At 43.0% G+C, this 129399-nt stretch overlaps 1 protein-coding gene and 1 pseudogene across 3 annotated transcripts; one reads left to right on the forward strand and one right to left on the reverse strand.

Moving 5' to 3' along the window:
- The first annotated feature begins 31123 nt into the window (after window positions 1-31123).
- Window positions 31124-31551, forward strand: LOC142836797 (protein transport protein Sec61 subunit gamma pseudogene; annotated as a pseudogene).
- Window positions 31552-45570: 14019 nt separating this feature from the next.
- On the reverse strand, window positions 45571-104516 carry Ap1s3 (adaptor related protein complex 1 subunit sigma 3). 3 transcript variants are annotated; one of them, XR_012908180.1, is made up of 6 exons: window positions 104380-104516; window positions 62666-62844; window positions 61289-61397; window positions 52440-52577; window positions 51164-51358; window positions 45571-47469 (listed from the first exon to the last, which is right to left on the reverse strand). XR_012908180.1 is itself a non-coding variant. In XM_075951725.1 (5 exons), exons 1-5 carry the CDS (start codon window positions 104380-104382, stop codon window positions 47434-47436), a joined length of 465 nt encoding a protein of 154 aa, XP_075807840.1. In that variant the 5' UTR covers window positions 104383-104516; the 3' UTR covers window positions 45571-47433. The 3 variants fall into 3 exon arrangements, 2 of the variants coding, with proteins under 2 accessions (XP_075807840.1, XP_075807839.1); XM_075951725.1 differs by lacking the exon at window positions 51164-51358; XM_075951724.1 differs by lacking the exons at window positions 45571-47469; window positions 51164-51358 and adding an exon at window positions 50008-50133.
- Window positions 104517-129399: the final 24883 nt, after the last annotated feature.

Here is a 129399-nt window from a genome sequence, read left to right on the forward strand (position 1 = left end):
AGGCTGCTGACTCCTCCATCCTAAGAGTTTCATTGAACTGGTTGTGGAAGAGGTCCATGTGCAAGCATTGCTTTGATGTTCCGAAGGTTTCTAACAGTCCAGCTGGTTTGAGAGCCACTGAGCCAATTTTCAACTTTCTCAAAACCATTTTCTGAAAGTGTATTCCACAAATCTTCTGAATCAGAACTACCAGAGGGGATTCCTCAAAAGACAGGCCTCCAGTTCTATCCCCAAACAAGTCAGACTATGAACTTGAGAACCTTCTAAAACAATAGCTTGCAGATTTATTTTTCTGGGTATTGCTTGTTATCATTCAAGATCGAGGCCCGTGGAGCGTCAATGAGCCATTGCATGCTCCTGCAGCTGCTCTCTCATCCACCAGCTCCTTTCTTCTTTCCTGCCGTCTGCTCTGCTGAGGAAAAAAATCTCCATACACTGTGGTAATTTCTTTCAGTTAATGATGGCAGTCTAACATAATCTGACCAGTAATTCACAAGAGGCCGACTTAAAGCAGAACTGCAAGGCCTTAGCTTCTTTGTAGAAAGGACTTCCAGAGTCCCTTGCCCCTACTTTTAAAGCCTTCTCTTTTCCTGCTTTGAAATCCTGTATGCTGCCATCTTGTGGCCATGAGGAGCAAGCATGATAGCAAAGGCCAACTCACCAGAGCTGATGTGGAGCGACGGAAAGGGCCCAGATCTCTGACGTCATTAAGAAACTCACAGAGACTTTTAGGATTCCCAACTGACAACATGTCTCGCCTCCCTGCACCCATTCCTCAGAGGAACTACAGCTCAGAGTTAACACATCAACACTCATTCTCAGCTTCTATCTGGAATCTTTGATTCTGCTTCCTCCACTCCTAGGTCATCCTAAACATCCTAAAATGAAAAACCTCACCAGGTCATCCCGACACGCTACCAGGTCCTTTCCACTCCACAGTGCTCTGACTTTTCTCCTGAGAACATGCACCCTCTCTGTCTTCTCCAAGACAGGGAGAGAAGCAGGGAACAAGGAATGGGGAAACCATGAGCCCCTTCAAATTACTCAAGCCGTCACACAAGGAAACCCAATAACTAAAACTATAGCCCTGAACATTCTAGAAAAGACAGAAAGAGGAGTCATGGAGCTCATTCTGCACACATTTCCACAGCGCTGGGGGTCCATTCTTAACCCAGCCTGCCCTTCTGAGTAGCCCTGGAGCTTATGCCATACCCTGCTCCAGAAACACAAATTTAACAGACCTGGACAGGGCTCAAATGCATGTTTAAAAGCTTTAGAGATGTTTGGTGAGCATCCATAGTTCATAACCCTAGGTCAGAAAAAAATTAGAAATAATGCTCAATAATTCAGTCAAGCAATGGCTAAGTCACTCCCCAGCCCTCTCTTCAGTGAGTTTTAATTTTTCCTAATTAATTTTAAGAGAATTTGCAACTAAACAAAAAAGTGTGAGTCTTCCTAGGATATTCCTACTTAACATAAGTGGTTTCTAACTAACGCCAGTGCTTCCTTAGCATAAGGCAGGAGCGACCTCATGGTCCCATGTTTCTGTGTGGAGTCACACTATTTTATAGACATGTGGCTTTTGGCTGCAGATTGAATTTCTACAGAGAGCAAACAGTTCCTAAAGAAGTGGAAATACATTAGGCACATTCCAACACTCCCTGAACGATGGGACAAGTGAAGACGCTGCTGTTCTGCAGACTCCTGAGTCTGCCATTGACTCAGCTTTTCTTCGTAACCTTGAGTTCCCTTCAGAAGGAGAGGAATAAAATTCTCAGTTCCTTTCTTATTCTGGAACTTTATTGTAAGCTAAACTCCACTGCCCTTTGGGACTAGTCTTAGACCATGAGTGCAAGCTGAAATTATTGGAGAATAGCAACATGAGGTGGTAGCGTTGTATCAAATGGAAAGGATGTGTTTGCTCAAAGTCTCAGAGGACTCGGTTAATTTTTATTATAAATTCACAGACCTAACATTTTGCCACTGTCTGTCTGAGGCACATCACGCATGGCGTGATAATAACAGTTTCCAACATTTTCTTTCCTGGGGTTCCAGACACTACCATCAGGGTAGTCGTCATCTGTCATAATTCTGCGTTAGCACTTTAAGATCCTGGGTACTTATTAGAATGTAACATGTTCCAAAGAATATTACTAAATTAAAAGTATAATCCCTGAAGCCGAAAGATGCTCACGCATTCTAGTTCTTGGCTCATGCATTTAACTAAAATGGTTTGCCATAGAAACTGATCTTCCATTGACCGAGCCAATCCAAATAAGATTAGGGTCTTGTAATTACCAAGAGAAGGCACAATTGATTGCATTGATGCTGTTCTGTGAGCCCTTTTCATTTATTTCTTGTGAATCATATTAACTAGAGCGAGATCTCACACCCTCTTTTTCGTTAAGGACCAGGTAACGCATCTAACTTTCATTTATGTCTCAGTCTGAAGAACCCTGTGATCTGGCCTCTGGGATTTAGGAAAAAAAAAACTAGATTCTCATCAGTATTAGGATGACTGAGGAGAAGCAGAAAGATTGTTCTGAGTCATCATAAGGGGGGAAAACCACTCATTTTACAAAGGCAAAGACATAGTCACAGCAAGATGCAGGACTTCTTTGCCAAGGTCATAACACAGCATACACCTGGACCAGCAGACCTTCTCTTTGATGGAGAATCTTCTGGGTGCAATTCTGAGAGAGAGGAAACATACCTTTTCACTGCCCTCACTATGTCCCCGGTGTCTGATGCTGGCGTTTGATGACCTTCTGTACCCACATCATCATCATTTAAGGCACAGTTAAATAAGTTTCTGCAGAGCAATCCTTGGGCCAGGATTGGGGTGGGATAGAGATCCATTTCCTGTGTTGGTAGGCTATAAATGTCTTCTTTGCTTCGTAGTCTTATCTCCCCCCCCCCAGCATGTTCTCAGCATGGTCTTTCTATTGACACGTCACTGTATATTAAAATTGTGTCCAAAAGCAGCTATGTTAGCAGAATATGCTCAAGGCCAAGTATGTAAATCATCCTCCCCTGCTATACTTCCGAGTCTAAGATTTTCAGTGCTCACTAAACAAAGTCATCAGTTCTCTGCAGGAGAAGCTACGGGAGATTACCTTCAAACTGATTTTGTGTTGACTCTTGGGACAAGCCAAGATGGATAGTGTCTTGAACCTAAGTAAGGCTCTGTCTTTTCTCTGGGATTACTTCTTAAAATCACGATTCATTCTAGCGAAGGGAAGTACACTGTTCATTGCAAACAAGTGCAGTCGCTATTAGAGAATATATCCCAGCTTAGAGCTGGGTTCTTTCTTCTTTTTTAAATATATCTGTTGGCTCTCAACTGTGCATGTATATAGGACAACTTCAGATACCTTTTGTTATTGGTCTCCACTTCAGTTTTTGAGCTACACTTGGTTTTTTATCTTATATTTGGGCTACACTGGCTGGCCACCGAGCAACCAGGATCTGCCTGTCTCTGTACATCCTTTCCACCGTCACCAAGCTGCCACCAGAGGAGTGACAAGTGCGTTTGCCTCACCAGCCTTCACATAGGTGCTAAGGATCTGAACTTGAATCCTCAAGCTCACCTGCAGGTTTTACTCAGTGAGTCTTCTCCCCAGCCCCGAGAGCTGGCTTCTTTTAAGGTCCCCAGTTGTATAAAATTCTTTCCTAGTTTTTATTGTTCCCTGACCTTTCAACCCAATTTCCTCTAAGGTTTTTTTCTCAAATAGAGGAAGTTGGGTTGAGACGGGATAATAAAGTTTGCCCATACGTACAAGATAATGCCTTTTATACATTCTGATTACAAAAGCGAGTCCAAGTCGTCTCCTCCTGAGATATCTGCTCTTTGTTTGCAGTTCGGCTGCCATGTTCCCTGAGGAATCTATCAGCCTACCTCAGCAACTAATCCAGCTGACAGAAGGATATCAGGATGTGAGAACAAAGGAAAGCAACGCTGAAATTGCAAACTGAATCTCAGAAGTGGGTGAGGTAACAGGCAGGTAGCTCACAGAAAGGGAGCATTGAACGGAAGGAGAAAGCTGACTCAGTTTTAGCAGCTCCCACATAGAGGGTCTTCCAATTGGTTCCAAGAAACAAAGTTCATTTGCGTCATCCTGGAGACAGGAAGACAGTGAAGGACGTGCTTGGGAGAATGGAGAAGAGGCTGGAGCCCTGTGAATGGTATTCAGGGGCCTCTCACAATGCTGCCCATAAAAGGCAGCACATATCCGAGAGACAATAGTAGCCATTACTAGCTATCGCCTACTGCCTTACAAAAGAACTCAGGGCAGTTGGAGTTTATCTTAAGAGCTCTTCTTGCGCAGATCCACATGAACAAAGAACCATGAGTCAGGAGCCGAAGGAAATGAGTCAGAGGATGATGTGCTCGGCTGTTTGAGCTTTGGCATCGCATCCAGGCAACCTGACTTATAGTTTGTCTGAAACCGAGAAGCAAAGTTATCTTCCGGCATGAAATACATGTCTGAATCCCATGGCTTCCTATCGAATCTTACAGTGAAGGTTTTCACTTTCAAAAGTCCAAATGGCCTTCTGGCTTTTTCTGATAAACATCTGTATTAAGCATGGTGCCTACTAAAATTATAGAGAACACCTAAACCAAAAGAGATGATTTATGTTTTCTCTCTAAGGGGCATATAAATCAATACATGTTTAAAGAAGCTGAATTAACAATTTGAAGGCAGTAGTAACAGTAACTATGCAACAGGTAACACCATAAAATGTGCCACCTCAGGGTCTAGAAAACGCTTACAAATTTTAGTCAATAAAATATCAGATTGTCATTGAGAGGGAAGACAGCCTTCATTTCTCTGCATTCGGTTCATCCAAACACTGTGGTGATGAATGAACATCTCTTTTAAGGCAAAGGGAGACCTTTGTCCCGGTTTATTTTCTGCTTCTAAAGAAGAACAGGAAACCTAAGATGAGGCAACTTATAAAAGGAGTATTTTTCTTACAGTGTTAGCACCTGGGAAGACCAAGACTGAGGGGTCGCATGGGGCACACAACTTCTTGTTGGTAGGTATCCTCGGCATGGTCTCCAAAGAGAGAGTAGACCGTCGGCGTTAAGTAAGGTGGACACATGTGAAGGACAGAGCCAAACTCCACCTTATCGCAGAGCCACTCTTGACATGATGTAGTAACTTCCCTGTCCATTAATCAATGAATGGATAAGCCCACTCATCAAGGTTCTATCCTTGTGACCTTTGGATAAGTCACAGTGAGATTTTAGTTTCAACAGGAGTTCCGATGGGGACATTCATACCATATCAGCCACGGAGACAATTCGGAAACTCTCTTGTGTTCCTATCAAACTTACTATCTCCTTTATCATTTTGTCTTTCATGGCCCCTTTCATGTCTCCATGACAACCAAGTAAAGGAAGCACGGCAAATGTCTGAGTCCTCATTGTATCCTTTTCAAATTAGACCTAGTGGCAGATGCCTGAAGCTCCAGTTCTTGGGAGGAGAGCAGGGGGCTCTCGAGTTTGAGGCTGAGTTAATCTCAAGCCTACCTACATAGATAGATCCCATCACACACACACACACACACACACACATGTTTAATTAGTTAGTTGACAATAAAACTCATCATTATCAAGCTACTCTTATTAGCTGCTCCAATAGTCTCAGAAAACAGGCTTAGCTGTCTCTGTTGTTTCTTGTTTCCATGGAAACTTATTGGAATCTCTCTCTTGTTCTTCTCAGTTTAACTTCATTTACCTTCCACATTTGTCCAGCTGAATGCATGAAACGGCAGCTGCACTGCCCAACTGTGAGTGGTACCTGAAGCCAACAACAAAAAGTCAAGCTGATAAGAAAGTGCCAGAGGATCGATCACATGTGATTTAATTTGCCAAATCATGTGTCGGGGTCCTCCAGAACAGAGTACAACCGGCATCCCTGAGGAAATACACAGTTTCATGATGAGGAAGGAAACCCCGGAAATAACCCAGTAACTAAAACCTTCTTCAACAGCTATACCTTAAAGCTTTTATTTGTGCCAACCACTGTTCTAAACACTTTGTACTATAGACTGACTCATTTGGACTTCATTGAACGTACACGAGGAAGGTATTGTTGTCTCTATATTAGGGAGAATGACATGAAAACGTGAGTGACAGGAGACTGTCAATGTCACACAGGTCAGTAGTGAGGTTGCAGGCATAGACTCTAACTCAGAGTCTGCGTTGAACAGTGTGCCACGGTGCCCTGCTTAGATTACAAGGGACACTTAGTGATGAGGGGTGTTTCCCGAAACAGGGCCAGCAAACCTGACAGGTAAAAACACCACATTTCTCTTCCGTGTCTGTAGTCTGCAGTTACTTTAGGTGTTGGTCGTAATTTGAAAGGAACAAGAGACACTTAAACCTGAACCAGAAGAAGTGGATGCCTCGATTGTAGAGCAGATGAATCAACAGCCATAGCGATATTACTGAGCCACCCGGGCAACATTAGATAGAGAAATTGGAAAAATTCTGGGCAGCAGGAATCAAAGAGATGGATCTGCCTGACAGAAGCTAACACGTGCTGTACTGGGATTCCTTCTCTGGATTGCTATAGCAACTGTTATCTGCACCAGATGACTTAGCAATTGGTATAACGTGTCTCCGTTTGTTCAAAATATTGCCTTTCCTCATCCTTATGAGATAGTAAGTCATCTAATATTTGCATTTGCATATGTTTTCTTAGGTATGGGTTATTGTATTCAATCGATAGTTAATAATCAAACAGAGTTTAATGCATTTGTTGTTTGTGATTTGGGTTATTCATAATGTTTTTTATTATGTAACACATAGTATCATAAAAACAAGATGTATTCATGATAGAAACTGATATCGCTAATCTTACTCTTTGGTTTATATACACTGTTTTCTTCCTGCCTTTCAAAACTCCTTGAAGAATGCCCTGGTGTATGAGTGGTATAATAATAATAAGTATATAAAACAAGAATCCAGCCTGAAGCACTCACTGTATAGAAGCTACAGCTGAATTAATGATTGCTACTTTTATTTTCTGCATTTATAAGCACATACGTATTTCTAGAGGTGAAATCACTTCTTATGAGTATGTGTGTTTTAAATTTTACCAGAAACTGCCAAATTCCCTTAAAGGAAAAAAAAATCCATAGTGTTTATTCTCCTTCACCATAAAAGGTATGCTCTTCCCTATATACAAGTGCTTGTTTTTGTTTGACTTCTTGAAACCAGGTCGGTTCTAATTTGCTTTTTCTGCTGCTGTGATGAAAAATCACTGTAGTCAAAAGCAGCTGGGGTGGGGGGAGGGAGAAAAAAATAATGCTAGCTTTAGAGCTGTGGGACCGTATCAAAAGGTTTATTTATTAAGTTCTTATTGGTGCTCCATCATGAGAAAAGAGAAGGTAAAAGTATGAAGTAGAATAAATAGCGGCTTAAATGTGTCTGACTGTGGTAGTTGAAATAACTAGAGCCATTGGCATTGCAGACAGTCCTTTGGACACCAAGGCTAAAGGCGACATCTTAAAAACAAAAAGACTGCCTGGCTGTGGTGGCCCTCGCCTTTAATCCCAGCACTTGGGAGGCAGAGACAGGAAGATCTCTGAATCCAAGGCCAACCTGGTCTACTGAGTGAGTTGCAGGACAGTCAGGGCTACACAGAGAAACCCTGTCTCAAAAGACAACACAGTAACACAAAACAGGGCCACAAATGTGTTGCAAAAAGGCGCCAGATCAAATGAGTTCTCACTAGCAGCAGTGGGGGCGAGCCACGCCTGCTTTCTGTTTTGTTGCTGCCTTTTACACTGAAGTTATCCTCGTCAGCAACTGCATCTCTGCCCCTACCAGCAGCGGTTAGGCAGCAAGAGTCACAGCCTGAGGAACGCTCTGCTCCCTCAGGCGCTGTCTCTTTCAAAGCTACAAAAGAATTGCATCTAAATCTCTATCCCTCCAAAGAACTCGAGATTCAAACCCTGAGGTAGAATTCTGCTCCCTAAAGAGGCTGAGTAGCTAGCAGCTCACCTAGTTCATCTTCTCCCAAGTCTCCTTGCTCCCCTGAAGAACCCTTTCCTCCACCTGGCTCCTCCCAGCTTCCGGTCAGGTAGTTGCTGACTCAGCCGCCTCCGTACTGCTGAAGAATTTTATTTAATCACACAGATCTCTGCATCATTAAACAAATGTTCCAGAGCATAAACATAAGTAACACACCTTAGAATAATATTCTACAACAGGTGAGAGAATACACGTTCCAAGCAATAAATTAATGATTTTATGTCAGTACAAAAATATTTAACTCTCCAAAAAATATGCTTCAAAAGTCAATAAAGAGGTTGTCAGATGGAACTGAGTGATTCCCTAACCTGCAGATTCACCTTGAGAGAGAAGGAAAACGAGATGAAATGGAAACACAAAGATCTGGGAAACAATACTGAACATCCGAAGAAGTAAACCCACCTAAGAGTATAAAAACATTTTTCTTCATTTTTAGGAGTACACATTGAGAGACCCCAGCTTAGCTGCTGTAACGCCATTTTGCAAGGCTTTGACAAAAACAAATATAAGTGCAGGGTGAGATCCAACGGACCAATGGGATCCCTATAACCATGCATCTGCTTTTGTATGCCTGCTTCTGCCACCCTTTTTCCTATAAAAAGACCTTCACCCAGTCTGCAGACATGCAAGTCCTCCGAATAGACTTTGCCGCCCACAGGTACCTGTGTACACCCAATAAAGAAACCTCTTGCTGTTTGCAGCCAGTGGTCTCGGACTGTTCTTTGGGTTCAGGGGTCTCCTCCTGAGGGAAGGTCCTCTCTGAGGGTCTTTCAACATGACTAGTTAAGGCTTCAAATTGACATTGGTAGTGGAAAAGATTTTTTTTTCACCCAAATGTGATGAGGATTCAATCTTTAGCAGACATAATTTTTCACCTGTCCAGAAACTGACAGTTGCATTATAAATATTTTTATTATTTTCTGAAGTGAAATGTACATTTTCTACCAGTGCTTACTTTTCATTCACTCTCTTTTGATTTTTTTTTCTTCCCCAGACCTGGAAAAAAATGTATCTGGAGTTGATAATAGAAGTACCCTGCACGCAGCATTTTATTTAGAATTTTATTTATTTATTTATTATGATTTTTTGAATAGGGTTTCTCTGGTTGTCCTAGAACTCCCTCTGTAGACAAGGCTGGCCTCAGAGTCAGAGATCCACCTGCCTCTGTCTCCCTAGAGCTTGGATTAAGGGTGTGCGCCACCACAGCCTGGCCCCACAAAGCTCTTTCAGAAGGAACATTTTAATTCCTAATCAATGAACTGATAAGCAAGGAGTCTAGTACTAAATTATCGGAGATCCTAAATTCTAAAAACTGTAGCTTTGTTAACTTTGCAGTGGTTAAGGTAAAAAGCAATTCAACACATCTTCAGACCAGGGTCAAATTCTTAGAGGAAACCCCCCCACAAACAATATTGATTCCAAAATTATAACATAAATATCCTCTAAACAAAAAAGCATCTCTGTGTGGTTATTTGGGGAGCAACTGGCAGGAAAGAGCTGATGGGAGGTCTAGACAGAAAAGTCCACCTATAATAGCTAATATTGAATGTTTAAATTGCTTCACCTAGTGCTTACCTATGTAGTAGATGCTTTTGAGAAGGTTGTGTCCCCAACTCAAGTAGCACATGAGTATAAAAAGATGAAGAGTAGGTGCTAGCAAGATGGCTCAGAGGATAAGAGCACTGACTGCTCTTCCAGAGGTCCTGAGTTCAATTCCAGGCAACCACATGGTAGCTCATAACCATCTGTAATGAGATCTGGTGCCCTCTTCTGGCCCACAGGGATACATGCAGGCAGAATATTGTATATATAATAAATAAATAAATCTTTAAAAAAAAAAAGAATGAAGAGTCAATCAATGGTAGTTGCCTGTCTCAATCTGAAGTTGTATCTTTACTGATTTAAGTGTGGTCCATCTACTGCCTTCTACTGACACCTTTAGGTGTTTGGTGACATCAACACACATTTCCTCCAGAGCATGAGTCACCAACGCAAAGTTATTGTTCTTAAGCCCAAATAAAACAGAAAGTGAAGGTGGAAAGGGGAAAATCATGGGGCACAAGGCTGCATCCACAACAGGAAGCTGTAACTTTGACCTTTTAACTTAACCTTCTTCAACTCTGCTAAGTCCCAGGGAAGCCTACATCTCCTAAACCAAAATGTACTTTTAGTACATATTGTAAGTGGGTCCCCGAGTCAGATCTATCTATCTATCTATCTATCTATCTATCTATCTATCTATCTATCTATCTATCTATCATCTCAGGAACCAGCACCCTTGAGAGCTACATCTCAGCCAAAACTACTGCTGCCTGAGCCACACTTCTGCATGAAATTGGCAGGATTCAAGTTTCTGCCTGTCAGAATCCAGGCTGGCTGGCAAAGGTGCCACTGTTCCTTTTAAACTTAAATGTGTTAGCCAAATTAATTCCATTAAACTCTGCGACCTCCACTGCAGAAAGTTCATTAAAGAAGGATATTATGTGATTGTCGCTCTTACTCCACCACTGAAATCTTCTTAAGCAAACAGAAATTTTTAAATGTCATGGAGTATTAAAGGTGAGGATAAGATTTTGTTCCTTTTTTAAAAGCTGCAATTGCTGGGGTTTCAACCCAAGCCTCACTCATATGCTAGGATGCGCCCTTCCAATGTGCTAGAGCGCCATCTTGACAACCATGCTCTACCTTGAAGATGACCCTGTCCAGTCAGGCATAACAGAAAGAGAAAACCCATCAAGATAGGTATGTTGTCTTTAGTGGAAAAATAAAATAGATATCATTTGGTTTTTGAAATAAAGTCTTAAAAAACTCAATATATCCTGACTTTTTTTCCCCCTTAGTCTTTTAAAAGCAAAACTCTATACAATCTAATCCAATGCTTCTAAAGGTAGCTTGAATCATTTGGGGTCAGTATTTTACTCCCTACAAACCACGGTGCTTCTGTTCATGCCTCCTGATTGCTGGATTATAGGTATGTATCACTGTGCCCTAAAGAGACTATGTGGCATCTAATATACAAAATTCCCATGTTACTTCAAGTGTCTCCTCTGGCCAGACAAATCGTTTCTTCGTCATAAAATTGAGTTTCCCCTTTAGTTTCTTTCTAAACTCTGAAGCAGTCTTGAAACTGCTGTGTGCACAGGTTTCCCTCAACTTTATTTAGACTTAATTGTCTCCATGCAGACTTCTCTTCTATATGCTCAGCTTTAGGGGAACGTTGAACAGAGTAATGGTTCTACTTCCAGTTTTAGACTTCCAACCTCAGTTAATGATTAGGAAAATAATATTAAAAAAAACCCATGTATTAGTTACCGTCCCCATTACCGTGACCAAACACCAGTAGGAAACAACTTAATGAAAAATGGTTTATTTTACAAAAGCTCAAGGTTTAGGGGTACAAAACATTATTGCAACCTGAGTGTAAGGCAGATGGTCATTTGGTATCCATAATCCATAAGCAAAGAGAGATGAACGTTGGTACTCTACTGTTTTTTTGTTTTGTTTTGTCTTTTTTCTTTTCAGTCTAAGACTCCAATCCATGAAGTGGTACTAATCACACTCAGGATGTGTCTTCCAAACTTACTTAAACCTCTCTGGAAACACCACCCAAGATGGGCTCAGGGGTGTGTCTCCTAGGTGACTCTCAATGCCATGAAGATGGCAAGCAAAATTGACCATCACGTTCAGCATGAGAGTCATTGGTTCAATTACTAACAATAGCGGTATCTAAAATATTGAGTGTACTTACTAAGCAGGGCACAACTTACTAAAAGGATTATCTCATTTTATCATGACAGGTGAGTTTTATCAGGAGAATGGGAGCATTAAAATCTCCATTTTACAGAGGAGTAAAGAAAAGTTAGGGGGGCTGGAGTGCTCAGCAGTTAAGAGCACTGTTCTTCCAAAGGTCTTGAGTTCAATTCCCAGCAACCACTTGGTGCCTCACAACCATCTGTAATGAGATCTGGCCAGTTGTCCTCATCAACTTAGACCATGAAATCCAATATAGACAAGTTCAACAGAAGCGCCATATACGGGCTGCCTATGCATGCTTCAGCATTGCTAGGACATAAATTTCACTTTTTAAAAAGAAAAATAAAAGGTAGAGTTATGTAGTTTACTCACAGAAAAACCATTAGAAATATTAATACCAGTATGGAATCTCAGAATATCTCCCATGAGAGTGCCCTTTCTTACTACAATGTCATTCTGCCTAGAAGCTTGTGATACAGTAGCAATTGCACTGGAAAATTATTATGACAGGATGTATGGCAAAGATGTGACCAGATTTCATTCTGAAAGACTAAAGAAAGAAGGACGTATGGTGGCTGAAGAAAATTTCATGAATGAGCTGCCCTCAAGCTGAGTTCTAGGTAAAATACAGGAATTAGACAATACAGCAGAAGGGTTCTCCTGTCCATGCATGGAGACATCGGAAAGAGCAGTGATATAAAAGAAGGGAGTACATTTAACAGGGAGAGCAGTAGAAGCACAGAGACAGTAAGTGACTTTCCCAACAAAAAGATGCTAGTAAACCCTGAAGACAATATTTGAGCCCGGCCTGTCTGACATGTCTGTGATCTCAGCTGTCACCCAATTAGACCTTAGATCAAATATGTGTGTAGGTTTAGATAAAATCCCAACTAGAGTTCATCATATGACTCGTGATATATATCATTTTTAAAAGCTTCAATTTGTTAAACTAAAAGACAATTCTTAACAGAAACAAGTTTTGTGAATGTGACAATACATGGTCCATAAACGTCAAAAAATTAATAGTGAATAATGAATAGTGAATAATAGTAGTTAACATGACTCAAACAGGAGCTAAATATTCAGCTAGGACTTTTTGACAGCCTCCCAACCGACATCCATTTCTTTAGTTGACAGCTACCTGGGAACACATTTATGCTTACCATTTATTTTCACAGGACTGAAGTAGTTGCCTAAGCAACACAGTAGAGCTGGCCCTGAGGTCATGAAGGCAGGAGAACTGGTCCCGCCCTCGCTGCCTTGCAAAGGGAAAACTACCAAGATTATGCAGAAGAGTTCCCCCTGGTGGTGAGGACAAGTTAAAGCTGGCAGGTTGACCAATGGAGCAGAACCAGGCTTCTATGTGGGCCCACACCAACATCCATCCCATCTGTCATCTGCTGGAGCATGTGAAGGGACCGGTCCTACAGACCCAAAGCTGCAAAATCTCCACACACAGGGTAACAATAGGATAACCAAGAGGGGTTCCAGTGAGGGCCCAGCATCAATAGTGCATAGAAACCAGAGGCTTCAAACCAGACCACTGACTCTCTGCAGTGAACACTTGCTAGTAAAGATGTATGGATAAAAGCGTTTACTATGTGACTCACTATCTCACACTACAGTTTCCAAGACTAGATCTCCCCCCCCCCCCTTATTTTTCTTTTCTTTTTTTCTCTTAATTTTTTTTTCTGGTGGGGGTTGCTGCAAGGGCAGACGGAGTATATGGGAAATGAATGGGATTGAGATGCATGACACGAAAAACTCAAAGAATATATAAAAAGAAAGTTTAAAAGAAGGAAAGAATAAGAAAAAAGATAAATGCCCAAGCATAAAAGTTAAACAATGAAAATAAAATAAACTGAAATACCATAGAAGAAGAGATACAGCAAATATAAAAGCAGAAGTTTATCAGGGAGACAGTAAAAGAATTTCGATCTAAGCACTGAGACAAGATGTTGGACTTTATCAAGGAGCAACATAATAAAAAAAAAACACTGGCTAATTTAATCAGTGGGGGAAAGCAGAGAAAACAAATATAAAGATTAATAACTGAGGAACAATCCTTAAAACATATGATTTTTTTTAAATGAGACTACCTTGTAGACCTCTTCACAAAAACATTCTAAAAACCGAATAGAACTTGGACATTTTTCTAAGGAAACTTTTAGCAAAGTTAACCAAAGTAGATTCATAACAGATATGAATTGCTGTTGAATGAGTCAAGTTCCTGAATTGCTGTGTGAATTTACATTTAAATTAAATAAAAAGAATGACAAAGAGAACTTATAAGGGGAAAAAGATGGCTAGGTGATTAGATTCCTCTCCTATTTGGAATGTCCTCATTTTTTGTTCACTTTTATTATTATTATTCTCTTCCACTTTGCTTCTGTCATATAAGTCATATTTCCTAGGTTGAACACTGATTCAGAAGAGATATTTTTTATGCAAAATTTTCTTTGATGCTCTAATTCATATTGAGACCTTCTAATAACTTCATCAATAATGTAATTTCAGTTTAGGACTCTGACATCTAATGCCAATATACCTAACATACCTTTCACATTCCCTTGTGCAAACAAAACATATCCCTGCTTTAATATTAATTTGTCAAAAGCAAGGGAAAGGTCCTCAAATTCCAGACAAGAGACTTGGCATTACATTATGTCGGAAATAGCTTTCTCCACAAGCAGGCTTGACAAATATCTTGTGATTTGTCTTAGATTTCAAACCTGTCATGGTTTCTTTTGTGAACTTTCATAGCTCCTGTCTCAAGCTCCGACCTCTCCCCTTGGAAGCATTCCTGCTTTTCAGAAGCCTCCATTTCAGTGGGTAAAACGATATCTTCTCTTGGTCATCTTTCTCCTTTGTCATCTCTAAAGATTTTATCATCTGAGTGGGATTATTTTCTCTCTGAATTGCATCAGGCTCCCAGCTAGTTTCCTAATAAACCCTGGTTGGGGGTGGGAGGAAGTGGCCAGAAATAATCAAGAGTTGTCAACCATGAGCGTGGTTCATGCTGTGGTGGAGTTATGTTAACTTTTATGAAAATGAGAAGGTGCTGAATGAGCAGCCCATCAAGTGATCATAAAAACACTTCTTCTCAGTGTTCTCTTTTCTTTGAATTTCCATGGTTTGAATTTTTGTGTTGTTGAGCCAAATTCTTAAGATATAATGTCAATTACTCTGGCTTTTTTTTTTTCATTTGTAGGGTTGATGGTGTAGGCAGAAATTCTTTGAACTGTAATTTCAATTATTCTCATGAAGCCATGGGAATACATCTGCTCAGCTGCAAAAAATAAAAGGTCATTTCCCCCTAGATATTCTTAATATGTTAAAAAATTTAAAAGTATCTTGGTTTTACTTAAACTTAACAATTTCCTACAGTTTAAACTTTAATTTCTCTTCGATTTAAATATAACTTTAAAAAAAAATCTGGCTCTAATTCAGTACAGGCCACCCTAGGACTCACTCTGTAGCCCAGGCTGATCTCAAATTCACAACAGTCCTGATTCAGCCTCTCAAGACCTAGGACTTTCAGTACACCTGGCCATGCCTGACTTGACTTCTCTTTTCATTTAGAGCTGAAGAAAAATTTTGTCTAGCACCATTACTTCAAGTTAATTTTAGGTGGGAAGGAAGTAAAAGCAGGACAAACTTTTAATTCAAATCAAATTCTCCTGTGTTTTCCACTTCTGGAAGAGAGCCGAAGTTGGGATTAATCATTTTGTTCTGTTGATGGGCGGACATCTACTTCATCGGGTGTTTCTTACTGCCTGCCCAACGGGGAGCCTGTCTGAAGGTCTCTCACCCTACGACAGTAAAAAAATACAAGGTAAAGCCTGATTCCACCAAATTTACCATCTGACTGGGAAAGCAGATTCAGAAAAGAATCACATAATGCTAAGTCATGATACATCAAGGGAACACCAGGAAGATGATGTGTTCTAGAGACGAGAACATCTGAAACATTCTGTAGAGTCGCACGAGGCGCCTCCAAGGGAATGAATCGCATTTGCATGCAGAGCTGAGGACCTATGGGTACCCAGAAGGCAAATGAGTAAAAGACAAAAGACATTCCTTTAACTCCTGACCTTGTCAAGCAGCTCCGTGGTGCAAGGAAGCCTGGTGTAAGGAGTGTTTCTTGATACAACTTGCCATGAAACCTATCAACAATTTTGATTTAAAAAAAATAGGAAATGAGCCTGGGTATATACACAAAATAAATACAAGATAAACTCTGGCTTCTATTGTTATTACTTTCCATTCCAGATTCTCTATCTCTCTCCACAGCTGCGCCTCTTCCCTGCCAACTTCCAAAGACGGGACCCCTGCTGCATCAGCCCCCAGGCAAGAGGCCCTTCCCAGGCACATTCCAAAACCTCTTCGAAAACAGCAGAAGCAATCTTTAAATAAATGCAACCCATGCATGAGTTTGCAGCACCTTTAGCAGTCACTGCTGTTAACAGCGTGACGGCCAGTCCTGCTTTCTGAGGACAGTCTTTGTGCTGGGGATGCCCCATGAAAGTGATCTTTTCACGGCCACTTCACGAGCTAGGAGAGAACAGAGAGATTGAGAAAATTCCCCAGGGTCACATACCTAGAAAGTCCCAATGTTGAGCTTTGAATTAAGGCTCTGCCTTCATGATAAGTACTCCTTTTGAGACAGACAAAGCCCTTGCTGACACAGAACTTTCTTAGAACAAGACAGGGAGATGATAGAAAAGTAATAAACAAGAAAATGAGGAATCTGGTTATTTCAGCAAGCCACTAGTTCTACAAAGGAATTAAATAGTGGTATGATACATAAGGATGGGAGAGAGGAGAAGGATTGTCCTTTACAGAAAGTATCCAGAAAGGGCTTCCCAAGGGAGAGACCTTAGAGATGACGTCCAAAGATGGAAAAAAAGACAGGTAGTGTAAAGGATTAATTAAAAATGCTGCAGGATCCCCGATGGCTGCAGCGGCAGAAACACTGCAGGTCCGCCAAGCCGTGGCAGCAGGCCATGTGGCGGCAGGCAGCGGGTCCCGAGAGCAGGCAGTTCTAAGCAGGGAGTGGCTCAGTTCCCCGAGTGGCCGCATCAGGCCACCAGGAGAGAAAGACTGATGGGCACACCATGAGACCACACTGCAGGTCTCTGAAGGTGGCTTTTCCCGGACAGGTAGACAGGCAGCGGGCAAGAGAAGAGCGAGACAGAAGCTCCCTCTCTAAGAGGGAGGTGGAAAGGGAAGGGACTCAGGTTGCAAGCAGGAAAGATCTGCCTGCCTCAGCAGATGGGGGAGGAAGTGGGCGTGGCTTGTCTCTTAAAGAGACTGAACAGATCATTACAGGCCTGGGGTTATGCTCCCAACTTAACAACAGGGACCCCCAAAAGACCACCATAGAGATCAAATCCCAAATGTAAAAGCAAAGAGCCTTTATTTAAGTGGAGCTTGGACTCTCTCTTGAGGGCAGAGAGTGACCAGCCCAGTCAGGGTAGGGATTTTGTCATAGTAGAGGTTGGGGTGAGGATATTTCCAAGGTTCAAGACCCTGATTGACTGACATTTGTCTAGGGGTAACTTGGCAAAAGGGGAATAGGTGAGTCCTGGGCTCAAGGACACCTGTTGATCTTGTCTAATCTTATCTAATGATTGGAATGCCAGGTATTTCTCCTTAGAGGCTGGCCCTTCCTGGGTGGTGTCAGCTCGTGGCTTTTTCTGGAACCCAGTGCTGCCTGCCAGTAAACCAAGAAGCTTAGGCCTACTTCTTAGCTGGTCTCCAGCCAAGCCTGCCATGGCAGCTGTGCATCTGGGCCCCATATGTATGGCCAGGCTGCCCTGGGTCCCACCTTTACCTGGATTCGTGTTTGGAAACATACATCGTTGGAACTAGACGTGATAGAAGCAAGTCAGGTCCATGAGAAACAGCCATGATTTTTAGCAGGGTGTTTGTGGTGGGCCTAGAGAAGGGAACAGATCCAGAATTTAAAACTGAAAGACCTGGATAAATCTAGCAGGAAGAGAAGAGCCAAAAATCAAGGATTAGCCAGTTCCAAGACTCTGTTTCAGGAACTAGCTGAAGATAAAGTTAGATTGTAATCTTGAGAATAATCATGAAAAACAGGGAGTTACCCCCTTGTGATTATCACTGGTATTTTCGGAATTTTCCAATGATGCCCTCCCTACCCCCTTTGGATTACTGGGTTGTTGTTTCTTCCCTTAAATACCCCCTCTCCCAGCTACTCGGGGTCAAACTCCTCCCCTGCATGGGTTATGAGCTTCGGCCCCAGTGCTCTGGCTCCTGTCCTGTCAATAAACCTCAAAACCTCGTGTGATTGCAACAAGGACAGTCTCTCGTGAGTTACTGGAGGGGTCATGTTATCCCGAGACGTGAGTGAGAGTCTCCCTACACGGTGGGGGGGGGGGGTCTTTCAAAACTTCCTAATGAATTTGAGAGAACAAGACCAGAGAAATGCAGAATTAATCCTAGACTTTTGGGATTGTGTAGCTGCAAGCGGTGGCTCCTCCTAAAAGAGGAACTAGTTTTGACTTTTTAAATTTTGTTTTGTTTTAGTTTTTTTTATTTCCAGGGATGATTATGAGGTTTGGTTTGAATATATTAGGCCATCAAGTAAAGACATAAAGCACAAAACTCGTCTATGTAAGGTTGTGCCGAGGGCTAGAGATAATAAATGTAAGAGTTATCTCATGTACATGAGATGTGAAACCTGCAAGACAGAGGGAGGAGAGATGAAGGACTGGGCCAGGCTACAGTGGTTAATAAACTGCCCATGAAGGGATGGAGCTCGGAGTCCCAAAGTCAGTTTCTTTATCCCTGCATAAAGAAAACAGCTTCTGCTGAAGGATCTAAGTCTAATTAGTACTCCTTCTTTCTCTTCACTGTGCTTGCTCCCCTCTGTGGATGACAGGTAGAAAGATATTTTTATTCTTTTTTCCTAACAAGTTCTCAGCAGAGATTGACGGACTTGATGACATCTTCCCGAAGGAGCAAGGGGAATAATTCTTAGATTATAGTTCAACTTTCCTCCCATGGCCTGAGTCCCTGCAGATAAAGGTCCCTATTTATTTCCTTTCAGAATGTTCTTGATGGTGGGACCCTGAAACGTGACGAACCTCTCTATGTAAATCAGATCAATCTGAGGTGACATTCCACGGCAGCACGGAGGAGTAAACGGGCACAAAGCCGTCTCTACCAGCCACATAATCATTTTGGAAAATTCAGTTTCAGCACTGAGATTTACAAAGGCCCAGCAGATCCTCCTGCCATCCAAGTCATAAGTGTTTACCGGGTGCCCTTAGGGTGCCTAATACTGGATGAATGAGGCTGCTTTTGTGAGCAACTCAGCCGGTCCTCAGCCATGAAAACAGAAATTTAATCACCTGCTCATCCAAGCATTTCCCTTCTGCTTCGGCAATATGCTTTTTTTGTGTGTGAATGACTAACAAACCGCTACAAAGAGCCTGCAAGTCCAGCCTGGAGGTGCGGGGAGGAGAGATGATTCATCCCTCTGACGTCAAAGCCTCCTTCCTTTCCGAGGAGGAGGAGGAGAGGGGTAATGGCCTGGCAGAATGACCCAAATGCCCTCCTGAGAGCTGTGTGGGTCAGAACTGCTTCCTCCTCTCCAGCCTGGCAAAGACCATTACAATTCAAAGTTTCAGCTGTGAAATGTCGATTTCACTGTGGAGTTAACTGGAAAACTAGAAGCAGAAAAGTCTTTCTTCCTGTCAAGCAATACATTGTGTCTTTGTTAGGAAGTTCTTCCCCTGGAAAACGTTGAGGGCTTTCCGTTCCTTTCATGGAATGTCTCACATTATTTTTTGACTTAAAGTCTCTCCGAGCTGCTGTAGCATATGGATCATACACTAGGTAGGCTTATTAAGGCTTGCTTGTATCCAGCAGTTCTGAGGCTGAGAAGAATCCAGCATCAAAGGGTCAGTGAATGCCCTCTTTGGGTGGCAAACCGCTCTCTCTTCCCACGTGAGAGAGAGCGAGCAGCAATCAATCGTTCTAGCCTCTTAACTTTTTTCTTATTTTATCATATTTATTTGTTTCTTTGTTATTTAATTTTGAAGGAGTCCTAGGCATCCGAGGCTAGGCTCAAACTCTTTATACAGTAGAGGATGACCTTAAATTCTTGATCCCATTCTCTCCTTCCCCCAAGTGCTGGGATTACAGCACAGGCCACCACACCTGGCCTCTTTTTGTTTTTCTTGTGAAGACATTGAAGACATTCCATTGAAGCAAAGCACAGAACCTACCTGATGCAACCATCCCTTGAGTGCTCCTCTCCAAATATTCACATACCAGGGGCAGGGTTTCAACACACACATTTGGGACACATTCATTCCATGCCGCAGTCATGACTGAAGGCTTCATGACCTAAAGGCCTCAGGAAGACTGGGAAAGTCCAGGCAGGGGAGCTGACTTGACTCGTCACATCTGAGGACCTTGAAGACCCAGGAGGCTTTGGTTAAGAGGATCAGAACACTGGCCTTCATTGAGAGTCTACCACTTTGACACTGCAGGGGAACTGACCTCCAGATGGAATTTTCCATCCCAAAAGTTTCCCTCACTATAAAAGCCCCAGCCTTGCTGCACCATGAGTCCAGTCTTTACTCTCCCTGGGAGACTGGTACCCTTTACTGATTAAAGGCAATCTGCTTCTGGGGAGGCTGGCTTAATCTTTCATTTATTGCCACATCACCTCTATCAATCCCGGGCTAACAATGCCCATTCTCATCTCTATTTCATTCCAGGATTTATTTATTTATTATTTTTTTATTGATTTTTAATGAGCTTTACATTTTTCTCTGCTCCCCTCCCTGCCTTTCCCTTCCCCTTGAACCCTATCCCATGGTCCCCATGCTCCCAGTTTGCTCCGGAGATCTTTTTCTACTTTCTACTTCCCATGTAGATTAGATCTATGTAAGTCTCTCTTAGTGTCCTCATTGCTGTCTAAATTCTCTGGGATTGTGGTTTGTAGGCTGGTTTTATTTGCTTTATATTTTAAAAACACTTATGAGTGAGTACATGTGATAATTGTCTTTCTCTGTCTGGGTTACCTCACACAAAACAATGTTTTCTAGCTCCATCCATTTTCCTACAAAATTCAAGATGTCATTATTTTTTTCTGCTGTGTAGTACTCCATTGTGTAAATGTACCACGTTTTCTTATCCATTCTTTGGTTGGGGGACATTTAGGTTGTGTTCAGGTTCTGGCTGTAACAAACACAGCTGCTATAAACATAGCTGAGCACATGTCCTTGTGGAACAATTGAGCATCCTTTGGGTATATACCCCAAAGTGGTTACTGGACCTTGAGGAAGGTTGCTTCCTAATTTTCTGAGAAATCGCCACACTGACATCTAAAGGGGCTGTACCATCTTGCATTCACACCAGCAATACAGGAATGTTCCCTTTACACCATAACCCCTACAGCATAAGTTGTCATCAGTTTTTTTGATCTTGGCCATTCTTACAGGTGTAAGATGGAATCTCAGAGTTGTTTTGATTTGCATTTCTCTGATGACTAAGAATGTTGAACATTTCCTTAAGTGTTTCAGCCATTTTAGATTCCTTTGTTGAGAGTTCTCTGTTTAGGTCTGTACTCCATTTTTTTTACTGGATTATTTGTTCTTTTGGTAACCAATTTCTTGAGTTCTTTGTATATTTTGGGGATCAGACCTCTGTCTGATATGGGGTTAGTGAAGATCTTTTTCCATTCTGTAAGCTGCCATTTTGTCTTGTTGACCATGTTCTTTGCTTTACATAAGCTTTTCAGTTTCAGGAGGTCCCATTTATTGTTTCTCTCAGTGTCTGTGCTGCTGGAACTATATTTAGGAAGTGGTCTTCTGTGCCAATGTGTTCAAGTGTATTTCCCACTTTCTCTTCTATAAGGTTCAGTGTGGCTGGCTTTACGTTGAGGTCTTTGGTCCATTGGGACTTGAGTTTTGTGCATGGTGATAGATATGGGTCTATTTTCATTCTTCCACATATTGATATCCAGTTATGCCAGCACCATTTGTTAAATATGCTTTCTTTTTTTCAATTTGATATTTTTTGCTTCTTTGTCAAAAATCAGGTGTTCAAAGGTGTGTGGATTAATATCCGGGTATTTGATTTAATACCATTGGTCTGTTCTTATACCAATATCTGGCTGTTTTCAGTACTGTAGCTCTGTAGTAGAGTTTGAAGTCAGGAATTGTGATGCCTCCAGAAGTTTTTTTTATTTTATAGGATTGTTTTGGCTATCCTGGGTTTTTTGCTTTTCTATATGAAATTGAGTACCCTTCTCTTGAGGTCTATGAAGAAATTTGCTGGGATTTTGGTGGCCATTACATTGAATCTGTAGATTGCTTTTGGTAAGATTGCCATTTTTACTATGTTAATTCTGCCTACCTAAGAGCATGGGCGATCTTTCCAGTTTCTGGTGTCTTCTTCAATTTCTTTCTTCAAAGATTTAAAATTCTTGTCATACGAGTCTTCCACTTGTTTGGTTACAGTTACTCCAAGATATTTTATGCTATTTGTTGCTATTGTGAAGGGTGTTGCTTCTCTGATTTCTTTCCCAGCCCTTTTACCATCTGTGTACAGGAGGGCTACTGATTTGTTTTGAGTTAATCTTGTATCTTGCTACATTACTGAAAGTGTTTATGAGTTGTAGGAGTTCCTTGGTAGAATTTTTGGGATCACTTATGTAAACTATCATATCACCAGTAAACAGTGAGAGTTTGAGTTCTTCTTTTCTTATTTGTATCCCCTTGGTCTCCTTTTGATGTCTTATTGCTCTAGCTAAGACTTCAAGAACTATATTGAATAGATATGGAGAGAGTGGACAACCTTGTCTTGTTCCTGATTTCAGTGGAATCGATGGGAGTTTCTCCCCATTTAGTTTGATGTTTGCTGTTGAGTTGCTGTACATTGCCTTTATTATGTTTAGGTATGTTCCTTGTATCCCTGCTCTTTTCAAGACCTTTATCATGAAGGGATGTTGTATTTTGTCAAATGCTTTTTCAGCATCTAATGAGATGATCATGTGGTTTTTATTTTTCAGCTTGTTTATATGGTGGATTACGTTGACAGATTTTCGTATGTTGAACCATCCCTGCATCTCTGGGATGAAGCTGACTTGATCATGGTGGATAATGGTTCTGATTTGTTCTTGGATTCGATTTGCCAGAATTTTATTTAGTATTTTTGCATCAATGTTCATGAGTGAGATTGGTTTGTAATTCTCTTTCTTAGTAATTTCTTTCTGTGGTTTGTGTATCAGGGTAACTGTAACCTCATAAAAAGAGTTTGGCAATATTCCTTCTGTTTCTATTATATGGAAGAATTTGAGGAACATTGGTATTATTTCTTCTTTGAACTTCTTGTAGAATTCTGAGCTGAAACCATCAGGTCCTGGGCTTTTTTGGTTGGGAGACTTATGTTGACTGTTTCTATTTCTTCAGCAGTTATAGGTCTGTTTAATTAGCTTATCTAGTCTTGACTTAATTTTGGTAAGTGATATTTATCCAACAAGTTGTCTGTTTCCTTTAAGTTTTCCAATTTTGTGGAATACAGGTTTTCAAAATATGGCCTAATGATTCTCTGTATTTCCTCCTTGTCTGTTGTTATGTCCCCCTTTTCATTTCTGATTTTGTTAATTTGGATATTTTCTCTCTGCTTTTTTGTGAGTTTGGATAAAGGTTTGTCTATTTTGTTGATTTTCTTGAAGAACCAACTTTTTGTCTTTTTGATTCTTTGTATTGTTTTCTTGTTTCTATTTTGATTTCAGCTCTCAATTTGATTATTTCCTGATGTCCCAGGCTCTTGCTTCCTTTTGTTCTGAAGATTTCAAATGTTCTGTTAATTCACTAGTGTGGGATTTTTCCAGCTTCTTTATGTAGACTTTTAGTGCTATGAACTTTCCTCTGAACACTGCTTTCATTGTGCCACATAAATTTGGGTATGTTGTGTGGTCATTTTCATTAAATTTTAGGAAGTCTTTAATTTCTCCCTTTATTTCTTCCTTGACCCATTGATGATTCAGGTGAGCACTCTTTAATTTCTATGTGTTTGTGGGTTTTCTGGAATTAGTATTGCTGTTGACTTCTAGTTTTAAACTATGATGATCTGATAATGTATATTGGGTTATTCGATTTTTTTTTTGTATTTGTAGAGGTTTGTTTTGTTACCGAGGATGTGGTCAATTTTTAAGAAGGCTTCATGAGGTGCTGAGAAGAAGATAGACTCTTTTCTGTTTGGATGAAACAGAATATTCAATAGATGTCTGTTAAGTCCATTTGAGTCATAACATCTGTTAGTTCCCTTATTTCTCTCTTTCTTTTGTCTGACTGACCTGTCTATTGGTGAGAGGGGAGTGTTGAAGTCTCCCACTATTAGTGTGTGGGGTTTAATGTATGATTTAAGCTTTAGAAGTGTTTCTTTTACATATGTGGATGCCCTTGTATTTGGGGCATAGATGTTCGGTATTGAGATTTCCTCTTGATGGATTTTTCCTGTGACTAATATTAAATGACCTTTGTCTCTTTTGACTGATTTTAGCTTGAACTATTTTGTTAGATATTATGATAGCTACACCCACTTGTTTCTTAGGTCTATTTGATTGGAATATTTTTTCCCAGCCCTTTACTCTGAGACGATATCCGTCTTTGAGGTTGAGAGGTGTTTCTTGTATGTAGAAGAAGAATGGATTCTGTTTTTGTATCCAATCTTCTAGGTGCTAGTGAATCCTAAGCTCAGATGGTTGTTCCTCTTGGTACAGTCAGCACTATAGTTCTAGTTATACAATTGGTTACTCCATGTTTCTGGAGATAGCACAGTCCTCCTGGGCTTTGCTCTGCTCCCTTGGAGTTTGCTGTCTCAGGCCTATTTTGGCCTAGGTTACTGGCTCTGACCTGTCTCTGTAAATCCTGGTCTGGATCTCCTTCTGCAGAGGTCCCTGTCTTGGAGTTGTTCCTGTAAAGGTCTCTGGCTCTGGTCTACTATCTCGGAGTTCCCAGGCTCAGGTGCACCCAGAACTGCAGAGTACCTGGCTCAGGCTCACTCCCTTTGAAGTCCCAGACTCATGTCTCTTTCTTTCTTTCTTTCTTTCTTTCTTTCTTTCTTTCTTTCTTTCTTTCTTTCTTTCTTTCCTTCCTTCCTTCCTTCCTTCCTTCCTCCCTTCCTTCCCTCCTTCCTTCTTTTTTCTTTCTCTGTAACTTTGGAGCCTGTCCTGGCACTAGCTCTGTAAACCAAGCTGGCCTTTGATGTGGGAGTGTTATATATCAATCTGTTGATTTCATTGGTTAAGCAATAAAGAAACTGCTTAGCCCTGATAGGTTAAAACATAGGTGGGAGGAGTAAACAGAACAGAATGCTGGGAGGAAGAGGAAGTGAGCTCAGAGACACTATGCTCCCCTCTCCCGGGCAGACGCACACAATTCAGCTCTGACCCAGGATGGATGTAGGCTAGAATCTTCCTGGTAAGCGCACCTTGGGGTGCTACACACATGATTGGAAATGGGCTAGTCCAGGTGTGAGAGTTAGCCGAGAAGAGGCTAGATATAATGGGCCAAGCAGTGTTTAAAAGAATACAATTTGTGTGTTGTTATTTCGGGGCATAAGCTAGCCAGGTGGCCGGGGTGCTGGGGACGCAGCCCCGCCGCTCCTATTACAACAGGCCTTGAACTCACAGAGATCTGCCTGCCTCTGCCTCCTGAGGGCTGGGATGAAAGGCGTGCACCACCACTGCCTGACTCATTCCAGATCAAGTCATGCATAGGGCCTGTCCAGTGTTTACTTTGATATTATCATACAGAGACTCAGATGTTCTAAAGTAGTTCAGGAACATCTGACAATACTCTGACCGTCCCATGTAAACAGTCAAATAAATTTTTCCCTGGAATGGTTTGTGCTAAAACATACCCCCCCCCCGGTATTTGCCCCATCTGTGTGATACCTTTGCTTAACTACTTAAGCCATATGATCAATCCTATTCTATATTCTGTTCTTTGCAAGGAGACTAGATGGCTGATAAGTAGATCAAAGTTATCACTAATAGATCAACTTCTTGGTCCTCCTTTGAAATCTCTGTTCAAGTTGTAAATCTAGCCTTTCCAGTACCCGACAATCACTGCTTAACTCTTTATTGCCTATGAATATTTATCACTCCTTTCTTCTCTTTCCCATATATAAATATATTCTGATATATTTATATATAATTAATATATATAAATAAATATATATAGATGTAGATATATGTTGAGAGCGATAAACTTTTTCAGTCTTTAATCTGTTGCTTTTCTTCTTTTACTCTGAAGTAAAGATAGACAGACAGATAGATAGATAGATAGATAGATAGATAGATAGATAGATAGATAGATGATAGATAGATAAATGATAGATAGGTGATAGATGATACAGATAAAACATTCAATGGCAACTGTTCTGAACTGATCTAGTTTCACATAAAATGTCTTCCACAGGTTCATTGTTTAAAGTTTGGTCCCCAGTTTCTAGAAACTTCAGGAGATAATGCCTAGCTAGAAGAAGGTGGTCACTGGGGAGTATGAATCCTTGAAAGCATATCTTATTTTCCCTATACTGGCTTCCTGGTTGCCACAGGTTGATTAGTTTTCTCCTCCATGTGTTATACCCTAAATTAACCTGTAAGCCCTACCTGTCCTAGTACCAGGTGACTTCCTGGGATGCTAGGAGTTGTAGTTCTTGGAAAATAACAACAAAGCCTCATGCGAAAACACAGTGACTATAAAGGTTTGTTTTTAAATAGTTCTACAGAATTTGTCTCTGAGCCACTCAACTTCAAGTTCAGGGAGGGGTCTTGACCAAACTCCATCTTGGTCAGTGTTTAGTATGTTAATAAAGCTTGCTTCAAATTTGGCTCAAAATGGCAGAACTGGTTTTTCTCTGGAGACTCTCAGGATTAGCACATGCCTACTCACATCCTCTTCTACATCAGCATAACCAGAAACAAGGGAGTCAGGTGACCATGCACTGAAACTGTGAGTCAAATAAAACTTTCCTCTTTGAAACTGTTGTCAGGTATTTTGTGACAAAAATGCAAAGCCTTGACTAGCGCAACTACTTGTAATTTGCTTTGTGCCTCTTGAGAGAAATATGCTTGATTGACCCCTTTACTCTTTTGCTTTACCTTACACAAAAGCTCATCGTGATGCCCTGCCCTGTGGGTTTATTCCTAAGTGTCTTGGCATGGCTGGGCTTCCGTTACAGTCATTCTAGAACTGCAGGTGTGTCTCAGTTTATGATGGGTTTATATCCCAGTAAACCTATCATGGTTGTGGAGATCATGAGATGAACATGTATTAATATTGAGATGAACATGTATTAATATGTCTAACAGATGTACTTGTTAGGGTGCTGATTGCTGGCTCTCTTGATCACATTGCTGGGAGCTGTGGCCCCTGCTCAACATCAGAACATAGTCGCCAGGGCCATGTGCTGCTAACCTAGGAGAAGAGACCCTTTTGAAAATGTGGCATCTACTCAATGGATCCTGCTTTGGAACAAGTTAAAAAACACACACAAGGCCGGGCGATGGTGGCACACGCCTTTAATCTCCGGAGGCAGAGGCAGGCGGATCTCTGGGAGTTCGAGACCAGCCTGGTCTACAGAGCTAGTTCCAGGATAGGCTCCACAGCCACAGAGAAACCCTGTCTCGGAACACACACACACACACACACACACACACACACACACACACAAATCGAATCATCACGCATCAAGAATTGTGTCTCCTAATTGTGTAAATTTCATGGATCATTTCAGATACTGAGATGGGTTAAGATAAGCTGCTTATATCTTTCAGATGCTCTTAGCATATCTACATTAGGCCTCATTAGGCCTGCTTAGTTTGATATTAGTCCTGACCCAAATTAGACCTCAAAGCATCATTACAAGTGCACAGACCTGATTGCCAACAGGAAACAGCCCAGTTCTCCTAGTTAGGATGAGAAGAGGGCCTGACCTATGAAATATCACACCAGCTAAGGGCACTTCTAACATGTAAGTCTTCTAAGGAGAACAAATAAGAATGCAGGGGGGGGGTGGGGGAGAGGTACCCAACAAATACTGAGTGAGAGTAAGGCAGATATGTGGGTGGGCTTTAGAAAGGAGAAATAAATCCTTTCTTTCCTAGAGTGATAAAACTCTGAATACAGGAATTAGAATTGCAGTTCCTTAGAAAGTGCCTGGGACCACTATGATAAATTCCTTTTTCTTTTTTGGGGTGTGTGGGGGGGCTGTATAAATTTATATCTTCTCAATTCCTTGTCTTCATCTTATAGTCTTAAGGGACATTCCTTGGTGTCTTTACCTGTTTGTTTATTTGTCTTTTTTTTTCTTTTCCCTCTTATAGAGACTGCCTGGTTCATCTTGGAGAAGATTTTTCTTTATCTACCTGATAGTTCTCCCTCCAAATCTTTTAACTATTCAGTTTGGAATATCTCTATTCTGATTGTGCATTTAAAAAAAAAAAAAAAGAGGCAGGTCAGGTCTGGTGGTGAAGACCCGTAATCTTATGTGTTCAGAAGACAGAGGCAGGAAGACTGGGGGGGGGGGGGATCTTGAGCTAAGGAGTTCAAGGCCAACATGAGCAACTAAGTAAGACTCGTTCAAAATGAAAACTAAACAGGAGTCAGGGCTACTGCTCAATCGTAGAGAACTTCTTACCAACAGCAGTGGAGGGGCAGTTTCTGAAGTTTACACTAGACAAACTCAAACTCCTGGCATCTACTGGACTAAAAAGCAAGAGAAAAATCATAAACAATTATTCCAGATCAGGAATAGCTGGCAGTTCATGGTTATTGTGACAAAGAATTATGATTTGGGTGTAGAGAGTCCCTAAATGAAGACAGATTAAGTGTTGGGGAGAAATTTTAATTTTTATTGCCTACACTTCAATATGCAATGGTGGCTGTGAACTCAATTACAAGGAAACTGAGCTACAAAGGGTTAAAAAACTTGAGTGCTGCCACAATGTAACCCTATTCTAAAGAGACTCATGTCGTCCCTTTGGCCATTGGAGCAATGGGCCCCCAAGTAATTGGGATTTCCCTAGAAATCTCAAGGTGGGGGAAACAAAAGATTGAAACCTGGGGTAGCCAGAGGAAGACCTTAAAGAGATTTCCCTCCATTCGAACAATTCATCGGACCTCTGCAGAAGACTCTAGAGCTGAGGCAATGGGTCAGCAATGGGCAGGGCCACACCTTGAGCAGGACTCTCTTCTATTTACACCTGCACTTCATGTCCAGACCCCAAAGATGAACTTGGAGCATTACTTGAATTCCTTTTCTCTCTTCCCAATGTGGCCACATTGAGTAAATCTCCTTTTTACTCTTGTCTCCTGTGGACAGGGAATGAGTTAGCACGTCAAGGGTCTCCTGGGGCTCCACCCTGACGTGACCCTAACAGCTCTGGTAGTAGTTTTTCTCTGACCCCGACAGATCCAGTAATAAGCACTTGAGAGCAGAATGAGGTTTAAACTAATTCTGCCAGGCTGAAAAGCCGCCTGGCATCTTCCAGTGTATGTTTGACTCCGAGTATCATGACCTCTCAACTCCAGCAATCAGCAACTACGTTTCTACTAAGCCTACTGCTTGTATTTACTTCCCTATCCCATCCCTAAAATACATCAAGTCAAATGCATTTCTCATGGCAGTGTAAATTCACTAATGTCCCTCTGGCCCGGAATGAACCTTCATTTGCCAGGCCCTCCATCTGTTCAGCATCCTTACCTGCGGTTGGGGTTGGGTTTTCTCTCATTCTCCTCTTTTTGAGGCCTATCAACTCTCTTCCAAGGCTTGAATTGCCTCAGAGGCCCAGGCCAGCATCTAGAAGACCACTGTTCTGCATCCCAGAGCCCAACAATTGCAGCCTCCTTTCTTTCTTCTTGAGGAGTGATTTGGTTCCTACAGTTCCCGCCACTGTGACACACCTATATTGCCCCCTAGCTTTTCTTAGTCCCCCATCCTTTTAACTATCCTTTCTGTTAAAGTCCATCTGCCCATGACAGGATTTTGGCTGGCATAGCAGCTGAAATCAGGAGTTGGAATTCTCTTAGCCTCCAGCCCCCACGCAGCTTTGTTATTGAAGGCATCAGAAGTATTTGCCACTTCCTGCTCATCCAGGTTCACCCAGCACAACATCATCAAAGCTGAGGGCTCACGTGCTATTCTTCGGAATGACAGCATACTCAAGAGCTCTGCCACTACCTTGTGTCAGAAAGTAGGAGAATTGACGCAGCCCTGAGCCCACACCTTGAAGGTATGCTCTTGGGCCCGTCAGGTAATGAGCAAACTGCCTGTGGACATGCTTGTCAATCAGAAGAGAGACACCTGCATTTGGGAGGCCGGCTACTTCATGCTAAATGCTGAGAACTGCAAGTTTGCCTCAGTAAAGATAGCCCATCCAATTAGACACGAATGAGGAAGTCTCCATCTGATTCCTCTTCTGGGAGTCCACAAGCAGTCCCAAACATGAATTTCTACCTCTCTACAGGGCAAACAGGCAAGATAAATGTGGATAGAGAATTTCACCATGATCCAAATCTTCTAAGCATCTGAGGTGCTTTGGGGAAGAAGAAAGAACGTAAAAGACTCATCTGCGTGGCTCTGTGGTATGTTAGCAGAAACCTCATCATTGTCAATATTCTTTTCTAGAATTGGCCTAGAGACAGTATTAAAATTATAATTCAAATTTTATTATAGTGGAATTGATGGAATAATTGAAAGATCTTTCTTTTTCCTTTTTTTTTCAATTTCTAACTCTATCCAATAAACTTTTGCTTGCTTTGCAATTTGAACCAAATCCTTTTATACAGAACTCTTTCCTACTTGATAGTTACTCAATAATTCTTTCTTAGGTATTTCCCAAAGCCAACCCCAAGTGACCTACTGGTGATTCTACTGAGGCCAGTATGGGCTTATCCCTTTCTAATCACATGCTCTGAACCCGCTGAATCAGTTTCTTCAAATATAAAACTAAATAAGCAATGTTACTGTGGAAATTAAATGCATTTGAGATACAACGCAGGCTGGAAAGATGGCTCAGTGGTAAGAGCACTTGCTACTCTTTCAGAGGAGTTCAGTTCCTAGCACCCACACCAGGCAATGCACCCTTTCCTGTAACTCCAGCTCCAGCAGATCCAATGTCTTCTTCTGTTGCCTAGGATACCAACACACAGGGGCCATATACTCCTACATACACATAAATAAATATAAAACTGAGTATTTTTAAAGAGATAGAAATCAGCTATGACAGAGGCCAGCGCATAAAAAGAATTCAATGGTTTTCCTAAGCTACGTGTCTTTGCCTCCTCAAGCCGCCGTCCGGCAATCAGTCATGGATCAGGTGATGCAGTTTGTTGAGCCAAGTTGGCAGTTCGTAAAGGACTCTCAATTCGGCTGGTTAAAAGATGCACCAAACCCGACAGAAAAGAATTCCAGAAGATTGCCATGGCCACAGCCATAGGATTTGCTATCATGGGATTCATTGGCTTTTTTGTGAAACTGATCCATATTCCTATTAATAACATTATTGTGGGTGGCTGAATGCTTTCTCTTCGCGGGAACTAGGAGCAAATGAAGGTGTGAGAAGCTTATGAAGTAAAAAGTTGCCTGTATACTTTGTGTTTTCCTTTCCTTTTTCCCTCCCCAAGAGGTTTTGTATTTCTAAACTAAAATAATTTCAAAATAAACATTTTTCCCATGAGAAAAAAAAAGAATTCAATATATAGTGGCCAGAGTGATAATAACTTACCGGCAAAACAGCCTCCACTAGCAGCCGTTGAGTGGGAAGTGGGCCAGACACTGTACTGAGCATGTCAGTAGATTACAGCCCCTCCTCTCGCGAGGCAGATGCTACTAACGGGAGTGAGGCTCTACTTACAACTCCTTTACACGCTTTTCCCAGCCGTGCACCAGGAGAACGGCAAGTGTGGACAGCTGTGAGCTCATCATTAGTCACTCATCCCTGCAGTGATTTCAGACCTTCTTACCCAGACGACAACAGCACAGACTGCGTCTTCACACCACGATCCCCATGTCTTCCTGAAACTGGTCAAAGCTTTAGACCCCTTATGGGCACCCTAATATCGTTTTTAAAATTTTTTTAATTTTTTTTCCCATTGGAACAGGAACTGACTTCCGGTTTGACCCAAAACCCTCCCATGTGATCAAATTACGGTCCTGATGCTCTTACCTTCCCTCACCGGGGTTTCAGTCTCCAGCTTATAAAAACAGTAGAAAGAGAACGGAAGGAGGAAAAAAGTGCAACTAAACTTCCCTCAGAACATGCTCTGCAACAGAAGCTGCAGGTAGAGGTCCTTTGCGACTTTAAAGGAAGGTGATTTTGTTGTTGTTGTTGTTGTTGTTGTTGTTGTTGTTAATTTTTTAGTTTATTTATGTTTTTGTTTTGTTTTCGAGACAGGGTTTCTCTGTAGCTTCGGAGCCTGTCCTAGAACTAGCTCTTGCAGACCAGGCTGGCCTGGAACTCTCGGCAATCTGCCTGCCTTTGCCTCCCGAGTGCTGGGATTAAAGGCGTGCACCACCACTGCCCCGCATGTTTTTTGTTTTTTCGAGACAGGGTTTCTCTGTAGCTTTGGTTCCTGTCCTGGAACTAGCTCTTGTAGTTGTAGAAGGCTGGCCTCAAACTCACAGAGATCCACCTGCCTCTGCCTCCCAAGTTAAAGGCGTGCACTACCACTGCCCAGCAAAAAAGATGTTTTTAATAAAACAATCCTTGCCTCTGTTCTTCTGGCTACAATTAGATCCAAGAAGCCAATATAATCAGGATGGGCTGAAACGATAGCTTGATAGAAAGAATGAGATAAACTTCTGGTCTTGGCTCCTATAAAATTGCCCGAAGCTCTTGACACTATATTTAGCTCATTGAATTCAAGTTCACACCATAAATATAGCAACGGTGAGGAGCTAGATATACTCTGTGAGCAGGCTGCTAAGGCATACAGTCACACATCAACGTCAGCCACGGGCATACAGTCACACATCAACGTCAGCCACGCTCACTTCTCCGTGTCATTCCCTCTCAGGGACAATTTTAAATCCTTTATGAACAGTTAGCTACTAAATGTAAGCATTTTAATTTTCATAAAAGATACCCTGTATAAACAAGGCAAACGGGCATAAATGCCTCTTAGTCTCCACTTGGGGATTTTTGTGTGTTTCCATCATTAGTAGTAGCAAAAGTCATTCATTCCAGAATGGACCAGCTCTCCTGAATATATACTCATACCTTCAGAAAACGTCTAGTCACATAAAGTAACATCTGTACCCATCTGTGGGGATAAAATAGAAAGCCCCTGACTTCAAGGAATATCTAGTCTAGGAGGAAAACTGCATGAGCCTAGTGAACCCTGAGCTATGGGCAGCAGAACACTCTGACTGTCTAGCCACTGGGTGATCAAAGTGTCCTGGTGACACGGATGGAGACAAGAGATTTAGCATTAGCCCTCTAGTCATCAAATCCTCTCTAAGGACCAACACACACGCAAGAAAGAAGCCAGTAAAGAAGAGGGAGCACACAGCCAGTGGTGAAATGCAGACAGCACAAGCAAGTTTGATCTTGGCTCAAGAAAATCTCGGAACCGTGGGATTATGGCTCTGCAGTCCTCTCTATTCCCATGTATTCTTTCTGGCCTGTGGAAAGGGCCTAGCCAGGAAAGCAAGGCCTGACTAGAGTAGAGATGCTCGCCTGGATTTGCCAGATAAGAAACAAGCTGATTTGCATGACGACAGGGGAACCCCATCTGGGGTAGCAGCAGGAAGAGGCCCTTGCAGAAGGGAAGGTCCATCCAAGCAGAAATGCTCACCAGGGGCTCTTCAAGGACTCCGAGGGTGGAAGGTGTGCTCCTTAGGATTGCACAGCCTTAGTGCAAGTGCCTGGAAGCTCGGTCCTAACATACTTGCCCATCTCAGCTCCCGGTCCCCAGAGCAGCCCTGCACTGGACTGTGCTCTGCCACTCTGAAGTTCCTGAATGTCAGAGCAGTGTTCTCATGTCCTCCTCCTCCTCCTCCTCCTCCTCCTCCTCCTCCTCCTCCTCCTCCTCCTCCTCCTCCTTCTCCTCCTCCTCCTTCTCCTCCTCCTTCTCCTCCTCCTCCTCCTCCTTCTCCTCCTCCTTCTCCTCCTTCTCCTCCTCCTCGTTCTCCTCCTCCTACTCTCCTCCTCCTCCTCCTCCTCTTCCTCCTCCTCCTCCTCCTCCTCGTCCTCCTTCTCCTCCTCCTCCTCCTCCTCGTCCTCCTCCTCCTCATGTCTCAACTTCCAACCTAAGTACATTCTTGGCTAGACTAGGACTGCGCACACGTCCATTTTCACAACCACTGTGAGCCAAGAATTCAGCCTCTTACTTAGCTGTTTCTTTGGCACAGCTCCCCGGCACATTTGTCATCAACCTACTCGCCACTCTCCTGGACCATTTACTTCCCTGTCACATGGATCTTGTCAATGTGCCAACTCAATCTCAATCGCTTGAGGGCCAACACATGAGTTTATGAGTTTGGCTGACATTTGCTGGGCACTTTCTAATTGCCAGGCATGAACCAAGCTCTTCCAAGAGTTTCTTATTTCAATTATGTCAAAAATATAGAAGAAAGGAGGTGTATTTCCCAGTTTTATTAATTAAAAAAATAATTGAGAAATTGGCAAAACCCAAAGTCCTATGGAAAATTCAGTCAAAGCCAGAGACCACATTGTGGGTTTCCTTATGGCAATGAGAAACCAAATTCTAACACTAAACTGAGAATGAGGTTGGACATACCCATTGTACAACTTTGTAATTTTCTACCTAACATTTTCTATCTAATCATAACATCACTCACTGGTTTTGTTGTTGTTTGGTTTTGTGTGTGTTTCTTTAAAATAAAGACATGGTGTGCTGGAGAGATAGCTGAGTGAGTAAAGTACTTGCTTTGCAAGCATGAAGACCCGGGCGGGTTCAGTCCCCTAAGCCCATGTAATGATGCCAAATATGAAGGTATAGCATTATAATCTGAACCCAGGGGAACTGGAAACAGAGGATCCAGGGTTCACTGGCCAGCCTGCCTATTGGTGACAGTGTATCTAAGGATGACACTCAAGCTTGTCCTCTAGCCTCCATGTGCACACATGCATGTGCACATGCTTATATACATACCCATGCATGTAAGTTAAGACATTTGGTTATTGCATGATCTTACTTAAAGCCATTTTAATTAAAGCAGTCTGCAGTCTATGCTTATTTTTCTAAACTCGGTGTACAGATAAAGGGGGTAACTTGAAGAAAAATACTTTCTGGAGGGTTTTCATGCTTGTCCTTTCTGTATAAGGAAAGAATTTTAAAAAAACTGTAGGTAGATGAAAATCAAGCCAGCATAGTAAGTATTAGTTGGGAACAACTATGGATTTACTCATTTATTCAGATATGGATTAAGAAATCAGCCTCGCCGGGTGGTGGTGGCACATGCCTTTAATCCCAGCACTCAGTAGGCAGAGGCTGGTGGATCTCTGTCAGTTAGAGGCCAGCCTGGTCTACAACGTGAGTTCCAGGACAGCCAGGGCTGTTACACAGAGAAACCCTGTCTTGTAAAACCAAGAAAAAAGAAAAACAAATGGGCCTCTACAGGATGCCAGCCTGTGTGAGCTGTGGATACAGAAAGACCAGTCCTTCCTTTCTGAGACTGTTTGCTGTACAGGACAGCATATAATGTATCCACTAGCCACTTACAGTCTGTGTGGAGAGAAAAAAAAGAAAAGGAAAGTTGAGGAGAATAAGGATGGAAGGACAGGGAGAGCCTCCTGAGGGCCAGATGTTCCTGAGACGTGACCTGGGTGTTAAAGGTGCAGGGTCTCTCCTCCAAACCAAATGTGGAAGCAGAGAGGGATGCATATATATGTGCGGATGTCGTCAAATGAAAGCTTGATCTGCCAACAAATCAATGGGGCAAATTTGGACAGTGTGAGTGTCACAAGGAAAATGAGACAGGGCCCTGAACAAGAGAGTAACCATGGGAAAATAGCAGGCTGTTTCACTTCAGCAATCAAGCAAGAGCTCTGAGTGGAGATGACAGATAAAGAAGTTTAATATTTAACCAAGCAAAAATGCATAAGCAACCAAGCGCATCCCGCATGTGTTGGGGGTGGATAAACAAACCACAATGACGCTGGAGACATCACAAAAAGGCAGGCCTCCACACCAAGAATTGTAGGAATTATCTTCTTTTTTTTTTGTTTGTTTGTTTGGTTTTTTCAAGACAGGGTTTCTCTGTGGTTTTGGAGCCTGTCCTGGAACTAGATCTGTAGACCAGGCTGGTCTCGAACTCACAGAGATCCGCCTGCCTCTTCCTCTGCCTCCGCCTCCCGAGTGCTGGGATTAAAGGCGTGTGCCACCATCGCCGGCTTGTAGGAATTATCTTAAAAGACACAGATAGCCACTGCTGAGTTCAGAGGCACAGAGGGGATGGATGTGACTTCTATCTTAGCTATCTTCCCTCCTGGGGGAATTATTGGGTTTAGAGATTCTTCTCAGATTCTTCTTCATTTGATAGACTTACGAAAGGCAATGAGCCAACAATGTGAACTGAATCTGGCGCCTATCAACAAACTGTAATGCATATCTGATTTCATTCCTGGCCAATATTCTGAAACCAAACCAAATTAAAAAATAGTAATCACCAAGTGGTATGCAGTACCAGTATGCAGGGAAAATGACTCACAAAACATAGCTTCACAAAGACCTACGAATCAAGTATGGGGTAAGAACCAACCCTACCCATACCACGTTATGCAGAATGTGGTAGTAAGAAACTTGTAGGTCAAGAAACAGAAATTCTTCCTCAGAGAGGAGAAATGGGTGCCCTAGAACGGACCTCCAAGTGGACTGTGGGCTGGCACCTCCCTGTTATGTCTCTGTAGAGCACAGGCCTCAGGAGTGCCAGGCTCTTTCGCATAAAGGTCATCTGGTTCCAGGCAAAACATCATTATGTTTTATAACATAAGGTTTAACAGACAAAAGCGGAACCCTAACTAGAAATTCTGTACCATGTGTTTCAAAAAGTTAAAGGATTTAGAAAACTTTCACCATAGAGAATTGTAGATGGTTTAGGATATAAGTGTAGTTAGCCTGATTTAAACAACACACAAGATAAAGCTTTCAAACATGTGACACATGGCAAATATGTACAATGTCTATGCTTTTTAGTATCAGTTTGAATTAATGAGTCAGTGAATTAGCAAAGTGAGTAGTTCCACATCAGACATTTAGAGTCTGAATGCACCTGTGAATCTGGGTGAGATACAGGTTGAGAACATAGGGCTTCACCACCATCTTCACTGGGCATCACCTTATTGATGGAGAAATAGCCTCTTGAACATCACACAGTCAGTTGTCTATCCTAGGTATTTAACTCACTCTCAGTTTTTAAATGATTATCAATGCCCTAGAAAGCTCACTCTATAGCATAATGTCATGAGTATCTTTCACTTTTGAGACTTTTCCTTCTTAGGTATAATCATGAGTCAGAAGATATACTGTGCCAGGAGCCAGAAAGTAGGAATTTCCTCCTTCTCCTCCTCCTCCTCCTCCTCTATCTCCTCCTCTTCTTCCTCCTCTTATTTCTCTTCCTCCTCCTCTATCTCCTCCTTTATCTCCTCCTCCTCTACTTTTGCACCTCATTCTTCTCCTTCCTCTTGAGTACCCTTACTTGTAAAGTAGCCATAAAAAAGACTCCACAGGTTGGATTTGGCCCTTGGACCGCAGTTTGAGGACCTGAGGTAGAGTCTCAGCATTTATGAGCCAGCATGTATGATCTTTTTCACACACACCAACATACTCTTCTTCAGCAATATGTTTATCTGTCATCTTATAATGACTATTATTTTTTAATCTATTTATTTATTATGCATACAATAATCTGTCTGTGTGTGTATGTCTGCAGGCCAGAAGAGGGCACCAGACCTCATTACAGATGGTTGTGAGCCACCATGTGGTTGCCGGGAATTGAACTCAGGACCTTTGGAAGAGCAGGCAATGCTCTTAACCACTGAGCCATCTCTCCAGCCCATGACTATTATTTTTAGTTTTGTTTTAAGTCATTTTAATTTTCTTAATGACAAATATACATTCACATATATATATGCACAATTGTCAATCAGGTATATTAACATATACCTGTGTGCAAATCTACTTCCATTAAAAACATGGAGATAATTGGGGGGAAAAGCCCTAAATTATACTAACTCAAATGTTGACTGATAGTCTTTACCCAAGTCATGTTGATTCTGACTCCACATAATCCTGACAAAGTGTGAAACAATTGCATTCCACCTTCAGAGCATCTTCCTAGACTCCCCTCACCCCCAATCCTTCCCTAGTTATTTGTATCCACGTACAATGTTACCAAACAACAGTGTCTGAATGGTGTTGGGTGTAAGAGTGCCCGTGGCAACCTTTAGTCTCAGGCATTCACTAAGGGAACTCTGAAGACACTGAAACTGTGGACGCACTAGCTAAACAATGGCAATAAAAGAATGGACCTCTGAATCAGTAAAGAGAAAGAGTACAGACAGCAAAGTCCTAGGGACACCAAATCCAAGGTTCTCAACATCAGCTGTCAACAGCATCCTATGAGGGTGACTTTAATACAGCAGTGATGATACCAATCCTAATTTTTGACTCTAAAGTTTTATTTTGCTGCATTTCCATCAACAAAAGAAGATGATGAAATGGCGGATCAAATGAACAGGGAATTTTTACATTTGCCAATATGAAACTTGATCTCTTTGCTACTTTCAATATTTCCTCGATGGCTCAACTGCTATAAATTTGAAAAGGGGGAAAGGGGAAAAAAAGACAGTATTTTTCCTGCCCTTCGTAAGCAATGGTTTAGCTCCATCTAGTGCAACTGGCCATCAATCATTTCCATGGCAACTGCCACTCCTAGCTACACTCAAGCTTCCTTAAAGGAATCTTCCTTTCATTTACAAATGTGCTTCTCCAGGCTCCATTTTCACTTGCATTTGTACAGCTCCTGCAGGGGACAAGAGAATGTCAACGGATTTGTGTAGCGGAAGGCAAAAGGAAGATTGATGAGGAAGAGAATCAGCACACCACCACTTTCTAACTCCATAAATCAGAAAAAAAATCATACAAAGGTGTGGGTTGAGGGGGCTCGTTTTAAAAATGCTATCCTTACAACAGCTGTACTAAACTCATTATCTATGGGAAGAGCTAAACACAAAATTGCTCTGCTTGGGTAGACACAAACTGGGTATTTTTTTAAGAGTCTGTTCTTTCACATATAATCAGAAGCCACCGGGGTCTCATCCATCTTGAGAACAAAAGGTGACGACGGATTTGCCACCAGGATGAATGAACGGCTTTGCATAAACAGAACTGAATTAAAGCTGACCTGAAAATATGGTCGCCTAGGGTCTAGTATCAACGCACTTGTTTCTTTCACAAAATATAAATAAACAAACAAAAATAATAAAAAAATTCTTAAGGTATCACTATTGCATTCAGTTTTAGTTTTGATCCCTGCATCATGGGGCAAGTAACACTTGACTTGACTTTCACTCTGTCCTTACTGACACTCCCTGTGCCAGGGCCTGATAGGGAAGGTAGGGTCCTTATGCTATCAGCAAAAGAGAAAAAAAAAAATCTTGGCCAATAAGAGTCAAAACGAATCTCTTGAAGCTTTGGGATCCTACCGTGTTTTGGAAACGTAATTATGTCTCAAGGCAAGAGACAACAGAAAGCCTTTTGATCAAGAGTGAACAATTCCGATCATCTGCTGTGAGAACGAAGACACTGCTTTGATACTTTCGTGAGCCTGTCGTGCTTCTTTTAAAGGTATTCAAGCCTGGGAGTGATAACAGAAGCTTACTGGACACTTATAGACCATTGATCAGAAATAACTCTGTCTCTCTCTCCATTTCTTATCCCTCTCTTTTACACACACACACACTCCAAACCATCTTGATCATTGTAAATATTTTTTATGAGATCAGTTTATAAGATATATATTTAAGTATATAAGATGTATATTTAGGTATCTGCCAAAAGATATTGAAGGAGACATGTCGTTGAAAGGGCTTTTAGAGAGAAAGAATGGATCAAGAAAATTTATGACATCAGTGGCATTTAAGTGATATATTTAACAATATGGATATAAAATGGCTGGCGAGATGGCTCAGGGTAGAAGGGTGCTTGCTACTAAACCCGACGACCTAAACTTGATCCCCGGAATGCAAATGGTGGAAGGAGAGAACCAACTCCCATAAGCTGTCCTCTGATCTCCACGCATGTGCCATGGCATACACAAGAGGAGACACACAGTTAATAAATAAAGAATAAACATTTTTTCTTAAAGAATCTAGGGTTAGAAGATGGACCAAGTAAAAGGAATAAATTGAACAATCAAAAGCCAAGAAAAATGGGATACACTCACCCGGCAGAAGAGAGCAGGATTTGTAACTTGTATTAGGACAGAACGTGGAGGCCCTCAGAAGGCAGAGGAGAAGACTTCACTAGCAATCTCTGAGGGATCGAGCAAGTCGAGTCTAAAGCTAGGCCAGCATGCAAACTCAAGTGGACAGGTACAGTGCTGAGAACGTAGGAAATAGCAGTGTTGGCTCCCAGGCTCCAGATTCTGAAATCCCAATACTGCCAGTGCTTACAATTTTCCAAAAATTAAACAATTACACCTAATTATATCAAATTTTTAGGTGAAATTACATGCTTTGCATAATGAGAAGCAAAATTGCCTGCAGGCTCAGAGTGTCTGTGGGACTCAAATATTTATCTCCATAAAAACATCTGTGGTGTACAAACGGCATCATAACCGTGTTTTTGTTAATACAGCTGATGCATATATCTCAGTACCTGACTTAGCTTCTTCTGCATTGCTGTTGCCAAAATCCCTGACAGGAACAACTTGACACAGGAAAGAATTTGGCTCATGGTTTCAGTCCATCATGGCAGGGAAAGACTGGCAGAGTTTGTAAGGACCCGCTGTAGCTGGGCATGTTGTATAAGAGCCTCAGAACCATGACCCACTAAGCAGAGAGAACAGAACCGAACTTAAGACTGGGCTATAAACTTTGAAGGCCAACCCTTAGGTTCCTCCAGCTAGGACCTGCCTCCTCAAGAATCCACAGTATCCCAAACAGCGCCACCAGCTGGGTGTTTAAAACATAAGCCCGGGAGGGGCACGATATTCCAGCCAACACAGTAGCTTCTTTCTGCAATCACGAGATAAGCAGCCGTGTGGGTTCACTACCAAGGGTCTTATGGTTTGTCTATGCCCTAAGAACACACTTGACGTCCTAGTCTTGATGATTCTGTTGGTAACAGCTCAGCATGGGTCATGCATTGTTTAGGGCAGACTCGTGTGACAATAAACAGCTGGAGTTCACTGGCTTCAGACACTAGAAGTTCCCTTCTGTGGCTAGCGACTGGTCAGTTGGTTGGCTTTTCTAACATGTTTTAAACTCTCGGCAAGGCTCTGCTTTCTCTGAATCATGGGTTCTTTGCCGTCAGCTGTAACAGTGAAGACGGAGAATGAATGACCACATAGCAGTCCCGTGACTCAGAACATCACTTTGACCCACATTCCATTGGTCATTACTACGCCCATGAAAAACCTGACTTGCAAAAGAGATTGGGAAATTAATTCCCACAGCACACCCAAGGGCACCAGGAAGTGATCTCATAAATGAACATGCAGTTTTTTTTCCTTCGCTTCCCAAGCCATGTTGTTTGCATCCTACCCTGGCTCCTCAGCTGGGAATCAAATGTGAAGCTTTCGTTCGTGCTTAGCTATAAACAAGGTTAAATGGATGCCTTCGCTAAGTGGCCGAAGTGGCCATTGGACGCTACCTTTTCAAACCGTTATCCAGGGCCAGGAAGACATGTTTCCTTCTCAAGACCGTGAGAAGTTCCACCTGCGAAACTCCCAAACACAAACTTGGCAGTTCACTTCTCGTCCGTATTTCAGGAGCAGCCTTTTCTCTGCTCCTGCAACAGTGTCCGTCATTCAGAGAGCACTCAGTATACTTGACTCTCATCAGTTGAAAGAATGAAAATCATGCCCTAAAAGTCCTTAGCTTATACCACACACCAGGAAAACAGGCTCATCAAATACCTTCCTATGGTAAAGCCTTTGATCTAAAGGAAAGTTAATTAAACAAATGATTAGCACCGTGACCCCATCAAAGTCTGAACATTGGTGTTCTCATTTTCTTTCCTCTCTGGTTCACCTCAGTCATCCCGTCATCTTCCCATAATCCACCTCTTCGTGAGTCCTGTCAATGACACTCAGGACTAGCATCAAGGTCCCCAAGCTCTCCTGTAAAGCTCTAGCTAAACACAAATAGGATTCACAATTCCACTAATCACGCACCCTGACCTATGTGCTAAGGCTTACTGCTTTGCTTTCAGAGACTGGTTTCTGAGAACCATAATAGAAATAAAAATTCAGGCCCAAATTCCCTATTGCAGTTCACAAAAAGTAAAATTAAATTTAATGGTATTTGAATGGCGTCCTCAGAAAAATTCTTAACTTCAGTATGTATATATTCTTGCTCATAATGTTTTAAGTGCAGACAACAGGAATAGTGTGTCTTTGTCTGGTTTCTATTGCTGTAATAAAACAGCATCAAAAGCCACTTAGGAACAGCATAGTGTCTGTGCGGAAGCTCAAGGCAGGGACTTAGAAGCAAGAACTGAAGCAGAGATCATGGAACAAGACTGCTTACTGACTTTCCTTCATGGCTTGCTCAACCCACTTTCTCACACCACCACCAACCACCTGCCCAGGAGTGGCAAGGCCCCCGGGGGGTGGTACTTTTTTCCATCAATTAACAATCAAGAAAATGAGCTCACAGACTTCACCCACAGACAATCTGACAGAGGCATTTTCTCAGCTGAGGTTTCTCTTCCCAGATAATTCTAGCCTGTGTCTAGCTGAGAAAAAGCCAAGCAGGACCCAGAGTGAGAAGGCTAGAATAGAAGAGTCTCTCAGGAAGCATCTCCTGAAATCACCAACTCACCTGATTTTCTACTTTATTATTTACTGTGTTTAGGTTTGCTGGATGTGTAAAAGATTTACATTTTCTTCAAATTAAGCTTCTATAATTTTAGCAAATTTTCAATTAACAATCTAAAATTGTTTTCTTTGTTGACATTATTATTACATGGGATTGTTGCTCCAAGTAGAATGTACAACTGATTCTAGCAACTTTTCTCATTAACTTACTGTGGTTTATTTATTTCCCCATCATTTTACTCTTAGCCTTTAATCGTACAATGACTCAAAAACTGACTAGACAAAATGTCATTGAGCATTTTTTTCCTCAAAACGCTCAACTTCTAAATAATGGAAAATGTAATTTCATTAAGTCAATTCATTATAAAAGATAAATTCTCCAAAAATGTATTTAATCCTGCATAATTAAAACTAATATATATATAGTTTAAGAGCTTTATGGAATTTCATTTTATTTAACCAAAATTTAACATTTCAAGCATTCAAATTTAAACTGTATTAATTGAAAATTTATCACACTCTCACTTCTCAGTTTATTTGATTCCATTTTAATGAATGCAAATGATCTAACTATTGCTTTATTTTTTTTCTTTTTAAATAATTTCTTATTTGAGAATTACATACAGTATATTTATTATATTCTTCTCCTTGCCCCCGTGCCTCCCAGATCTTCCTCCTCTCTACCCACCCAACTTCATGTTCTTTCTTTCAAAGGGGGAGGGGAAGAAAAAGAAAGACTCCACTAAAAACCATGGAGTCTGATTCGTGCTGGCCATGAGGCCTGTGCTGGACTGCGGTGGAAGTACCCAATGTCACTCCACTGAAGAAAATGATGGCGACATGAATGTATCTCAAATTAATTGACTTTTCTTAGTCAAGAGAGAGATGCTCTCAAAAGAAACGTTAAAACACACTAGAAAGCAAAAACAATAAATGAGCGCCTAGAACTGAAGCCACGAGGAGAGAGGTGCACATGCTAGGGACCGATGGGCCACATCCAAGAGGACCCTAAGATTCAGTAAATATGTGAATTCATTTGTGGAGAACTTTCTAACGTCTGTCTGGAGGCTTGAATTACATACCAAAACATACATCAAAATGTGAATCTAAGGCAGGTGTGGTGTTGTATGCCGAAACCTCAGCAGCTGGGTGGCAGGGGCAGGAGGGTCACCAGCTAGAGGCCAGCTTCGGCCACACAGTGAGGTCCGGTGACGGGGAAAACATGACAGTGAGTGTGCTGGCTAGTTTTTTGTCACCTTGACACAATCTTGAGTCGCCTATATTTGAGGGACCCTCAGGTGAGAAATTGCCACCGTCGGATTGGCCTGTGTACAAATCTGTGTGGCATTTTCTTGAGCCATAATTAATGTGGGAGGGCCACTGAGGGTGGCACTCTCTTGGGCGGGTGATTCTAGGTGATATAGGCAAGCAAGATGGGCAAGCAGCAATCCTGTGGGGTCTGCTTCAGTTCCTGCCGTGATTTCCCTTCATGATGGTCTATAAACCATAAGCTGAAATAAACCCTGTCTTCACCAAGGCGCTTTTGGTCATGGTATTTTATCGCAGCAATAGAAAGCCAGCGAAGACAGAGAGGGAGAAGAAAGGGAGGGAAACCGGGGAGGAAGTAGAGGGAAGAAGGCATTAATTCAGGGAAAGAGAGAGAGGGAGGGAAGGAGGAAAAGGTGTGAGGAAGGAGAGAAGAGTGGGGAGAGAAGAGGGGATAAGGGATGGGGGGAGGAGAAAAGTGACTTTAATAAAGTCCTAGATGTTATTAGATGCTTCTGGTTTTACCTGTGACAAAGCAGATTACTGCTGTCTAGTATCAAGGCACATTGTCCATGGGTAGTTTTATTAAGTGTTTGTAACAAATCAAAAAAGGGATGAAACGAAGAAATGGCCTCCCATTTACCATAGTTGGAAATTGTCATTGGTTGGCTTTGCATATTCCAGAACATCTGAATGTATTGTACCAAAAACTGCAGGGGCCATATGAAAAACTACACTAACACTTATCAATGTGTTTACTGATGAAACCTCTGAGAAGTCAATCGATGTCCACGCAATCCATCAATGATATTTTATAGTCTGATAATACACATCTTGGAAGAATTATTGGGATTCGAAGAACAGTGTATTTGATGAAAGCCTTACCATTATTTTAAGAGATTCAGGATGAGAAAATTCGCTTATTTTATCGCAAAAAAGCCTTGACATATGTTAATGAAAGTTATGAAAGATTGATTGCTTCTTGGCTGCCAGTAAAGAAATCCTGTTGTCACACTAAAGAATTGCTGGAAGAACAGAATGGGGGAAGAAATGAGTATGCTCCCAGGAGCCTCCACCTTGTGAGGTTCTCATTACTAAACAGCAAGAAATTATTTTCTTTTTTCCCTTTTTAGTTGTTTTTGTGTGTATGTGTGCAGGGGGAGGGTTGTTTTGTTTTTTGAGACAGGGTTTCTCTGTGTAGCCCTGGCTGTTCTGAAACTCGCTGTATAGACCAGGCTGGCCTTGAACTCAGAGATCTACCTGCCTCTGCCTCCCGAGTGCTGGGATTAAAGGCGCGCACCACCACTGCACCACTTAGCAAGAGATTCTAAAGGGATTTTACCAGAAACTAAAATTAGAATGATAAGAACTAAAAGATTAGTTAACACACACACACATATATATATTACATGTATAGTCATGAAATCATACTCAAGTTCATTATCAACATCTTTTAACATTTTATTTGAAAGTTTTATACAAATTCAGTATTATTTTTCTTTTCACTTGGTACTTTTCTTAGACTTTTGTAATAATAAAGAAAATATGCATAATGATTTTCACTAAAGTTCATGTAAGCCATTCCTCAAATCTTTTGAATTTGCCCCAGTATGTCATATAAATATAATCACTTTCTATGTGTACATCGACAGGAATAATCCTTGTACAAGTTGGACAGTGTCAAAAGTGTTTCTGTCCAGAATATAAGCAGTACATTTTATGATACCTTCATTCAAAAACACTGAGAAGGAACCAGAAAACCTCTGAAATTACAGAAAGTTCAGTTTTACAAAATGTTTGACAAAGATTCTTAACCATTTTTTTAAGTTAGTGCACAAACCTGAAGTCTGTCTAAACAAAGTTGTTCAAAAGGGACAAACATCAACCGGCCACCATAGTCATATTATTAATCTGAAGCTATGTCAGCTATTAAAAGTCCATTTATTACCTCATATGCAAACTGAATTATTGCCTTTATATAAATGGTTATATTGAGGAATGGGTCCGTTTGACTGTTCTTCCATTCTGGTTTTGCCATCATGCCTTAAATATGACTGATGAGATGAACCAAAGGCAACAAACCGTCATGTTCCCTTTCGAGATCTCCCACAGAACCCAAACTCAAGCTCACTATTGTCTTAGGAAAATCGTAAGCGTCCTAAGCACTCTGATATGGATGATATCAGACCTTGACACTCACAATGAAAATACATACCCGAAACTCCAGACACGGGAGCCGAGAACAAATGCCACACAGCAACTCCCTACTTCATGTCTGAGCACACTCAGTACCTGACTATGCAGAACGTTTGTTTTGGAAGCATGAAGGTGACATGGTCACAATAATAGTGGTCAGCAGAAAATATTTTCCTGGGGAAGAGGAGAGGAAAAAGGAATAGAGTCCCCTCCCATAAAGGACACAATGAAAATACATGCCCTAAGGAAACCTAATGCATTCAGCTTACATTAAAATTATTTGAAGAAGCCTCTCGATGACAAGGATTAAATGGAACATGAGATGTAAAATAGTAGTGGAGATTACAATTATTGATCTAGCTATTCCTTTGTTAGTACTTTGGTAATAATAGGAGATGCTGTAATATTTTATCTCCAGATCTCCTGAAACCATAATAAATAGGTAGCTTGTAGAAAACATAACCTTATTGAAATGTCCCTTATATTCAATTGAAAGTAAAGTTTTAAAAAAAATCTCAATCTAGCACCTTCTAAAACATCAAAATCATTTATAAAGTTCTATCCCAAATTCTGAAGAAAATAACTTGAATTCAAAACATTAAAGTCATATAAATTGTCTCTGACCTGAAATTATAGTAGTATTGAACATTTAAAAATGTCTGTATCATATATGAAATCTGAACTAGTAACATAAATTTGAATTCATGTACCTTTTAAAAACATTTAGGAAAGGCATTTGTTATATAAAATATACTTTACATTCAGAATTGTGAGTTATCACAAAGTAGTTGTCAGTCTACAGGTAGACCTATCAAATGGCAACAAAAATTATCATATTGCAACTAATATTTGAAATTACGTTAAAAAAATGCCACAAACATGGCAAACAACTATTCAATCTGCACAATTACTTGAAACAACTAGAACCACAACGAGTACTGATACACAGACACGTAGCAACTATAAATACATTATGCTAACAACAATCCCTTTAAGTTACTTTTGGCATGGAGCCAGAAGTTGTGTGGAGACCGGATGCAAAGAGTCGCTCATGGGTTGATTCCCAACACGAAGCACTCAGAATCTTCAAGTAGATGGCACCGTTAAAACGTGGGCTTGTTCATGTATTCTTCCATTGTCTGAAAGAGAACAGTGACTTAGAGCCATTGTCCCTTTAAACCGTATGCATTAACAGACTATGATTTGTTTTTCATTCTGTTGGTTTTTTTTTCTTTTACGATGTTGAAAAAATTCAAAAGCGCATATAGACATAACTCTTTGCATTCTACTTTAAGTGGCTACAAGTTTGAATATCATTTATCTACCATGGACACATGACTGTACATACATCACTTTCAACTGAGAAAAGGGTAAGCTTGATCAGGAAGTGGATGTTTGGGAAGAGAGATGCTGGAACAACGACGGAGACACCGCTGTTCATTTAAAGCTCCTGTCTAAATGGCCGTGAGGACCACACGTGGGCACATGTGTTTGAGAAACCCCAAGTACATGTAACACGTGCATTGTTTTCTATGCTGTTGCAGAACCTCTTCTTTATACCTACAGCCCAGTCAGAAGGGATAAGTATCCTATGGCTGGGAAAGCTTTCCACCATGCCTTTGGAAGAGCACTTCTCCAAAATATCCAGATCCTCTTTTAGTTATCAAGTTTGCTGCTAAGCCCCAAAGTTTTACTTTCCTGTCTTCATCTTTTCTTTTAAGTGTTTGATAAGACAGGTAGAATTCCACACTGGTATTGCAAACTCCCTCCTACTGAACAGATACACATTTATGAAAAACAATGACCCAGGTTACATCAGTAAGAGAGCTTATGGAGGGTGCGGGGGGGGGGGGGGGTAGCAAGTTATCCTTAGGCAAAACTTTAAGCCACTGTGACTCACTCCCAATTTGCTTAGCAACTGACATTTAATTATGCACCCCAACATATGTGTGATCACTCAACACCTCAGGAAAGATTGGCAGCTGGGGCCAAAGAGATCAAGGATGTGGCCAACAAGATTGTCCAGAGCCGCTCAACCTGGAGGTTGCATAGTAGATACCCAGCAAATCAGGTATTCACATTATAATTCACAGCAGTAGAAAAATTGCACTTATGAAGTAGCCACAGAATAATTTTATGGTTGGGGGGGTCATCACAATATGAGGAACTGTACTGAAGGATTGCAGCATCAGGAAGGTTGAGCACCACTCATCTAGAGGATACCCGTATCAGAAATCAGGGTTTCTACCTGTGTTCCCTGTCTCTTTAGAATCTCAGTGTACCACTGCTGAAATGATTTATGATTAGTCACCCACACTTTCTCTAAAGCTTGTCAGCCTCCTAACTGAGCACTGGTCCAAAGAGGCTCATAACCAAGGACATCTGGCCTGAATCTCCTCTTAAATATTCCATCATTACCTTTTAACTTGACTTGGGTATTAACAATGACCCCTAACCTATGTGAATTTTGTAGAGTTTATCCCCATTTAAAAAGATCCAAAGCAAATTAAGTCTAAAATTTAGAGTAAGAGATGACAGCACATTATCAATATTAAAAAGATGATAAAATAAAATCTAGAATAACATATTCCCTTTGTTTGATACTCTTATATTGCTACGGCTATATTGTCTTTGCAGTTAAAATGTCTTACTGTTGCAAATTTGAATGGACAGTATGGACACCCTGCCCAACACTTTCTGCAGCCTTGAAGAAGCATGAGATGGTCAAGGACATAAAGTGAATACCTCACTGCTGCAAGGTTTACTGGGCTCTGGTTATCCACCCTATATTAGCATGAGGTGATTCCTGCTATCACTCCAAGGACATAAAGAAATGTTTTAAGAATTTGTTGCTTTCTTGAACCTGCACTTAAAAAGGGTTGGAACTGACTTAAAACAGTCACAGTCTCAAATCTTTGTCTTCCCTTGCCTTCACTAGAGTCAAGCTAGGGTCATATCTTTGGACCCAACTGGAGACTTTCATACCTTGATAAGATGCATTCTGTACCTAATATGCATCCCCTTTCTACTGCACTGTGGTTTTGGTTTATGCTCTGAATATTGAAAAGTGTCGGGGTGTACCAAGCAGTTGTTCATACATCCTCATGAATGAGATGGCCTACAGCTTGACTCCATTTGACCATCCCTTCCTAACAGGCTATGGTCTGTGAAGATCATTCTCTTCATCTAGTACAACCTCTACTCTACAATCTCTATGCTTCTAACTTTATGACATCACCCACATTGCTGTTACTCCCTCCCATATCAGTCATCCCCAGACAATTAGACTTTCAGAATTATCAACATCTAACCTGGATATGCTCAGATTAAGATGAGTACTTGGAGCTTTAAGACTATGGGTATTGTTAAATATGTGAAATTAACTTTTGTTTCTATCCCCTAGCCCAAGAAACTTTCATTAGGTGTAATTGAGGGGAAAGTCCTAAGAGCTATTTCATGGTTTTCAGTTGTTCTAAAAGAAGACAACATCATAAAGGCCTTTCTTGGACCCTAGTAACTACAAATGCGTACTTAGAGCTGAACTCTAAGTGTGGGAAGCCACGGAAGAGGATTCGTTCCACCTTGACTAAAGGTCAGAGAGCCAGACCTGTTCTGGCTCCTTCAAGGTTATATGGCGGGAGATTTGACCTAAGGTGTGGCTACTGACAGGCTGTTTTGACCTAGAGTGTGGTTACTTGATGTTGTTTTGGATACTAAGAAGGTAATTACTTTGTTAGTTCCTTGTATCATGGTAAAGAAGTCTCTTGCCTTCCCCTTCCTCTTTGGACTGGGGCATAGAAAGCCTATGAGAAAAAATATGAGGCAAAACTCAGTGTTTACTAGATGCCCTCCCAACTCTATCAGTTGTCTCTTGTCTATTTTTCTTAATCCTCACACTTCCCTCCAAACAGGGACAAAGAAGCCAGGCAGGACCCAGTAATTGTCACCCAGGAATGGGATATGACAAATGGTGTCCAATGTGGGGATCGTGGCAGGTCAGGAAGTAAAGGGGTATTCTTCCCCTTTATGCAATTTGAACATTTTCTCCTACATATTCTGTACTTTATGAAGCAGACCAGACATGCAAAGTTGACTCTTCCACAAGCTCTCCCAAAATGTTCACAGATGTTACTGGAAGGGGTACTGGAGCCCAAAAGGACACTAACAACATTGTGGCATTTGGCAGGCTCTGTTCATTCAACAAGAGCCATTTAAGGGCAGCCACAATCTTGCCTGGTCGCTGAGGTACAGGGCTTAAGATGGGGCATCTAACTCTACCAGTTCACACTGTCTTCTCAGCCATCAGGGACACGGTCAACCAATTAGTGCTTTCCTGTGAAAGGGCTCACTTCTTGAAATGCCTGCTTCCAAGATTTAAGTGGAACTAGGAACAAAGATCCACTGAAAGTTCTTAAAGCCTATTTCCTGCAGCCGGGGGGACTTCGAAATAACTCAGGTGTGTCTTGGCCTCAATTCAGGAAACTTTAGCTACCAAAGTACCAAAGACCCTGTGAAAGGTCTGTCTCTCCTATAAGAAGCTTCTATCTTAAAGACAAAGAGTAGAGTCTTAGGAATAACCCTCACTTCCTACTCCCTGCTTCTCCACCCCAGCATATTTTAATAAATGTTCTTTTACAAGTTATTTACAAGTACTGATTGCTTCAGTGCCTCATAAAATCCCTTTTATGACATTTTGAAGGAGTCAAGTAAGACTCAATGAGGTTTAATGCATTTCCTCAAGGGGATAATACCTCTAGCAATGAATGCATTGACCTAACAGGCACCCAGAGCTGCTTGTGGGACCCACCCTTGCCTTTCTTCATGTCCACTCACCTGAGGATGGAGTCCCTCCATGGGCAGGAGTAAGTAATCAGCTCAAAGTATTGCCAAGACAGTTGCTGGGAAATCATGCCTAATGTCTTATTAACTTAATCAGTCTCTTATTTCCAAATAGCAGGAAGAATGGCCTTAGTACCAATTTTAAAAGGGTACTTTACAATTCTTGAAATCCTCTTGACTCTTGACCTGCTGTTATGAAAACAGGAAGATGGAAAGACCCACTGAGGCCAGGTGTGGTACATGCCTGTCATCCCAGCACTTGGGAGGTAGAGGCAGAAGAATAGTGAATTTAAAGCCAGCCTGGGTTCCACTGTAAGACTCTGTCCAAAAAAACAAACACACACACAGTGGAGAGTGGGGGCAACAGGGGGAAAAGAGAGGAAAGGAAGGAAGACCCACTGGTATTCTGGGAGGCCGGAACAGAATCTAAGCACCTAGAAATATGCTTGGTTTAGGACTGCTCAGAACTGCCTCATTCTAGAAGACAAAAGTCAGAGAAACACAGTGTTCTCTTCCAGTGACCTGGAAGGGGTTAATGTAAGTTATATTACCCTACCAGGTCAGATTCAAATCTGGGATGCTTCTAAAAAGAAAAGTCCCTGGATATTATATGAGGCAAAATGTCAGGGGCAGCGCCAAGCACAGGTTTCAGGGCCCATTTATACCTCAGCAATCCAGCCATACGTGCTCCTGAGTCATTTACACAAACAAGAGCACACAGACACAGACCTAGGGTCTTCCCAAGAGGCAGGGAATTTCAATTAAAATGACAAATGCCATCTTCGATCACATAGCTCTAATATTCCTGGCAAATAAAATAACTCCGTACTGCTGTGTCTCCTTCCCAGGGCAGAGCAGATATTTTAATGAAAGCCTTTTTATACATCTCATAAAATTACGTTTGCAAAGAATAGCTCTAAGCATTTGATACCCCTAAGAGGGTAAGATATTTTCAGACCCTGAAGCTCAGCAAGACAGGACAAGCAAAGACTCAGGACTAAACCGCAAGGGTCCAAAGCTCTATTTCATATTTATTAACTACAAAAATGAGCAGGACATTTCACCTCCCGAGTCTCTGTTCACTCACAAGAAAACAGACTGAGACCTGGTTAGAATTGCTGAAAGAATTGAGCAAACTAATACGTGAGAATTGTTTAAAGTAGAAGCTATGCCCAGCACAACATGCGGGTGTAGTAATCAGAGGGGTAGCTATATTATAATTAGTGCTGGAATCAACATCATCTTTCCCAGGAATAAAAACTGTACTGACCTCCTGTAACATATCAGAGTCTTCAATGGCCTTGACTGCCGTTTTCTTGGATGTTTCCTGAATTTCTCCACCTATTATAAATTCATCAAGGATAAAATACGCCTTTTCAAAATTAAAGATAATATCCAGCTCACAGACCTGGTAAGGAGAAAAAAAAAATAAACGTTTTGATAAATTTGGAATCAGGAAAGCGTCTGCCACTGGCTCCAACTCTCCCAGCATTGCCATTCAAGTGGTAGGCAAACATAAAACACCACATGGCATTTTAAGGATAGAAAGACGGGAGAAGAGAATCCCAGACCTTTAGAAAACGTAAAACCAAATCCTATTAAAGCAGAGCATGTCTTTAGAAAATGAGATTTGTACTGGTGTGAAAGGGAAATGGCCCCCATAGGCTCAAGTATTTGAACACTTAGTCACCAGCTGGTGTTGCCTGGGGAGGTTATGGATCCTTTGTGTGGGGGGGGGGGGCAGTCTTGGGGGCAGGCTTCAAGGATTGATACCGTCATCCCTCTTCCCGTCCATATCCACTCTCTTTATCTCTGCTTCCTGTGTGAGATTGAGATGCGACCCCCCCCACCTGCTAGCACACCTCCCTGCCATTATGGATCCTTCCTCTGGGTCTGTGAGCCAAATAAACTCCCCTTGATGTGCTCCTTTTGGTCACAGTATTTCATCACAGTCATCGGAAAGTAACTAATAGAATGTTTTGAGACTCCGTGGGGGAGTCAGGCTTCCTAGGCTCCTGTGCCCACAGTCACATGCAGAAGCTGGGTGCCTGCTGCTTTCTAAGTAGAAGGACAGAGCCTCAGTTCTCAGGCACTCAGGTTTAAAGATCTTGACTGTTAGGCCAGTGAACTGCAAATTTCCAAATTCCCCTGTTAAACCTTCTGATGAAAACTCTTCCTGCAGGCCAGGCCCCTGCATTTTCCGGGTCAGTAGGTCTGGATCGGGTTCAAACACCTGTGCGGCCAGCATTTTCCCACGATACTGAAGGCCTCTAGTTAGTGGAACAGCACATTAACCAGGGTCAAAGATCGAGAGGGACTGGCAGGTGTCACTGTGGAAGTGAAGCAAACGGCGAAGCTATCCCCATAATCTAAACACTTCAACCAGGGGATCCTGTTTCTGTCGGCTTCCTCACTGCTTACCCCCCAGCGCACTGCAAACTGACTCCTTCTGCATTCAGACCTTATCTGCCCAAACAAAATTGCTTTCTTTAAGCCATCTAGCTAAAAGCTCCTCAATTCTCCCTCAAACGCCCCTCCGTAGCAACTGATACGCCTACCAATTTGTTTTTTGGACATTTTTCTCCCTTGATGTTGGCAAAGCCATCCAATGGCTGTGGGTCTCCTCTGACTCCGATGATGGTTCTCGGGCTTTCTGGATGATTCCGCGTTACTCCTCCCCACTAACTTCTATTTGGTTGGTAAGTACTTATTGATCTGGAACAAAGCTCAAGGATCAAAGTACTTGCTTCCAAGTCCTGGACCTTGAGTTTGATCACCAAGACCCACATGGTGGAAGGAGAGCACCTATTCCCACAAGCTGGACTCCCGACTCTACACACATGCACTAGCAAACATGTAATCCTCCACCAAAATAAATGAATATATATATAAGTTCAGAAAATACTATTTATGGAGTGTTTGGGGCATATCGGTTTGCAGAACGGCAGTGTGTCTACCACATGTGGCTTTTCTTCTTAAATGACGGCATTCTTCAGCACAGCGCCTTCGCGTTGCAATAGACATCGTCTTCTAGACAAACTCACTGGCTCTCAGTGACAGCTCCCTTCTCTCGTTCATCTCCATCTACTGGGTCTGTCCTCTTGTGGTCACCAATCCTATTGGTTCTTACATTCAAATAGAACACTTCTCATTCCTCCACTTCATAGCTGCTTTGGCCTGCAAATGGTGCGGCAAACAAGACCAATTCCCATTTGCCCAGTATTTTCACACCACTGACTACACATATCTGTCTACTTGGGCATTCTTAGTTCCACATCACCATGTCTGAAATTGATCTTTTCTTCCTTTGGTCCTGATGTGTTTTTCTTCCCTTGGTCCTGATGTGTTTCCTTGGTTACCAATCCTATTGATTCTACCATATAAATAGAGTACACATCTCCCATACCTCCACTTTGCAGCTGCTCTGTCTGGCCTGTAACCCCTCTGGGTTTACAGCAATGATCTTTTAGGTAATCTCTTTGCCCATTCAAGACCACAGTCAGTCTCACACTTTGCTAACATGCTGTTCTCATTCCTCTTTTTGTGAGGTCTAGGTTTTAAGATAGACGTGATCTTTATCACCTGCTGCTGTCACTCAAGCTACCAGCTCACTATGTTCTTTCACGCCCTTACCCTGGCACATGCCAGTAAGAACTGAACTGCTCTTCCAAATCCAGGCACATGCCAGTAAGAACTGAACTGCTCTTCCAAATCCTCCCCCCCTTTTTATTCTCTTACTGACAAAAGCATACAGAATTCTCAATGCAGAAATAATTCTTGAAAATTCCCACCTAAGATAAGCACAATGTAAAAGCAAATGAAAAGGCCAGGTATGGAGGCACACACCTTTAATCCCAGCACTTAGGAGACAGGTAAGTGGATCTCTGTGAGTTTGAGGCCAGCCTGGTCTACAGAGTGAGTTCTAAGACAGTCAGAGCTCCACAAACCAAATCAACCAAACAACAACAAAATAATGAACAATGCAGAGACAAAGCAAGAAGAGGAAGCATTAGAGACGTCTAGGAATAAGTATAATGTCAAGGAGTCAGAGAAAGCCAAACTGAATCCATACTCACCAGGAAATTAAATGAAAATATCCATTGCTGGTGATGGCATGAATAAGTACATACCCTCTCTGTCAATAAGTTTATAAAGCTTGTACCATTTTTGGTTGGCTGGTCAAATTTTAAATGCAAAAATGCTCACACTCACATCTGGTAAGATGGATCAGTTGGTAAAAGCACTTGTGAGAGAAGCCTGATTTTAGCAGGCCCTGGACCTCAATAGCCCCCAGGCCTTAGCACAACTGACCCCATGATGAAGGCATCATTCAGGCCATAAAACTCAGCACAAAGACCTAAGCCATCACACTACACAGTTCTAGCAAAGTCTCCTGATGGACTAACCTTGGTTTTTAGCTTCTGTAATTCCACTTCTGGCCAACTGTTCTTGCTAACTGAAGCATGTCAACCCTAGACATGGTTCTTGTGCTCACCCTGAGAAAGGCTTGGTGCTGCCAGCTAACAAAGACTTTCTATTGGCAGTCTTCTCTGGGACACCCTACAATACTGACAACCTGGGTTTGATGCACAGAGAACATATAAAGATAAAGGGAATGCCACAAAATTGTCTTCTGACTTCCACATGTGCAATGTAGCTTGCATGCAATGGTACACACACACACACACACAACACACACACACACACGCATGAGTGCCCACATACACATCATGCACATAATGCCAAACAACAAATAAGTATTTTTTTAGTTTCTGGACTCAACAGTTCAATAAGGGGTTTAGCCTCATGATACTAAAATCAATGTCCAATAAGACATATAAGCAACAATCATTATGTTTATTATATATCATTTATAAAAATAATTGGGAACAACCCAAAGTCCAATCAAGAGAACTGTTTAAACAATGTATGTACAGCCAGGCAGTGGTGGCGCACATCTTTAATCCCAGCACTCAGGAGGCAAAGGCAGGAGGATCTTTGAGTTCGAGGATAACCTGGTCTACAAGAGCTAGTTCTAGGACAGGCTCCAAAGCTATAGAGAAACACTGTCTTGATATACAAAACAAAACAATGTATATACATCTCTACAATGGCATAGGAATTCTATGTACAATTTGGAAAGAATAGGATACTTTTATATGGAAAATGTGGGGAAAAAATCTCTAACAAGCTTGTAAGGAGAATAATAAAGTTATATAAGAATATCATACTGCAATCCATTTGCTTAAGTTTAAAAGATTGTATGTATGGAAGAGTATGAAAATGCATTTTCTAATTTTGAACAATAAAACTAAACAGAAAGAAATTACAGTAAATTAGAGATCCACACACAAGAATGAAAGGACCGGAAGAATCAGTTATCAGAGGTCAGGAGAGGTAGAAGCCAGCAGCGACAGCAGAGAGACCTCAGCATTCAAAGCTGGTACAGACTAGAAATCCAAGACAGACAGGAGCCTCATTAGGACAGAGATATCAACAGAAGCCTGTCCAGCAGACCCAACAATCATTCTACGAATTCACTAGGAGTGTCTCAGGGCCTACTCTGAGCAGTCACAAATCCCCAGATCTGTGGCTCCTTTAATAGGCCTGGGGCAATCAATTTACTGCACCTAGTTTCAGGGACTAAAGCAAGGAGGTGTGCAGAATCGGAGACACACAATCATGGATACTGTTGGGAGTGAGCAAGTACTTCATACAACTCCCAAGTGCTACTCGACAGCCCAGCTCCATCGAAACCGAAGAAGGGGTGACAATCTGCAGAACTGGGGTGAAAGCCAAGCTCTTTCTTGGATACTTATAAATTCCACCTAAGGTCCACCCCAGCATAGAAGAACTATGCCTTTGACACACAGCAACCACCGCGTGGTATGTGGCATCTTCCTTCATAGTCCATGCTAATAAACATGAAACATTCCTTTGATTTCCCCCCATGTATGTAGATTCTGACACACAACTTACAAATGGCAGAAAAATGACGTTCACTTTATCTTTCACTTCCTGATATCTGTGTGTTACTATAGTGTGGCTTACAGCTCGTCTCTCACAGCCAGTGTATACTAGGCTGAGAACATTTCTGCCCTTTCAACAACAAATCCCTTAGGGCGGAGTCTAAGAAGCAGCTGTCCTTGAACTCTAAAGTAAATACAAGAAGTTTCAAATTACGCAAAGGAAATGTTTCAGGTAATAAGAACCACAAAGCTACAGGAAAACAATACGTAAATAGCGACCAATCGTTTATATGTCTTTGCTACTTAGTGTATTTGAATTTAACAAAGCAAATATTTTTATCTCCCTTTCCAGTGTCGTATCCTCATCAGTGAAATAGAGACAGGTGGTAGGTCTGAAATCTTGGGTCTGGTTACTGTGTGAGCAGGCACTAGGATCAAGACACTGCATGCTCTTCCTCTTGAAACAGAAAAACTCCCTAGGTCAAATTCAAAAGCGTCAGCAGCAGCCACACACTCGGAATGCATCAACCCACGTTCATGCTGCAATGCAGAATGGAGATATGGCAGGCGTCTAAATTCCTTATCTACTGGGAGACCCCAAAGCATTTCTTCTCAGCATCTGTAAATTGGGGTTAATGCTCCTTACTGAAGATGGAAAGATTGCTACACAATCCTTGGTAATCTCCTCAGAATGGAGATATGGCAGGCGTCTAAATTCCTTATCTACTGGGAGACCCCAAAGCATTTCTTCTCAGCATCTATAAATTGGGGTTAATGCTCCTTACTGAAGATGGAAAGATTGACTACACAATCCTTGGTAATCTCCTCAGCATTGAAAAGTACTGTGAGACACATCACTCAAATGAGTAGCCAGAGATCTTGAGTTTTATCTGCCTTCAAAATACTGTATCGTCAAGATGTAAGTTTCCCCTTGCATAATCTCAGGGCAGGATTCAAAGAGATCTTTGGTATTAGCAGGAGAGGAAGATAAATCCAAAGAGAAATGAAATATTGCTGAGACAATGACAACGAGGATCAGTTCTAGAAGCCCTTGGTCATCACTCTTAATTAATAAGAATTGAACACCTACTGGGCACGGAGCCCTGGAGTGCTCTTAGTTTAATGAAAGAGTCATTGAATGCTTTAGTGAATTAAAATTTTGATTCATGACAAAGATAGAGTGAGCTTCTAAAGGTGCACCAGAATTGGATGGAGAACCAGTGCTAGACAGGCAGTTATTCTGACCCTCTTTACGCTTTCTTTGGGTGGAGGTCATCCAGATTCTCTTAAGTGATGCGCTTTGACATATCTGATTGACTTTCGGTAAGCACAGAGAGATCAAAATTCAGCTTCAAGTTGCATGACCAAAGTTGACTTAATCCACAGAAACAGAACAGGTCAAACTAGGGCTCAGAAATAAAGAAGAGAAAGCAGGTTATACGAAAGTTCAGACTTCAAGAAACTCCTCCAGGGGCTGGAGAGATGGCTCAGAGGTTAAGAGCACTGGCTGCTCTTCCAGAGGTCCTGAGTTCAATTCCCAGCAACCATATGGTGGCTCACAACCATCTATGATGAAATCTGGCGCCCTCTTCTGGTGTGCAGGCATACATGCAGGTAGAATGTTGTATACATAATAAATAAGTCTTTAAAAAAAAAAAGAAAGAAAGAAACTCCTTCAGAGCAAAAGACCTCATGCAAAGTTCATTTCAAAGGAAGGCACCAAAAATATCAGAATTCATTAGAATAAAAGAAAGCAGAAAGCTAAATATTTCTGTGTTTTAAAACATGCTGTTTTATACGTACTACTTAGGAAAAAGAAATAAATTTCGCAAGGCAGGAACAGAAAGAGAACTTGGTGTCACTGCCTTATTATTCCTAAATACTGGAAATAACCGAAATCTCCCAAGCAACGTGTACCTCTCACAACATCATTTACAGAGGAAAGAAGAAGGAAAATAGGGGAGAAAATTCAATTAGGAACCCATCCGATACTTGTTATTGTGAAGACGGTTGAAAAAAAGGAAAAAAGAAAACAAAGAAAGGAAAGGGGGTTAGGGAACATGCAAGAACCACCTGTGATGAAAATGTCACCCCCTAGCTGGGCGGTGGTGGCACACGCCTTTAATCCCAGCAGTCGGGAGGCAGAGGCAGGAGGATCTCTGTGAGTTCGAGGCCAGCCTGGTCTACAAGAGCTAGTTCCGGGACAGGCACCAAAGCTACAGAGAAACCCTGTCTCGAAAATCCAAAAAAAAAAAAAAAAAGTCACCTCCTTCAGTTACACAGAATGTTAAAAACTCTTCTGGAGCCAGGCAGTGGTGGCACACACCTTTAATCCCAGCGCCCCCCAGAGGCAGAGACAGGCGGATCTCTGAGTTCGAGGCCAGCCTGGTCTACAAGAGCTAGTTCCAGGACAGGCTCCAAAGCTACAGAGGAACCTTGTCTCGAAAAAAACATAACGAAAACAAATCAAACAATATAAAAACAACTCTTCTGGAAGCAGATTCTCCCAACATCACTTGATAAACTTCCACTGACTAAGGGAAGGAGCAGAGAACATGGCTGGAGAAACCTTTTCCAGATTGTTTCCCACAAGGTATTTTATTGGTGTCTCTACAGCATTTGCGAAAACCTGACCCAGAGGTATTTACGGTGGCAGGGGTGGGAGAGGCCAGAGGTCTTGACCTCCAGGAAGGGTCGGGTTTGCTTTCGGGTACCTTTTGCCCCAGGTAGAATGCTGTGCCCTGAGCTATTGCATAACCTGGAATGCTGACAGAGACAGGTGCACAGAGGAATAAACACAGCAAGGGCAGAGGAGTGATCGGTTGTCACTGTTTGAAAGTTTAAATTAGAGTCTGGGAAGTGTGGAGTTTTTCCTGATAGAGAAGGGAAAGTGATGGGCAGTAATGCCCCACCTAGGTCTGTACTTTTTAAAAAAGATGCTCATCAACAGGACAAGCAGAAAAGCATAAAAGAGTTTAAGGGTAGAAATGGACAAATAAGAAGCTAGATGTAAGATCCCAAGTCATTTCACTACAATAGTGAGAGGGAGAAGAGTTTTAGGTTTAAACTGAAGGGTCAGGTAGGCTCTAGCAGCAAGCAAAGAAAAGCAAAAGAACCCTGTCTTTTTGTACTGCTGGGTTCTGAGAAAACAAAGTCCAACCACCAGAAAGAGCAGGTTTGCCAGAGACAGGCATAGTACTTGGTCATGAGAAGATTGGTGAAGACCATCACCAGGAGAGCAAAAAAGAGGAAGCAAGAAAGAAATCACCTAGCATTAGAGTCTGGGAGAAAGAATCCATAGACACACTAGGCAGGTGGGAAGAGGGGCACAGCATCTAGATGATCAGAAGAGGAAAGCGAGCTTAGGGGAAACAGAAAACCAAGGAAGGGCCTCCACCCAGCAGAAAGGCCAAGACCCAGCAGAAAGCAATGGCGTGGTATAAAGCGTGCAGGGTGAAGGGTGGGAATACTAAAAGGATGAATATGAATTCAGTGCTGCGGAGGGCAAAGCAGGCAAAGACTTGAGACATCAGTGGTGCGGAGCAGTATGCAGGGCTCAATGGTTACTGTGCAACTTCCTTGGAGTGGTAAGATGTGGGGCCCTGCTGCAAGCTGGTGCAGACTGAACCATCTGAAGATGGGAGCAGCCGTGAGAGATAGCTGCATCTGTTATGTAAATAAATGCAAATGAGATTGTGGAATAGCGATGTGAAGTGAAAAGATTGGGGACTTTTGTTTGTTTGGGTAGATGTTGGTTGTCGTTGTTGTTTTTCCTTGTGTACTAATGATATTGTAACTTTAAAAAATGCCAAAGAAGGAACAAAATGTCAAAACAGAAAAGAAATGGCAAAGCCAATGAGAACTAAGGGACAGAAAGCACTCACAATTAAATTCAAGCTTTCTGAAACAAAGTCTTCGATATATTTGTAATCTGAAGGTAAAAAAAATATACCCTCATCTTTTGAGTGATTCACTTACTAAGAAATGCAGGTAGGGAGGAATCCTGTAATTCTGAACCAAGGTGGGCCAGCACCATCCTTGGTACAATGCAATGGATAGTTTAGACTTTAAAGAGAGAAAAGGAATACAAGAGATGAGCAGAAGCAAGAACCAAGATGGATAGACTCTAAAGGGCCGGAAGGACACTTACATTTCCAAAGTACTTGTCCAGCAACTCCACATAACGATGTACAATCTCTAGTGTCAAGAGCTCATTGTCCTGATTTTCTATTGCACAGCAAAAATATAAACTAGCATACCTTGAAAAGAAAAAATAAGGAAAGGCAAAATTGAATGAGACAATAAACAAGCTTAAGTGGGTTTTCCCAATGGGTGTGCAGTCTCCTGCTCTCTCTCGAGATTCCCTCCACACAAGGATAAAATTCATTGCTCATGGCATGCAGTGCACTCCTCAAATATAAACCAGAATACATAAAGATGCCGCAGCGGTTAATTACTTCATTAGTCACACGAGAGGCTCTCAACAGAATTTCACCTTGAAGAGCTACAATCAGAGGGATGGTATCCTTTCGTTCGCGATAATTGGGGTGTTTGCTCGCACCTTTTTCCAATTTGTATCACCCCCTTTAATATACAAGCCTTCAGCAGCACTCTCAGCACACACTACCATATCTGGCTTCACATGGTGATTCGTTCTATGCCAAACCTCCGAACCTATAGAAGCTGCTTTGCTAAAGCCCTTCCTAGCACTGGACTAACTATCAGACCCTACATGCCACGGAAAGAGAGCATTTCCAGTGTGAATTTTCCGTTTTGGAAACCATAGTTTAATAAAGGACATGAAGTCAGGCTGGCTCTGTTCAGGCCCTATCTTAGGCATCCATTACCTGAGTCTTCACTGAAAAGCTTCCTTTACCTCTCAAGCCTCAGATTTCTCATCTATAAATGAGGATTCCTTGATAGTATGGTCTTGCCACTTGAAACAGATGTATCAAAAGAAATATAGGCTTTAAAGGAAGAAATTTCTAGGCTTGAGTACTGGCTCCACTGATTACCATTCAACTACTGTGACCAGGAAGTAATTGCTTAAACTGCGTGTCCTCGGTTTACCCATCTGCAAATATGGACAGCTTTAATATTGGAAATGGTTCTCATTCTTCCAGCACATTCATTTGTGCTTTCCCACAGCATTTGGAACTGAATATATGCTGACTGCTTAATAAATAATTTTGCTTCTTGAAAACACGAACATAGTGTGTCTCATTCTTTTGCTGCTGTATCTACGGTCATTGAAATGATGCCGGGAATGTAACTCACGCAACAGTACTGGGCATGCGTGTGCAAATTCAGCGTACAGTTCAAGTGTTTAGAATCAATCCTAGCATGTGGAAGCTATTTTAATCAGATGGGGAATCTTTTACAAGCCCCGTCATCACTGCAAATATTTAGACTCTCCTCATCAGAGATTTCAGGAATTGCCGAGATGGGTATTGCAATCTAAAATGGTCAGAAGGGAAATGAGTCAAAGCCACAGTGAGATGTTTGGTTCTTGGGAAGTTACTCACACCTTTTATAAACAAGTTTCAGCTCCTTCCAGTCAATGAAGCTGCTCGTCCTGTGCCCACGAGAGAGGACAGCCTGGATGATTTCCCGGGTGATCTTCTTCCTCTCCTTGTCAGGGAGCGTGGTGTACCATTTCTGCAGCCGAAGCTTCCCTTGTCGACTGAAGAGCAAGATGAAATGTATCTAGAACAACAGTGCACAGAGAAGGCCAGGGTTTAGTCATCCAAGTCACTCGCTGCACACATCAAGGTGTTCTGGGGCTGGGTGGAGCTAGGAATGTATACAGAGAGGTATTTACCCACCACAGAATAAGCCCATCTTAACATGCCCCCACCAGAGAGCCAAAGGTGGAACACCACACACACACCTTACTTCTGTTCCAGAAGAACATGTTGAAAGGAATTTAATTCCTTTGAAAAATTGTAAAATTCATCAAGACACAAAACATATCAAAGGAAGTAGTGGTACTCTTTGAAGCAAGTTCCTCCTCGAAAAGAATGAAAACAAACAAGCACCATGTTTTGACCAGCTGAAGGATTTCCTTCAGAGTTATAGCCTCTGCTCCATATCACAACGATGAAAACGCAGGAATGGAGAGAGGACAGAGGAAGGAGGAGGTAATCATATTTTACTGTTAAAATTTTGTAAATGTTAAAAGAACGAAATTAAATAAAGAGAAAGCAAGGGGGAAGAGCAATAAACAGCCAGAGGAGAAGAACTAAGTGTGACCGCTTAGCTCACCTATCTACCACCTATTATCACCTATCTATTACCTATCCCAGGCCTCCTCAGCATGGTAGATGGGTAACGGTTTCTAAGGGTGTTAGCCATGAAAGTTACCAGGAAGTGTTACTTACTATCAGTAAGTAACTTGATTTTGTTTACAAATCAGTTTCGCTATGTGTATTCAAAATAAAGTTTCATATTTTAGCGACTTTTAAGAACTTTAAATGGTCAGGTGGTGGTGTATGCCTTCCTTTAATCCCAGTACTCGGGAGGCAGAGGCAGGCAGATCTCTGTGAGTTCGAGGCCAGCCTGGTCTACAAGAGCTAGTTCCAGGACAGACTCTAAAGCTACAGAGAAACCCTGTCTCAAAAAGCCAAAAAAAAAAAGAACTTTAAATGAGGGACAACAGCCTAAGTCCTGTACCTTAGAGGTAGGGTAGAGTTTATTTACAAAAACAGTCAGGAAGCCAGCCACTCTTTATTTTACAGAAAGCCACATTTTCTCAGCCCATCATATTAGAAGACTTAAAGGCTTATCTTTATTTATGTCTATGATTTATTTCGTTGTTGTTTTTATTAATTAAAAACTAAACAAATATGTAGAACTGGAGAGAGGACTCAGTGATTAGGCACACTTGTTGCTCCTGCAGAGGACCCTGGCTTGGTTTCCAAGCACTCCATGGTTGCTCACAACCATCTACAACTCCATTTCCAGGGATCCAAAGCCCTCTTCTGAAATCTAAGGGCACCAGACACTCACTCATGTGGTGTTCATACATACTATATGAAGGCAAAACACACCTACATGTGAAATAAAATAAATATATCTAAAAATAAATCTATATAAATAAAATGCATTGTTTCAATAAATTGTTTTGTGAGTGGAACGATACATGCTGTAAACGAAGAATAACTATAGTCTAAAAAAGACAAAAACGAAAAACAAATAGTCTATTCTTTTTGCTGAAAAGGTTTCTCTCTTAATGCCATGGCACAGACCCTAACAGCTCAGTAGGTGGTGATACATGAGGTGAAGGGACACCAGGATCTTTTCTTGGAAGGTCCTCTAACTTACAGAATAGGGGCTTCTTTTTGTAATTAATTTTATTTGTTATTAGTGTATATGTGCATCGTTCTCTCTGTCTTGCTGTCTCTGCCTCTGTGTCTCTATCTTGTCTCAGTGTGTGTGCGTGCTTGTGTGTGTGTGCATGCTTGTGTGTGTGTGTGCATGCTTGTGTGTGTGTACGTGTGTGTGAGTATGCATGCTTGTGTGTGTGTGTACGTGTGTGAGTATGCATGCTTGTGTGTGTGTGCTTGTGTGTGTGTGCTTGTGTGTGTGTGTTTGCATGCTTGTGTGTGTATGCATGCTTGTGTGTGTATGCATGCTTGTGTGTGTGTGCGTACTTGTGTGTGTGAGTATGCATGCTTGTGTGTGTGTGCTTGTGTGTGTGTGTGTGTGTGTATGTGTGTGTGTGTGTGTTTGGCTGCTGGTAGAGGACAGCTATAGAAGACAGACAACTGGAGTTGATTTTGTCCTTCTACCTCTAAGAGGGTTCCAGGGACAGAGTTTGGGTTGTGGCCTTTTATTTATTTATTTTGTTAAGTAGAGCTAATGTAGATTTTTTTTAAGAGTGGACCACAAGCTCCCAGTCACACAGACAGCACAAGGCAAGAAAACAACTTAAAACTCCTGCTCAATAAGCTGCTTAAGGAAAGCTCTTCCTAAACCTGGAATGTTCTTGAGCACTGCACTTAGATGGCACACTTCCCACTATCCCCGGCCATCCGAGCTCCATCCCCAGGACTCACATGGTAGGAAAAAAGAAGAAAAGAATGCTGCATTGCCTTACATTCTATTTCCTGTTAGACAGGTATAAATGATTCAGGAACAGAACACAGTGACTGTTTCCTAGCAATCATACTGAGATGGGTACTTTGCCTCCTATCCTGGATGGTTTCGTTGTCAACCTGACACAATCTCGTGCCACCTGGGAAGAGCAAATCTCATCTGAAGAGTAACCTCAACTTGACCGCCCTACAGCATGTCTGTGAGAAAGTGTCTTTCGTTGCTGTTGTTTTGTTTTTTGTTTATTTGTTTGTTTTCTCTTGCTTTAGTTTTTCAAGTCAGGGTTTCGCTATGGAACAGCCCTGGCTGTCCTAGAACTCGTTCTGTAGTCTAGGCTGGCCTTGAACATATAGAGATCCTTTTGCCTCTGCTGTCAGAGCACTGGGATTAAAGATGTGCCACACCACTGCCTAGAGAGAATGTGTCTTAACTGATGGTTGACGGTGGAGGCCCTGCTCTTCTGTGGAAACGCCATTCCTAGACAGGCCTGGGGTGTATAAAAAAGCTAGCCCAGCCAGTGAACGAGCTGGTACACAGCACTCCATGCTTCCTAGCCCAGCCAGTGAACGAGCTGGTACACAGCATTCCATGCTTCCTAGCCCAGCCAGTGAACGAGCTGGTACACAGCATTCCATGCTTCCTAGCCCAGCCAGTGAACGAGCTGGTACACAGCGCTCCATGCTTCCTAGCCCAGCTAGTGAACGAGCTGGTACACAGCATTCCATGCTTCCTGTCCTGTATTCCTGCTCTGACTTCCCTCAGTGATGCACTGTGAGCTGGAAATGTAAACTGAAATAAACTCCTCCTCCAAGTCGGTGTTGGTCATTGTGTTTTCTCACAGAGACAGAAATCAAACTAGAATACCATCCTAATAATAGAAAACCGAATGGCTCTAAAATTTAAAAAAAAAAAATTCAAAATTGCACAGAACTCAGGATCTCAAGAACAAAGCTCAGTCTGGGATTACCACCAGATGAGACTGTTCAAGAGTGGCCAGATTTCTGCTAGAGGGATTAAATCTACAAATTCAGAGGGTGTTTGCTTTCATTTCCCATGAGAAATACTGTTTTCTTCCCATCTAACCTAAATCTCTTCTGCCTCACCTGAAGTTTCTCTTGACTTTATCCCAGAGCACAAAAAGACACAGCCTCAGTAACCTTAAGTAATGAACTCTTCGGCTACTTAAGATGGTGCTGCAAGCTTCTCAACCATTTCCTTCCAGAAGAAACACTCTGACCCTGCTGTCCAATCCTTGTGTATTTACAGGTCTCATAATTCTCACTCTAGAGAGTCCCTTGGAACTCTCCATAGACTAAATGTTACTCTGTCAACCCAGATTAGTTCTGGGTTCTCTGTGAGACTGGTGGCTTCCTTTCCACCTTTTCCTTTTTGCAAAAAAGGACATCAGAATGAGATGTCCATGCTAATATGACATGAACATCGATAATCTAGAACAATGAAGAAAGAGCACTTGAAAAACCAGTCAAGGAATCTAAAGAGAAAGGATAAAAAGAACATGCACAACCGGGTGGTGGTGGCGCACGCCTTTAATCCCAGCACTCAGGAGGCAGAGGCAGGCGGATCTCTGTGAGTTCGAGACCAGCCTGGTCTACAAGAGCTAGTTCCAGGACAGGCTCCAAAACCACAGAGAAACCCTGTCTCGAAAAACCAAAAAAAAAAAAAAAAAAAAAAAAAGAAAAGAAAAAAGAACATGCACACACACACGTTCATGTGAAATACAAAAATATGTTCCCTGTTCAAATGATACAATGGAATCAATTCAAGTTCACTCAATAGCTGTAGAAAGGAGCGGCGGGCCACTTCCTGCCACTCAGCTTATGCCCCGAAATAACAACACACAAACTATATTCATATAAACACTGCTTGGCCCATTAGCTCCAGCCTCCTACTGGCCAACTCTCACATCCTTATCAACCCATCTCCACTAATGTGTGTAGCACCACGAGGTGGTGACCCACCAGGAAGATTCTAGCATACGTCCATCTTGGGCTGGAGCTTCATCGCGCCTGCCCTGGAGAGGAGAGGCTTGGCATCTGCCTCACTTCCTCTTCCTCCCAGCATTCTGTTCTGTTTACTCCACCCACCTATGTTCTAACCTATCAGGCCAAGCAGTTTCTTTATTAATTAACCAATGAAAGCAACAGATTGATGTATGACACTCCCACATCAAATAGCTAAAATGATAAGTCATTGTAAGAAGACTCAGTCCTGGCAAGGTTCGTGATTTCTACTGGGGAACCAGTTACCTCCTCAGATTTAATTTCATAGGCTGGGCAAGCTAGCAGCATGGATTGTAGTGATTTCACAAGCTGATTGCCTCCTACAATTAATTTTATCTAATTTATTGGTGTAGTCATTCAGGGCACATTTGACAAGTTCATTTCAAGAAGTTAATCAAATACAGTCTTGTATTAGCATTATCTTGAGTAGCAAAAAAAATGAAAGTGTTTCTTTTTTCATTATTAGAGTAAACTTGGATTTGATGCCCAAAACAAACTTGTGTCTTCAGAAAGCAATGCTTAATACCCCACCACCATGACCACAGATAATACCACTAACAGGAAAGAAAAGGGAGAGATAGTAACACCAACTCTGTTAAAATCCATAGGGTGTCGAGCAGGGTTATGGTCTTATTATACATTTGACCCAAAAGCTAAGTCTGGATTGTCCCCTGTGTCCACCCAGAACTGTCACCCTCTTCTCAGGACAGGCCACTTTATTAGTCCCATTTTGAGGGGTCTAGTTTGGGCACAGATGTCTGTCGAATGCAGAGGTGAACTGTCAGATGGATCAAGCATTCCTTGTCTTCAGCATCCACTAGAGTAAGACTTGACCTCATTGGGCAAACCCAGAACTTGGATAATTTGTTTTTTTCCTTGTTATAGACCACCATTCAGGGAGAAGGCACCACCAGGCCTCTGACAGAAACGCAAACCAGACTAGCGCCAATCCATCTGTTCTATTACTTTGGACTACTGTTGGCATCTTACTTCTAGTTTATTATGTACAGAAAAGGCTTCAAATAGCAGCACTGGTTCCTAACATTTGCAACATTACCAGCTCTTAACCTCAATATATGAAATGGACCCATAATCAGCTTACAAGATAAAAGACAACCTGAGACCTTCCCCTGCCCCCAGCACCTCTGCACCCTAAGCACCACATTCTCGGGACTATGCTATATTTCAGGATGTGAGCCACAAATATAAATGCTCAGAACCTGTTCCTCTGATCTATCTTTACAGCAACTCTGCAAAGTCCCAGCCCAGGTCAGCCCATCCATTCCTATCTTTCTTCTATTTAGAGGTGCCAGACACCCCCAAGGAAAATCACAGAGAACTTCCCAGACTGTTACTGCCATGGCTGTCTGATAAGTCAACTCATGAACCCCTGGTGGCTGGAAACTTTCCACGTACTTCTTAACCTAAAGAACTCGCAACCACCTCCCCTTCTTCTTCCCATCTCAGTTATTCCAACTCATCACCGTGGCCTCACAGTCCCTGTATCATTCTCACTCCCTAAAGCTGGAGAGATGAAGGCTAATCTGAGGATTCCCTCACCTCCCCCCACACCCTCACACTCACCCCTAACCCAGTGTGTTTCCCCCATCTTCCTTAGTCCTTGACGTTTACCCTTTTTCTTATGTCCTAGGAAGCGTGTGTCATTGTTTCTACATTGACCATCTATGTCACATTTTCTGGAACTCTGTTTATGTGTGGTGATTTCTCTTTCCACCTATGAAAATCCCTGACCTTCCGTAAAAGCGACTCAGCAGTATCAAGAAGCCAGGAGTCTACTTTTAGAAGACCCCCCTTTAAATGGAAGTAAACAAAACTGCATATGATGTATGCCTGCAATCCCAACTCTAAAGAGGCAGATACAGGAGGATCAACAGCTGCAGGCTAGCCTGGGCTACATAATGAGAATCTGCCTCAAAAAAGCAAAAAAGCAAGCAAAAATGTAGATAAATGTTCAGAATCAGATATTCACTGTACTAACACACTCAACCCTGGAAAATCCCTTTCTACCTAAAAATAGATAAGGTCTTGGGTGATATTTATTAACCAGTTTCAATAAAATAATGATTCTGATAAGTTGCAAAAACATGAAGTTGGATATGTAATATTATACCCCAAATGGATTATACTTGCAAGGAAATTATATGAAGGAAAGCACACTAACTATTAATAGCAGTTGTCTTGGAATAGTGAGATTTTATTTCACAGAAAATGTTATTTTTCTTCTTCATACTTCACTGAATTTTCTAAAATTCACATATACGATGCTATCATTATAAAACGTGTAATAAAATATCTTAGCGGGTTCAATAAAAACCAGTCAGCGTTCTATCCAAAGCCTAACACTGAGTGATGAGGTTCTCTCTGTCCCACAGCATGGCACCCCATGAGGGGCAGCCGGTAGCAGTACTGAGTGACTCACTGAGTAAGTCAGTGCATGGAGGACAGGAAAGGCAGACATGACTGTTGGGGTAGTGAAAATGCTTGCTGTGGTATTATTATGGCAGAAACATGTCATTCTATATTTACACAAACAGATACAATGCTCAACACCAAAGTGGACTTAAATACACACTGTGGATGTAGGTGGCAATAAAGAATCAATACAGGTTCATAATTGTAACAGAGGTGCCATCTGGCATAGGATATTGATAATGAGAGAGGCTGTGTCTACAGGATGCCTTTTTATGGTATGCTCACCTGTGCTATGAACCTTAAAAGGCTGTAAAATATTAAATGCTTCAAAACAGAAAACTGTCTAACCAGGCTGTCTCTTAACCACATGGCTAAGCTGGGCATGCATAAGGATGAAGACATCAGCTCGGGCCGGGGAGGGCTATCTACAAAATCCATCATTGTTGCCTCAGTTGCAGTAGAAGAACCTAATAATTCTTCCTTTCCATTTCAAGGCAATGCTAGGGAATTCCAGGGATGAAATGAAGCTGGGGGAGTGAGGAGATGTGTGTGACGTTCACAAAAGCAGTGGTTTTGCAATAACAGGTAACAGTACAGTAGGTTGTAAAACACACGAAACAAAATGGATGGGTTCCCATCACCATGTTTTCGTGAGACAGCCAAACAGAAGAGTAGCTCAGCACCGGACTGAAATCTCAAGGTCCAAATCAGGAGCAGAAGGAGACGGAGCACGAGCAAGGAACTCAGGACCGTGAGAGGTGCACCCACACACTGAGACAATGGGGATGTTGTATCAGGAACTCACCAAGGCCAGCTGGCCTGGGTCTGAAAAAGCATGGGATAAAACCGGACTTGCTGAACATAGTGGACAATGAGGACTACTGAGAACTCAAGAACAATGGCAACGGGTTTTGATCCTACTGCACGCACTGGCTTTGTGGGAGCCTAGGCAGTTTGGATGCTCACCTTACTAGACCTGGATGGAGGTGGGTGGTCCTTGGACTTCCCACAGGTCAGGGAACCCTGATTGCTCTTTGAGCTGATGAGGGAGGAGGACTTGATCGGGGGAGGGGGAGGGAAATGGGAGGCAGTGGAGGGGAGGAGGCAGAAATCTTTAATAAATAAATAAATTTAAAAAAAATAAAAAGTAAGTGTAGCAAAATAAAAAAAAAAAAAGAGTAGCTCAGAGCATCACTCACAGTAAGGATTTAAGCTTCGTCCCAGTGCCATATGTTTGTACTGGTTGGTGACGTAAATGAACTTCTTGCTATTGCTGCGTCCTTAAAAAGGAGTCAAAGAATGACAAAGTGGTGGTGAAGGAGAAGGATAGGCAAACAAGGACACCGAGTCCATCGGGGCGGGCATTCATGCAGTACAAAAGCAAAACAAATGTTTAAACAGAAGGCTGATCACTAAGGAAGCGTTAACAGAAAGCCATTTTTCATCTGCTGTTAATATTTAACTCTCGTGGACTGTAGAATACTGAGAAGGTTACAGATAGAATTTTTTTCTCAAAGTATTGGAAGCAGTTGTTGGGTGGGACTCAGCAGTTTGAATTGCTACACTTTCCAATGCTAATAAGGACAAATAGCCAAGGTCCCTTGTGGAAAAAAAGCAGGGGGGGGGGGCTCCTTTGATTTAGAAAACCTGTTCCACTCTTTTTCTTAGTACTGACAAGTTAAATAGACACGCCAGCTGGAGAAAGCGCCATCCTTTAGTCACCGGGGTCAGTTCAAAACCCTCTACCTGGCAGTCAGCACTTTCCCCTCCTTCCAGGATTAACCAGAGACAGTCTCCAGGGAAATAATCACATCAATAACTAAAGCAATTGTATTTCTGATAGGCCTGTCAGTACAGATCATTAATTCATTTGACTAGTATTTACCAGAGCTTATGATGCGTGACACCAAACACACAGATGGACATTGTAGCCTGTACCTTAGGAGCTTATAACGCCGATAAGGAATCCAAGGAAACTTCAGGATAAACATTGAATTAACCACTGACTTTTATTGCGTCTTCCTCCCAATATGCTATTAAAATGACAGTAACGGAAGTTTAAAAAATGTGTTAAACCCCAAAGCGTAAGAGACAGATGGAGAAATAATAGGAGCCCAGAGGTTTCAACCAATCTTTGAAATATGGAAGGAGACAGAAATGTGACCTGTGGGGCATATTTAGCAAAATGGGGAAAGCCAGATATAAGGCAATGTTCTGAATACAGAGGGAATAGCTGAAAGTCTTCCTGTAGGAGGGTTGGCATTTGCTACCAGCAGAATCCCCAAGGACTATAGCTAAATGAGAACATACATACATGTACATATGTAGGTACACACACACACACCACAGTACATTCCCACAAGATTATTTAAAGACAGAAATTTAGCAAAGGCCATGCCTTTGGAGTAGCTCTTAGCTAGCACAGCTTTACCACAGACTTGTAATACATTGTACCATGATGTAGTCATAGCTATGACATCATGAGGCAACAGCAGTATTCTAGCTTTATTATAGTCTTAGGGCACCACTGCCCATTGTTAACTGAAACACTGTTCTATAGCCTACTCGGGGGTCATAGTACCACTCAGGAGGCTTGACAAACCCTAGAGCTCTTAGATATTTATAGCTGCCTACAACTCTCCTGGACTTAAACAGAAGCCTGATGTGGGATGCCCTTCTGTGTTTGTGTTGCTTTTATTGGTTGATGAATAAAGCTGTTTGGACCAATGGTTTAGCAGAGTAAAGCCAGGTGGGAAATCAGAACAGAGAGAGAGAGAGAGAAAGACAGAGACAGAGAAAGACAGAGATAAAGGGAGAGAGCGAGAGCGAGAGAGCGAGAGAGAGAGAGAGAGAGAGAGAGAGAGAGAGAGAGAGAGAGAGGAGTAAAAGATATGCCATGTAGCTGCTGAAGGAGAAGGACCAGGAATCTTTCCGGTAAGCCACAGCCTTGTGGCAATACACAGATTAATAGAAATGGGTTAATTCAAGATGTAAGAACTAGCTAGAAATACGCCTGAGTCATTGGCCAAACAGTATCATAATTAATATAGTTTCTGTGTGACTATTCAGGTCTGGAAACAAAGGAACAGTCTCTGTTTACAGAAGTCATAACCAGCAAATCCATGAATCCTCATGTAAGAGAGGAATACATTTCGAGCCTCCACCCAAATCTTTGCATTATGAAAGAGCCTATCTCTTCATTCAGTTGTGTTACTGATCCCACTTCTACCTCTGAACTGCCAATGAACACCCCAGCAGCCCACTTCATGGTCAGTAGACAGTCTAGAAGCCTCTAACAAGAAAGAGACAGAAGGTGGCTGGAGAGATGGTTCAATGGTTAAGAGCACTTGCTGTTCTTCCAGAGGGGCCAGGTTCAATACCCAGAACCCACATGGCAGCACACAGCCATCACAGCCATCTCTAACTCCAGTTCCAGGAGACCCACCACTGTCTTCTGGCCTCTGCTTGCAATAGACACACACACACAGGGAGCACATGCAGGCAAATACTCAATTATTATGCTCACATCATGCTCAGAGTCACAAGAAGATAGAGTTCCTGGACTAAGGGAACAAGAACAGAGTTCTACACTTTAACAGGAGAGATAAAAACACCAAGATATTGTTTGAAGCTTTCCCCAGAACTAAACAGATGAGATTTCAGATTAGCAAAGACAACCAAGTGTGCTGTGTAACAAATTTTAAAAGCACAACAGCGAGAAACACCAGAGCACCCAAGACAAAGTGAGCAGCCTAAAGATTCCAGCAAGACAAGAGGTTTCCATGAAAAGAATCAGAAATCCGAGTCAGCCTTAGACCCTACAGACTGAAAGACTGGAAGTCTGCATTCCCCTAACACACACATACACACACACACACACACACACACACTCTCTCTCTCTCTCACACACACACACACACAATCAGTCAGTTAAGGGAAAGAACTGAAGACTTGTGAACAGATAAAGACGAAACCTACTAAGAAAAAGCAAAAAAGAAAACAAATAAAGCTGTCTAGGGAAACAAAGGAAGCCAAAGGAAAGGGGGAGGCAGAGAAAAAAAGAGGGTGGAGAGGAAGGAGTGAGGGGGGGATGTGTTCAACACATAATATAGGCGTATCCGAAAACTCAAATGAAATTGCCTTAGAATCCCCTAGCGGATAGATGGCTCTTGGGACATAGAGGAGCAAATGCAGTTAGCTTTGTTCTATAGAACACAGAACCAAAGTCAAAAGGTATTGAGAGGAAAGACCAGCATGATGTGACACAGCTGGCCACTGTGTATAAAAGTGGTTGGGAGGAGGGGTGTCCATTGTATGCTCATGTGTGTGTGTGTGTGTGTGTGTGTGTGTGTGTGTGTGTGTATGAAGAGCATTTGAGACCTACCTCCTTGGCCATTTTCAAGCATACAATACATTGTTATTAAATATAGTGACCATGCCATGCCTTGGATCTCGGAATCAACCCATCGCCACTGAAACTTTACACCCTCTGCCCAGCAGCTCCCCTCCTCCCTTCTGCCATATACAATTTTAAGGAGAAAAGACTGATAGGAAGTTTGCTAATGCTGAGCGTTCCTAGTATATTATAGTGAGTCACTGTGGACCCTCCCACACCCTCACCTGGGGGCAAATTTCTTAATTTCCCTATCATTTTGCACATCACTCCTTAAGTGACGCCTAACTTCAGACTCCTAGCCCAAAACAAACTCACATTCTGAAAGACCTATTAAGAATGAGAAAACGGCAAGGAGGCCTGCACACACACTCACAGGAGAAAATTACTTTATGGTCCAGGACACAGCTTGACAGGTAAAGCCAATCTCCAGAAACTAGGTAGATAGCCTCCTATGATGAGGAGGGAAGGAGAGGGAGGACAATCATGGGGAAGCTCACAAGGCAGTCATCCTGAAGTGCACATCGTGGAGAAGGAGAGATACTGCCTCAGCAAGGTGGAAGGACAGAAGCAGCTCCCCAGGTTACCGTCTGACCTCTACACACACGTGATGGCACACACATACTCGTATTCACAAGCACACCTCCGTCTCTCTCTCTCTCTCTCTCTCTCTCTCTCTCTCTCTCTCTCTCTCTCTCTCTCCCCCTCTCTCTCTCCCCCTCTCTCTGTCTCTCTCTCTCTCTCACACACACACACACACACATTAATAATAACTGTAAAAAAATTTTAAAAATAAAATTACTTTGGGTTTTCTCTAAGGACTGGAGAATATTATGGTTTGATTTGGTTTGATTTGGTTTGGTTTGGATTGGGGGGTGGTGGTAGTGGTTTTTCTGTTTGCTTTGGTTTTCTCTTTTCTTTTCTGAGACTGCTGTCCTATAAAAGCCCAGGCTTCAGTGGGCATGATAAACTTACTACTGGGACGACTCCAGGTGCAATGAACACAACACACACGTGCTTTGCAGGTCCCTCTACACTTGTCAGAACGGGTGTGGCACTTCTCTGAGTGCAGGTGCGAGAGCCTCTGCAAAGCCAGGATCTGGCCATTCTCTTCCTGCTAGATCCACCAGAAAGAGGTACCCAGGACTGGCCTGAGCACCTAACACTCGTGGGTTCAAAGTCTGTGTTCGGTTCACATGCAGGAGGATGCCCCTTAACAGCAATTCCATTGCCCTTCAGTCCGCTCTGCAAGCCTGAGACTATGCTTCCAGGCTCTGCCTCTTAGGCCTGTCCCATTGCTGCGGGGAAGCTTTCTCCCAGTGGAAGGGATGTGTGTCAAGAGGTCTAGCATATCTATCACTATACATAGTCATCTTTGTGTGTGTCTTCGCGAGCTTGGTGCAGTTTCTGAAATGGCTCCAGCCACCCCACCCTCTCCTAAAAGACTCCTTTGGTAAGCTTCACATGATCTATCCTTATTAGAGATGATACAGACATGCTTGGGTGCAAATGAGATTCGCCAGACTAGTTTCCCAGGTGCCCTTCACATGCACCTTTAAAGTGAAAGCTTCTCACTCATTTGCCTTTTGCAATACATACGCTGCATCTCACAGTTTGGTGCTTTAGTTCTTTTAGATTTGTTACGTACCAGCCAAGCAAACTTGCATGACTCAACTACATTTCCTGGTTTGGTCCAGATATGTTATGTATTTATGAACAGGCTAAACCAGAGTTGGCCCGGGCACTTATCAAAAGGCCAGTTTAAGTTGGGGTCAGGCCATGCTAGGCATTTACCAACAGGCATAGACACATCCTTGCCCAGGGTGGGGCAGCAGGCAAAACACACCGATAGGTTGGTTACTCAATGAGATTTTGGTAACTAGTAGCTTGAGAATTTGCGTCCTACCTTGACTCTGTCATGTTCAAGTTAAACGAATGTGGAAAATTTCCTGACTTTTCTGGCCCTTGGTCTTCTAAACTATAAAGTCAGTGACATTGAGAATGTGAGATGACACAGCACATGCCAGCCGCTTACTGCAGAGTTACGCACAGAGCAAGTTCAAAAAATGCTTGCCATATCCGATAACTCACCTAGCAGTTGGTTCCTTTCATGTACATTCCCTGAGGTGAACAAGAATATTCTCATCTTCCCCTCTCGGCATGACTACATCACTACCCCACTGTTTTTCACTAATAGGTTTTCACGATCTGATGGAATGTACCCCAGAAAGTCCATATATTGAAGCCCTAGCCCCCAGTGTGACTTAAATGAAGTCAACAGAGTACTGTGATGTGATATGACTGGTGTCTACACAGAGGAAGAGATGCCATACGGATGCTCAGCTTAACTCCTCCACTCCAACACATGTGTACAGAGGAAAGGCCATGTGAGAATGCTCAAGGCAAGTAGATGCCCAGCCCGCCTCCCTTTGGTCTTGACCTTTAATCTTGACCCTCCACCCTGCAGAGCAGCGAAAACTCAACTTCCATTGAGCTTCCACTGAAAAAAGGAGAGAGAAACCCCAGCACCGATTACTTAGGTTTCCAGAAAGCCATAATGCTGATTCTTTAGGCCAGAACAAACCACTGGCTATCTAGCTGACCCGCTGCCACGTCTCCTCAGCCACCTCCTCTTATGAGTCACCTTTCCAATATTTAAATCATAAGCTTTCCCAGAAACAGTACAAGCCTGCCGATCCCCCCATTCTGAGTTCCTTTCTTTCTTTAGCCTGTTGATCAAAGGCCTTCTATGTATTAATTCATTTTCTCCCAGTTCCATACAAGGTGTTTGCCATTCCCTTTGGCTTTATTTTCTTTAGGTGTGTTTCTCAGGTTCTCGTGTCTTCTATCCACAATTAAGAGCAGTCTTTCTGGATTATAGCTCATACTTTTCCTGCTGATTCTTTCCTGGCACTGCACCCCATGTTTATGGCAAATCATTTACTCTCTCCACCAGCGGTGGGTTAGAAGGAACCGGGAGACAGAAGAAGCACTCAGGGGAGTGCCAGCCCCCAACACCAACCTCTGGTCATCATCTATAAAGCAGGAAAGTAAGTCACATGCTCAAATACCGACCATGGGTTGGGCAGAGGCATATCAAATGCGAGCAAAGGTTCAGTGCCATAAAACAAGGGGAGGAAAAGACAAATGGTCAGCATAAATCACAAGGCCCAGAGAAGGCAGCCGCTCCAGGAACCCCAGTCATGTGTCACCAAGAAAAGTGTGCCAAGTACTACTGTCAAGTCTTTGAGGAGCCTGACATCTAGACGATGATAGAATTGTTTTTATATTGGTGAATAATTATAATCAAAACAAAAAAGACACTGCTCATGCTAAATAAAACTCATTGTGTGTGAACATGATCTTTTGGCTGCTTTTTCCTCTGGGTTTCACTTCAAGACTCTGAATAAAATGATGGCTGGGGGCTGGCAAGACAGCTCAGAGGGTAAAGCACTTGCTGTGCCAACATGAGGACCTAATTTCACATCCCTATAGCCCATATGATGTTGGAAGCAGTAGTGTCCCTACCATGAGACTGGAGGCAGAGACAGAAGAATCCCCCAGAAGTCTGCCAACCAACTAGTTGATCTACATAGTGGCAAACAAGAAACCTGTGTCAAACAAGGTATAGGTGAGAACTGACATCAGAGGTTGTCCCCTGATCTCCACACACAGGCATAGCACATGAGTGCTCAAGCTAACATATGCACACATATACACATAGTACAAACATTTTGTTAATGACGGCTGAAGGTTCTCACTTCAATGAGATCAAAAGATTTGCTTTTTATGATTTTAAAGTTACTCATTTGAAGAAGTGCTTGCTCTGTTAGCTCTAGAATCCTGCTTCCACATCTCCACATTATTGTCAGTTTCTGGGACCAGGTTCTCCAAGTAATATTTGCCCAACAAACTTTATAGATTATTTCCTCTCAATATTGCAATGAAAAGAGAAAAAAATGTCCATAAATAGATTATATCTCAGAATCTCATCTTTATCCTTTGCCGTGAAATAAGATGCAGAAAGGCGGCCACACTGGCTCACGTATTCAAAGCTTTCCCAGTCCTTGCACACCATCTGGTGGCAGAGCTGCCTGTTTATAACAGAAGAATGCTCAGTGAAGGAGGCAAATGGAGCTTGAGGAGGAAGACTGAAAACAGAATAGAAGGCAGGGTGGACGGGGGTGCAATGACACGAATGTGGGTTATATGTTGGGTGTGTGTCAGCCAGGAGTAATATGCAAATTAAAAGACTGGGCACTAAGAATCACCTGATGGTCAATTGTGTAAAACTTTAAAGTTCTCCCTGTGAAGAAAATTTCTCAAGAAAGTGTTAATCATCCACCTATATGGCACAATAACATTTATTGAAGGGGAGGAACAAAGGAAAAAAAAGAAAGTTAGGATAGGTAGGCACTTTCTCAAATGAGAAGCTTCAAAATCATGAAAGAGAGAGAGACAGAGAGAGAGAGAGACAGAGAGAGAGACAGAGAGAGACAGAGAGACAGAGAGAGAGAGACAGAGAGAGGGGGAAGGGAGGGAGACAGACAGATTTGGTCAGGCACAGTAGTGGACACCTGTGATCTTAATACTTCAGAGTGGAGGCATGAATTCAAGGCCAGCATGAGTAGTATGAGACCCTATCTCAAAAACAATAAAAATTCTTTTTACTTCAAGCTATACAGTATTAGAATACTGTAAGTAATACAGTAAGAATCCTTGGTCTTCAAGGAAGTGAAAAATGGGAGGAAGGGAAGGAGGGAGGGAGGGAATGAGGGAGGGAGGGAAAGAGGGAGGGAGGGAGGGAAGGAAGGAGGGATGGAGGGAATACCAAAAGACAGAACAAGCCTCCAGTGGATGGGATCCCATCACTCAAAAATTTACGTTAGAGTTCTAAACTCTAGAACCTAATAATGTTACCTTCTATAGGATCAGACTTGCAGCTGAGAAAAATCAGTTAAAATGAAGGCATGTTGATAAGATTGTGGACTACCATCCAGTATGACTGGTGGACTCATAAACCTAAGAGTTTGGACCCAGAAACATACTTGCACACTGTCATGTGAAGATAAAGGCAGATTGTGGTGATACAAAAGGCTATCAGCAAACCATAAGGTCCCAGGAGAAGGGCGCAGCAGCTTCTCTTGGTTTCCAGGAGTCAACCCTGATCATACCTTATCCTGGACTTCTAGCCTGCAAGACCCTGAATCAGTCTTTCTGTTGCTTGTATAACCTAGCTCATGCTTCTTGGCTACAGCAGTCTAACAGACTAATCAAAGTCTGTCTCTCGCTTTGAACTTTTGTTCTCTTTTAAAAATTCTTGGCAGGCGGTGCACACCTTTAATCCAGGTGGCTAATCTCTGAGTTTGAGGCCAGCCTATCTACAGAGGAAGTCCCATGACAACCAGAGATATACAAAGCAACTCTGTCTCAAATAAATAAATAATAAGTAAATAAATAAAATATCATTTTCTAGTTTGTTATAGGTCATCATCATAAAAGCAAATCAGCCACATTCCTGGGATAAAATCAACGGGTTCCATTCAACTTCTCAAATAATTATTATCTACCAAAGTGACATATTTTTAAATGGCATAACACTCATTTCCTAGACTCATAAAATGAAAACAACATTTATTAGAAAGGGTGAAATACCTTATTTGAAACAAATCACTGCAAATTAAGACTTAAGTTCTTTCATGAACTTGAGTGTAAAGGTTGTCAAGAAAATATTAGCAAATCAAATCTAATACAAGTAGAATTATATAGCCCATGAGTAAGTGAGATTTGTTCCAAGAATGCAAGCTTGGCTAAATATTTTTAAATCAACTCATCCATCACATACATAAACCACTAAAAAAAAAAACCATTATCATATCAATAGACAAAATAAAAGCATTTGGCCAAATCCAGCACACATGAAAACTCCTACACATGTGGATGCTCAGCTGATGGAGAATGGAAGGTTATGTCATCAATCTGGTAAAGAGCCTGTGCAGGAAACACACAGGTAGTATTATACTATGGTCATAAACTAGCAGTTTGCTTTTGCTATGGGAGCACAGCAAGAATGGTACCTGCCTCTGATACTTTACACTATTTATTGCATTAGCTAAAAGGTCTAACCAATGCTGTGAGACAAGAAAGGGAATTTACAAGAATATATCAGGAAAGAAGAAAAGTAAAGAAATTAAGAGCCAGAGAACTTATGGTCATACCCTAGATGGTAGAGCAATAAGCAGTAATGTTAGAACAATATGTTCTCTGAGCCCAAGGCTCTTTGCACTCAGTGCCTTACACCAGTATTTCTTGTCCAAGAAAGGTAAAACTATTACTCTTCTTCATTTCTTATGTATGCAAACAACTATAGCCAAGGAAGTCTTTTGTTCACACCAGAGACCTACATATGCTATTTGACAACTGACATGTCGAGGGCAAATGTTAAGCATTTCACATGTATTATCTTATTTAACATGACTCAAAATTGAAAGACATGGGTATTATTACTCAATCCGATTGAAAAGAAATCTGGACCCACCAAGTTGAGTGTGTTAATGTTATTTCAAGTTAACTAGCTATAAAACTCAAAAACTGACCTTTACCCCCAGAGCCCACTTTCTAAACAGCTATACAGTGTTTCCTAAGGCACAAGCAAAAATACACAGACTGGGACCAATGAGACTGGCCTAGTCCGTTTTAAAGTCAGCACGGTACGGGTCATCTTTATACCATGAAGGCAGCTCTCAAACCTACTCTGTTCAATACCAGAGATTTCTACGTTGATTTTTTTTTTGTGTGTGTGTGTGCGCGCGTGTGTGTGTGTGTGTGTGTGTGTGTGTGCGCGCGCGCGCCAAATGACCTATGCCCCTAGAGATTAGCAGAGAGCTTCAACTGAGGACACACGGACACCAGCACTGGGGCATCCCAAGTCTCAGTCACTGGACACAACTCAGAAGAGACAGAGTTGAGAGGAGAAACTATGCAAAATTTCTTGACTCTCCAACTTTTAAATGTATTTTATGTATGAATACTCTATCTGTAGGTATGTCTGCATGTCAGAACAGGGCATGAGACCCCATTACAGATGGTTGTGAACTGTCATATGGTCCCTGGGAATTGAACTCAGGACCTTTGGAAGAGCAGCCAGTGCTCTTAACCACTGAGTCATCTCTCCAGTTCGAACAACCAAAGTTTTGCTAGAAGAAAAAGACACGAAGTCATCTAATATAGTCCTTATCTCTTCTCATACAAATGAGGAGCTTGAAATAAAAAAAAATCACATAAACCTCTCTACCAAAGTCCTCTAAAGTTATTGAGAAGTCATCATTTCCTTTGTGATTCTAAGATGTCAAAACAGGCTTTCTCGGTAAGGAAGTCCTTGTCACTAACGGCGACAGCTATTCTTGATTGTCAGCTTGATTATATCTGGGATGAACTATAGCCCAGAAATAGAGGGCACACTTGTGAGCCTGATCTGAGGCAAGAAGATCTAGATCTTGAGGCTGGAAAGCTCAGCGTGGGCCACACCTTCCCCTGGAAGCCTATGTGAGGACAATGGAGGGAGGAAGGATTTGTTCTTCCCCTACTTCCCCTCACCTTGTCAGCACATCCATTTCTTCTTCAGGATCCCAGCAGACAAGCTGATACACTCAGCCTCTTGGGACTGAGCAGCTACTAGATTCTTGGACTTTCAATACATAACCAGCCATTGTTGGACTACAGCCTGTAAGTCATTCCAATAAATTCATATTATATATATTATGAATATATGTATATGTGTATTGTATAAAGAAAAAGATTCATAAATTTCATAAATTCTTTGACTCTAGAGAGCCCTAATAACACATCAATGGAAGTGGGGTTGGGAGATAACAATAAAAGAAACTGGGCTTCTTTTCTTACAAAAAAAAAACCCACTGTTTTCAGTTTTTATCATCCTTCTTTCCTTCTTTCGCACATGTATTTATTCAGCAACTACTTACTGAATGTCTGCTATACCCTGGGTACTAAACCATGACATAAGAATACTACTAAAAACAGGTTGGAAAGAGGCAAACATTTCTATGTTCTGAATCACATCCACGCACGGTATGTCAAGGCAGCGGTGCAAGGAGTTATTGGAAGAGGAGGTAGGTGACCATGGCTGAAAACTGAGGTAACTTATAAGGAAGTAAATGACAGCCAGCCCTGGTAATGCAGTCCTGCAATCCTAACTTAGGTGAGAAGGGGATGACATCAAACACAGCCTGCGATATCAAGAAGTAAATGACTGTCAATCTAAGACTTGAGAGGGGGAAAGATGTATTTAGTCAAGTGGGAAGGAGGAGGTCGGTATGAAGGCCAAGTGAGAAACCAAAACAGCATACAAAATCGGACGCTATCAGTACGGTTTTTAAGGTTAAGAAGCCACGGAGTCCTTTCAGTGTTTCCTTATTGGGTTTCACCTCCTGTCAACGGTTTAATTCTCACAGCGTGGCGCCTAGAAGGGTGGTCAGCATGGTGTGCTGTAGGAACTCCTGCAGTCAATAGCCTTTAAGATACTGGCTCACTTTGGGCGTGGGCTCATGTAGTATATATAAGTGCAGACAAATAGCATGTGCAGCCCCTTTTTTTCTGTTGGACTCGGTTCCCGGTTCCCATTTCCCAGAGCACACAGTGAACTGCAGGTGGCTACCTTTATTGTGAGTTTATTCCCAAATAAATAAACCTTTGTCATACTCCATTCCAGGCTATTATGAAACTCTGACAATACTACAATGGTGTGCTCAAAAACTGTCACTCAAAATCCCAAGATGGCAGCCCATTACCTTTGGGAAGGCACTTGTGTGCCCAAATTTAGAAATCACTGTGGGAAAGCTGAAGAGACCGAGGAGCCAGAGCAACCACAAAGGTGGAAGCATCGAGCACCAAGGGAACGTGATAATGAGCAGCTTCCCTGAGCATTGAAAATGGGATATCCAGCAGCAAGGGGAGATGACAGGATATTTTATTCACGTTAAGAAAAACAGAATTTTGGACCATCCACACCACACCAGTTTCCCACAGGTTGAACAGTGATCATTGGGCCTATTGGGGATGGGAGTCACGGGAGGGGGTGTTAATATGAGAATTGGTGAGGAAAGACACAATGAATCTCCCAGTTTAGATTAGCTACTCTGAGGGATATAGCTCGAGTGGAGTTGTTGACTAGCATGCAGGATGTCCTGGGTTCATCACCAGTATGTTGGGGGAGGAGGAGAAGATAGCTAAACCCATAATCCCACTTTTACATTCTGATCCCTCCGTAACTCCATCACGACAGAACAGCTTTTGCACAGAGACTTTATCACACCCTAAGGCCTCCAAATCGGAGGCTGCAGATCTGGGCTGTGAACAAGCAGGAAGACCCTCTAATTCACTTCTCAGGAGAACATCAGGTGAGAAGCCCTGCTTGGGTCATCGCTATGGGAGCATGCGTGCATGTGTGTGGGTGAATATGCACATGGAGACCAGGGGCTGGAGCTGAGGATCACGTGTGCATGTGTGTGGGTGAACATGCATATGGAGACCAGGGGCTGACGCTGAGGATCATGTGTGCATGTGTGTGGGTGAACATGCATATGGAGACCAGGGGCTGGAGCTGAGGATCACGTGTGCATGTGTGTGGATGCACATGCATATGGAGACCAGGGCCTGGAGCTGAGGATCACGTGTGCATGTGTGTGGGTGAACATGCATATGGAGACCAGGGGCTGGAGCTGAGGATCACGTGTGCATGTGTGTGGATGAACATGCATATAAAAACCAGGGCTGATGCTGAGGATCACGTGTGCATGTGTGTGGGTGAACATGCATATGGAGACCAGGGGCTGGAGCTGAGGATCACGTGTGCATGTGTGTGGATGAACATGCATATGGAGACCAGGGGCTGGAGCTGAGGATCACGTGTGCATGTGTGTGGATGAACATGCATATGGAGACCAGGGGCTGGAGCTGAGGATCACGTGTGCATGTGTGTGGATGAACATGCATATGGAGACCAGGGGCTGGAGCTGAGGATCACGTGTGCATGTGTGTGGATGAACATGCATATGGAGACCAGGGGCTGGAGCTGAGGATCACGTGTGCATGTGTGTGGGTGAACATGCATATGGAGACCAGGGGCTGGAGCTGAGGATCACGTGTGCATGTGTGTGGATGAACATGCATATAAAGACCAGGGCTGACGCTGAGGATCATGTGTGCATGTGTGTGGATGCACACGCACATGGACACCTGGGGCTGGAGCTGAGGACCTCTTTGATCACTCTCCACCATACATGCACTGAGGCAGGATCTTCCAGTCAAAGCTCACATGACAGAACATCACATGTCTCCCTAGTCAGTTTGTGTTGGGGCTTTGTTGTCTCCGTCTTTGAAGTCTCGAAGTGCAGGTTGACCTCCATGCACGAGACCACCCACATTTACAAGGACTCTAGAAGATCCAGGCTTTCTTTCTCCTGCTTGAGTGGCAGGTATCTTAACTAAAGAGCCTTCTTTTCAGTACTTTTTGTTTTGTTTTGTTTGTTTTTCAAGACAAGCACAGCTCTGGCTGTCCCAGAACTCACTTTTTTAGGCCAGACTGGGCTTGAACTCACAGACATTTGACTTCCTTCCTCTGCCTCCTGAGTGCTAGGATTACGGGTGCCACCACTGTCTGGCTTCGGTACTTCTGAAGATGCATATTTTTACACTTAAGTTTATAGCATCCAATGCTGCACTGCTGATGGTAAAACAAAAACATTTAGTCTCCAACTTAATCCTTCTGGATAAATAACCTGTCAGTAAATCTACATGTTTATCCAACATCATTCTAAATGATGCTAATAATACACGTTAATGCTTCATTGTGGATCGGAATAAAACCTAACATCTTGTATTTTTAAAATGAATTTTGAAAGTAGCTGGCATTTCTCAAAGGTCTCCAACTGTTTGGTTTTCAATGATAAATTTTAAGTTTGTGGGAGCTAGGGTTTGGCTTTGTTTTTATTTTAACTGTGTAGTATATATAATTTATTTATCTTCCTCAGAATTTTGCAAATTATAGTGACGCTGAAGTTGAATTTGAATAGTTTGTGCCTGCAGTGCTCTGAGCATGTGAGAAGCCTCCGTTTCTAATGCCAGTTGGCCTAGGAAAGCATCAAAAGCCATTTAAAAGAGTTGGCACTCTTACCAAGCAGAGATTTTACCAAATTACAGAGAAATAAAGAAAGCCTGGCAGAATGAACATCCAAACTGTAAACTCTAGAAAATTAGAGCCTGGCACAGCAGCTCACACTCATCCCAGCACTGGGGAGCCAAGGGAGGAAGATTGTTACAAAGCCAGCCAGGGCTACATAGTGAACTTCAGGATAACCCCACCTAGAGTATCAAACATTGTACAGAGAAGGGATAGTCATTTTTACTCAGTGGTGTGTCCACCAGCAGGTTGTACCCATACACAGCACTAACCAGACACACTGAAATTGGAATTAAAAAAGTAAAAAAGAAAGAAAAAAAAGAAGGAAAGAAGGAAGGAAGGAAGGAAGGAAGGAAGGAAGGAAGGAAGGAAGGAAGGAAGGAAGGAAGGAAGGAAGGAAGGAAGGACATGAAATTGGAAGGAAGACCTGCTAAAATGAGAAATGGAGAGAGGATACATTGTAGACCTGTGTGAAATTCTCAAAGAAAAAAAGTAACATTAATAAAGAAAAAAATAACTCCATAACTCTGTCAGGGGGTTCAGAACTTAAACGACTAGATTTGGATACTTATGTAAGTTTCAGGCCAGCTTGGGCTACATGCTGAGGCCCATCTCAAAACAAACAATCAAAACAGACTTGCATGAAACATTAAAGAAGCCACACAGCCTTCCAGCAGGCATTGCTGCCAAGATAAAAAGAAACCAGACAGGTTTCAACTGAGAAGGGGTCACTGTCTCCAAAGCTCTGGGCCCTAACACCTCCTGGAATTTGACAGCAAATACAAAGAGCATGCTGTGGATAAGCACTGGTCACACTCCACGTTCTGCTTCTTTTTGATCTAAACAGCGTGCTATTTTATATCACCTTAGCTGTATAAAAACTAGATCCTCCCCTGTAGTAGTTTCTGTTTGGTGACTTGTTCTCTACAGCACAGGCTGACCTAGAATTTGTTATGTAGAGGATGACTCCTTGTCTTCCTGCCTTCCACCTCCTGAGGGCTGGGATTATAAATGTGCACCCCAACACCCAGCTCCTGGCCTTCTGAGTGCTAGGACTGCAGGTATGCACCCCCAAAACATGATTACCCTATACTTTTCACACTGCAATGTTGATGGAGAGAGGGGGGCCCTCTGTTTGTCCAGGCTGCCCGGAGAGCTTACACCTGAAATAATCACACAGAAACTGTATTCATTTAAACACTGCCTGGCCCATTAGCTCTAACATCTAATTGGCTAATTATTACATCTTAATTTAACCCATTTCCATTAATCTGTGCATTGCCACATGACCGTAGCTTACCAGCAAGATTCTAACCAGCGTCCGTCTCGGGCAGGAGATCCATGGCTTTCTCCTTGACTCTGCTTTTCTTCCCAGCATTCAGTTCTGTCTTCTCTGCCTACCTAAGTTCTGCCCTATCAGGCCAAGCAGTTTCTTTATTGATTAACCAATGAAAGCAACACATAAACAGAAGGACCTCTTACACCACTGCAAGAAGATGCCTTCATATTTTCAGCACTTAGAATGTGTATAAATTCTTATATACATAAGTGTGTATGCATGTGTAGATATGACTAAGGTTTTCCACCTGTATTTTTGTTTATATGTGTGTGTCTATGTGAATGTATGCTAAGTGTTTAGGGGTACACCAAGAGGCCAGAAGACGTTTTTGGATCCCCTAGGGCCTGAGCTACCTTAAGTAAGTGGGTGTTGGGAACAGGACTCAGGTCCTCCAGCAGAGCAGCAAATGCTCTTAACCACTGAACCATCTCTCTAGCCCCTATGTGAATAATTAAGATGGGAAAGTTTCTCTGTGGGGCTCCATTAACATCAGATATTGATTGTGTTTATTTTTAGAACATTTAAAAACATTACAAGCAACATTTGGAATGATTCTCCGCAGGCATATTTCAGGTGGCTTTATTTCCCTCTTTATACATTTCTACACCCGTTTTAAATGCACGGCTAACAAATGAGGATGCGAATGACTTGGAAATCCTTGCACTGTGTGCAGACATGGAAAATGGTAGAGCCACTTGTGAGAAACAGTATAGAAGTTCCTCAGAAACTAAATACAGAATCACCTAATATGCTGCTTTCCACTTCTGGGTATGTGTCCCAAAGAATTCAGAGAAGGGTCTGGCAGAGGCAATTCAACACCCATACTCATAGCCACATTACTGACAGTAGCCAAAAGACAGCTCAGCTGTTGATTGACTGCTGAGTGAACAAGTAAAATGTGGTATGCACATGGCTTTGAGGGAACATCACTAAGCCTTAAGAGAGGGGCATTCTGATACATTTGTAATCCTGGCTCACAAGAGGTAGAGGCAGAGGGACCAGGAAATTGGGTGTGGAGGCACAATCATATAATCCAGCACTCTGGAGTCAGCCTGTGCTATATGAGACCTTGTCTCAGAGAACAAGTCACCAAACAGAAACTACTACAGGGGAGGATCTAGTTTTTATACAGCTAAGGTGATATAAAATAGCACACTGTTTAGATTAAAAAGAAGCAGAACGTGGAGTGTGACCAGTGCTTATCCACAGCATGCTCTTTGTATTTGCTGTCAAATTCCAGGGGGTGTTAGGGCCCAGAGCTTTTAGAGGCAGTGACCCCTTCTCAGTTGAAACCTGTCTGGTTTCTTTTTATCTTGGCAGCAATGCCTGCTGGAAGGCTGTGTGGCTTCTTTAATGTTTCATGCAAGTCTGTTTTGATTGTTTGTTTTGAGATGGGCCTCAGTATGTAGCCCAGGCTAACCTGACACTCTGACCTACAAAAGCAAGCATTACTCCCTTTCCTATACAACAAACACAGTCTGTCTCTTTGTGCGATTCCATTATCACCATTCATTTCACTATTGAACAGTCATGCACAAGTCCGCTGGCTTCACCTCGCCCCAGGCAACTAGCATCCTTTCTCCAGCTCTATGTATCTCTATGTATCTCAGATGGCTGGAATTATATACTGCTGGTCCTTTGTTGCTGGTGTGTTTCAGTTAGTGCAATCTCAAGGTCCACCCATGCTAAAGCATTTATCAGGATGCCCTTCTTTTGAGGGTTAAATGCTGCTCCCTCAAGCTATGTTCGCTCCACAGTTTTTTTACCCACTCAGTAGTCAGTGGACGGCTGAGTTGCTTCTATGCTACCGTTTGGTTATGGTAAATAATGTTGCTGCGAATACAGGTATGGATCTACCTCTACCAGGACCTTCTCTGAATTTGTCGGAGCATGTACCCAGAAATGGCACACCACACCGTAGGTAATTCTGTATTTGATTTCTAAGGACCTTCTACACCGTTTTTCTTAACTGGCTTTACTATTCTACCAGCCTGCCCACAGCGCATAAGGATTCCAAAGTCCTTCATCCTCCCATCGATATTTCTTATTTTCAGTACAGATGTGATGACCCATCTTAGTGCCTGTGGTACGCCATCTGAAGGTGGCTGCAACTGCATTTCCCACCTTATGACCGGTGATGCAGAGCATCTTTTATGAGTTTATAAATTTATATTCCTTTATAAATGGTTTTCAGAGAAATAGCTACTTAAGCCCTTTGCTTTTCATCAGCGACTAGAAGCAGGGGAAAGTTTAACACTCCATCTAAATGCAACTGTAGATTTGGGGACATTTTTGGTGTCAATAGTTATTTGGGATATTGACTTGGACTTTTGTCTTATGACCCTTGGACACAAGATGTGGAAAGTCAGAGTATATGATGGTGCAGTTCTCAGCATGATGTCCTTAAAGTTTTTATTAAACACGTGTTTATTTTCTGCCCCCTTTGATTGAGTCAATACAATAATACCATACAGCCTTGGACAACAGCGAGGCATCATGGTTCAGAGTTTATCAAGAATCGTTTCTATGGAGTCACACAAGCTCACTGACATCTCCGGAGGACCAAACCTGAGAGATTCCACAGTCCCTTCCCAGCACCTCGCATGAGGCAACGCTCTCTATACATAGCTTTAGAAAGAGTGGGGCAACAAGGATTGTCAGGTCAGCACTCGTCCGTCATGTGCTGCACATCCCTCAGAAACCGTATCCTAAGCCGGGCGGTGGTGGCGCAAGCCTTTAATCACAGCACTCGGGAGGCAGAGGCAGGCGGATCTCTGTGAGTTCGAGACCAGCCTGGTCTACAAGAGCTAGTTTCAGGACAGGCTCCAAAACCACAGAGAAACCCTGTCTATGGTTAAGCTGACCAAACGCTTCCCATTTATATGTACACGTGCACACTTCCTTAAAGCAGGAGGCTTTACACGTTTTGTTTCACGGGTGCTGAAACAAAAATGAGATAACTCTATCTCTGGCCCCCAGATCTTAGCACAACGGACCCCATGATGGAACTACCATTTGGGCCGGAGAACTCTGCATGTACCACAGGCCAAAATGAAAACAAAGACCTAATCCATCAAAGTCTTTAGTTCTGGGAAAGTCTCTAAGTGTACTAACCTTGCTTTTTGGCTTCTGCAATTCCATTTCTGGCTAACTGTTCTTGCTAACTGAAGTATGTCAATGCAGAACATGTTGTTTTTTTGTGCTGAAAACTACCCTGAGGAGGGCTAAGTGTTACACTGGGTGTCCGGGATCCCAGTGCACCCCCCGGCTGGCTAATAATAATGACATTCTATCGTCCAAGCAGTCCTCTCTGGTGGATGCCCCACAACTATAAACAGTAAAACTGCAGCCAGGCAGAAGGGTAGAAGATTCCCCAATTCTGAATACTTCAGCAACTGTAGGTACTTTGAGGACAGAGCTAAATCCAGCGTGATACAATCCGGCATATCCTCTATAACCCACAAAATACAGACAGTAGGAGCACCAACGTATGGGGCAGCACACAAATTCACAGACTGAAATGTAGTTGCTTTAGACAAAAAAAAACTGTGAGAAGGAAGAGGCAATAATCTTCATATCACAAAGGTCCAGAGTTTAGAACCAAAGCATTATCCTGGCTCTCATAAAGAAGTCCCAATGATGCTGAAACCCAGAGATATTCTTTACTGCACATCTGTAAGTGTACGTCGAACCACCAGCTCAAGTTCCTGGCATGCACAGTGGATCTATATGTTTCTATAAATGGAGTTAAAATTTGTGCAAACAGCAAAAGGAAATTGCATAGTATTTTGTACATGACTCGTGTCTTAACTTGCTAAAGTGTGCTACAATGTGTACAGCCTTATCTGGACACTTCATTTTTCCACATACTAGAGGCTTTAAGAAATGGAAGTGGCCTGGCCTCTCCAAGTAAGAGAGGTCTTGATCTTATCTGACATTGAGGAGTCAGGTGGCCTAGCAATGTGGAGAAAAATTGCTAGGAAGAGGTTCTAGTGCATAGCAGGCATCACTGGGCACCATGCCCTGGACTTTGTTTTCCTGGTCAATCATAGATGGTGCCTGTTCGCTCCTTTTCATTCTGCTCTGCCCTATCTAGCTCACAGTGTGCACAGCTTAATAGTGACATAAAATGTCAAGGCTGGTCTGTTCTCTCCATACCCATCACCAAGCTTGTAAACCAAATGTACTTCAAAGTTTAGAATGCAAACCCTCTCACGGGGCTCTGTGTATGAGATAAGCTTAGACTTTCCCTGTTCATGGGAACACACACTATTTACCAAACATTCTCCTCTCCCAAGGCTAGTAACTCTTAGTTGTCTTTAATCAAAAAGAAGTTTTCATATCAAATTAAGAGATTATCACAAGGAGTAGGGATGATGGCTCTGTAGATAAGAGTGTTTGGTGCACAGGTGTGAGGACCTGAGTTCGAATCCCCAGCATACACATAAAAAGGCAGGGCTGACTGCAGGTATATCTATAATTAAAGTATGGGGGTGGGGAAGCACAGACAGGAGCATTGCTGGAGCTTGCTGCCTACCAGTCTGGTTCCAGGCTCTGTGAGAGATGTTGTTCCAAGAGAATCAGATGGAGAATGACGAAGCAGGATCCCTGATGCTGCCCTGACAAACACAAACTATCCTGAGTGTGTGTGTGTGTGTGTGTGTGTGTGTGTGTGTGTGTGTAATCTCCTGAGGCTGTACAGGAGTTCAGGTTGGCAGTAAAGGAAAATCTAATCATTTTTTAATAAACACTGAAAATTCTTATATTGTTTTGCTATAATGTTAAGGACACAGCCATTAGTCCTTGCTTGTTGTGTTTTAGACCAGACTCTGGCAGACTGGGCAACACACACACACACATTGAGACAAAGAGCCTGGGGGCACTAATTCCAGAAGCCATCAGTGGTTGACTTTGGAAACAGTCCAAGAAAAGCATAAGGATTGAGATCATTCCAGGCAGACTGAGGTTGTGGTTCTCTAGAGCATGAATTCCCAAGCTAACAGTTCATCTTTTAACTTTAAGAACTGTCTATAGATTCCTGACGGCTGTGCACTATCCTACAATGAATGCATGCTTAGATCTGTAAAACTAACCCAACAAGTGAACCCTATAAGAAACTTGAAGTTGGTGAGTCCTGACTTTCTATAAAATCTAAATACTTTTAACTCCACAGGCAACAACTCAAGCCTATGAATCACTCTTCCGCATTATGAACTACTCTGCATTCCAGGCAGCAAAACGCTATCAGAATGAACCTTGTTACCCTGGGGCACATTGGTTTCATGAAGAATGCAGGAACGCAATGTAGCACACTTGATGACAAGCTTCTACGACAGAGAGTGGATGGGTGCTCTGTCCAACCCTGTGTACTTGAAGACCAACAAAAACTACTTTGCACATTTCTCAAAAATAAATCAATAGAATGGAGAGATCCTTTTTGAGTAAAATAAGGTTCCAGTCCATGAACATAAAACACTGTTTAGAGCAGGACAGTGGTGGCACACGCCTTTAATCCCAGCACTCAGGAGGCAGAGACAGGTGAACTCTGTGTATGTGCATATATACGTTGAAAAGACACCATGACCACGGTAATCTTACACAAGAAAGCATTTAACTAGGGTCTTGCTTTCATTTTCAGAGGCTTAGTCCATTATGATGGCAGTCCATCATGGCTGATAACATGGTGGCAGAGGGCACGGCAGCATGCAGGCATGGTGCCAGAGAAGTAGCTACATCCTAATCAGCAGGCCAAGGGGGTAGGGAAGGCTGGACCTGACCTGGGCACTTTGGAAACCTCAAAGCCCACCCCCAGTGACAGACTTCCTTCAACAAGGGCACACCTGCTCTAACAAGGCCATGCCTCCTAATCCTTATAATCCTTTCAAATAGTTCCACTCCCTGGTAACTAAACATTCAAGTATATAAGCCTATGGTGGAAGCATTCTTATTCAAACCACCACAGGTGTCCTCACTGATCATGGAATTTAGCTGTTCACCTAGAGTGGAGACAGATGCAACCAGTGAGTTAGAAATCATCTCCCATTATTGCTACCCTGACTCTAATTTCTCCCCTCAAATGTTCTGACGCCTCCCCACAGAGACTCAAACATGTGGACCAACTATTGGGGACATCATATTCCACATGACAGTACATTCACCAGAAAGTGACCCACCACGTAGCGGTTATAATGCTGGGTACTTTCTTATGTGTTATATTGGTAGAGCCACATACTAGGCTACGTATCACAGAGAGGGCAAAAATACGGTGGCACTTAAGAGGTGTCCCCCACCCAAGGGTGAGTTATTGAGCCAAGATTGAACTCTTTTAGGTTTATGAAATATGCCCCACAATTAAGGGCACTCTGGAAGAAACAGGGTGTTTGTAGACTTCCTGGAAATACATGTAAGATTTCAGATAATTATAACCATTGCTGTAGCGAAATAACCCTGAAATTATAGTAGGCTTTTTTTTCTCCCATTGAGATAAAGTTTCACTATACAACCCAGATTGGCCCAGAATTAGTGATCCTCCTACCTCCTGAGCACTGGTATTACATGGGTACACCACTTCATCTTACTGTGACTTTTCATAGTTAGCTTACAAAACCCTGAGAACCAATGGCTCCTTGAAGATGATATTAACGAATGATCATTTGCATAAGCTTCCATCATGGGGAAGTATTTTCTTTTCTTTGTTTTGTTTTTTGAGACAGGGTTTCTCGGTGTAACTGTCCTGGCTGTTCTGGAACTTGCTTTGTAGATCAGGCTGACCTTGAACTCACAGAGATCCACATGCCTCGAGCTCACAGATGCTGGGATTGAATGAGTGTGCTACCACCACCAGGCATGAGGAAGTATTTTCAGACTATTTTGATTTCATTAAAGCCATCCCAGGACCAATTGCTTGAGAGTGCAGCAGGCCTCACACCCAAATTCCAATATTTGATTCCTTTCAGGGTCTTGTTCTGCCCTCATCAGGCATGGCATGTGCTTTTGTCAGACCCGGTAAACACTCAAATTTCATGAAGTGTTTTCTGGGAGAAAGCCACAGATATCGTACGGTCTCTTTGGCTGGGAAGGATCATTCCTTCCATCATCCATAGAAGGTATTTTCTCACTTCTCTCCCCGGCCGAACACTCTGAAAAACCACTTTCAAATTCAGCAAACTAACCTAATTTTAGCAATGCATAGTAGCAGGGGAAACCATAAACCATTAACACCCAAGAAATTAACTTCAGCAGTTGGAAGTAAAGCTGGCATTTAATTGTCAATCATCCAAGGGTGTTAAAAATACATCAGTTTTCCACAGTTAAAAAAAAAAAAGAACTTTGAGATCTCCCTCCCTGGTTTGGGTCATTTTTGCTCAAAGTCCTAAGTTTTTTGCTTCTATATCCAGGGCTCTAGAACAGGACATAACTCTTAAGTTTTAACTGTTTGATAGAAGCACTCATATTACAAATATTCACTACAAGCACAATGATTACTGTAGAGTTGGTCTATTCTGGTCTCTCAATTCTTAATAATATATAAGTATTTTCATTAGTTATAAAAATAACTCAGAAGCTAGAAAAATGGTTCACTGAGTAGAGACACTTTCTGCCAAGCCTGAGGATACAAATAGACGTACACAGAGTAAATAAATAAATAATTTCAGAAGAATGAAACAAAAACATTGGGGGATTAAGCTTTAATGCAACTTTGACTAGATTTAGTATTGTCTTTAAAAAACCAGTGTTTTGACCCTGGAACTAATTTATGGCAGAAGAGATTGCAACAGTGTAAGTTTTATTTGTGTGATGCTTGCTAATTTAATTGTGTCATCATTTGCTTTCTCTAATGATTTACAATGCACTTGTGATACTAATTTACAAATACATCATACTACCTGAAGTAATGGGGTACCATTACTTCAAGGTCTAAAAAAGTTTTTATCCCAGACCTAAAATGACATCTTGCAACCCTGTTTTGCAAATGTTTATACAAGGCCCCAGAATTAAAGTTTTCATATTGAACCCATGATGCTTCAAAACATCTCACTTTATTTTATTATTATGCTTAATATGGTTTGGAATTCAATAGGCCTGCACTGACTGACATAAAGCCACGCAGTAAGTATTTCTTGCCTGAATTTTCTTTCAAATTGGCTGTAGGCAAAGATAAATTCAAATTGGCCCGAGTTACAGGTGTGGTTGTCCAATGTACCTAGTTAAACAGAAAGCAAACACCACACCTTTGGAGCCTCAGATGAGTAACAGTTATTCATCCACATATAACTCTCTGTATAATTTCTACCATCAAAAACGGTGGAACTGTAGGTGAGGACTCTGTTTAGTACTTGACCCAACCAGGATTATCACACTGATTAGATCCCATACCTACAAAATGAGGACTCCCAGATTTAAATAGATAGATAGATAGATAGATAGATAGATAGATAGATAGATAGATAGATAGATAGATAGATAGATAAGATAGATAGATATAGATAGATATAGATATTAATCAGATCTTCTGAAATTCTTCTCTCACTCAACATCCAAATGGCTGCACTTTTTCTCAGGCCTAAACATGTATAGATTTGAGGGTGTTGCTTTGTTTTCAGGGAAAGAAAGCAGTGTTTGCCAAACACAATTCTTTGAGTAGCCACACCAACGAGGAAGCCACCACAACTTCCTTGCAGGCCCCAAGACATATCTTGCTAGAAAACAGCTTACTGCCCAGCTCAGTTGTGTCCCTTGATGTCTGAAATACACTTCTCACCAGTCCAAACCTGTAACAACTTTTAAGACCCTGACCATACCTTTGTTATATTATTTAAGATACCCACAGTTTAGGATGGCACCCAAGTTGCTCCATTCATGGACACTTAGGAGAAGGCTCAGTTTCTTTTTCTTGATAGCAGTTTTGCAACACAAGAGATGGAACTGAGGGCTTCACAGACACTATACACATTATATTAGGTAGGTATGTATGTATACATCTTTATGTGATGTAAGCATGCATGCTACAGTATGTATGCCAAGGTCAGACAACAGCCTTGGGTGTTGGTTCTCACCTTCTACTTGGTGTGAAGTAAGGTTTCCTTGTTGTTTCCTGCTGCCATGCCAAGATAACTGGCTTGTGAGCTTCTTTGTCTCCACCTCCCATCAGCCCTTTCAAAGAGCTGGGATTAGAGATGCTCACGGCACAGGTCCGACTTCTTATACGGGTTCTTCTGGATTTACATTTCCTTCGTAAGCATTCCTCTTCATTATATTCCATGAGCTTTGTATCCCTACTCACCACACAGCAGACACCCTCTAACACGCATTCATTCTTTTCTGAAAAAGTGAAGGCAGGATCACCGCTCCCTTCAGGGACCAGCCCAAAGCCTGAACTTCCCATCTCCTCCCTGAACCTTGGTAATGATTAAACATGAGCTTCATACTTCAGGGTTAATTTCACACCTCTGGACTCATCTAGCCTAGCACATGAGTAATTTCTCCTGAGCACCATGATGAGCTTCTGGTAAACTAGGGATGTCTTTACAGGTGTGGGCTTATCCTAGCAACAGTAGCAGTTGAGAACAGAAGCAGGACAAGGAAAATCCCCTGGCACGTGGTGAACACACTTGTCATATCTCCTAGACAAAGGGTGCAACCCTGAGTATGTCTAGCGTCCTGATTAGACGTTCCCTGGAGGTCAATGAAAAGCCAGACTTCTTTGTATTTTGTCCTATTTCAAATCATTCAAGAAAAGAGCAAGAAGATGCTCTAAATACATATCAGAAATTCTGGGCAATTTTCAAACCAACTTGAATTGAAAAGACAAAAAAGTGATCCAATAATTTGAGACCCTTTTTCTATTTCCTAGCAATGCTTATTTGCTCTTTCCTTCTTTTTAAGATACATTTTTAGGTGTGCGTGTGTGTGTGTGTGTGTGTGTGTGTGTGTGTGTGTGTTGGGGTATGTGCATGGGAGAGCTCTTCTGCAGAGGACACATGTGTAAAACCCCCCACACAACTAGAGTTACCGGTGCTTGTGAGCTACCCAATGTGGGAACTTGGAACTGAACTCAGGCTCTCTGCAAAAACTGCCTCTGTCCAGCCCCCAATTGATTTTTTATTTAACTTATTATTTAATCATTCTTTAATGTGAAAATTTTAAACTTTGTTCTGAAGACCATGTTTAATGGGCTAAACTCACCACTCTACACAGTAATGTCCAGTGTTCACTTCCATGTTTAGTAAGAGCTCTGATCTCCAGGGCTGGGAAAGCGGCTCAGGAGAGCGCTCATGGAGCATGGCCAGGCCACAAAGAAAAGGAAAAAATGATAATTTTATTCCTACTTCAGCCTGCTTGGCACTCATCAAAAAACGTCTGCCTCGACAGAGACTCTTCAGTTGCAAACAAATTATATAATGAGGTGGGCAGTGGCATAGCCGTCCCTCCACTCAAAGTTTAGCACCAACAAAATTCAGGCTCTCGCCGCATTCTCGACAGCCCAGACTGCACCTGTTCGCCCTGTCTTTTACAAAGACTTTTCAATGTGGACAACATTATATGTTTTGTGTTTAGAGACAGGGTCTCTCTCCACATCCTAGCCAGGCTGGCCTGGAATGCATGCAGTCCTCCAGCCTTGATCTCTCAAATGATTGGATTAGAGGAATTTAGCCACCATGCCTGGCTGCATTCTTAAAGTACTGAAACCATGAGATCAAATGGGTTTCGAAAGTCGGCGTTTACACAAACTGCTCTTGGATCTGAGGATGGGACTGCATGGTAAAGAAACTGAGCCAGGACAAGTGACTCAGGCCGTTCTCCTGAGTGCTGCAGCTGATAAAGGGCAGGGACAGTTCCCTCGCTCTTGTGGCCTCAGGACCAGTTCTTCCACCTGCCTCGGGCATTGATTGGGGTGGGGAGGGCAGGCAGGCCACATCTTCCCCACCTCTGCCACCACGTGAAAGATGAGTAATGGGGACAGCTCTCCCATGCTCATAACTTCCTCTCCCAGTAGAACTGGCTCTCTTGTATTGCCCAGAAGAGGAACAGGACTGTTGCAGCTGGTGGGGGACAGGTACAGGTCTCCCACCCTGCCCTGACTTTTTATGTGTGTTCTGTGAATGAAAACTTAGGTCTTCAAACTCGCATGGCTAACTCTGTTGCCTACTGAGCCATCTTCACAGCCCAATAGCTTCTTTTTTGACTTTTCTTTGGAACAATTTATTTCTGTTTTGTTTTGTTTTGTTTTCAAGGTGTGGAGTCCCTGTGTAGCTCAGGCTGGCCTCTAACTAGCAATCCTCCTGCCTTATCCTCCCCAGTGCTGGGACTGTGAACTTACACCACCATACTATCTTAACCTTTAAGTATGTTTGGTATTTTCTGAACATAGAGGCCAATACCAGAAGCAGTGACAAACATCTCTGGCATTCCTAAGAAAAGGTGAGAAATATATGTCTTATTACCAAAAGTCTCTTCAGAGTCGGGAAGAGGGAACAAGGCATAAAATTCACTTTCACTCTCTTCCTCTGAGCTCTCTCTCTCTCTTCTCACATAGAAGGCAAGAGTCCTGCAAGTCTGGCCAATAGACCAAAACAGATCAACAAATGCATAGATAGAAGACAGGATGTGTCCATGTGCATATCCACATATGTATACATACAAGTATGCACATGCATTTTATGTAGCGTCTTCTGCTTGTATCTCAATTCCAGACATGCCCAGACCCAAGAAAGGGAAAAAAAAAATTACAGTATTTTTCTGAAAATATAACATTAAACTCATTACGATATAATTGAAAATGTACTGTATTACTTATGCATAAGTAAAAGGGAAGTACATAAAAGAATCTATAATTTTGAAAATAAATATTCTAAAATGGATCTGAAACCTTACATTAAGCAAAATCAGCCAAACTCAGAGAGACATGTACTGCCATGTTTACTCTTATTTAAAACCGAGATTTAACATTAGGCATGTATTTAGATATGTGTGCTTGTCCACCACAAAACTAGAGGGGATCACAGGAGCGGAAGAAGAAATCTTAAGTTGCAGCAGGATAGATGGCTAACTGAGGTGCCTGTTAAAATACCAAAGCGGATGCTGACTGCCAGGCTCTCCTAGAACTGCAAGTTATAGAGTCCCGTTAGAGTCCTGGCTCCTCTCAGCCCGTCTTGCCTCACCCCTGCCCTAAACCTCTCCAGCCTCTGAGCTTCCTCTCCCTTCCCCCAACTTCTGGTTCCTATCAAACTCGGTGATTTCTGCCATGTGTTCCTTTGGCTCTTCTCTCAATTCCTTCTCCCCTCTTGGTCCCCTCTCTTCACTCCTTCTCTCTTCCCGTTTTTTACTCGCCCCACTTCCCCCAGTCTCTCTCCTCTCACGGCCTGGTGCCGTCTGCGGGCCGTGTCTAGTGTCCTTCTTTCTCTCCCTGCTCTGGACGCCTCCAGATGCCTGCCTCTGCCTTCTCCCAACCAAACCTAGTAACGGTTATGTCCTCATTTTCATTCATGCATATGTTTTATTTGTTTGTTTGTTTGTTTGTTTGTTTGTTTGGTTTGGAACCTGTCCTGGAACTAGCTCTTATAGACCAGGCTGGCCTCAAACTCACAAAGTTCCACCTGCCTCTGCTGGAATTTAAAGGCATGAGCCACCACCACCCTGCTTATGCATATGTTTTAATATAAACACTTTGTTCCAAATCTAAGCAATGTGCTAAGGATGACTCATGGTTGGTTAGCCCTTGGCGTTCATTTCTATAATGATGGTACTCAACCTATGGGTCATGACCCTTTAGGGGTCAAATGACCCTTTCATAGGGCTCACATATCAGATGTTTACATTGCCATTCATAACAACAGCAAAACTACAGTTAGGAAGCAGCAATGGGATAATTTTATGGGTGGAGGCTCACAGGTCGCGTTAGGAAGGTTGAGAACCACTGTTCTGTAAATAAGCACACAAAGGAACCAGGCACCTCAGTTTGCAAATCAGTCTTGGTTCCTCTTTTATATATTCAGTTTGGAAGTCTCCCCTAGCCTTTACGAGTCTACCGAACCTTGACACAAACCAGTCATTTTCACTGTAGAAACCGTGCGTGAGAAGATCCAGCAAAGTCATTAGCATATAGGCTTCCTCATGCCCCTCTTCTTGCGCGAATATACTTTTAAGTCCATGCCCGAGTACTCCGAATGACTAATGGATGACTATCTTTTTCCCCAGGCAGGTTTTAGCAACTATTTCGAGAGAGCAATTCTGGGAGCCAGCTCTACCTGTCCGAAAGCTGCCACATTGGGCGCTTTAGGGCAATTTGTTACAGGCCAGCTTCCTAAGGTGCTCCATTCCCAGCAGGGACCATCTGCGCATTTCCCATGCACTGCTCGGGTTCCTAGCTGATCAAGCTATTAAGTAAGATCAAGGTGTATATTAAGTACACCTCTCCAGAGAGTTGGGTAGATCACTAGCATGACTCAAGGGCATTTCTTGTCATCTACAAGCTCCTTTCTCTCAAATCACAGGATCTTAGAGCTTGAAGAGAGATTTCTATGTAATGTCTAGGATGCTTCGTGAAGAAAAGCAAATTCCATAAGGAAGAATTATCAGAGAAAATGAGATATACAGAAAGGAAAATGCTATGGGGGAGACAAGGACCAGATCAAGGTGGAAAGCAACCAGAGTTCTGATCTCTGGAAGAAGGACCAGACCATGGTGGAAAGCAACCAGAGTAGAGTTCTGATCTCTGGAAGAAGGACCAGACCATGTGGAAAGCAACCAGAGTAGAGTTCTGATCTCTGGAAGAAGGACCAGACCATGGTGGAAAGCAACCAGAGTAGAGTTCTGATCTCTGGAAGAAGGACCAGATCAAGGTGGAAAGCAACCAGAGTTCTGATCTCTGGAAGAAGCTCTGGTTATGGAAATAAAACAGAGGAAGTAATTCATGAGGACCTCAAGAAGTGTGAGTATCTAGGGACTCAAAGGAATCTGACTGTGAGTGTGTGTGTCTGTGTGTGTGTGTGTCTGTGTGTGTGTAGAAGGAAAGTAGTTTTTGCTACTATACCCTAGCTCATAATGGCATAATTCTTAGAAACCCGAGGAACAGGCACTGACCACCCAAGATGGCAAATTCACACTGTACCAACTGTTTCTGGCCAGTTCTGCTAGTAAAACTCCATGCAAAATCTGCAAGCAGGTGGCAATATTCAGCACAGAAGGGAAAAAGAAGTGATGGGACCTTCAGCATCATTGGCAGGGGTCAATACTAGCCTCAGTGGTAGATTGGGAAACTTATGGAAAGCGTTTGCCATCAGTGAGAACTTGGAACAACTGGAACCCACCAAAGGTCATTTTCCCTGCTCCCCCCAAGCCCCCTACCCCACCCACACTAACTGCTGGCCAATAGCCCAGACTAAGCCTCAGGGAGGAAAGAACTCATTACTTTGATGGATTCTGATCCCTTGAGCTGGAATTTAAGACTGCCAAAATATCTCATACTTATTTCAATTTACCTAAGTCTCAAACAGTAACTTTGCTACACCAAGGAGCAAAAGTGGGAGGGGGTAGACCTACAGATTGGAGACGGATTCCTCCATCTTCGTGCCTGTACCAACAGGAGCAAGGTGTTTTTGTTGTTGTTGTTGTTGTTGTTTGTTTTGTTTGTTTGCTTGCTTGCTTTGTTTTTTAATAGTCAGATTTGGGAGAAGGGTCGACTTACACTGCTTCAAATGAATACCCGTCTGACAGAGAAATGGCTTCACAATTCAGTCAGCAAGTTCTCTCTCGTATTTAAAATCACAAGCACAAGTTAGGCACTCCTGGAATGCCAGAACTCAGAAGGCAGAGGCAGGAGGATCACTGCAATTATGAAACCAGCCCTGTGGTCAACATACCAAATTCCAAGTTACTCAAGATTAAACAGCGAAACCTTGTCTTAAAAAGTTGAAAAGAAATTACAAACATGGGAGCTTCTGAATTGGTTAATATAAATCTTACTCCATACTGCACCAAACATTACAAGAACTAAGTTTACAACAGAATTATTCACATTTCCAAAGAAACCCCCTTTTGGGTTTCTTCAACAGGGGTGATTCCTCTATGATGTTCTTTGGTGGCTTTCAGAGTTAGATGAACTTTTTAGAAGGACTTTTATAATCAAGGCCCACCTCCATTTTTTTACTAAAGGTATCCCCAAAGCCTCTCCACTGCCTCTCTAACTGTCCCCATTCTATTGTAAAAAAAATAAATAAATAAGTCAACAATAACTACAAATCCTCCTTCATCAGCAAGTATTCAATAGTAAATTCCTATTATGATATCTTAAAAATACAGAGGGAGTATGGGGGTGTTTCTAAGCACAATAGACTTAGCACTGTTTTCCAAAGTGGGGATTTCTAACACAAAGGTAAGATGGAGGGACAGTGCTTCAAACGGCTTGACGAAGATACACACAGACGCTAATCGGCCCCTGCACACATGCTATGAAGCCCAGAGTGGAACGAACCACTTTCTAGAAGAAAGTATCTTCTAGAGGAGGCAGCAAGAGATAGGACCTAGGAATGAGGAAGGAGTCACTGCTGTCAGCAGCAAGGGGTGTGTGCTCGGGCTGGTGAGCACTGGAACAGCCACATCTCTTCCCTCCCCTGACAGCAGAGCAGGTGAAATGCTGCTGAGCACAGACGTACAGGTTTCTTAAAGCATTGTGTGTGTACTTGTTCATGGTCCTGGGGCATCTCCAAGACAACGAGAACACCAAAGGTCTTTTTGTTTCCACAGGTTATATTCACCGATAGTTACTACATTAGAAAACAAAATAGAAAAAAAGAAAGAAAGAAAACAGAAAAAAATAACTTTAGATATTTACTAATTCAATTAAAAATAATAAAGAGAGGGGTGAGAAAAGAGGGAAAAAATTAATGAAAAGAGCGGCATCATATTATATTAGTTTGGAAAATCCTTCTAGTCTGACCCAGCAGAAGACAGCTGGACTCCCCTGTCAACAACTGCAATTGATTTGTTGTGTTGTTAATATTTCAGATCACTTGGGCTCAGGTAAACTTCACTATAGTCTTAAATAATGTGAATTAAAAGGGCACAACAACATCTTACCAATCCTTGTGTGGCTGGGTTTGATCTTGCAGGCATCTGAGAAAACCTTGGGACGCCTCTGGATATCCAGGCCACAAAGGAACGCCTGCCATATATATATCACTTAGGAGCAGATACTATCCCACCAAACAAATGAGCACACTCATAAAGAGGGAGGTCACACCGTTGCAGGTAGAGGGCAAGGTGTGACCACCTGGTTTGGAGGTGGCAAGGGTGGCCTGAGTCATGGTGGGGAGGAGAAGCTCACTAGAGGAGCTAGTGACAGTATTTACCACCAGGGTGTGAATGGGGGGATGGGGGCGGGGTTGGGGTTGGCAGGGCACAGCAACTGGGACTGGAGGGAAAGCTGGAGAAATGTCCCAGACTTCTGAAGGTCATTTGTCACTGGGCAAGAAAAACAAACTCTGATCAGGTGCTGCCTAGAACACGGGGGTCCTTCCCTCAGATCCTGCTCCCTGCTCCTGCCTACCGAAGTAAGCAGCTTTGGGCTCCATAGAAACTTGGGGGGCCCCATTCCACCTCCATTAGGCAAATTGAGCTGGTTGCCTGGGCACACTGTCTCCTTGTTCCTTGGGAAACTTGAGCAAGCCAAGAAAGCTGCTCCATTATTTACAGCTGCCTCTTTGCACCACCCTGTATTTCCCAGGAACCCTCAACAAACAAAAACAGGCAGGCCAAGAACCTCATTGACATCCTCTGGACTCCCTGTCCAGGCACCCAAGGCACCTCCTCCTTTCCGAATTCACCCAGTGCGGCTCCCCGCGGTGGGAGGAGAGGGCGCCTGCTGGAGGTCACTCCTCTGAGAATTTGAAAAGTGTTCAGCAGCTGGAGAAGTGGGACAAGCTGCTCTCCCAGTAACTGTCCCAGCAGAAAGCCAGCGCGAACCTCAGACTTCCATCCACACAGCTAGACATCTACTTCTGAGTATAGCAGTTCTCCTGGCTTTCATCTTCACACACACACACACACACACACACACACACACACACACACACACACACACACACACCGGTCCGTCCTACGCCATCAGCCAAGGGGTTCATGAAGCATTGAAAGGGTAAAGTCGGTTTTCTTGTCAAAACTCGAGCGAAACAAAAGCCAAACAGCTTATGAAGACGATGTGCTCCATGGGACCCCGCCCACCTCTCCAGCCACAAACCGGGGTTTCGTTTTTTCTTCTTCATCTTTGCTAATTCCTCCAACTGCAGCAGCCTAGAAGGGTACTCTAGAAGAGTCTCGGAGAGTTCAAATGCCACCTCCTCAAAATGGGCCACCGATTCAAAAGTTACCTCTCTGCCCGGTTACTTGAGGCTTCTTCTCACTCTGAGAAGTTATCTTTATTTCACCATTCCATCACAGTCTCCTTCCCTCCGCATCCTTTCTTAAGAACGGAAGCACCTAGTCCCCTGCGACATCCCCAGCGCCTGGCTCGGACCAAGCCATCAGCAAAGGAGACTGAAATGAATGAAGCGGCGGTGCCCGGTGTCCGTGGGAACTCGCAGACGGGGGAGACCTGCACTGTCCGGAGCAGCCGGGCCACCTGCGCGTGTGACTCCAAGGTACCCGGAGTCAGGCTCGACGCGTGCCCCCTCCCTGCCGCAGTCCGGCCCTGGAGCCGCAGGTGTCACCCGGAGCGCGCATGGCACCGGCCAGCTCCACCAAGATGCACAGCACAGCCTGTACTCACCATGGTGGCCGCAGCCGCCCGGGTTGCGACAGCTGCGATCGCCCAGGATGCGACAGCCAGGGGAGAGCGTAGCAGCCACACCGGCTGACAGGTGAGGCGCCAGCCTCAGACCATGGCTACTTCCCACAATGCCCTCGAACTGAAAGTTTGCAGACTCCACCCCGCGCCGGGCCGCTCCTCCCCCTCAGCTCCTCCCACACACACCTTCCTCCCTGCTTCCTCTGCTCGCAGCACTCCTGCTCCACCTCTTTACCGGGCCTCCTGCTCCAGCTCCTCCTTCTTCCCTTTCTCACTCCCTCTCACTCACCTTTTCCTCCCCTTTGCTCTACGGCGCCCGCCCGACCCCGTACCTCGCCCCGCCCCTCACCACCGCGAGCCCCGCCCAGGGCGGTGCTTGCACCTGCGCGCGCACCTTCAGCGCCGGCGGCACCTGCAACCCTGACTTCTTCCCTGGTCTGGGGACTCCTCTCCACGTCCCGCCGCCGGAATTTGTCCTTCGTGAATTAGACTAACAGTCGTCGGATCGGCAGAGACCCCTTTACACCTAAGGAAAGTGTGGGAAACTGTCTGGCCCTACACCTCAGAAAGGGAGCAGTTCACAGAGGTAGAAAAAGATGGAAATTTACACACACGCACACAACACATACGAGTTTTGTTTTGCTTGTACCAAAGTAGCAATGCAAGAACATTCATAACCCTCTCCGCTTAAAGTTCTCAAGGAAGTTATGGTATTGAAACTTTTTTTGTCTGCCCCCCCCCCTTGATTTTTAAGCCTCGATTATTTGTGTTGTTTAAATTAAAAGATAATTACATTCTTTTCTCCCTTCAACTTCTCGCATGTGCCCCCCCTTGCTTTCTTTCAAAATAACGACCTCTTTTTCTTTAGTTGTTATTGTTTAATAATGCCTTAATAAATAAATGCAGCCTGTTCCGTTTAGTGTTACTCTCATGGGTATGGTCGGAGCTGACCACTTGGTATTGTTGGGTTATAATTAGGGGAGTTTTTAATCGCTACGTTAAGAATCTCCTGGTCCCAGAGTTATAAGCAGAGATTTTTAGCACAGATTAATTTGGGGAGAATAGATAGGCTTTGCCATATACCCAAAGAGAGACAATGACCCTTAAAAGGTTGACCTTTGTCTGCATGGCTCTCAGACCCACCATGAGTCAAGTGAAGTCCTTCGAAGGATCTCATTTTGAAGCTTTTGCAGGATGTAGACCCCATCCAGGGACAGGAAAGCAAAGAGAACTCCTCCTGCTGGGCTCCTGAATTCCTGCCACGTATGTTTATACACAGTTTGTCTTTCTGCCGGTCCTCACAGTCTCCAGTGGGACAATAGGTGACAGACAGGTTGCAGCAAAACCCTGGGAGAGCTCAGAAGTCTCTGGCTTCTGCACTAGCTAAACACAGATTAGCGACTGTAAATTGCCAGGAAATCAGGTAGACTAACCCCTGGCGAGGTGAAGGTTCAGACATAGAAGTCAGAGCACTGATGAGAAAGATTTGCCCCAGACTGATCCCAAAGTCAGCCTCTGTGTTTGGAGTGCAGTGCCAGGGAGATCCGAGGGACAGGGAGGAACATGGGGACCAAGCGAAAGGCACTCATGGGCAGCAGCCTCCAGCTCAAGTTCCCACAAAGCCCTCTGCCTCCAGGGTTCCAGTTGCTGTGTACTCTGACAATCTTTTAAAGTTGATGTCGTGACAGCTGCTAGGACGTGGAAGAATATTATCTGACAACAATTAAACACCCAGCGATGGTGTTTTGCCTGCTGAAAAAGAACAGAACTACAGAAAGTTTGCTTTCTAAATTCTTGCATTGCTTTCCTGTTGACTTTGGCTTCATCTAGCCGTAGTAACCTTCATGTCTGCTTCCACTGCGGCTCACTCCAGTGCAGGACACAGTTCTGCACCGCTTGCCTTGCTGAGCCCATTGCAAAGCATCCCGTGCTTTCTGTTTTGGAAGGTTTTATCTATAATGAGGAAGAGATGGAATTGCAAAAGAGCTTTAAAGCTAAAGAAATCTCAGTGAGTTAAGACTTAAGCCAAATACTCAAACAGGGGAAAGTTCCCTGAATGTGTGGCCCATGTTGGAAAGGGTGGGATTAGAAATTAACTTAAAAGTGAGTTGCATTCTTTGCCTTCTCTCTGACTCTGCTGAGATGAGCAGTGGACACTGTCTTGGGCTTCTGCTATCTAAAGGGCTTCCCTCCACATTCTCACAGCTTACAGAGTCACCCTAAGAGGAAGGCCTGCCGTGGGCTTCATATAGATTATCTCACCAGCCATCAAAATGAGAAATGTACCCACTGGACTATACATATGAATGTCCGAGGTTCTAAAGGGCAAGGCCAAAACTGCTGGTTCAGCTAGTGAGAGACCAAAGTGAACAGGAGATAAAGGCATAGGAAGGCAGGCTGAGAGGCACCCAGCACTCAGCTATCAGGGACAGACAGTGTGCTCTTGGGTAACAGGCCACCACGCACAGTAACTTACAATTTCAGTCTGACCTTCCTACACCGTCTTTTCTTCCCCCTCTCTCTCTTCCTTCCAGTACTAGGGATCCAGGACCTCACACATTTTAACAAGAGCTCATACACTGAGCTAAATCCTCAGCTTTCCTTTGACTTTGTATTTTGAGAAATGGTCTCATTGATGAATGGGAAAACAAGGAAGTACACGACTACTCCTACCTTTGGAGAAGGGTTTTTATAGGTAAAAAGGAGAACACAGCCAGAGTCATCTGGGAGAGTCCAGAAAGAATATGACCCTGAGCTGAGCCACGCGAAGAGAAGGGCTCCCCCGAGAGGAGCGAACCTCTGACCAAGAGGTGTAACCTGGGCCAAGAGGTTGACATTTTCAAAATGGCTATGATTTACTGGATTATATAGGGCAGGGAAGCCCAGTACCTGGACTGGAGACGTTTAGGGTCACCCAGCAAGCCACGGAGTAAAAACAAAAGAAAGATATATAGAATAAAGAAAGGTAAAAGCCCAGAGGCGAGACAAAGTTAAAGAGTAAGGGGATAATTTAAGTTAGAAAAGCCAGCTAGAAACAAGGCAAGTTAAGCCAAGAATATTCATAAATAAAAACAAGTGTTCATGTATTTTTGGGAGCTGGGTGGCAGGCCCCCACCAAAAGTAAACAAAAATAAATAAATAAATAACCCACAACTATAAAGTTTCTTTCCTGAGTTCCTGGCCCTAATAATGGACTGTAGCCTATGAATCAAATAAACCCTTGCCTCCCCAAGTTGCTTTTAATGATGGTGTTCATCACAGCAATAGAGATCTCACCAGGACACTGGTTTGTTCAGGATTACCTTGAACTCACTCTGCAATTCAGACAGGCCTTGATCTCAGGCCCCTGCCTCTACCTCCTGAGTTCCAGTGTTCTAGCTGGCCTTGCTCTCACTTTAAGTACTGGTTCTATGTCAAGACCATCAACCGTCAGGTTCACTTAGGAAGGACTCAAAGTCCTAGTAGCTAGAGAAGTTCTGTTGTTGCATGAGTCAGGCCCCTAAGGGGTTTTGGAGTTCACAATCTGATGTATGAGCCTGAGGTTATTGTGTTATATGTTTTGGCTGAGGTTATTTTTTCGGCCTGTGCATGGGATTCAACACCTTACTTTCGATATCTACTTGAGGAGTTGAGATAATTACAGGAGCAGAGAGAGCGCAGTAGTAGATCAGCCCTGAGTTCACAGTCGGAGAGACAAACAACGAAGAGAGTGACAATGAAACAAAATAAGGGTCAATAAATCAAAGTTTTAGCACTTTAGAAACCGAGGGCCATTAAGCTAAACAGCAAAAGAAGCAAAGGAAAAGGCAACTTCAAAGGCCCCAGCCCTGCTGTTCTTTCTTCTCTGGCCTCCTATTAATGTCACAGGCAATCAGCATCTACAGAAGTCCCCTTGTGGTATCAAGGAATTCATCCCGCCACCATTTCTGGCCTTATGTGCTTTGGGGACTCTCTTGACTTCACACAGCAAGACAGTTGTTCTAAGTGGGAAACCCTACCCAATACATTTCTAGAGAACATGTTCAGAAACTGTTCAGTTAGAAGACATTAGAGGGTCTGTGTAAAACTGGACAATACATGCAGCTATTCCGTTAACACTGCACCTTTAATTCAACCTCCCAGAAATACTAGCTGCATTTATTACTTTTCCAGCCAGATCTGTGTTCTTTAGAGGAAGACTAGGAAGGGGGAAAAAAAAAGAGTTTATTTTTAAATAGGTTTTAGTTTTGAGGTGGGGCCTTCCTGTGCAGCTCAGGCTATCTTTGAACTGTCAGTCCCCGTCCCTTGGCTTCCTAAACACTGGGATTGCAAGCAGTACCCCTGTGCCTAGCTAAGAGATTTCATTTTTTAAATAAAAATGCAAATCTTATTCCTATGGGTAAGTAAGGGTGCATCAAAGAAATCACTGAACTGGCCACTCCATGGTTAGGGAGAAAGTTTTTGTTGTAGTTAAGAAGGTGAGAGAAGAGAGGGGGGGGGGGGATGGTGCAGGAGAATTGTCTGTGTTTTGTCAATCATGTATTTTAATAAAACGCTGATTGGCCAGGCAGGATGTATAGGCGGGTCAACCAGACAGGAAGTAGAGGCGGGGCAATAAGAACAGGATAATGCTGGAAAGGAGGAAGCCCATTCCCCCCATTCCAGCCCAGACCACTGAAAGGCAAGATGTAACCTGCCCAACTGAGAAAGGTACTGAGCCACATGGCTAACATAGATCAGAATAATGGGTTAATATAAGTGATAAGAGTTAGCAAGAAGTCTGAGTTAATGGGCCAATCAGTTTATAACCTAATGTAGACTCTCGGTATGATTTTCTTTGGGGCTTTCTGGCTGTGGGGTACTGAGCAAGACAGATACCCCAACAAGCTGGCCTTCATGTTACAGAAAGAGAGAGAAAGAGAGAGAGAGAGAGAGAGAGAGAGAGAGAGCAGTCAGAGGCATCTGGACAAGTCTAGAACAGAGAGGAAAAGCAGCAAACTGGACATGGCCAAGACTAGAGAAGTAGGGGGTGGAAGACGCAGGATATAAGGAGCATGAGTAGATGGGGGAAGGGATGCCTGTGACCTCGAGCAGCATGGGAGGTTAGGGTAGAAGAGGCGGTGAGAAAGGCCAGGAGGCTAGTGTAGACTTGGAAATGTTAACGGGTATGTGTGAATAGAGACTGAAATTGGCTAGAGGCTAGCATGGCTTTGATCTGTAACCACAGGCATAGCCATGGGAAGGGCTTTCTGGAAGACAGAAACCCATTTCATAGGTTCCTAAGGAATATTGTCTATGAACTTTTATCTCTCTAGCAGTGGTCCTTCTATAGTCTAGCTTGAGCTGAACCAAGACTGACATTTTGGGGTTCCCTTTGCACCCAACGTTATGATTTAAATGTGTCCTCTCCCAAATTTATGTTGAAACTTAACTCCCTGGTGGTAATAATAAGAGACAGGGTCTAAAGCCAGGCGCTGTGTTGCACACCTGCAATCCAAGCACTTAAGAGACCGAAGCAGGAGGATAGCGCTGACTTTAAGGCCAGCCTGGGCTACATATTGAGTATCAGGCTAGCTAGGACTACAGAGTAAGATCCTGTATCAACAAAACAAAGCAAAGAAGAAGTAGGATCTTGGGGTACAAAACTGAATCATAAGGACTCAGCCCTTATAAAACGAACTGGTGTGATCTAGATTAGGCCGCTTTTGTCCTTATGTCCCATCTGTCATATAAGGACACATCAGTCCACTCCACAGTAAGAACTATTCAAGGCTTTACCTTATAAAAGAGACTGAACCCTCACCAGACACCTCGTACTTCTGGAACTGTGAGAAATAAACTCCCATTATTTTATTTGTCATATAGTCTTGGACTGTTGGGTGCAGTGACCCAAGCAGACTGAAACACACACATGTACTGGCTCACATCCCACTGTTATATTTTTCGGTGTCCCAGTTATTGAACAAATGTTTATCTGCTCTACACTTAAACTGTGCTGGGTGCTCGATACAAAAGACAAAGTGGAAGGAGGAGACACGATCTCTCTCAAAGTACGTGATCAGAGACATCGAGATGGCTCAGGGGGTAAAGAAACTTCCTGCCAACCCTGATGACTTATGTTTGATCCTCAGGACCCGAGTAACGAATGAAGAAAATGAACCTGGAAGTTATCTTCTGATCGTGACAATCTTTCCGCAAGCGCATGCCCCACCACTAAGATAAAGAAACAAGTAATAAAATTTGTAGATGAGTGTACAGCAGAATGCAGAAGACATGTGTTCAGCAAATAATCGCTTACATGAATGTGTAGTTATCTCAAATACTCTGAAAGGCTAGGAGCAGATACTATGCAGATTCATAATAAAGAAATTCCTTCCTGCTACTTGCTACTTATCTTTCCCACCAGCCCATCATCTTCCTGTAATTACTAGGTTGGGTTTGGAGACCCAACACACACATGAACTTTATAGGTGACAGGTGACCCAATCTATGTCAATCAGAAATTTGGCTTCCTACAGTAATAATTATTAATCCTCAAATAGGCACATGCCCACACTCCAGAAGCCCAAACTAACAAAACTAAACTTTGAGATATTTGAGGGGGGAGGGGCTTCGTTTCTTCCTGCGTATGAAAGGAAAAGCTGGTGTTGCTGTAGTTGTTAAAACAGAGGAAGAATTCACTTCTCAAAGGAGCTACCATCAGGAATATTAGGTCATGTAGACTGGCACAGAACTATCAACATGCGTACAAACACCAATGCAGTACTGTGCCAGGAGACACAGAAAACAAAGACTCCTCCGAAAATTACTGATCCTACAAAATAGCATCTAGAGAGTGAGTTAGATAAAATCCCTGATAAAGAATGCAAAAAGGAGGATTATAAGTAGGTTTAAAGAAATCAAAGAAGAAAATATGCTTCTGATTGAGGACACAAACAGCTGGATGAAATAAGGAAGGTCATACAAGATATGAAAGAAGAATTCAACAGAGATGGAAATATTGAATTAAATTCATTCTGAACAAAGGAAAGTACACGACAACAGAGAAATGTTTTGGAAGTGACTGGGGCGAGCGGGAGAAATTTGGTGTGTAGATGATCGTGATACATTATATACATATATGTCACTAACAAAGAGTAAGCAAGATGTATTTTATAAAAAAGAATGTTGGGTTAACTGGTAGATACATGATCAAGCCCCCAATGACATTTCCTGAGGCCTGGTTCAAGCCCCAAACTTTTTGGTTACCAGAATCAATTTGGTATATTGCTTGTTACCAATTTGATTCTGGACAGGAACTGGTCAGAAAATGTTCCCTGGAGGCAGAGACGTGTCATCTGTGACCCAGAAGATGAAACAAAGCAAAAGGAAGCTATCAAAAGCTCACATGACAGAAAAGCCGCAGGAACGAGGTTTCGAAGTGCCGCTAAAGTATTATTTAGCAATCATTCTGTTTGGTGTAGCTGGCAAGATGAACATAGGACACAGAAGGAATGGTGGATGAGAAGACTTGGAGCCCCGGCTATGAGTTCTGAATGATTCCACTGAAAGGTGCTTTGGGAGCTTTGGAAGGGGAATTATAATGGATTTTTTTTCCCATTTCATTTTCATTGTGAGGATTTCCTGTGGTCAATATCTAGTTTGAAAAATAATATTTAAAGGATATAAAATAGTCCATTCTTGGACTTTTCGTATCTGTTTTATTACTTAGCACAGAGATTAGTCCCAGTTTTATAAATGCTATGTGCAAATACTATAAACTGAAAAAAAAAAAAGCTTTGTAATTCCTGGAGTCTATGTTTTCAGAAGTAAGGAAATTGTTCCCAGTGTTCATGGGGACTCACTTTAAGTTCCTGATCGTGAAACTCAGTGGCCCGAGGCTCCCTGGAAACCTCGTTCGTCAGATTCTGATTCTCCCTGCTTTGAAGGACTGCTTCAGCATCTCCTCTCTTTCTTTCTTCTTCACATCTTTTGAGAAAGCAGAAGCAATCAAAGAGCACTTCCTCGTTCCTCCATCACCAAAGAGCACTTCCTGGTTCCTCCATCACCAAAGAGCACTTCCTGTTCCTCCATCACCAAAGAGCACTTCCTGGTTCCTCCATCACCAAAGAGCACTTCCTGTTCCTCCATCATCAAAGAGCACTTCCTGGTTCCTCCATCACCAAAGAGCACTTCCTGGTTCCTCCATCACCAAAGAGCACTTCCTAGTTCCTCCATCACCAAAGAGCACTTCCTGGTTCCTCCATCACCAAAGAGCACTTCCTGGTTCCTCCATCACCAAAGAGCACTTCCTGGTTCCTCCATCACCAAAGAGCACTTCCTGGTTCCTCCATCACCAAACACCCCAACCTCTGATCTTTCACATGCTGTCCCTATCACAATAATAAACAACCATCTGCACAAGCCCCCCTCAACCCCTACCCTGCCCCTCCACCCCCACTGAGAGCAGTGTCGCTCTCTCCCTCACGTAGACAATGATCTAACTAGGCAATTTCCACGTTCATCATTTCCCTTGTCTGGGGATTGTTCAAACACACAGCAATCCTCTTATCTTCTGAAAACAAGACATCTTTGGCCTCGTCTTAACTTTAACAGACACCCTCACTCTGCTCCCCTCTACAACACCTCACCTTTACTTCCTGGCATTCTGCTCAACCCTCTCCCATGAGGTCCTCCATTCTGCGCCCATCCCTCCTCGATGGGCAACACACACTCTTCATTTCATTCAGTGTGAACTGCTTCCTGCTTTCTCCAGGAAGCACCATTCTCCAGCTGGCACTGACTCCTTCTGCTTCCTCACTTGATCCTTTGCCTTCGTTAAAGCCCTTTTTACCATGCAAACCTCTAAGCCACACTAAGCACCAGCTGGATCTCTGACCTACTCCTGCCTTCCCCTTCATGGCACGTGCAGGAAGGTGGGAGGTTGGAAACAAAGAAAAAGAAAATTTGTCCTAAGTACTGCCCTTTTGACTTCAGACTCCATTCTACTACCTACAGGGTGAAAGAAAGTTTTCCAAGCCCTAGGGGAGCTGAGGACGTTCCAATGCTGGCCAACCTTCTCCCTAAACCATAGAAACAGTTGTTAGGCAGTTTGAGTTCGCTAGAAACGCCATGGCTGTTCCTCACAACAGAAAGAACACATGGATCTGATTGGATCGATTGCATTGTATGTTGATTGACAATAATGAACCCTACAGGAAAGCCCCTAATCTTTGAATTCTGGTTGCTGAAAACTGTAACTGTAGCTTGGCAACAATGTTTATGACTTTAGTGCTTTAATACTTGTTGCAACTGGCATTCTTCCGGGTCACAGTTTAGCTCCTAGTCTGTTCTGCGGCCCTGACTGATCAACCCCCTCCACCTTTTCCCTTCTTTGTGGTGCCCTGCATTAAATCTTGCCTTGTGGTAACCTCTTGGGCCTGCTTGGGTTAATTTAGACCACAACAGAAAAATGGGTGTTCCAAAGTAGATGGTGCAGGTTTGGGTCTTTAAAGGACACAGAGGCCAGTCAAGTAATTAGACAAGCAGGATGTACCGAAGGATGCTGAGTCAAGATAAGCCTAGAAATCGTGGGGGAGTAAGTTAGGGGTTAGTATGACTGAAACAAAGCTGTGCTTAAGGTCAATTTAAGAAGATATTTGGCCATGGGGCAAAGGCACATAACAGTAGGATGAATTATTCAAACTATATCTCATGAAAATTTAGCTGTATCTTTAAAATTTGAGAAGCACCTAGTATTCAACTGGGAACAGAGATTCATCACACATGTATAACATCATGTCTAAACACGCACGTTTATGTACACAAGCACACACACTCACATGCCCTCCCACGGGTTTATAGCATCCTGCAGAGCTTGAGTTATGTCTGTACTGTCTCTAGAAATTAATCAGGGAAGGTAGCACACAAACTCTTGAGCAGGCTTTACTTTTTACATGAAGCATTTACAGTATGCTTTCCCTATGATCTGGGTTTATAGGAAAAGGGGTGCAAACCCCAGAGCTAGAGCGATAGGGAGGACTAGCTGGGTCCTCAAGGAAGGTGACAGTCAGTAAGACAGATGCCACGGTTGGTCATTACCCAGCAGTTCGCCACGGTGGATGCGTTTCGGGGGAAAAACCAAGACAGATCATTTATAAGTGAGCTTTGTCCATGGCAGACAACCTAGCTTCATGCACACCTACCTCTGAGAGTGGCCTGGCTTCCCACATTTTCTAAGTCTAGACATTGTAGACCAGTAAGAGTGAGACATTATTAAACAATAGCGCAATAATTCTATGGCTACCTTTACCTTTGCATTAGAGGTTTAGTGGTATCTTAATCTAGCTGATACCTATATACTGGTGGTATTTTATCACACTATAAATGTTTGTCTTTAGACAAGAAAAAGTGCACGGCCAAAGGCAGATAGGGATCTCTGTCTTCTGGCCATTCCTGAAGCCTAATGAAGTTTTAGCAACAGTCTTTGGAATCTGCAAATAAACTCACCTGGAGTCATCAAACAGGACTTGTTGGGAAATAAACAGGTCTTCGCTTTAGAGCAGAGGCCATCGTGAGAGCCTGGTTAAAGACTAACTACAGTGAAGATAAGCAGGCCTCCTGAGAAGCAGCTACTGACTTCCTCATCTGTTTAGTCTCATAGAGCACCAGCTACCTTGGGCATGCAGGCTGACGGTTATCACCACTGCACGGAAAGGAACACACCGAGCCGTGTGCCTGCGTGTGCATCTTAGGAATCAGCTGGCCGAAAGCCACAGAGAAAAACGCATCACGCCAGGGTCACGAGTGCTGAGACGTGGAGCCTCTGAGAGCAGGGGAGCATATTTGTGTGAGAGAGTCACCTTCGACTTCTCAAGTCGGCGCTGGTCTTACTAGATCCTCTCTAGATCCTACTCTGCTCTGAAATCTGCTACCACGCCCTCCTCCCCCACAGGCATCTTACTTTGGAATTCTGTATAGTCAAACAAGTGCCACCCCCTAGAAAGTCTCATAGCTACTGGGCAGTTGTAAAGATTACAGTTCAAAGTTGTAGGTGATATGGATGAGTCTCCCAAGACATAGAAGATGCTGGGGCCAGACCTAGGAGTATGTAGGGGAAAGAGCCTCATACATACATAAAGGCCTTAAGTTTGACCTCAACCTTGTTGCCAGATTGGCATCTTACCTTGTCATGCTGCTGTGGAATGTTTTTTGTTTGTTTGTTTGGGGGTTTGTTATTCGTTTTGACACAAAGTCTTGTGGTCTGTGCTGGCTTCAAATTCACAATCCCTCTGTATCAGTTCAAGTAGCTGGGATTACAGGCATGTGCCTCCATAACTGGCTGGTCACGCTATAATTCAACGGCAAGCCGAACTGTCAGTCCCGGGAACACCCTTTGTTTTGGAAGCTTTAAAATCAATTCCCCTGGCGATCTTGCTGCACTACAAAGGCCAAGCACGAAGGGCAGAGTCACTGGGTAAATTCATGTGCTGGACAATGGCCTGAACCTCAGGACAGTAGTTCAACATCTGGAGCAGAGTTGGAAGAAGGGCAGAACACATAGCCTCAAGTGACTTGGGACAGGGGAAAGGTTGAGAACAAATCCCTGCCCAAAACAATGGAGCGCCACAGACGTGCCCTGGCTCTGAGCTGGCCTCGCGGGAGGAGAGGTAGCCAGGGGGCTGCAGTGACCATTCAGTCTCTCTGACCCGCCAGGAGAGTCTCCTCATATGCAGAATAGACATAATAACTCCTATGTGTCTGAAGGTGCTGGCAGCATTAACTATGTAGTCGGTACATAGTAATTACAGCTGTTACTACCAATAGCAGACATTCATTAGTGTGAGGCTGATGAAGAAGCACCCTTGCTTAACCACATCCTTCACCTCCCCCTTTTCTTCTTACACTGCTCATTACAGAGTTGAGACCGTCACAAATTTCTGTGTACATCTCTATCCCTCTTATATTTGGGGGAAACTGAGACTCAGAATGGTCAAATACATGTCCATAATCCCCGCACTGAGGAAGCAGGAGGACAGTCACAAACTCAAAGCTGTGCCTTATAGTTCATTCAAGGACTGACAGCCTGGACAAGCATGTCCGAACCTATCTCAAGCAAACACATGGACAACAACCACAAAAGTCTTCTGATAGGTTGGGTATGACAGCTCACATCTGTAATGCAGTACTCTGGAAGCTGAGGCAGGAGGATGGCAAATTTAAAAGGGCCTAGGTTACATGGTGTGACTGTATCTCAAAACAAAACCACACACACACACACACACGAAAAAAGAAGCAAATAATTTACATAGAGATGAGGTTTATTTTCTCTTACTGCCTTGGAGATTCTAGTCTACGACTCAGTGGCCCCATTGATTTGGACCTCTAAGGAGAGGGTACATCACAGTGGACATAAGTAACTCAGAGTATGAGCAAAACTGAAAAGAGTCTGGGTCCCACAATCCCTCCCAAGCGCATTCCTCCAGTGAACTAAGGGACTTAACTAAGCCCCATCTCCTAAGTCTTATAGTTCCTCCTAATAGACACACCCTGTGTCCTATGCCTTTAATACATTTGTCCTTGAGGGACGTCCGATGCAGCAATCATAACACAAACCTTTGATATCAGTGGGAGAGATCCTAGGCAGTAGAACTTTGTTTATCTTGTAGACTGACTCCAGGCCCTCACGAGCAAATGCTAGGCCTCAAGAGCACACCTCCAGTCCCTCGTGGGATATTCTAGAGAGATTCTTTAGATTCCAGTCCTGCATACTATATTCATATCCACACTTCTTTCTACATCTCGAGGCAAGGAGTTGATAACTCATGCATCGGTAAGAGTCTCCCTGACTACAACATGGAGCTCAAACACCCTGCTAAGGCTGAGGAAATTCCATGAGATCCCAGGCCTCTCTTCTCAGAACCAGTGGGCCTCAAACTTTGTTCTGTAGAGGATCACGGAGGGGACACTTCACGTCTTCACCACCCAGTCAACTGTCCCAGTGGAGCACAGGTACAGTCAGTCCAAAGGCTTCCGAAGAGGTAGGTGGCAGTGGCCTTGGATGACCGCAAAGCTGAGGTTTTGGTTTTGTCGGAAGTGTTGGCTCTGCCCTAGCTTCCTTATCTGTACCTGGAGGCCATAGCGGTGGCTGACTCAGTGTCCTCGTGAGAAGAAACCACAATGTACCTGGAAAGTGCTTGCTAAGGTGCCCGTGTCTAGTACACGGGATAAAAGTTAACAGCTCTGCTTGGAACCACCTTGGGCAAAGCTCGGTTCTGCACCAGCACATGCCTCTCAATGGAACCAGTAGCAGAGCTCAGGTTTATACTTTCCTTCCCTACCTCATTCAGCAAGCACCAGCGTGAGCTGGTTTTCAGTTCACCTTGTCCCAAATACTCAGCGACTTGCTTCCAGTCAGTCCCTGATAAGAAGACCTGCCTGGGCTGAAAATACCAGATTCCAGGCAGAGGACGTATTTCACTCTTACAGGTTAAGGAGTATAAGGAATTTGCATTTATTAATATGCTCCATTTATAATATGGCCGCAAGCTTTGAATTACTTGCTAGTTAATGAAGTTAATTATGAGACTACTAGAGGTAGCTTCCTTGCTCATAGGAATCCGTCCACCATTATTTGTTACCTGTCTGAACCTGCTGAAGTTCTCTCTGGTCCCTTCTCTGCTCTAACATGGTGCAAGACACATATGCACAGGTATGGACTGGGGCTGCTCCTTCCGCCTTACACGTATGTATGATCTAGTGTTGGAGCCGATAGGCAGGCAGTACATAGCAGACATAGCATATCTGGAAGGCTGCTAAGGCCCAGAGTTGACACTGCCAGGGGCGGGGACAGGGAAGAATGGGAAACATACTTGACTGGATTCATGAAGAGATTCTGAAGAAGAGACATTTAGTCTAAAATCTGAAGCGGGCCAGCCAGGTGGGGTGTTGGGAGGGAGTACCTGAATGAAGGCAGGGAGGGAGGGCTGGAGCAGGGAAGGCGGCCAGTGCTACAGGGCCTTGGTCCCGGTGAGCCCAGCCTTATGGATTCTGGTAAGAAGCTGGGGTTTTGTAGGAAATGAACTTCTTATTTTCCTTTCCGAACAGCACTTAGGAACTGATTCCTTGGTCTGCTCTATCCTATCATTTCTCTTTTAATTCATTTACAAATTAAAAACAAAAGGCCCCAGCCCTTGTGAGCAGGAACCCAGCCCACAACTCAATACATAGCACACAGAATCCTCTCCTCTTGGGAGGTGGCGATTGGGAGTTCTCTGCTCTTGTGAGGTGGCTATTGGGTGTGCCCTGCATTTTCCCTTGCTGCCATCCAGTCGTCGTTCAACAGTGCCCTGGATGGCCCTGCTTCACACCCACGCTTCCAGGCAAAATGCCAGCTGGATATTAGCTTAGAGTTGGATGTCCGATCAAATGAAGCCCAGAGTGGCGAAGAACTGTGTTCCGGTTTGGTCTTCAATTTTAAAAACTGGGTTCTAAGAGTCATAGAGAGACTTAAAGACCAAGAATTAAAGACCAAGGTTTTTAGGTCAAAACATGGCAGTGGGGACATCTAGTGCCCATTATGAGTAATAGCTGCCAGTAAGAATCTTTTTCTTTGCTTTTTTTTTTCTCCCTCACTTTCCTTACTTTCTCTTCCCCTACTCCCTAACTCACTTTTCAATCTAAAGCAAGTAAAGCACTCTATGGGGGAAAATATTCTTTATGTACTATGACTACTCAAAAACACCTTCACTGACTCTGTGGAAATATATATATATCTCCTTTGGCACCTTTCCAAATCTGAGGGGCAGGATTCAGTGATCTCCTGGGGATGTCTGATGATGCCAGCCCCAGCTTGTACATTTCATTATGTCCAGGTCTCATCACCACAGTTTCTCCGAGCCCGCGATACGGTGCGGTCCTCGCTGTGAGGCTGGGTCACTCTAATTACAGCGCCGGCTATTCTCAAATGAAAAGGCCTACAAAGAAAGATCAGCAGGGAATCATAGAGGAAAGATTCAAACATGAAGCCCTGAGGAGTAATGTGGGCTTCTCAAACTCCATCCCTCAGGACTGGAAACCGAATCCGCGCTCCACTCAGTACTCTTCCTGCCTTGACTAGCTGTGGAGGACAAAGCCCTGATCCTATTGGAGAAATGCCTCTGAGGCTTTAAAGTGCTGGTCTGTCACAGTCTGGCACAGAAAAGTAGACAAGATTTCCTCAGAGGTTACACGTGGCAGGCCATGCTGAACGCTCATTGCATCTTTTTTCCAGCTTTCTCTGCAGGTACGTTTTCTCAGAGGTTACACGTGGCAGGCCATGCTGAAAGCTCATTGCATCTTTGCTACAGCTTTCTCTGCAGGTACATTTTCTCCCAAGCTGACAGACAGGTAAGAGAAGACATGGTGCTCTGGGGAGTCACCCAGAACCCCAATCTTTGTGCACTCCCTTCTTCCCTGGTGCTATATAAGCTACAGCATTAGGACTCGGTGGGTGTATTCTGACTGGACCTAGACCCTTCTGAAGAAAGGCTCCAGATGGCTCTGGCACCTTGCTATGGTTTCTCAGCCCTGAAAGTTCTCAGCTTACAGCTCCTTTGTCCTTCCACTGTCCTTGGAGGGTCTCTCTCCCACTGTGCACTTTTGAGGACGTGTGGAGAGCAGCCTCTTTCAAACCTCAGTCTTGTTCAGTCTTCATGAGACCCCTTTTCAAGACACTAAATAATGGAACTCCCAGGGGCTGGGTCTGAGAACTCATGCATGACACTGCTTAGAGCTGACCCCAGAGGAGCGCATCCTGTGCCCTTTATAGGCAGTGAAGGAGGAATTCAGATGGGGCCAGGCCATACATCTCACCGCCCCCACAGACACACACACACAGAGTGAGTTTGGCTCCCAGTCTCCCATCCTAGGCTCTGTTTTCTTCCATCTCCCCTCCACAAAGCAACTTCAAGTCTCAAGCCTTCTCTGTCACTTCCGGGGGGCAGGTACACATTCTCTTTAACTTGAAGCCAGCTAAAGCTGCTCTATGTGTTTTCTTCCTCGTTATGTTCCCATTCTGCAGGTGACAAGAATGACCAGTGTCCACAGTGGGTGCATAACTCATACATGTTAACATAGCCAGCGACACTTTAAAGAGTTGAATCTGAAGTCAAAACTCAGGCTCAAGCCATTTCTACCCTATGCCAACCTGCAAATGCTCCTTAACACTTCTTGGATAATTCTGCATCCCGGAATCCCCAAACTGAACAGGAGAATGTATTTTGGAGTCAGAAAGAGGAGAAATTGAGGAATGCTTTGCTCCCTGTGAAATGGGAATAAAAATAATTGCTGACTCAGGGCTTTCATGAAAGGATTGAACAGTCCAGGTAAGTGATTTAGCACTGGAATGGGAAAGGAATGACAAACCATAAGAATAATCCCTGACCCCACCTCCTTCAACTCTGGACTCCGGCAACCCAACCCTGAGCCTCCTGTAAAAGAAGCAGTAATGTCAAGGCGATCAAAAATGCTGGGGTGGCAGTAGCATTGAGGGGAGAAACAGTGCCTACCTCGGTGCCCATCCACACAGGCCTGACCTCAAATACGCAGCCTCAATTTGGGTGCTGACAGCAGATATTTGAGCAGCTTTGTGTCCAGACAGACTTGGGCTCAAATGAACAAGACCTACTACAATCGCAGGCTGATGGCATGTACTTTGAATAGAGAGATTACTTCAGCTCTGATTCAGTTTTTTGTTGTTGTGGTGGTGGTTTTGTTTGGTTTAGTTTGGTTTGGTTTTTTTCTAACTGCTTAAAATCAAACAGAGGAATCGCAAAGAGAAAACAGTACAAAGACTATAGAACATGGAACACATTCATGCATCCAGACGAATGTCCTAACTCTGCCCCTGCTCAAGCCCAAGCTCTGAATAAAAAAGCAACACACGAGAAGATGCATGCTATCTGTTCCTTTATTCTTGGCATATAAAAAGCGATTCTACGGCAGCAGACAATTTCAACTTTATTTTTATGCAAATACAGTAAACTGGAAAGGAACATTCTTCCTGAAGTTTTTCTAAGACTATATTTACAAGTGAAAAAAGTTAGAAATTAAAAAATAAAAGACTGTTGCTTAAATTTGCATTTCTAAAGGCTCTCTGGCATCCTGTGTGGTTCACATCCTTTCCAGCTCACGGTCTTCTAGCTGCACGGTTAACGCATTCCCGGGGATGCGTGTTTAGATATGCGTGTAAGCAAAGCGGTCCAAATATCCATTCTCCTTCACACCAGCTCCTCTTGAAGTCTTTCTAAAATTTCTAAAGGGGTCATATAAATAACGAAACATTTTACTCTCTAAGTATGAAATATGAACCAAGCACAGTGACATACAAGTATGGCAATGTTATAATGAAACCTATTGTTTTGTATGTAAAGTTAATATTTAAAAATTAATTTTAAAACAATTAAAAGCATTTTTTTAAATAAAAAGAACAGCTGGTGACCACATTTAGCTGACTTCCTAGATCAGAGGGTGACAAGACCAATTACACCTACCAGCAGAAGCCCCAGAGGGCTCAAGGAGTCTGAGCTGGGGGCACCTGCGGGGACTAGGGTAGAGGTGAGGTTACAAAAGTGGGCACAGAGAGGGGCCGAGAGTGAGGGAGGCCTATGTAAAGCCTGGGACATGCACTCTGTCTTCAACTCTTTCTTTAATAGCTGCTATGTATGTCTGTCTTCCTTGGTTCTGTGGCACAAGAATGTGGATACCGTCCTCTAACCCCCACAGCAGCTGGTGTTGGTGGAGTTGGCTATGATAGATGAGCAGCGATTGGTCCTACCAACTCTCTTTTCTGTCTAGAGACAAGAAAACAGAGATTCTGCACATTTTTTTTTTTTTGGTTTTTTCGAGACAGGGTTTCTCTGTGGTTTTGGAGCCTGTCCTGGAACTAGCTCTTGTAGACCAGGCTGGTCTCGAACTCACAGAGATCCGCCTGCTTCTGCCTCCCAAGTGCTGGGATTAAAGGCGTGCGCCACCACCGCCCAGCTTTATCAGGAAATGTGAGGTGCCACTTTCTGATGCCCATCACTAACTCAGCCCCAGATAGATTTTGGGAAACTCTAGATTCACAGACCAGGACCACTGGGAGATGCCCCTGGAAGCAGCACAGCCAAATGTCCCCACAAAGTGCAGTGATGTTAGCATCTTAGAACTGTTTAGAAGTACAGGTTGATAGCCAGTGGTCTCCAGACACTGCAGGTGAGGCAGAAACAAGCAGGGATCCTGAGACGGCTGATGGGGAGGGAAGCAAAGACGAAGTCGCTCTCGGATTCTGCAGAAAGACAGCACGGGCTTTGTGTTTATGTAACTGGGACAGTAAAGCAAAGGGGCCTTGAACCTTCAGAGAATACAGGGAGTTCTTGGAAACGGCACATCTGAAAGTCGGGATGAAATGTTCCACAGGAAATTGTAACATAGAGCTGAAGAAACCATCCAGAAAACAGAATCGATGACAAGGTGATGGGAAGCAGGAAATGAGAAAACCGAATGATCCATCACAGACAAAAGAACAGACAGAACAAAGAGAACACGTTGGAGATGCCATGAATGGAAATAATTCAGGGAAATTTCCCAGAATTGAAAGACACAAATTGTTAAGACTGGGGATCCACTGAGTACCTCCTGAGGAAAAGATGATTCATCTGAACACACTCCCTTGGCAGGTTCAGAATACTAAGGGCAAAGAGAACATCCTAATTTTTTATAGCAATTATACAATAAAACAAAATTTTGCTTGTTGGGCTGTCTGCTTGTGGTTTTTTGTTTGTTTGGGGGGTGTTTCGTTTTGTTCTGCCAGCTTGATACAAACCTAGGAACACCTGGAAAAATGGAATCTCAATTGAGGCGTTACCTCCATCAAAATGGCCTGTACGTAAGTCTATGTGGCGTTTTCTTGATTTATTGATTGACATGAGAGGGCCCTGGACACCATGGGTGGTACAAACCCTGACTTCCTTTCATGGTGGACTACAATTGTAAGCTAAAATGAATTCTTCCCCCTTCCGCCAAGATTGCTTTTGGTCATGGTCTTTATTACAGCAATAAAATCCGAACTAGGATAAGAATAAAACAAAGGACTCAAAAGGGATTAGGCTCTTTATTTCAACATGAGAAACCAAAAGACAATCCTTCAGCATGTTGAGGAAGAAAAAAAAATCCATCCTACGATAAGATAATCAAATTGCCGTTGAGTACGAGTGAACAATAGAGAGTTTTCTGGCGACAGGTGTGACGGGGGCTACCCTCCACCCCTTCAAAGCCATCGTTTGCGCCTCTCATCCCTTCATAGAGGATTCCAGTGCTGCTCAGCTAGGAGATGATTCCTTGATTTCAGAAATATGAATGAAGTTGTTTTCGCTTGTTTTTTGGTTTGTTTGTTTTTTGTTTGTTCAAGATAGTGTCTCAGAGGGAATCCCTGGCTGATCTTGCACTCACTATATAAACCAGGCTGGCCTCGAGCTCACAGAGATCAACCTGCCTCTGCCTCCAAGTACTGGGATTCCTGTCATGATCCACCACACCTGGCTTGGAATGAAGAACTTTTTAAAAAAAAAATTTTTTTTTCTTTTGTTGATTTTTGTTAGATTGAGACCAGTTTTCTCTACATAACAGCTTTGGCTGTCCTAGAACTCATTTTGTAGACCAAGCTAGACTCGAACAGAGATCTACCTGCCTCTGCCTCCTGTGTGCTGGGATCAAAGGCGTGTGCCACCACGTCTGGAATGAAGATATCGTAAAGGAATGTTTAAACCCCTCTTATCGGCTATCAGCCTGCTGAACCAGTGTCCTAAGATGTTGAAATTTCCCTAGGCATTTGTTGACTTTTCACAAGTTACGTTTGAAACATGGCAGTTTTGACTGAAGATTGGTGTCAGAGGAGAGCCTGTCTCCCAAAGACGCTTCGTTCTGAGAATGAGTCAGACTACCTTCCGTGAGGGACTGGAGCCTAGACAATGATAAGTCAATGATATGCAAAACCACACCTCAGGCAGCTCTGCATAGGTATGCAAACTTCTTGTCCTCTATTTAAACCTCACATCAGGACCCTGAAGAGGGCTTGGAGCAGGTATCACTGGGCCTCTGTATTTGTTCCTTTTCCCAATGTGGTCAACTCTGATTGGCACTGTTGGCCGATAAGGCTAGCCATGCCTAGCTCGTGTGAACCGAAGTTTCCAGGAAAAAGCTATACCTCCAAGGTGATCCTTCTACAAGGCTGATTAACTAATCACAACTCAGTGATTGTGGAGAGTTTAGAATGTTGCAACACCAGAGCCAAGTTATCTCAGGCCATCTTCAGCCCTCTCAATAGCCATCTATTTCTTTCCTGTGCACACCCGACTCACCACCAGCTTTGTCATTAGTAGGTAAATCACTTGGAGTGTCCAAAGGCAGCACTTTCCTCTGGACTAGCTTAGCAAATGGCAAGCATCTGCTGACCAGTGGTGTTAGGCAGCAGCTGAGACTCTAACAGCCCTGTTCCTGCTCGGCCGCACCTGGACTCTCCGATGTGGCCACCAGTGTCCTCTGGGAAGAGTCTTGACTTTCCAGTCTAGTTTCTTTGTTGTGTTACTAGAAAAACTTGCTCAAACTTCTTCCACATTGAAACATGGAATTTTGTAACTTCCCCCAGGAATCTCTTGCCAGTAGAAGAGGAAGGCTGAAGCCCTGGTGTTAGCCTGAGGAGGAACTTGCCTCCCAGGAAGATGTCTCGGACTGTGCTGTCAGCTTGTAGACCACCATGGAGGAGCGGTATTGATGATAAAGGCTCGGGGGGGGGGGGGGAACAGAACCACACTGGAATTTTAGTTATAAATACTATATTTTATAATACCATATAATATATAAATACAATATATTTTATAATACAATATAAATACTGTATTTATAAATGGACCGCTTATTATATATACTCTTGCCCTCTATTTGAAACTTAACCTTGTGACAGGACCCCAACATGGACTTGAAGGGGCTGCTCTTTGTTCTTCCTCTTCCCAATGAGTCCACACTGAACAAACCCCCTTTCTCTGCTTTTTGCTGTTATTCACCTCTGTAATTTGTGGATGGCGAAGTTTGGGTTGCAGGGGCTGCCGAGACCCAGGCTTTGACCCTAAAATATTTATAAGATTCATCAGCCAATTTAGGTAACACCTAATTTTCCTTCACCAAAAATGCCTGAGAAGATTATTTATCTATTTTCACTGAATTAACGCTCTTAAGGCCCCCGATGGTAGAAGAAAGGTAGGTGCGCTTCAAGACTTACTAGAAGCAGGCGAGCTGTCTTCTATGTTCTGATAGGCTTCAATTTCCAGATACTAGGCGCAAACAGCAGGAAACATCTGTAATGGTATTTTGCCTCCTGAATGCCACTCACCTTTGGATCTGGCTGTGCCTTGGGAAGAGGTATAAACACATCAATCACCGCACACTTTGAACCTCCTCAGCACTCAGGAGGACATGGCAGACAGTTTACATCACGAGACTCAACCATATCTGAACTGATTGTAGGAGCACAGAAGAAACTTCGTGATGAGCAAAAACATTTGTAAATATGCACTTGCATTTTCAACACAATTAGATGCTTAATTGGGTGCTGTCATTCATTAATACACTTAAACACAGGAAACACTAGACTTCTCTGAAGGCTGTCTTCATCTACTGCCTTTTGAAAATCTACAAAGTAAACTTTTGTCTTCTTATCTCCTCATTATGGAGTGAATGATTCAAATTCACACTCTATAATCTGCTTGATATTAGCAAGTAACAACTAAATGTTTTCTTAAACTTTTCGAAGGATCTGTGTTGCAAAAAACAGACTGTGATGGTCCATTTTCAATCTGAGGTTAGAGTTCACTGGAGTTTGACGAGCAGGGTGCAGCAGGCACCTCCCCTAGCTGGCAGCAGACGCTACTTGATTGTCTGAGAAGTCAAGTTACAGGTAATCTAAGTGATAGCCCACAATCAGCAAAGAGAGGCAGTCTCGAGCTCCAGATTATTCACTTAGTAATGAATAATTCTCCGAGTCCTGAAGTTTGGGAAGGGGAAAAGGCCCAGCCTATGGAAGGACAGGAACCTCTCACCGTCTGGCACTTTAAAAACCAATCCTGCATGACATCAGCACGCCAGCCATTCCTGTCTTTTCTCTGCCCTGGCATCCCTTCCTGCAGAACTGTGTAGTAAAAGCTGCAGTGTTTTCACTCGTCTCTTCAATTTGTGAATTTGTTACTGTTTTACTCCCAACACTGTGAGAGGGATATATCTCACGTTTCCAGATGCCAGGCATACACATTATTGCATAGTTAGAAATTTAAATTTTAAAGCCAGGTGGTGGTGGTGCATGCCTTTATGCCCAACACTCAAGAGGCAGAGGCAGGCAGAACCCTGTGAGTTCGAGGCCAACCTGGTCTACAGAGAGAATTCCAGGACAGCCAGGGGTCAGGGGTGTTACATGGAGAAACCCTGTCTCAAAAAACAACAAAACAAAAAACCCATAGTTCCAATTGTGTGTAAGGATGTGAATGGCCACTAAGTTGAAACATCTCCTTGTGTTTGTTTTGTTTTCTTGAGACAGAAATGCATGATCCTCCTGCTCCGACTCCTTGCATACTAGGACTGAAGATAGGCACCATGATTCTTGGCTGGAATATGTGTGTGTGTGTGTATGTGTGTGTGTGTGTGTGTGTGTGTGATAATTTTCATTTGCTGATTTTCACAAGTTATATTTGAGACATAACAGTTACAACCAAACAAACAGAAACCTGAATTCACTAAAGGAAGGTGTACAGCATTCCTGCGCTTCCTGATTCTTCACTTCCGGTGTGAGGCTAACAATGTGATCAGCCGGTTTCCTGTTCCCACCACCATGCCATGCAGTCCCTGTGATCATGAATTCTCTAAAACAAATTCTCTCGTAAGTTTAATCATAGGATTTCATCAGAGCAACAGTAATCTAACTATTGTGGCACCTTAAACTCAACAAAAGAACTCAGTCAGGAAGCAGCGAGGCAAGCCACTCCCTGTGATGTAACATCTTTCAGGCTTGTCGCCATCCAGGCAGGAGTGAAGAGATTTTAAAGAGAGACAATCCTGCTGTCCAGCTGTTAAAACAATGAACCCTAAAGACCTAAACTTTCCCAAGGGCTCTCCTATAAGGAGAGTACAAAGGGCTGAAGCTCCGTGACAGCAAAAGAATAAATGTGTTGTCCAGGAAGACTTCATACAATGCTGACAACTTACCTGATGTCTATCTTGTAAAACACATGGCGCAGAGATGATGGATGATTGACAGTTAGGACCATACCTTGACCAGGACTGCTTAGCTACGCATACCTCTTATGCTCTGTTTAAATCTAAACCTCATGTTTGTTAGCGTGTTAGTACACTAAAGTTGTACTTGGGAGTTACTGGATCCCCCTCCTGTGTATGTGTATGTATCTATGTAAAACAGCTCTGGCTGTCCTAGAACTCATGGAGATCTGCCTGTGTATGCCCATGCCACCATGCCTGGCTTTGACTCCCATTTCTTGCCCTTCACAATGTGAGCACACTGAATAAAGTTTTTTTTCTCTACTTTTCCCTGTTACTTGTCTCTTCAACTGGTATAACAGGGATCGTGGCCAGGACTACCTGAGCTCAGACCTAGACCAACAACCCCAGCAACACCCCGGATGACTGTTTGATAAGAAGCAGCATTTGGCTCCATCCTAAGTACAAACAATTAGTGAAAAATAACTATGCACTGTGCATGTAGACATTACCATATGGCCAGCATTACCCATGAAACACAGACTGTTAACTTATTCCCACACCTATAAATCACCAAGGTAGACTTGGGCTATAAGAACACACAGGCTTATTAAAACTACATATGAACATTCAGGCCCAAGAAAACTATCAAACACACTGGGCTGAGGGAGGGTGCAACACCCTCCTGTATCCCACGAAGGACACCTAACACTGTGAGGGTGCTATGTGTGCACCATGGAACTGACAAACAGAAAAGCCTGATTTTCTCTAGGGCTTCAGTTCAGCGTAATCCCCACTTCCTAAACAGGTCCACTGAACTATGAGCCTTCTGCCCACCACTCTTTTGTCTCGACCTGCCTGTCTCTGTGGTCCTGGTTTCTGCAGACTGGCTGGAAGCTGCAGCTCCATTCTCTGCCTCCAGTGGCTTCTCCAACTCAGACCGTGATGCTTTTCAGGCCAAACCTTGCAGTTGTCTTTGACTCTTGATTTCTCTTATCCAGAGCATCAGGAAGTCATGCAAATGCTTCCATCAACATACATCCAACACAAGATTCCCTGGTGCTTCCTCTGTCACCCCATCCTAGACTCACCTGGACCACCCCACAGCCTCTTTAGCGCCCTCCATTTGTACACTTACCCCTTACATACTATGGAGCAGCTGCCAGAGTGACCTACTCACAATGCACAAGTCAAATCATGTTGGTCTGGCACCCAAGACCTTCCGACACACAACAGGTTGCTACACTTAGGAAAAGTCATGGGTTTTGCAATGTCCCTGCATGATAAACCCCCAGCCCTGCCCCCGACCCACCCCGAGCTTGTAAAGGCTTTGGAGAGACACCCCTTCATTTGTCCCTCTCTACGTCATTGCTTTTCTCCAGACACATGCTGCATGCAGTGAGGGCCTGGATTCCTTGCTTTCCCAGGCATGTCTAGCCCCTTTGACAGCACATCACAACACTGTTGTGTCCAAAGTTCACGCAAGAGAACTTTGTAACCACGTGTTTTAAATTGTACAAAAGAAGAGACAGCTTGAATGGTTCAAGCAAGTTTACAAATTTGTGCTGGGCTTAATTCATAGCTCACTGGCCACACACACGGCAGCTCTTTTCTCTTCCCCAGACCTCTTTCCTTGTTTCCGGCTTTGCTATATCCCTCACCCTCCTCCGAGTTCTTTGTCCATGTGTCACTCCGATCAGAATTTGAGTTGGCAAGTTGCCCTTCCCCACACCCACCATCTGCCCTCCATCCCCAGAAGCCTGCCCC

The sequence above is a fragment of the Microtus pennsylvanicus genome, chromosome 17, assembly GCF_037038515.1.
Source record: "Microtus pennsylvanicus isolate mMicPen1 chromosome 17, mMicPen1.hap1, whole genome shotgun sequence".
Taxonomy (NCBI): domain Eukaryota; kingdom Metazoa; phylum Chordata; class Mammalia; order Rodentia; family Cricetidae; genus Microtus; species Microtus pennsylvanicus.

Coding starts and splice junctions, on each gene's coding strand:
- Ap1s3 (XM_075951724.1), bottom strand. Junction 52,578..61,288: donor TGGACAAGTACTTTGGAAAT/GTAAGTGTCCTT, acceptor TCTCCTTACCAG/GTCTGTGAGCTGGATATTAT. Junction 50,134..52,439: donor ACTCTGATATGTTACAGGAG/GTCAGTACAGTT, acceptor TTTTTCTCATAG/GCTTTCTATGCCCCAGTCCA.